General features: G+C 52.3%; 3 protein-coding genes across 18 annotated transcripts in view; 2 read left to right on the forward strand and 1 right to left on the reverse strand.

Annotated features, from left to right (window-relative positions):
• The first annotated feature begins 410 nt into the window (after window positions 1–410).
• ASB18 (ankyrin repeat and SOCS box containing 18) lies at window positions 411–43450 on the forward strand. The gene is made up of 5 exons (XM_060624279.3): window positions 411–754; window positions 4189–4456; window positions 23633–24137; window positions 41160–41273; window positions 41771–43450. Exons 1-5 carry the CDS (start codon window positions 514–516, stop codon window positions 41954–41956), a joined length of 1314 nt encoding a protein of 437 aa, XP_060480262.3. The 5' UTR covers window positions 411–513; the 3' UTR covers window positions 41957–43450.
• A 14903-nt stretch (window positions 43451–58353) lies between these two features.
• GBX2 (gastrulation brain homeobox 2) lies at window positions 58354–62159 on the forward strand. Of its 2 annotated transcripts, none has more exons than XM_060624278.3 (2): window positions 58354–60211; window positions 61202–61417. In XM_060624278.3, exons 1-2 carry the CDS (start codon window positions 59622–59624, stop codon window positions 61308–61310), a joined length of 699 nt encoding a protein of 232 aa, XP_060480261.1. In that variant the 5' UTR covers window positions 58354–59621; the 3' UTR covers window positions 61311–61417. The 2 variants fall into 2 exon arrangements, with proteins under 2 accessions (XP_060480261.1, XP_060480260.1); XM_060624277.3 differs by having other exon boundaries at window positions 59172–60144; window positions 61202–62159.
• A 24571-nt stretch (window positions 62160–86730) lies between these two features.
• AGAP1 (ArfGAP with GTPase domain, ankyrin repeat and PH domain 1) overlaps window positions 86731–141675 on the reverse strand; it is a 550398-nt gene continuing 495453 nt past the window's right edge. For 14 of the 15 annotated variants that reach the window (XM_078450755.2, XM_078450753.2, XM_078450752.2 and 11 more), the window contains 2 exons: window positions 95562–95817; window positions 86731–94128 (listed from right to left, as the gene is read on the reverse strand). In XM_078450755.2, coding sequence (XP_078306881.1) covers window positions 93925–94128; window positions 95562–95817 — 460 coding nt within the window. In that variant the 3' untranslated portion in view covers window positions 86731–93924. The remainder of the gene's footprint in view (window positions 94129–95561; window positions 95818–141675) is intronic. The other variant, XR_013557140.2, reaches the window with a different exon arrangement.

The following is a 141675-nucleotide window of genomic DNA, read 5'->3' on the forward strand; positions in this document are numbered from 1 at the left end:
GAATCTCCGGTGTGCCCTATGAAGCCGCCCACGCAGGGACGCTTGCCTAGAGCCTAGTCATTTGTAGCGTCCAGCTGGGCCTCCTTCAAACGTGCTCAGGGCTGACACAGCCCTCGGGGCACACATCCACCCACCCTTGTTCACCGCAGCAGAGAAAATGCTAGGTCAAAAGGAAGAAGACATCCTATAGAGCAGGAGAGAGAAGCCCCGCCCACTTGAGGGTGTCCGCCCTTGGGTGCAGAGCTGTCTTGGAGATAAATGGATGTGTCGCTCTCCGGGAGTCGAATCTATATAACCACAAGGCGCTGGCTGAGCACACTGGCATCCCGGTGGTCACACGATGCTGATCATATCAAGTAACCGTGATCACAGCGGAGCCCGCAGGAGTTATAAATACACCGCCACCGAGCCCCAACTGGATAACAATTGAGTAATGACAATAGAAATAGCTCACACTCCATAGGACCATCTTTCCCCTTCCTGAAGAACTCTTCTGAAATCAGCAGCCTGGCAATGGAGAGATGGCCAGAGCCGGTTAGGGGAGAGCTTCACATCTTTCAGAAGATGGAGGAAGAGCTTCAAGCTAGAGCCGGGTCCCCAGTGCTCGAGTACCATGCTGCCTTGGTCACGGGAGACCTGAGCCGTCTTGAGCTGCTCATGAACGAGTTCTTCCAGGATGCCAATGTGGTGTTCGAGATCAAGAAGGATGAGATGGAGTGGCAGGTGAAATCCCCAGCCACGTTCGGACTGTCAGGTACCCCTTTTCCTTTAAAGCTCGGCTAGTTGTTTTTCAGGAGCCACTAACACTCCGCTGGACATGTAAGTCCAGGGTGTAGACCGCTCACGGGGCCGCCACATTTCACACACTCGAGCAAAGGATGTTTATAAGTGACATCTGGTTTCTGAGATGCGAGAAATCAAATTAGAAAGGCCAAAAGGATGGTAAGAAGTGCCCATCTGATGCTGGAAGCGTCTCTCTTGTCTTTCAAAGAGGGCATCGGTTTGGGTGCTCGTCTACCAGTGCCTGCACCTGCAATCCGGGGAGGCAGGAGACGGAGAAGGAACGCCTCGCGTCCGAGTGCTCCCGGAGCTGTCCCCTGGCTTGTAGCTCGGCTTGAGGGCCTTCTAGGAACCTGTGAGCACCACAGCTACAGCAGGGTGGCTGGGGCACAGCCAGCATCAGCAGAGGGAGAGCCCTTAGCAGGTGCTCTGCCCGGAACCCAAGGGAGCCGGAGAACGGCGGAGGGAGGGGAAGAAATCAGAGGTCCCTAAGTCGTATGTCTGAGTGCATTCTTGTAGCCTGAACACTGCTATGTGCTGGGCCGGCAAGAGACCCCCCCCCCCAAGGAGAAAGACACCCCTTTACCCCACTCGGGATGATGAGACTTCCTGACCACCAGGCTGTTGCCAGGGCCTTCTCGGCTGGCACTCCGCCTAGGGCACCCTTTTCCCAGGGGGTCCAGATGCAACACATTTACCACGAGGGTTCACGCGTTGGCACAACAGTTCTGCCAGACTAAGAGGATTTGAGACGCTGCGGTCGGTGGGCCAACGGCCAGCGTCCCGTGTCCCATGTGTCTGACCTGTGGGCTCCGGCAGGCAAAGAATGCGGAAGGTCAGTTTCCAAAGAACGGACACGGTCTTGTTTATACCCCACACAGGGAGAGGGAAATAAACCCAAAACACCGCCAAAGGGCTATACTCGTCCTCCTGAGCTAGGAAGTCTACTTACGGGGTCGGGGAGGGCTCGGTGAACTGTTGAATGCTCGATTAATGCTAATTTTTTTAATTACGTACCACCCAGCCCTGGACACACTCAACCACACTCAAACGTTTCAAAGAAGTGTTGATGTTAACCCATGGTCTGAATCCAAAGGCGTCTTCCTTTTTTCTGCCTTAATCTTTCCACCTCTGAGTTCTGCTGGGTTTCTATGGTGTGGCACACCCGCACAACAGAAAGTCAGGGCAGGCTGACGGAGAAGGCGGTGAGCTGTCACCGTGGATGGGGCAGCCCTGAGTGCCAGTGCTGGCCTACGGCCTCCGTGCGGACCGGGAAGAGAGGGTGGGTGGCACTCAGGGCTGCGACTGTCCGTGCTCCCTGGGCTCAGCCACTCGACGCTCCTTGCAGCTGACCACGCGGCAGAGATGACCAAACACGGCTTGCGAACAGCACCCTCTCCCACATGAGAACTTCCTGGTGGCCAATCCCAGCCCCCCCTGAAGGGAGTCATGGGGACGGAAGTACACCAGCAGGTTCACAGGGCCAGCCCCCCAGTACCTCGGTGCACCCAGGATGGAATGCCAGCCGCAGTCCAAGGACAGCGTTGGCATGAGGACCTGACGTTTGGAGGGATGTGCCACGTGGGGAGAAGCCTGTGTCCACGTTCCTCCCGGTGGCAGAACCAGGACCGGGGAGCGGGCGGTATAGGCAGCTGATTCAGGCTCTGTGGTCCACACAGCTGCCTCAGAACTTGGGTTTTCTTGAAGACCTTCAAGAAAGTGGAAGCCTACCACCATCTCCCAGGACCCGGACGGAGGTGCTGGCCTCAAGCTCCGGCTGAGCTCAACGCCCAGCCCAGACTCCTTCCTTCAGTCCTTGGGAAGACTCAGGAATCCAGGGGTGGGTGAAGGGAGCTGCTGGGGTGGGTGGAGTTGGGCTGGGAACTTGGTGTGCCCCAGAGGATGGAGTCTGGGCGCTCCCCCCCTTCCTTGCCCTCCCTGGCCCAGGAAGTAGACTTCCCAGCTCAGGAAAACGAGTCCAGTCAGAACCAGGAGCAGGAATGTAGCCCACCGTTACCATCAGGGACCATATGCATCTATCCCCCTCCGAATCACGCCCGGTCTTCACTGGGAAGGGCAGACCCAACCCGTGCGGGCCCACGTGCCAGGGCCCAGCTGGCCACCGCCATCCACTGCCGGGATGACAGGCACATCCCCACCTAAGTGTGCAACAACCTTCGGGCTGGGCCTCGGGGACACAGGGCAGGCTGGAACACTGCACCACATGCAGGTAGGTAATTATGAGTGGTCTTTCAAAAGCTGCTCAGCATGGGTCCCAGGAAGGAGGTGGCCTGCGAAAAGGGTCTCCTCTGCCGCTCATTACAGCCATGGTATCGATTCTTCCATCATTATCAGAAGGCATTCCTGCCATGTGAAATCCTGTCCCTTGAAGTGTATTCACCAGGGACTGCTTCCCCCATTTCCACAAGCGCTCCTGGCCGCTAACAACCTTCCATGGGCCTTTTGAAAGCCCAAAGTTTTCAGAGAAGTACAATGTGTAGCACCTGCTCCATTCATCCGTCAAGAAAGAGCAACGCTATACACACACGCGCACACGCACACACACAACCCTAAAAGGCGCAAAGAAACAAACCAGAATGGTGCTGAATGTGGACAGCGCATCAAAGGGAGCTTCTGAAACCCAGTGGCTTCCAAGAGGACTAAACTTTCTAAGGCCTTTCCTTGAGCAACCTTGGTGCAGGGGGTCAGTTTGTTTCGCCGACTGTCTTCTCCCGCTAATGATAAAGGGATAAGTTTGGGGTTCAACGAGAGAGAGCTGGATTCCAGAAAAATCCACAGCTCGCTTTCCTCCCTCAGGCTGTCCCTAATTCAGAGCCTGGGAAATGTGAACTCCTGGCTTACGTTCTCCCACCATCCACCTACTTGGCCGGCTCTCCATTCCTCAATTCCTCGCCTCGTCCTCAGTCGCCCCCCTATTTGGCAAGACCCCTCTTGCTTCTCAATACGGTCCACTCCCTCCAGACCCTATTAACCTTCTTTTTATTCCTTTTCTCCCTCCTGGGTCTTCATCTCCCTCTCCTGGGCCTGTGAGACTCTCCTCCCCACTTCCTCCACTTCAGTTTTCCTGGAGATCTCTCTCTGCCCCTCTGCCTTTGTCTTTGCACCTGTCACCCTAGGGTGGGAGATGGCCCTTCTCCTCCTCTCTTCTCTTGTCTTCTCTTCTCTCTCTGTGCGCCTAGCTAGATCTGTGCCTCTAGCTGGAACTCACTGGGGTTCTTGGTCCCAACCGTCTGCGTCTTTACATACCTCTGCACCGTCTATCTTTCTTTATGTACCTACGTGTCCACCCGGTAGCTACTTCTAAGAGATGGTTTCACGTTAGCTGGGCCTTAAGGGACACGGCCCCCCCACCGGTCCCCCACTCACTGTACCTCTCCTCTCCCCCAGGCCTCTGGACCCTGGAGTACAAGCGTGAGCTCACCACGCCTCTGTGCATCGCTGCGGCCCGCGGCCACACGGCCTGCGTGCGCCACCTGCTCAGCCGCGGCGCGGACCCCGACGCCAGCCCCGGTGGCCAAGGAGCCCTGCACGAGGCCTGCCTGGGGGGCCACACGGCCTGCGCCCAGCTGCTGCTGCAGCACGGCGCCGACCCCGACCTGCTCAGCGCCGAGGGCCTGGCGCCCCTGCACCTCTGCCGAACCGCCGCCTCGCTCGGGTAAGGACACGCGGCCCGGGCGGGGGCCACAGACCCTGACCCCATCCGGGGCCAAGGCTCCAGAGGCCGGCCACGCCCTCTGCCCCTGGCCCCGCCTCCAGGCTCCGCCCCAGACCCCGCGGCCTCCGCCCCCTGGTCCCGCCCCCAGATCCCCAAGGCCTGCGCAGATCCTCAGGACCCAACGGTCCCCGGCCGGGTCCCTGGACCCTGGACCCAGCCTCGTCCTGTGTCCCAGAATCCGGGACACACCTCGCGCCCTCACCGCACCCAGACTCGCGCCCCGGCCCCGGCCACCTCCGGGGTCCCCGCGGTCCGTCACGGCCCGCTCCACCTGGTCCCCCGCCCTGACCCCGGACCGCGACGCGCCCTCGGTCCCCACTCCCCACCACCCGCCCCAGACCCCGGCCCCCACCGTCAGCCCCAGACCCTAAGCCTTTGACCCCGGGCCCGGGACCCCGGATCGACCTGAGCGCCTACCCCAGCCCCTGCGTCGCGACTCACACCCGGAGCCCCTAGGACCCCAGACCCAGACCCCACCGCGCCCGGCAGAGTACTGGATCCTTCTTGCGGCCCAGAGCCCCGGCCCCCGGTTCTCACCCCTGGACCCCGGCTCCCCCGGCTCCCCCGGTCCCCAGTTCGCAGCCCTGGACCCCAGACCCCGGCTCCCCGGGCCCCCCGGCCCCCAGTTTGCAGCCCCGGACCCGGGCTCCCCCGGACCCCCGGCCCCCAGTTCGCAGCCCCGGACCCCGGCTCCCCCGGCTCCCCCGGTCCCCAGTTCGCAGCCCCGGACCCCAGACCCCGGCTCCCCGGGCCCCCCGGCCCCCAGTTCGCAGCCCCGGACCCCGACTCCCCCGGACCCCCGACCCCCAGTTCGCAGCCCCGGACCCCGGACCCCGGCTCCCCCGGCCCCCCGGCCCCCAGTTCGCAGCCCCGGACCCCAGACCCCGGCTCCCCCGGCCCCCCGGCCCCCGGGCGGGTGTAATTAGCGCTTGATTGCGAGCGCGAGGCGGGAGGCGCCGCACCGAGGTAATGAGCGGGGTGATCACAGGCCTGCAGACGCCGGCGCTGACGAATGCTAAAAGGCCACTGGCGGCGTTGGAGGCTGAAAAATTAGGGTTTTTAATGATAATTTTATGCAGAATAATTGTCACAGTGTGACATAAATGGTTAGCTCCTCGGGCGGGGCCTCGGAGTCCCACAGGAAGCCGAGCTGTGCCCCGCGTTTTCGGGCGCCCGCCCAGGGCCCGGGGTTCGGGAAGTTCTGCAGCTGCCGGCCGACCCCCGCGGCTCCCCTCGCGGGGTGTCTGTCCCCGCGGGGCCCGCAAAGTCCCGGGAGAGGCAGGCGGCTTGCGTTTGCTCGTCGTGACACTCCGTCAGCCAAAATGGTCTGGTCGCTGCCCTCGGGGTTGCGATTTCTTGGCCTTCTATCACGGTGGTGGGGATTAACCAAAACCGCCGTCTGGAGAGCAGGCGGGGCCACTGGGCTCTCGGTGACCCAGGCGGGGCCGCCAGCGACCAGTGTCACTGGAGATGAGAGCAGGGACTGAGAAAGACGGGAGAACCACCCGAGGGTGCCTGAAGGAAAAAATATGGCAACTATACGTACATGTTCTCTTACGTTTATTTACGTTGAGAGAGCGCGCACCTGCAGAAGCGGGGGAGGGGCCGAGAGAGAGGGAGAGAGAATCCCAAGCTGGTTCAGCACAGTCAGAGGCAGAGCCCTGCCGGGGACTCGATCTCACCAACCGTGAGATGGTGACCTGAGCCCAGATCAAGGGTCCCATGCTTGACCCCCTGAGCCACCCAGGCACCCCCTAAACATATACTTCTTAAAGCAGCTCTCCTCACGTGTCATTGGCATACAGTAAATTGCGCCTGTTTTTTTTTTTAATTTTTTTTTTTAACGTTTATTTATTTTTGAGACAGAGAGAGACAGAGCATGAACGGGGGAGGGGCAGTGAGAGAGGGAGACACAGAACTGGAAGCAGGTTCCAGGCCGTCAGCCCAGAGCCGGACGCGGGGCTCGAACTCACGGACCACGAGATCGTGACCTGAGCTGAAGTCAGGCGCTTAACCGACTGAGCCACCCAGGCACCCCAGATTGCGCCTGTTTTAAGTGCGCAATTTGATAAATCTGGACCTATGCATTCACGACAATATGCATTCACGAGATCATCCCCACAATCAAGGGAGTGAGCACACCCATCACCGGCAGACGTTTCCCTGCCCCACTGTTATCCCCCCTCCCCTCCTCCATTATTATCCCACTAATCTGCTTTTCTAGCCCTGTAATTTAGTCTGAATTTGCCAGTGTTTTACATTTTGTCTGGCTCCTTTCATGCAACGCGATTACTTGGAGATTCAGCATATCGTGCCGTGGATCCATAATTCACTCCTTTCCATTGCTGAGTGGTATTCCCCGGTATGGGACTGCCACAATGTGTTCATCCGCTCTCGTGTTGAAAGACACTTGATTGTTTCCAGTCTGGGGCTATTACAAATAAAGCTGCTATGAACATTTGTGTACTAGCCTCTGTCTGGGTGTCTGCTTCCATTTCTCCTGGACGTGTGCCTAGGGGTGGAATGGCTGGCCTGTATGCGATTGAAAGATAACCTTTTCAGAAACCGCCAAACTGTTTCCAAAGTGGTTGTGCCAAGTTGCACTCCCACCAGCAGGGTACGAATGTTCTCGTTGTTTCACATCCTCGGTAGTGGTTGCTTATGGAAACTCTGTAACTGTAGACCTTCTAATAGGTGTGTAGAAATATCCCGTTGTAGTTTTGAGTTGCAATTCCCTAACGACAAGTGATGTTGAGCATCTTTTCATGTACCTATTTGACATCCATCGGTCTTCTTCAGTGAAGTGCCTGTTCAAATCTTGTGTCCCCCCCTCCCTTTTTTTTTTTTTTACATGGGGCTGTTTTCTTAAAATCTGAGATTCCTTTATATACTCTGAATACAAGCCCCTCATCAGACATATAATTTGAAAATATTATCTCCCAACCTATGGGTTGTATTGTCTTCTCTTAAAAATGCCTTTTAGGAAAATAAATGCCTTTTAGGGGCGACTGGGTGGCTCAGTGGGTTAAGCATCTTCTCAATTTCAGTTCAAGTCATGATCTCACAGTCCTGAAATTAAACCCCCACCTCAGGCTCCACACTGAGCACGGAGCCTGCTTGGGATTCTCTCTCTCTCTCTCTCTCTCTCTCTCTCTCTCTCTCTCTCTCACACACACACACACACACACAATAAATAAACATTTTTTAAATGCCTTTTAAAGAATAGCAATTCTTAATTTTGGTGGAATCAGCTTGTCAATTTTTTTCTTTAGAAATTACCTTGGGTTATAATATCTTTAAATAAAAAAATCTTTGCCTAACCCAGAGTCACAAACATTTCCTCCTAAATTTTCCCCTATAAATTTAATAATTTTACATTTTGCATTTAAGTCTGTGACCCATTTTTTTGTTAATTTCTGCATATGGTGTGAGGTATAGATCGAAGCTTTCTTCTTTGCATGCACATGTCCGAGTGTCCCGGCACCATTTGTCAAAGGGTCTTTCCTTTCTGCCCTGAATTGCCTTTGCACTTTTGTCTAAAATCAGCTGACTACATGTGCATGGGTTTATTTCTGGACTCTCTGAAGTGTACACACAGGACAAAGCCTGACTGATTCAACTGGTAAAGAGCCACTCTTAAGTTCAGACCATTTATCACTTATGTACACCGTGAAAAGAGGACTGGCCAATGGTGCCAATGCCTCGTCCCACACACCAAGAAGGCCAACTCCTGCCAAGACTTAGATCAGCAGGGCTGCAAGACCTTTGCTTGCACAGCCTGTGTGGATACACACAAGGTTACCAGAGCTCCGTGGTAGAGCCATTCCTCTATATTTGTCTTCTATTTTATTGGGCTGTTTGTCAATTTTGACATCAGTACCACATTGTATTGAATACTAGAGCTCTATACGAAACCTCAAAGTCAGGTAGTGTAGGTTCTCGGGTGTCGTCCTTTGTCAAAGATGTTTTGGCTATTCTAGCTCCTTTGCATTTCCATGTAAGTTTGAAACCCATTTTGTCAATTTCTATTTAAAAAAAAAAGCTGCAGGGTTCTGACTGGGGTCAGAATCGACCTTGAATCTCCCCAGTTGACCCATAGGTCAATCTATAGATTTGGGGAGAATGGACATAATAAACACAAGAAAGCTCTCCGTTCCTTTAGGTCTTTAATTTCTCTCTGCCGTGTTTCTTACTTTTCAGTGTACAGGGCTGGCACATATTTGTCAGATTTCTCCCTAAATATTTGTTTTTGGTGCTTGGGAAATGCTATTTTTTATTGTAAATTTTTGATCATGTGTAGCTATTATATAAAATTAATAATTTATTTTTCCATATTGATCTTGTATCTTGCAACCCTGTTAAGCTCAATAATTGTTCTCATAACTCATTGTAAGTTCCGTAAGATTTCTATGCAGGCAGCCGTGTGATCTTTGAATAAACATAGCTTTACTTCTTCAGCTGATGCACTTTATTCTTTATCTTGCCTTATTGCACTGGCTAGTATCTCCAGGGCAATGATGAAGAGAAGTAGTAACAGCAGACAACTTTTCTTATTCCTGATCTTAGAGGAAAGCCTAAGTCTTTCACCATTAAGTAAGAGATTAGACATTGGATTTTTGTAGATGAACTTTTTCAGATTGAGAGAGCTCCCCTCTATTTCTAGCTTGCTGAGAGTTTTTATTATTAATGGATATCGAATTTTCTCAAATACCTTTTCTGCATATTTAGACATGATCATACAGTGTGTTTTCTAGTCTGTTAGTATAATGATTTATATTGATTGTTTTTCAAATGTTAAACCAGCCTCGCCATCTTGAGATAAACTACACCTGATCATGAGTATTATCCATTTTAATAAATTATTGGGTCTGATTAGCTGGAAAAATTTTACTCTGTATCTATGTTCATGAGAGATATTGGTCTGTAATTTTCTTTTCTTGTAATGTCTTTATCTGGTCTTCATATCAGAGTGACACTGGCTTCAAAAATGAGTTGGAAAGTGTCTCTTCCTCAACCATTTTCTTGAAGAGCTGGTATAAAATTGTCATTATTTCTTTCTTAAATGTTTGGTAGTGGGGCACCTGGGTGGTTCAGTCGGTTGAGCATCTGACTCTTGATTTCACCTTGGGTCATGAACCCAAGGTCATGGGATTGAGCCCCATATTGGGCTCCATGCTCAACATGGAGCCTGCTTAGAATTCTCTCTCTCTCTCTCTCTCTCTCTCTCTCTCTCTCTCTCTCTCCCCCCCCCCACCCTACTCACACACTCCCTCTCTAAAAAAAAATTAAAAATATATTTGGTAGCATTCATCAATGAAGCAATCTGGGCCTGGAGTTTTCTTTATGAGAAGGTTTTTAACTATTAATTCAATTTCTTTAATGGCTATTGTACTACTGAAAATATTTCTTCTTGGGTGAGCTTTGATAGCTTGTATCTTTCAAGAAATTTATCTCTTTCAGCTATGTTGTTGAATTTATTGACATAAGTTGTTCTTTATTATCCTTTTAATCTTTTTTTTTAAATTTTTTTTAACATTTATTTATTTTTGAGACAGGGAGAGACAGCATGACAGGGGAGGGTCAGAGAGAGTGGGAGACACAGAATCTGAAACGGGCTCCAGGCTCTGAGCCATTAGCACAGAGCCTGACGCGGGGCTCAAACTCACAGGCCGCAAGATCATGACCTGAGCCGAAGTTGGATGGTTAACCGACTGAGGCACCCAGGTGCCCCTTAATCTTTAAAAGCTATAGTATTATCACCACTCTCATTCATGATATTGGAATTCATTATATTGTTTCTTTTATTTTCTTCCCTGATCAGTCTTGTTTTTGATTTCATTGTTTTGTTTGTTTGTTTGTTTGTTTACTGTTTTCTATTTCACTAACTTCCACTATGGTCTTTATTATATTTCCTTCTTTGATTACCTTGAGTTTCATTTGCTCTTCTTCCAGTTTCTGAAGATAGAAACTAATGTCATTGATTTGATGATTTTTTTTTTTTTTACTTTCTAATATAGGCGTGCTTTTGGTGTTGTACATGTCCCCCTGTGTATTACTTTAGCTAAATCCTGCAATGCTAACGTTATATTTTCATTTTCAATCTATTTTAAATTCTTCCTAATTTGTCTTTGGATTTTTTTCTTTGAACCATAGTTATATAGAAGTGTGTTATTTAGTTTTCAAATACTTGGGTATTTTCCAGATATCTTTCTAGTATTGATTTCTAATTTTATTTCCATGTGGTAGGAGAACTTACTTTGTATCTCTTTACTCCTTTTCAATTTGAGTCTTCTTTTATTATCCAAAATATATTCTGTCTTAGCAAATGTTCCATGCACACTAGACAGGAATTTGTATTCCACAGTTATTGAGAGGGGTGTGAGAGGAGTGTTCTATATATGCCAAATGAGTCAAGATGCCTAGCGCTGTCATTTAAGACTTCTATACCTTTCTGTTTTCTGCCTACTCGTCTTACAAGTTATTGAAAGAGAAGTGTTGAAATCTCTGGCTATAATCATTTTGTCTATTTCTCTCTATAGTTCTATCAGTTCTTGCCTCAACTATTTTGAAGCCTTGTTATTAAGTACACAGATGTTTAGCATTATTATGTAGAACTGACCTCTATCATTATGAAAAGATATCTTTATCTCTGGTTTTATTCTTTGCTCTAAAATCTACTAAGTCCCCTATTAATATATCTAGTTGATGTTAATATAGATTTCTCTTGAATGGTGTTATCATAGTACATATTTTTCCATCTGCATGAGTTATCTATTGCTGCATAAAAAATCACCATAAACTTAGAGACTTAAAACAACACGCATTTATCTCAAAGTTTCTGTGGGTGAAAGTTTGGAAATTGCTTAGCTAGGTTCTCTACTTCAGAGTCACTCACAAGACTGCAATCAAGATGTCAACAAGGGCCAGGGTTTCATATGAAGGATCAACTGGGAAAGAATCTGCTGCCAAACTCATATGATCATCAGCAGAATTCAGCTCCTCAGGGACTGTGGACTGAAGGTTTTCTTGCTGACAAATGATTGAAGGTCAACCTCAGTTTTTGCCTTTATTTTTAAAGTAGATTTCTTGGGGCACCTGGGTGGCTCAGTCGGTTAGGCATCCGACTTCAGCTCAGGTCATGATCTCACGGTCCGTGAGTTCGAGCCCCGTGTCAGGCTCTGTGCTGACAGCTCGGAGCCTGGAGCCTGCTTCAGATTCTGTGTCTCCCTCTCTCTCTGACCCTCCCCTGTTCATGCTCTGTCTCTCTCTGTCTCAAAAATAAATAAACATTAAAAAAATTTTAAATAAATAAATAAATAAAGTAGATTTCTTGTTGGCAGCCTGTAATTGGATCTTTTTTTAAAATCCAATCTGATAGTCTGCCTTTTAATTGGATGTTTACATCATTTACACTTAATGTGATTTTGATATGGCTAGGTTCAAATCAAACATCTTGCTATTTTTTTCAATCCATTCTTTGTCTACTGTATCTTCTTTTTTCTACCTTCTGTATTAATTAAGGAATTTTTATGATTCCATTAGTCTCCTTTTTTGACTTATTCTATAAAAATTTTGTTGTGGTATTTTAGTGGTTGCTTTGGGGTTTATAGTGTATACATCTATATCCGCCTGCTCTCAAGTATTAACTATACTATTTCATGTAGAGTACAACAGCATACTTCCATTTCTCTCCTCCTAGCCTTTGTGTTAATGGTATCACATATTTTACTTACAATTCCTGCAATAAATTTTGTCTTGTTCTAATAGCCCATACTCTTTTAAATATATTGAAATAATAAGAAAAAAGTTTGTATGTTTACCCAGGTAGTTCTTATTTCCAGTTTCCTTTATCTCTTTGTAGAGATCAAAAATTTCACCTAGTATCATTTTCCTTCTGCTTGAAGGACTTTCTTCAACATTTCTTATAGTGATGAATCCTTTCAGTGTCTGTGTGTTTGAAAAAGTCTTTATTTCACCCAAATGTTTGAAAAGTGCTTTTTTAGGTAGAGAATTCTGGGTTGACAGGGTTTTTTTTTTTTTTCTTTCAGTGTTTTAAACACATAGCTCTACTGTCTTTCAACTTAACATTTTTTAGTGAAAAGTCTTCTGTCTTCTTTATTTTTGTTCTTTTGTAATAATGTCCTTTTCCCAGCTTAAAATTTTTCTCCTTATCACTGATTATAAGCAGTTTGGTAATAATGTATTTTGACGTAGTTTGTTCATGTTTCTTATCCTTGAGATTCCTTGAGTTTCTTGGACCTGAGGGCTTATAATTTTCATCATATTTGGAAAAATTTTGGTAGTTATTTCCTCACATTTCTTCTCTATGATCCCCTCCTCTCTTTCAGGGACTCCAATTACATGTATATGACACCATTTTAAGTTGTTCCACAGCTCGCTGGTGCTGTCATTTTTTTTTTCTTCTCCAATTGGTTTATCTTTTGTTCTAAAATACCTGATCTGCCATTATTCCCATCTAATGTATTTTTCATCTCAGACATTATGGTTTTCAACTTTAGAAGTCCAATCTTAGGTCTTTTTCGTATCTTCCACACCTTTACTTAATATATTCAACCTTTTCTCTAGCTTCTCAAACATACGGAAATGGTCTTAATAACGATTTTAAAGTTCCTGTCCACTAATTCTATCATCTGGGTCAGTTTTAGTTGACTGAGTTGTTGTTGTTTTTTCTCTTTATCTTATCAGGTGCTGGATATTTTTCTATACCTATCAATATTTTTGATCTCTACTCTGAAATGTAAAGTTACTTGGAAACACTTTGATCCTCTTGGGTCTTGCTTTTAAGCTTTGTTAGGCAGGATCAGAGCAGTGTTAAGACTAAAGTTAATTTTTTCCCTACTACTGAGACCACAACCTTCTTAGTAATCTAACCATGCCCCATTATATATGCGGTTTTAAACGCTGGTTGTTGAGAACAGACACTATTCCTGAACTTCTACATACCATGGGTATGATTCCCTCTCTTTTGGGGTGCCATTTCTCCAGTCTTGAGCAGTTCCCTCACACACATACAGTAATCAATACTCAACTGAATACGCAAGGGGACACTCCACAAAGTTCTTTCTCTGTGAAGACACCCCCTGCCCAGTACTCTGCCTGGCAAACTCTACCTGCCTTGGCCTCCCCAGGCCCCTATACCTATCTCCTCAACTCTGAGAGTCACTGGGCTCTGCCTGGGACCTCTTCACTGTGTCCCACTCTGGGAGCCCAGAGTCCCTTTGGGAGGTCAAGAAATTCAGTGTTTGCCAATCATGTTGGTAAGTTCAAACCTTGTGATCCATTTCTGTCCTCAGCTGCAGGCATTCTCTACTTTCTAGCTTACCGTTAGTGAAAGCTGGGTGAAAGGCATTTGGAAATTCTCTGTGCTATCTTTGCAACTCTTTCCATAAATTTAAAATAATTTAAAAATAAAAAGAGTTTTAAAAACTAAGTTTGCTTCACACCTTAGGTTCCAGCCTCCCGCTTTACAGTATCAGAAAAATACTGCTTTTTACTAAGAAATGAGAAAGAAACACCTACTCAGAGCACAAAATATTGTGAATTCCATCAATAGCTCTTCTGACAAGCCAACAAGCTCACATCTGGATGTCATAAAGAGCTGAGATATATGCAGACCGTTAGGGCTACAGCTTATCCACTGTGTGATAGAAACTAATTTCCTGGCTTCAGGTGGTTTTTCAGAAATCATAAAGGTCCAGGACATTGTTTAATAAGGACTTTTCAAATGCCTTTGTATTAACATGGAGCTTTTTAAACCTCTTTTCTTTTGTCTTCCTCTTTCTCCTCCTCCTCTTCTTCTTCGCATCCCTCGTCCGCCTCTATGTGTCTCTCCGTATGAATCTTTCTCCCTGGTGATTTAATTTGACAGTCTTGACTTATTTAAATCCTGGTTTTTGGGGGAAAGTTTGAGATAAGTGATGAATATACCAGAAGTTCAGGCAGAACTATGCAACAGCTGACTTAGAATCCCTTCAATATCAATGATTATAATGGAAAATGCTTGCGGATTCCATTGAACACCTCTACAATAACATAGCCAACTACCTTGAAGGATAAAAAGGTAATAGATGTCAGAAAGGGCTTGGGGTTTTGACCACAGCTTTTCAGCTCTAAAGAGTCCCCCTAAAGTTAGACTCCGAGGAGGTCTGGCTTCAGGTAGTATAAACATATTATCACTTTGACAAGAAAGAGCTACCTTCTCCAGAATCTTTTTATACATAGTAGATTTTAGGTCATCCTTAATTTTTTTACCTTACAGTAGAGAGGGGGTCGTTGACCTACATACAGAGCCATTTCATTTTCTTACTCTTGATGACAATGGTCTCCACACCTCGGGACCCACTTCTGCTCCAACCCCTTTTAGTCAGCAATTCACCATGGGTGCAGGACTTTAAAACCTTTGAGCCTCTGAGTTCCTGGGATTAAAAAAGAAAAATTATCTGTGCTTCCTTCCAACCAGCAAGCTTCAGAATTCAGAATTCAACACACAAAAAAGGATATCAGAGCTTTAATCTAGGAGCCTTTTGAAGAGATTTTCCCAAAAAGAAAAGTTCCAGTAAAGTTACTCTCTTCACGTTAGTAGCCTGCTTGTCAGCCTCGCCCTATTTATTATCAGACTCCTCTCCTTGACCCTCTTTTTTAAATCTGAGATAATTAAAATGAGAAAAGGATGAGTAGAAGCCTGATTCTTTTTTTCCCCCCCTGTCTGAAGTTAACTTGCTTTAAACGGAAGTGAGGAAGACTTCCTTCCCTCATGAGCATATCAGTAAAAAGCATGCATGTTTACTTTTTTCGTCCCGGTTGGATTAATTTAACTTGGTAAAAAAAATCATTCAGAATCCAGCGCCAGACCTGTGGAAGCAGCTAATCTCCTTAACAATCACCGAAGAGAACTATTGGACAATGCTTTTCTAGTTCAGACGAGGCAAGCTGAAATCCAGGCAGAGAGAAAGAAAGTATGACTTTTCCCGAGGCAAGAAAGGCACTCTCTGGCCAGGTTCAAGCAGAGATAACTGTTCAAAGTCCCCGCACCAACTCCAAATGTCTCCACGGGAGGTTTACCTACACAAGGTGCCAGGCTCATGGGTGTTGATACATAATCCGGAAAACTGTGTGCTCTTTCCACACCCCAGAGGAGTGGTTGATTTATTGAGGGGAGGACACATGGCCTGATTCAACAGGAGTCTGAGGCATCAGAAGGATATTAAAGAGCAAGATGTCATAGAGGGGCCGCCCCCATCGGGTGATTTGATACTGGTAGAACTTCACGCATTCCTGAACACTTCCAACGGTCTTACTTCCGATGGTCCTCCAGCAGGCCCGCAAGGCATGAGAATCCCCAATCTACAGACCAGGAAACTGAGTCCCATCGAGGGCCCATGTTTTGCAAGTAAGGTGGCACACAGTGGAAATTGCCAAAAGCCAAGTATTGGAAGAGACACCAATGCTGAACGATCACCTCTCCCTTGTTCACCTAAGTTCTTTTCACACACCCTGTACAGTCGGGAAGTCCCTGCACATCTCCAGCCAGCACCTTCCAGACATGTTCTATTACAGGTGTCTATGCCCCTTCCCTGACCCTTGGTGGCCTCTCAGGTAGATTCGTCAGCTTTCGGATCACTTGCCAAGTCCCATTTGAAAACCTACAACCCACTGTCAGGAATTAGAAGAGGCAATGGAAGCCAAGTCAAATGGAAGCCAAGGCAAAAGCCTTGATCAGATGCAAATATGCAAATATGCAAATGGCCAAGATGCAAACAAAAAGGTGTTCAACATCACTAATCATCAAGGAAATGCAAATTAAAACCACCAGGAGGGGCGCCTGGGTGGCTCAGTCGGTTAATCAGTTAAGGGTCCAACTTCAGCTCAGGTCATGATCTCTCGGCTCCTGAGTTCGAGCCCTGCGTCGGGATCTGTGCTGACAGCTCAGAGCCTGGAGCCTGCTTTGGATTCTGTGTCTCCCTCTCTCTGCCCCTCCTGCTCGTGCCCTCTCTCTCTCTCTCCCTCTCAAAAATGAATACACACTGAAAAAAAATTTTTTTTAAACCACGAGGAAAAATTTCCTGCTTCACACCCATCAGAGTGGCTAAAGTCAAAAACACCAACAAATACTGAATCTCACCAAGAGTGTGGATCAGCCAGAACTCTTGTATTTTGCATAATAATACAACCACTTCACTAATATGTTCAGCAATTTCTTTTAAAGTTAAATATACACCTGCCAGCTCTTCCACTTCTACGTATTTACCCAAGAGAAACGAGAACATATGTCCACGAGAAGACTTACACAAAGATGTTCACAGCAGCCTTATCCATAATAGCCAAAAAACAGAGATACCCAAATGTCCATCAATATCAATAGAAGAGGGAATTTGGAAATTGTGGTATATCCAGACAATTAAATATGACTCAGAAATAAAAAAAAAAAAATTAACGAGTTACTCACACACACAACGATATGATGAATGTCATTATGCTGAGCAAAAGAAGCCAGACACCAAAAAGGAGAAAATTCTAGAGAACTAACCCATGAGAGAGATCAGAACAGTGATTGCCTGTGGGTGAAGAGTGGCAGCCAACACAAGGAAACTTCCGGAGACAGCGAAATATTCTACATTTTCATTGGAATGTCATTTACACAGGTGCATTCCTTTGTCGAAATGTATACAACTGTAGTCTTAAGACCTGTGCAATCCATCCTCCATATGCAAAGTTTACCTCACCTTAAAAATTCGTACATACCTGCATACATAAAACTTTTCTCTCATCCAGGTGTTGATGAAGGGATGCTGGTGAAGATTCTAGAAAGTTAGATACTACTTCAGGAGCAAGTGGGGCACACAGTGGAGATGACTTCACAAAGTCTGTTCCTTAAATCATTTCTCAGTTTGCCAAAATGCAGGGTTTCGCTTGCAGTCCGGGGAGAATGTGCCCACAACATCATCACCAGCCACAACCATCCATCACTTCAGAAAAAATTTAAGTGGTGGCCATTGCTCAGAGAGAAACCGTAAGGATTGAAATGGCCGGCTGGTCTCTCTCTCAATCTCCCCCCTACCCTTAAGGATTTGTCCATTCACGTCAGCCCTTTCAACTGTAAACATTTATGCCTGATAGTCTCACAGCTTAGCATCTCGGAAGAAAGGGAAAGAGAAGAAAACACAGAACAGAAAGGGGCAGGTGGCAGGTCCCCAAAGGAGAGCCTCAGCAGAAGGCCAGGGAAATAAAGTGGAACAGCTCCTCCATCAAAGTCTTGGGGCAGTGGCTTCCCCGTCCCTCATTCGGAGCCAGCTGGGGAGTCTATCCACAGGAGGGAAACTTCTTGCAGTGGCTTCATTAGAAAACACGGCTGTATTTTCTTCCCAAGTCTCTCCCCCGCGTCCCCTGCCCCCCACAGGCTGGCACTTGCCCAGCACCCAGACAGTCGCTCCCACCCCCACCCATGGACCCCGCCCTGGGGCTCCAATCACCCTGCCCCCGGGGAAGTGTCTCCAGCCCATCAGCCCGCATGGCAACCCTGAGGAGGAAATGGAGCAGCAACGATGATCCAACAAGACTGCTTCATAACACTCCCTGCGTATGTCATCTCGCATGAAACCCCTTCTGCCTGTCAGAGGGACTGGCCGGCAATCACGTAAGGAGAAGGGCGAAGGCAGCCGGGACTGTCCAAGGACCTCAGCGACCCCCGGCGATAGGAAACACGGTTCCATGTTTTGGTGGTTGCCGGATCATGAAGCTGTCCAGTGATAGCTGGGGTTCCCATCCCAAGCGGGGTGTGCTGGCTGTGGGGTCACCATCATCTCCCACGTCCCTAACCTTGAGATCATTGCCCAGACCTCAAAAACTGAATCCAGCTGGGGAAAATGGGAGCTTGCGTGCAGAGCTGCTGGCGTGGCCGGGTGAGAAGGAGGCTGCTGGTACCTGCCCCACGGACCAAGTCCACGAGGCTGGTGACCTCCCCTGCCTTGTCCTGCCTTCTGGGTCCTGCAGCAAGTTTATCCAGAAATTCTTGTGAAGCGCTCAGAGAAGACACACTTCTCCCCGCCCTGAGGGGCTGCTTGGAAGATGTTCTCCACTTCCTGAACGAGTGGATCCATGGCTGAATGAAAAGTTCAGAAGTAACTTCTGGAAAATGCCTAGCACGGTGCCTGGCTCAGAGAGAGAGTTTAACAAATGATACGGCAGGCGGGTGGCCTGACGGACAGCTCTGAAGCCAGAGTAGTTGAGATCTCAGCCTTGCCGCTTCCTGCCCGGATGGCCCTCATGCAAGTCACTGGTCTTTTAAGCCTCAAGTTTCCCACCTGCAAATTCCACCTACCATGCAGATTTGTCGCAAAAACTACAGATAACCTTTTTAAAAAATAACTTCAAAGATCAAGTACTAGAGACCTCTCAGCTCAGATCCAGAGGCTGTGAAATACCTCCTTTGAAAGCTTTGTATAGACCAAGTAATGTGGGGGGTGGTGGGGGAGACGCCTGGGTGGCTCGGTCGGCTAAGCGTCCGACTCTTGATTTCGACTCAGGTCATGATCTCATGGTTCGTGAGTTCGAGCCCCAAGTTGGGATCCGCACTGACAGTGTGGAGCCTGCTTGGGATGCTCTCTCCTCTCCTTCTCTCTCTGACCCTCCCCTGCTTACTCATGCGCACACTCGCTTTCTCAAGAATAAATAAAATAAATAAATAAATAAATAAATAAATAAATAAATAAAAAGACGAGTAATGGGGAGGAGGGGGGCAGATGACGGCCAGCGTTGAGCAGGCCCGGCCTCACAAAATGCAGCGAGGCTTGGCGGGTCGTGTCAACGGGGAAGAGAGCAAGTAAACAGCAGAAAAGCATTCTTGTGGACTTCTGCACCTGGGAGATTGCCAGGCGCTGCCTCAGGAAGATGCTGGAAGGTAGATGGGAGCCGTGTGTCGGACGTGGGCTCAGAGTCCTACTTCCCCACTTAGAAATAAGTTAAAATGACATTAATTCAACAGCCCTCGATGGGCTCGTCTTTATTAACTCCTGCCTTGTGGCTCGAGCTCCTTTTTCTGTGTCCTGCCAACCTCAGGCCGCTGTAACAGCCTGTCACCACAATCATCATCAAAGACGGCGATGAGGGATGGGGGGGTGTTAGTGTTTGCCCAAGCTGCTTTGTATCAGAGGCTGTTCAGACAATACAGTGTCTCCTTAATCCCCGTAAGACAGAGACAAGTCGTTCTGGCAGGCCGAGATGAGAATGTACCCTTGGTTCCTGACAGGGGCCGTCTACACCGGCCCCAGGCCTTCGTGAGTCGCCTGTCAGGACAGCAAGAATCTGCCCTCAGAGGAGAGGACTCAGCCGAAGCTGGGCTGCCCACACAGTCGAACCAAAGCTTAGGTGCTGCTGTCCTCGCTGGGCCATTTCTTCTCCACTAGAGACACTGACACGTACAAGGTCAGGTCCGGGAGGCCCCCGAGACTGTTCTCACTTTATCACCACCCCTGCCCTGTCCTTCAGACTCACCCTCTCGGAGGTACTCGGTACATACTTCCTGAGATCGCTGCTTATACCCGGACAGGGCAATGGAAAATCTGAGCACGTTCTGGGACCCTGGAATGCTAGCCATTTCTGAGACTCCGTGAACTGTTGCTGTGGCTGGTGGGGGATGGGTTTGTTATCATCAACCTCCGTTGTTCCTGTTTCGAGCCATAACTCTGATCCATTATGGAAATTTCGAAGATACGGGCAGGCAAAAAGGAAAGAAAAGCGTCCCTCGCCCCATCATCCACAGGTAAACACACACCGGCCTATACAGTTCTAGGTTTGTTTCTCTCTGTGCCTGTATGTATCTGGTTTTTAAAAAAAAACAAGACTGTTCAGTGCTGTTTTGTAACCTAATCTTTTCCCATAACCACTGCAAATAGCTTTCCGTGTCATTAAACAGGCTCCCACACCTTCATTTTCGATGACTGCCCAGTGAGCGCCAGCAGAGATGTGTGCCTCAGTCAATTGTTTGTGTTGTTTTCTCTCGTGCGTGTGGTCTGCAACTTACCCCACTACCTGCTCGAAGGAAGTGCCCAGATTTAGCCAATTAGAGCTCTTCGTTAAAAATGAAAAGGGCACCCGCAGCCCTCCGGAGGATGGGCTGGTTGCCCTCGTTCTTCTGAAAGGTATCTTCGTTGCAAATAGCAACTTGGACATCAGCCAGTTAGGCTCTGGACGTGGAAGAGAGGCCGGGTTGTATTTCCCGGTGGACTTCTTTGGAGAGGCTGGGCGGCTTTAAAAAAAAAAAAATAGTAGAAGGAAATGTTTTTGCCATTGTTTGTGAGTGCACACAGGCTCAGCGGCAAAATGAGACGGAACCCTTGATTTCTAACCTCCTGCTGCAGTGTTCAAAATGCCTCCCAGAGAGGCAAAGAGGAAGCTGATCTGAAGCACTCTGATTGTGAAATTTGCATCCTCTCTTAGCTGGTTATTGTCCCCAAGGACATTTCACATCAAATTGTACTTGTTTGTAAAGATTTTTCACCCAAGACAGGCCACCTCTCAAGATAACTGCTGATACGGAGGCTAGAGAAATAGAAGGAATTAGAAAGGCCGAGGGTCCCGGGGTAGAAATATACACGGATTTAAGGGCAGCCACTTCCAGCCTGGAAACCCTCGACGGATGATCTCGGTTCAGCCCCCCAGCTAAGTACGTAACAGGAAAAAAGAGCAGCGACATGAAGGAACGTAAAAGACATTCATTAACGAGATGCACTAGTCCAACGCGCTTTCAGGGAATACCAATCGTGGGCTAGCCCTGCGACGGGCACCAAAGAGCAGAGACAAATAAAACCCCCATCTCTACACTCAAGGAGCCGGCGGCCTCAAGAGAGGAGCCAAACGTGCTGATGAACACTGGAAACGTGGTGTGATAAATGCTCTGCCCCGAGGTAAATGACAACACAGAGGTATGAGCCTCTGCTGGTAGCACCGGGAAGGCGTCGGAGAGGAAGAGGAGGGGAAGAGAGGAGTGCGTGCGCCATCCGGTGAGGCACAGCCTCCCAGGAAGGAGGGGCCTGTGCAAAAGGCATGAGGGTCCTGTCACAGCAGATGTGTCCTAAGAACCACACCTGGCCGGCACAGGATGGAGCACCAGGGACTAAAGCTGGTGAGGTCCACGGGAGCTGGGTCAGGCCACTGGCTCGCACCTGAAAGGCTCTTTCTGGGTAGAACGGAGCAGGGGGCAAATTTAGAGTCTGTGGCAAAGGCCTAGGCGAGAAATGATATGGTCCTCAACAAAGGGCAGTGAGATGGGGAATGGAGGGAGGAAGCAGTTCAGGGGAAGATAAAGAGGTGGAGTCCACAGGGCTGAGCGACCGGTGGAAGTGTGGGACAGCTGGGTGACAAGGAAAAAGCAAAGAACACATCACTTACAGAGCGAGACCCCCACGGAGGCAGAAGAGGACCACACCTGGGGGCAGACGGTCGAGAGGGACTCCCTTCGCCAGACACACGGAGGAAGGACAGAAAGATCGTTGCAGAAACGGGTTCTGGCAAATGTGTGTCACTCACGGGCAGAAGGTAGGACGGGTGGCCGCTCCTGAGAGAGCCCGAGCTCTGAGTGAAGCAGGACTGGATGGCTGACGGGGAGGAGAGGAGAAACAGCGCCTCCAACACTGAATTGTTGGTGAACACAAACTCCCTGAGGACCAGGGGGCCTGGGGGCCTGTATCTGAGAACCGGGTCTCCTCCAGTGGCACCCAGCAGCCACATGGGGGACAGCAGGTGGATGACCGTGGGGCTCAACGTGGAAGACACGGCCCCTTGGGTCCCCTCGGTTCCAGGGAGCCAGGATGCCAAGGGAGTGGCCACAGCCCCACCCAGGAAGGAAAGAAGCCAGGCAGGGCTGAGAGATGAGGGGCCTAGGACTCAAGTCTCGGCAGACCAGGGATGAGAAGGGGACCCACGGGCCTGGACCAGCCAGCAGGAGCGGAGGCTTGGCCTGAGGCCGGCATGCTGGAGTGTTTGACTCCAAAGGTGAGGCAAACACATTAACGGCCAGGTCGGGGAGCTGACCTGGGAGCAGGTGTCTGAGGTGGGGCTGGTGTTTTGGCAGTGTCCACGAGGGACAAAGGTCAGCACAATGCAGGACTGGCCTCCTGCTTTCGGGGAGAGCTTCCCACTAGCGTCCGAGGCCCAAGGTCCAGCATGAGCCTTGCCTGGTCATCAGCCTGCCGTCCCCGCTTAGGTAGGAGTCTGGGGTTCTCTCTCCTGGGAGAGGCACTGATGCCTGGGTAACAGGACACTCTGGGAATCCAGTCGGTGAACGTGGAGGCAGCCCAAGACACCCACCTCTGGGGGGGACCGCAGTGTCCTGTGGGCGTCTCGAGTCCCCAGGAGACCACTGGGGTCTGCACTCACATGGGTGCAGCCAAGATCCACAGTCTCCAAGGGCAAGTCTGATTGAAGCAAAGGTAGCCCCACAATTAGGCATGTGCCACCTACGCTTGCAGCCCTGTAGGAGGACCCCCCAGTGCCAGTCCGTGTCAGTGCCTTGAGGGACGGATGGATTCCCTCTGCGGGAGCGCGGCGAGCCTTGCCTCGCACGGTCACCAAAGCTGCGTAGCTTACAGGGTTACCTGCCGGCTGCTGCGGAAGAGCCCCCCGGTCTAGGGGACCCTCCTTAGCACCGGGCCTCCCAAGCCCTCTGTGACCGCCAGCCATGACAAAGAGCCCAGGTAGTTAGTGCTTCGGGCACTGTCGTTTGAACCACATTACCCTCCAAAGTAGCACGTGGATCCTGAGGAAACGTTGCTAGCTATTTCCACCATTTGCAACGGGTAGGCCCCACCCCCACCCCGGTCTGCCAAAATCTCATTTTTTCTCCCCAGCTCAGTCTCGACTCCCATAGCCTGGGCACCGGACGGCCGAACTCGGGTCCTTTCTCTCAGGGCCGCCCCCCGCCCCTCGCTTCCCACGAAGTCAACTGGCGCTGGGTGGCTGCGGCAGCCAGGGTGCGGTGGGGCGGGGCGGGGTGGGGAGGGTGGGGACAGGGCGTAAGGGCGTGGCAGGGGGCGGGGCGGGGCCTTCGGGGGTCGCGCCCCCGCCCCGCCCCGCGCTGACCGGGCCTTGGCCTCCCCGCAGGTGCGCGCAAGCGCTGCTGGAGCACGGCGCCTCGGTGCAGCGCGCGGGCGGCGCGGGCCGGGACACGCCGCTGCACGTGGCGGCCCAGCGCGGCCTGGACGAGCACGCGCGCCTCTACCTGGGCCGCGGCGCGCCGATGGACGCGAGGAACGGCCGCGGCGAGACGGCCCTGAGCGCGGCGTGCGGCGCGGCGCGGCGGCCCGACGAGCACGCGCGCCGCCTGCGTCTGTGCGCGCTGCTGCTGCGGCGGGGGGCGGCGGCGGACGCGCGCGACGAGGACGAGCGCAGCCCGCTGCACAAGGCCTGCGGCCACGCGCTCCCGGGCCTGGCGCGCCTCCTGCTGCGGCACGGCGCCGACGCGGGCGCGCTCGACTACGGCGGGGCCTCGCCGCTGGCCCGCGCGCTGCAGACCGCAGCCTTCGCCGCGGAGGCCGCGTCGCAGCGCACGGTGCAGGCGCTGCTCAACCACGGCTCCCCCAGCGTGTGGCCCGACGCCTTCCCCAAGGTAAGGGGGCCCCCCCGGGGACGGGCCTGCGGCGGGGCTCGCGCCGCTTCTCAGATTCAAGGGCCCAGCAGCCCTACCCGCGCCCCCCCCCCACCCGTCCATATGCAACTTCTGATGGGGGGGGGGGGGTGTGCATGTCTGACAAACTCCCGGGTGAGGCCGAGGGTGCTCGTCTTGGGACCACACTTAGAAGAGCAGGACCCAGAAGCCTCCTGGCCGGAGTCACTAGAAAATTAAGTTGCTTGGGGTGCCTGGCTGGCTCAGTCTGTAGCGCATGGGATTCAGTCCCAGGGTCGCGAGTTCAAGCCCCACCCTGGGGGAGCCTACATTAAAAAAGAAAAAAGGAAAATTAAGTTGCCAACCTGACTGTATCCGTCCATAGTAGTTACCTGGCGATGCCAGGCACTAAGTTCCACAACGTCATCATGGCCCAAAATATTTTGGCAGGTTACCTCTTGGTGTAATTGGTAAACAGTAGGTATGGGTCTCCTGTGGGATCTGAAACGAAATACCCACTCTGACCACCTACCTTACCGATGAGATTAAGGAAAGCACTTCACACTGTTTGCAGATCTCTGCCATATCGTCCACACCACACTCCTGGGAAATACGCCAGGCTCATGACGGTCTCCTACCTGGGTTTCAACCAGGTGAAATGCCCCTCGCTGGGTCAGGGCTCTGTTGGGACCTCAACCCCGCTTTGCAGACTTCACTCTGAGCAGCTTGTCACTTTTCCCACGTGTCAGATCTACCCCGAAATGATAAAAATGACGACGAAAGATGTCCCATCAGAGAAAATACTTAGAAGGTGGAAAATGTTTCCAAAAGTTCCCCAAATATTGGTTGGAATAAGAAGATATTGTCCTCCCCATAAAAGACTTCACTGAAGGGAAGTCGTGCCATTAGATGTCAAATCGAGCATGCTTGATTTAAAAATTATCCCCAGGCTCGCCAGTCATAAGCAAGAGACATACTTTGGCCTGTTAAGTTTTGAACGAATAGCTGAAAAGCTACTACTTTTAAAGGACAGTACTCGGGGTGCCTGGGTGGCTCAGGTGGCTAGGCGACAGACTTCGGCTCAGGTCATGATCTCACAGTTTGTGAGTTCGAGCCCCGCGTCGGGCTCTGTGCTGACAGCTCAGATCCTGGAGCCTGCTTGGGATTCTGTGTCTCCCCTCTCTCTACCCCTCCCTTGCTCATGCTCTGTGTCTCTCTGTCTCTCAATAATAAATAAACGTTAAAAAAAATTTTTTTAATCAATAAAGGACAGTACTCCAGGTGGGCTGAAATAGTAAAATTCACACATTTCTCTCAAAGGCTAACTTTGCCAAGTGTGTCTATCAAAACGTAGGTGAAACATGTAAAACCCACCCACTGGACTCCCTGAGTGTTTCATTACCTCACCATCACGGTGACAAGTAATTCTCTCGTGGCACTCCACTGTGGCAGGATCCCAGTATGGCAGGCTCTTGACAGGGAAGGAATACCCACACTTTTATATTCTATAACGCGTACATTTCTGAGTCATCATTTACATTGTAATGGGTCCCAACCTTTATTGGTCTTAGTTCATGGACCAATAAAATGGGATCAAGACCCACCTGCTGTCCCTCCCGTTCACACTGCATTTGCATTAAAGCAAGATACTTCAGCCCTCGGGGGCGTGAAACTGCATAAAGAAGGAAAAAGAAACAAGCAAGACAAAAGAAGTGACTTTACGTGATGGGCCAAAAGTGAAAAATATTTGCGGCAAATTCTTTAAAAGAAAAAAAAAAAGGTCCACTTGTTTCAGTAGTGACCAGTAATAAATATTCCTTTGTTGGTCTTAGAATCACGCAATCTTTGTGGGTGTCCAAGTCCCAGGCACGACCTCACTGGGCATCATCCTTGGGGGCAGGGCGTCTAGCGCCTGAACTCTGTCTTCAGAGCTGTAAGTACCCTGCCTCGACCTTGAGATGCAGGACAAGGCACAGGGCGCCCCCTCTGGGCCCCCTCTGGGCCCTCTCCTGGGATCCGCCCCCCACTCCACCAGCCCCACAGGAATGTAGCATGGTCAGCGGGCTGCAAGCCGCAGGTAGGTTTGAATGTGGAGGCTGTTTGTTATAGCAGGGACCAAGAGGCCCTGGGAAGTGCTTGGCTCCCAGAAGTGACGATCTGTCTGCAATTTCACGCCATCTCTGAGGAATCTTAATACTCGGAGGCATTCACAAAACAGCCGCACTGCCGCACTGCCGTTGCCTCCCCTGCACGGAGCACCACGCCCGAACCCGCACATCTTCAGTCCCTGTTTGCTGAATGAGTGCAGGGATGCTGGCGACTCCGGGCCACAGCGGCCTGTGGGTTAAACCTTTGGACACGGGGCTCTGACTTCTTTGCGCTGTTCCCCACACCTCGAGGGGACGCCCCCGGAAGGAGCGCTGGTGGGGTCTGCAGCCCCCGGCCCCCGGCACTGTGGTCAGGAGCAGGTTTCAAAGGGGAACGCGTTTACCACCCCACTGAGAATGTTCTAAGCAAAGACACAAGCGCCTGTGTTGTTGTGGCCCTGCCCCGGGACAGCGGGGCAAAGCACGGAAGCAGCGTGCTCCTGCAGCCAGGCCCCTGCAAGCGGTCGGTCCGCCGGGGAAGGGGTCTGATCGCCACGCAGGACATCAAAGGGACAGACCCGACTCCGCTCAGCAGACTCGTGGAGCGCGCAGCAAAACACTGAAACGACTCTGCAGGCAAGACTCAGCACCATGGCGGGGCGTATACAGAGGCACCAGGGAATGTCACAGAGCACGCGGTCCGTGGGCAGCAGCCGTGCTTTAAATAGATGTAAAGAGACACCCACGGAGCTCAGAATTACTGAGGCAAAGGTTTCACAGCGAGCTTATGACATAAATCACAGCTCCCCCAGGCCCAGACAAAGGCACCGTCGCCGCGGCAGGCGGACTCGAAGCATCCATCGGAGCCGTGTGCAGTGCTCTGCCCCGAAAATCAAAGTGGTGTCACAGCTTAGGAAGCAAGCATGTTGACAGGAAGCCAGGACTTTCCGCCCGGCTGCCCGCTAGTTAACAGCAGAGTCAGACGGCGGGACTCCAGGGCAGGTGCAGACGCGGCGGCCGGCCGCAGCCAGGTTTGAATTCGGGAAGGCGTCGGGACAGGTGGGGCCCGGCCCGCAGGAGAGTAGGCAGGAGTGTTTCTCTAAACACACACATGTGGACCCGACTTGTTCTGCAGCCGTCACCAGTGGACCGCGGGTTGGAGGAGGCCTGGTCTGCAGTGAAGGGCTTTGCTCACGTCTCTCTCTCCTTGTGCCCCTGAGCCGGGCGGCCTAAATCATTCAGACTCAGCCCAGGAGCGCGGGAAGCACAGGGACAGCACCAGCAATGAGCCATCTGACCGCAGACGTAGGCTGTGCTTCCCACAGGCAGCCCTTGAGCACTTACTTACTCATTCGACAGACATTTCAGGGAACTACCGTGCTCTGTGTTGGAGTCAGTGTTGAACTGTGGCGTGTGCATTTCCTGCCCTCACAGAGCTGCCTTAAGAGAGTGGAGGACAGTCTTGACTCAGACAACGACACACTCAAGGTGAAGTCGCCACGGCCAGAAAGCTGCTAAACCGAGGCCCACCGTACCTTGAAAGTGCCAAACGGGGGGCCTGACGTGGCTGGAGGGGGGGGGGGGGCGGTAAGAGGCTCCCCGGGCAGGTGCGGAATGAGCCTGGACCTGAAGGCCGAAGACGCCGCCATGTAAACGATAAAAGAAGGACCATTCCTGGCAGAAGGAACAGCACGGGCAAGTGTCCTGGGGCAGACAGAGCACTGGGATGTATGCAGTTGAAAGGTGACCCGGTAGCTGGCAGCTAGGAGGAAACCGGCCAGAGGGAGCAAGAGGCAGGGGCCTTAAGGGTTACGGGCTTTCGCCTTTGTCTTGAGAACAATGGGAACGTGTTGCATCATGTTAAGCAGCAGAGGTGACACGATCAAATGAGTCTTTGGGATGATATTTCAGCTCGAGTGTGGAGAACATGCCAGAGTAGGGGACTGGTGGAAAATCCAGGCGAGGCATGCGGGTAGCGTGAACGAGGGGAGAGAAGAAGGTTGGTGGCGAGAATGGCAGATTCTAGAAACATCTGCAGATCTCTGGCCTTGCCTCACCTTCTGGGCCCCGACCACGCTGAAAGCGCGGACCCAGAGTTTTGGTGCCTTCTTTTTGCCTGATGACAGAAGGCGGCAAAGCGACCTCACAGGACCGCCAGCTGCACCAGAGGTTTAGTGGGAGAATCCCAGGGTAGCAGCAGCCACAAACCAGACTCCCGTTTCCTGTCTTCACGGAGCCGTGTGTGCGTGTGCGAGCGTCCCCGGTGGGAGGAGGGAGGTGAGCTGTCTCCAGGAGCGCACCTCTGTTTTCCTTGTTCTTGGTTTATTTCTCCCATCTACATACAGAGCAATGTGCCTGTGTGATTTTCCCCCTTAATTTTCTTTCTGCCGCCTCATTAGCTGAGGAGAGTGTGCGTGGGCCCTAATGACACCGGGATGTCAGAGCAGTGTGGCAGCCGCATCTCCGCAGACAGCGAGGAGGCAGTGGAGATTTTTTAAACTGTGTTGGCGTAAAAATAATGAAGGCAGCCAGCTGCCTGGCAGACGTGAGGGGGCACGGGGCTGGGGGACTGGGGAGGGCCGGGGAGCCCCAGAGAGGTGGAACAGAGAGACAGGAAATGAATTCCCAGAGACAGGCAATAAGACTTGATCACAGTCTGTGACCCAGGAAGGAGGGGCCCGGAGGAGGGGGCGCTTCTGCTGAGGGAGGGCAGCTCGTCCTGGGCGGGGGGACGGTGCGGGGAGGCCTCCCTGGCGCCTGCAGTCGCTGGGAGCCATTTAACGTTTTGCAGAGAGTAAGTTTGAGGGCCAATCGCAGGGTCACCGGAGGGATAGGGTTAGCCTGGGGAGGGTCTGAAGAAGCAGGCATTGCATAGGACACCATATACGTGTCACCAGACTAGATCCGGAGGGGTCCGGTGTGAACCGCTCAGCTTGATGGTGCGGTTTTCTCCCAGCGCAAAAGGGGGGCAGTCGAAATCGGAGACCACCGTGCTCCAGGAAACGGCATGTTAGTGGTGGCTTCTGGAAGCCAGAAATACCCTCACGCCAGGGGCACGCTGTGTGCTGGTGAAGGGATAAAGTCGGGCTCCGGGGCTCGGGTGGGAAGACGTCTGCCTGCCCGGCTCTCCCTCTACCTCTCCGTCTCCGGCATTCACCGTCTCTCTCCTTCTCTAACGCCCGCTTCTGACTTCGTAAGAGTAATGGATTGGGACAAAACCCAAATTTGGGGTAGGACGGGGCCCAGAGATGATCATTCTTACAGTAGCACTGCGATGACCAGCTTTTAAAGTGCAACTGCTCCTGTCCCCGTACTAGAAGAGCCGCCAAGACAAGAGGAGGGAAGGGAGACGGGAAAGGGAGCCGGGAGAGAAAGCAAATCCTCAGCACTGCCCTAAGTTTTCAGGCAGTCAGGCGCACATTACAAAACTGTTTTTAAAGTCGACCAGGCAGTAGGGGATGCCTTTGGAGATACAGTGCATTCTCGGAGATGGGGCAAAGTGCAAAGGTGGAAACCTAGGAAGCTGGGTTGCATAGCAACCTGCGAGCTGTGCTGGGAATAGGGTACGAGAAGAGGGCTCCCGGGGGGTGCAGTCACCAGGTGAACGTGCAGGCGGAACAGGGCTGGGCATGGTCCTCGCCAGCCTTCCTCTACACGGCCCCTCCGGTCTCCCGCCGGGAAATACAGCATCACGGACCTCGCCCGCATTTTGACACACCTCCTGTCTGGCTCTTGCCTTAATCAATGACAAATAGGCAGACATATAAATAGACTCATGAGGGGGGGAAAGGGGGCAGAAAAACAACAACAACAACAAAATGCGGGGACGGCATCCAGGGAGTAGAAAGGAAATCCGTACCTCTCATGAAAAGATCCAGAAGAAAATCTGAGAAACTGTGTGCCGTCATCTACAGAGCGCAAGAGGTGCCTAAAGCAGAGCCGGTTAAGGGGACAAGGCAGTAGCATGATGTGACAAGGGGGATGGGGGGTGGGGTGGGGACAAGGTTATACAGCGGCGGCTTGGACAGCGCCTGAAGGGAAGCAAAAAGCAGAATTGATTCATAAAAGGAACCACGTCAGTGACATAAGTGACGGAGCTGTGCTGTTGGCACGTGTGACCTCAGATCCACTCCCTGGCGTCCCTGCCTTCTGCTCTGCATGTTGAGGGCTGGGGATGGTGCGGCTAGACCCCTCGAACTAAGAGTCCCATACCAGCCGGCTGCTGGCTGGCTTCGGCGAAAGGAGACCCCATGAAAGGGAGGGAAGAAGCCTGCATTTCCAAGGCTCCAGTACCCTCGACGGCTCCTCCCCATACTCCCAGCCCCCACCAGGCAGACTTGGTTCCAGCCTCTGTCGTATCTCATATAACAAGAAATGGAGAAGTAAGGGCAGGCTTCGGGATGGATTGTTTCTGTGTCCCCAGGAGGTCCCCAAGGAACCAGATGTTTTCCAACCTTCGTGACTTGGCTTCGTCCTCAGGATGGCTCATCTCTTGGTCGGAAAATGGCTTCCAGCAACAACTGGGCCAGCCAGCTTCCTCATTTCATATCCACTTGCTTTTCTCTAGAAGCCCCGAGGAGGCTCCCCTGTGTTTCACTGGCCCCAGTTGACTTAAACCTGCACTTCCCCAAACCAGTCATGACAAGGGGAATGGAGTTATAGCGATTGAATTAAACTAATCCTTTGGAGTGTTGGAAAGTAAACCACAGTGTGTTAGCTACAAAGGAAAATTAACATTAAAAGCTGTTCCTGGGGCACCTGGGAGGCTCAGTTGGTTAAGCGTCCGACTTCAGCTCAGGTCGTGATCTTGTGGTTCGTGAGTTTGAGCCCCGCGTCGGGCTCTGTGCTGACAGCTCAGAGCCTGGAACCTGCTTTGGCTTCTGTGTCTTCCTCTTTCTCTGCCCCTCCCCTACTCACTCTCTCTCTCTCTCAAAAATAAATAAACATAAAACAATTTTAAAAAGCTCTTCCTAAGTGCAAAAGAAAAAAACAAAACCAAGAAACTAGAAAAGAAAGTGGTGTTTATGAAGGACAGAGGGTAGAAAGCCAACCCACAGATAAGTGATGTTGCTGAAGAAGAGCCTAGAACAAATGGATCACAAATAGTAATCAGGGGCACCTGGGTGGCTCAGTCGGTGAAGCATCCAACTCTTGATTTCAGTGCAGGTCATGGTCTCAAGGTTGCAAGATCGAGCCCTGAGTCAGGTGTGGAGCCTGCTTAAGATTCTCTTTCTCTCCCTCCACCATTCACACATACACACACACACACACACACACACTGTTTCTCTCTAAGAAAGAAACAAGAAATAGTAATCAAAGACAGAATAGAAGAAAACTTAGCTGCACTAGAAATCTTAACTCATAGAAGTCGAATGGATATTCTCTGCAAATCAGTGATGGGAGTCACACTTCTATATACATTCCAGCACAAGTGTTCTAAAAAAGCATGGAAAGGGGCACCTGGGTGGTTCAGTCGGTTGAGCGTCCGACTTCTGCTCAGGTCATGATCTCACAGTTTGGGAGTTCGAGCCCCACGTCAGGCTCTGTGCTGACAGCTCAGAGCCTAGAGCCTGCTTCGGATTCTGTGTCTCCCTCTCTGTCTGCCACCCCCACCCCCGCTCACGCTTTGTCTCTCTCTCTCTCTGTCAAAAATAAATAAATGTTAAAAAAATTTTTAATTTTGAAAAGCATGGGAAAATCTTGCAAAGTATCTGAGTAGAAAATATTCATAAAGGAATAAAAATCAGTCTAGGCTCCAATTTCTCTGCTGCAATATTATCAGAAGACAATTAAATATCATCCTCAGATTCTTTAATCTATACACCCAAGGTGGGGCTCAAACTCACAACCCTGAGACCAAGAGTCACATGCCCCACTGACTGAGCCGGCCAGACACCTCTCATCTTCAGATTTTTAAAGGAAAAGTTTGGTTGCTAGAATTTTAGACTCAGCCAAGATGCTTTTCATTTGGGTGGTAAAAGTAAGACACTTGTGTCTTATCAACCTTGCCTTCCTAATGCATTTAACATATATATACTTGGGATTCCTGGCTGGCTCATTCTCATTAGAGAATGCTGTTGATCTCAGGGTTGTGAGTTTGAGCTCCACTTTGGGTATAGAGATTACTTAAAATCATTTGAAAGAAGAAAGAAGGAAGGAAGGAAGGAAGCTAGAAAAGGAAGTTAGGAAACAAGGAAGGAAAGGAGAGAGATGAAAAGAAAAGACACAGTTCTACATATTTATTTATCCAACAAATATTTACTGAGCACCAGCCATGCGTCAGCAACATATTAAGTGCTTTGGGTGTAGTTCAGAAAAAAAAAAACAAAAAAGTAGTCTTGCCTTCATAGAGCTTACATTCGAACAGGAAGACAAGCTTTAAACAATGAGCATCATCAATGGGCCAATAAAATGATAAAAACTATAGTGGGGGGGGGGCAGTTGCAGTTTTAAGCGCAGTATCCAGGGTGGGTGGCTTTGAGCCAAGACTTGAGAGGTGAGTGCATCAGCTGTGCAGGTGTGCAGGTGTCTGGGGGGAAGGGGCCAGCTGACCAGCAGCCAGCCTGTGGCCTGAGGCAGGAGTAAACCTGACCTGTGTGTGGAACAAGGGGACCAGTGTGGCTGACGGTAGAGAGAGCTGGTGACAGCAGGAGATGGGACCAGGGGTAGGGGAGGGGCGTGGATGGTGTGGGGTCTTGCGGGACACTGTCATGACTTTGGCCATCAGAGGGGTTTGAGCAGAGTGGCAGGACCCGACTAACATTTGGTGGGGACCCTTCTGGCCTCCGTGCTGAGAACATACATCAGGGGAGGGGGTGCAGAAGTGGGGGGACGACTTAGGAGGCTGCTGCCAGGATCTTCTCTGATTCTGAACATATTTTGAAGATGGAGCCCCCAGGATTTCTTGACAGATTGGATGAGCGATGTGAGAGAGAGAGAGGAGTCAAAGCCAACTCCAAGGCATTCAGCCTGAGACGCTGAAAAGATGGGTTTGCCATCAGCTGAAATGGAAGGTTGTGGGTAGAGTAAGAGAACTGGGGGCTTGTTTTCGATACCAAGTAAGCAGTAGGCTGTCCAAGCCCAGAGTTTGAGAGGGCTATAGTTGAGACTCCGGGTTTTTGTTTGTTTGTCTCTGTTCTTCTTTCTTCATTTGTTTTGTGTCTTCCAATTCTACACATGAGTGAAATCATACGGTATCTGTCTTTCTCGGACTGACTTATTTTGCTCAGGGAGACTCTCTGGCTCCATCCATGTTGTTGCAAATGGCAACAGTCCAGTCTTGTTTATGGCTGAGTAATATTCCACTGCATATATGGACCGCATCTTATTTACATATGGATGGTACTGAAAGCCAGGAGACCAGATGGGATCACCAGGAAGTGAGAATACATTTAAAAAAAAAAAGAAGAAGAAGAGGAAGGACCTATGAATGCAGGGGTGTTCTCACATCAAGAAGAGGGAGAGAGGAGAAGGCAGCTGGGGAGAAGCAGCCGGTGAGGGAGGTGGGAGAGTGTGGCTTCCTGGGAGCCAAGTGAAGAATGTCACAGAGGAGGACCTGACTAACCGCATCAGATGTGGCCCACACAGCACAGGGAGAGGGGAGCACTGCGCAACTGGGTGTGGCAGCCCGCTGGTGCTCATAGCAAGGGCAGGGTGTCTGCGGTATCTGGGGCTGAAGACCAATGGGATGGGAGTACTCCAGCGGACGAACGGATAAGACCGAAAAGCATCTCGGGGTTGGGAAACTCAAGTCTGCAGATTCCCTCCCTCTGCCTCCTCCCTGTGTCTCGGCATCTTCCTCCTCTTTCCATCCTGACGGCCACCAGCTGAGTTTCAGCCGCCACCATCTCTCCCGTGGCCCTTGGACACGTCCCCTGAACTGGGCCCCCTGCCTCCAATATGGCCCCCGGAAACTGTTCACAACGTTGTAGCCATGGTGCTATTTCTGAAATGAAAATCTGATCCTGTCACTCCCCCAGGGCTCCCCCGTGCCCTCCAGGTCGCCCAGCTTCATCCTGGAGGTCGGCATTCGGCCCGACGGCGCCCTGCCTCCCTCCCCAGTCTCTGGCTCACATGCCCCACGTCACGCTCTGCGCCCCGGCCAACATTTTCAGCATCTCCTCACCTCCCAGGTTTGGCCACTGTTTTCTCCACCCGGCACACGCTTACTCTCTGAACCCGCCCTACCTTCTGTAACTCCTACTCCTTAACTAGGTCTTAACTCCAGTGTCACCTACTCCACAGAGCTGGTCTTCCCCTGACCAACTCAGCCCCCATTGCGAATCCAAGTCTGACTTAGGTCCCACTTCTAGCACCTCGTGATCCCCCCACCACAGTTGCTATGGCACCTGTTGTCTATTATTGATTTTACTTTTATTTGGGACCATCTAGTTGGGGGCTGTAAAATTCTGGGAAGGCAGAGTTTGCCATTGTAGCATGCAGGCATAACACGGTCCCTAGCTTCTCGGAGGAGCTCGGTAAATATCTGGGGTGAAAGGCTTAATGGACAGGTGGTGGGCATACAACTCAGGGAAAATAGAGACAACTCAAGTAATTGTAAGGCAGGTTGTAAAACTAAACGCTAATACCAAAAGTTATCTCTGAAGGAAGTACGCAACATAAAATATGACCTTGTAATAATCATGATCTGGAACCAAAACTCCAGATGTTATTAAGGAAGGAGAAGAATTGGTTAGGAGAAGACAGTGGCACATCTAGAGATGTGCCAGGGATAATGGCACATCTAGAACGCAAAAAATGCCATTCTAATGTTTAGAAAATATGGGCCATTATTTTTTATCTTGAAGGTAACCACTAGGAGAATTTTAAATAGGATACGTACTTCCAAAATATAAGAATAAACACAAGGAAAACACAAACTTGTATAACAGAAATCAGACAACAAAGGAACGGGCATAAAAAATCATAAAAGAATAGGGGTACCTGGCTGTCTCCATCAAAGAAGCGGGAGACTCTCGATCTCAGGGTCATTAGTTTAGAGCTCCATATTGGGTGTAGAAATTACTAAATACATAAATAAATAATAATAATATATAAATAAACCTTTGAAAAATCATAAAGAATAAAATAAGACAGAGTAAGCCCAAATAGATTATTGATAACAATAAATGTACATTTCTTAAACTGCCCTGTTACCAACACAGAGACTCAAAACACGTTAAAACTGGAACGAGAGGGTTAACAGAAACAAAAACAATTGTTTTGCTAATTCTAGCAAAAACAAACGAAAAATAAAACGATGCATTGATACTAACACGCAACATAGAAGAATTCCCACCAACTGAAGGGACGAGATGCCCTGACGGTGAGATAAAGAATACGGTCCACACCATCAGAAGCCTATGTGCCAAAGAAAGGTGATGTTACAGTGGAGAAACTAACTGAAAAATAGTAATTCTAGGTGATTTTAAGTTCACATCTCAGTCTCTCATAGATCAAGTGGCGGGAGGGGGGAGTAGAAGCTTCCAATCATACATGTGACAAGTGCATGTTGAACTTTGCACCCTGCCAACAGAATACAACTTCTGGTACTCCAAGCCAGATATCATTTAAAGCTGTAATAGAGGGGCGCCTGGGGGGCTCAGGCGGCTAACTGTCCAACTCCGGCTGAGGTCAGGATCTCACGGTTCGTGAATCTGAGCCCCACCTCCCCCTCTGTGCTGACAGTGCAGAGTCTGCTTGGGATTCCCTCCCTCTCTCTCTCTGCCCCTCTTCCAGTTGCATTTTCTCTCTCTTTGTCTCTTTCAAAATAATAAATAAGTAAACTTTTAAAAAAGGCTGTAATACAATACATCAGAAATCAACAGCAAACAGCTAATTTTCAAAAATAACCTTTTGAAGATTGCATAGCACACTCTCAAAAAACTATTGCATCAATACTTACAGAATTGCAGAATATTTAAGAGAGAGAGTTAGAACCCTGTGCCTCAAAACTTAGGGCTGTGACCGTACCCACACCACTTTAAAAGTTGCTTTTATTATGACTCAAGTGGAAAAAAATGTTACTAAATTAACTGAGCAGTCAATCCAAGGGGTCAGAAAGAGGAACAAAGGCATTAATAACAATAAGTGCAAAATTTAATGGATTCGAATATTTGAAAAGAACTGGTCAATAAAATCCAATAGGTGATTCCTTGAAAAAACAAATTAGTGAAATTCCAGTAAGACTAAACAAGGAAAAACATTGGAAATACAACTACAGAATTTCTTTTTTTTTTTTTTTAATGTTTAATTTTGAGAGACAGAGAGAGTCAGAGTGTGAGCAGGGGAGGGGCAGAGAGAGAGGGAGACACAGAATCCGAAGCAGGCTCCGGGCTCCGAGCTGTCGGCACAGAGCCCGACGTGGGGCTTGAATCCACGAACCGCGAGATCATGACCTGAGCTAAAGTCGGACGCTCAACCAACTGAGCCACCCAGGTGCCCCCAATTACAGAATTTCAAATGAAAAGGGGTGCTTGTTCCTAGAGAGAGTGGGGATATCTCCCATCCAGAATTTCTCTCCACCTGCGTAGATACATCAAGAAGGCCCTTGGGCCCTCTGCCTTCCTGGGCTTCACCAGTGCAGTCTCCCAGCAGACAGTGGGAGAAGGAGGGCAAGGTCAGAGGAGGTCTCTGCTTGGCCCCCTCTGTGCCTCAGGCTGGTGCATGTCCCCAACCCAAGATCACTACTCCTGATAGCCCACGTGAGTCTCCACCCTTCAGTCCCAGAGGCAGAAGTGGCCCTGCTCCCAGCTCCACATTAGTGCTTTGACTTCCCCTGTACTCACACCAGGCTTAATAGTTCCTGTATTGGTAAACCCTCCCGGGACGATCCTACGTCAGTGTGCTGTTTCTGTCCCATTGGAACTCTGACAGATACACCTGCAAAGCTCAGTTTCTTTACAATGAAGATTGTTGCCATTTGCAACAACATGGATGGATCTAGAGGGCACAATGCTAAGTGAAATGACTCAGAGAAAGACAGATACCATCTGATCTCACTCATACATGGGATTTAAGAAGTAAAACAAACAGGACAAAAAGAGACAAACAGAAAAACAGACTCTTAACTATAAAGAACAAACTGGTGGCACGTCTGGGTGGCTCAGTCAGGTAAGCGTCCGACTTCGGCTCAGGTCATGATGTCACGGTCCGTGAGTTCGAGCCCCGCGTCAGGCTCTGTGCTGACAGCTCGGAGCCTGGAGCCTCCTTCGGATTCTGTGTCTCCCTCTCTCTCTGCCCCTCCCCTGCTCATGCTCTATCTTTCTCTCTCTCTCTCAAAAATAAACATTAAAAAGAAGAAGAAGAAGAACAAACTGATGGTTACCAGAGCGGGGTGGGGAATGGGTGAAGTAACTGAAGGGAATTAAGAGTACGCTTACCATGATGAGCACTGAGTCATGTTTAGAATTGTTAAATCACTATACTGTGCAGCTGCAACTAATATAACACTGTATGTTAACCATACTGGAATTAAAAAAAAATTTTTAATAAATAAAATAAGATGAGATTGTTTTCCAGGAAAATATAGATTAATAAAATGGATTCAAGAAGAAATCAAGGGCCGCCTGGCTGGCCCAGGCAGTAGAGCGTGCAACTCTTGACCTTGGGGTTGTGAGTCTGAGCCCCATGTTGGGCGTGGAGTTTACTTAAAAATAAAATCTGGGGCGCCTAGGTGGCTCAGTCAGTTGAGCGTCTGACTTTGGCTCAGGTCATGATCTAGCATTTTGTGAGTTGGAGCCCCGCGTCGGGCTCTGTGCTTGACAGCTCAGAGCCTGGAGCCTGCTTCAGATTCTGTGTCTCCCTCTGTCTCTGCCCCACCCCACGCACACTCTGTCTATCTCTCAAAATAATAAATAAACATTAAAAATTTTTTAATAAAAAATAAATAAAATCTTTAAAAAAAAAGAAGAAATCAAAATATACCAATAACCGAGGAAGAAAGTGAAAATATAAAAAAATACCAATAACCGAGGAAGAAAGTGAAAAATATTACCTGCAGCATAAGACCAGGCATAGACAATGTTAAATGCAAGATCCGTGCCTTCTCGCTTCCAGGAAGTTTGCACTTTTAAAATCTTGGAATGTGCTAACAGGAGATTTTCTAAGCTAAGTCGACATAAAATGATATCAAAACCTGACACAAATAGCTTACAAAACTGAAACAACAAACCACATTTAGTTCTTAGAAGAGATATAGAAATCTTAGCAAATTGAATCTGGCATTTTCTTCAGATTAGTCAAATAGAGTCTGTTCTGTGAAGACAAAAATGGGTCGGTATTGAAAAATCTTGTATCAACTTGCTTAGAAAAAGGCAAAAAATAAAATGAAATCCTAAAATTTACAGTAACTTAGGAACAGAAAGACACTTCCTGAATTTAGAACAGAGAGTCTATCTGAAACTAATATCCAAGGTTATATGGTTTAGTGAAACATTACAGATAATCCTATTAAAATCAGGAATAAGATAATGATGCCTGCTATCAATATTGTTATTTAACATTGAACTTTAAAGCTCTCACCAATGTAATAAGACAAGAAAAGTAAATGTGAGATATTTATATTGAGAGGAGAAAATACCATTATTTGCAAATATAAAGATATATTTGCAAAAATGTAAAATATATTTACAAATCAATGAAAAAAATAAACATACTATAGAAAATTGAGCAAAAAACATAATTTAGCAATTCACAAAAGAACACAAATGGTCCACCAAAACAGAAGTAAATATTCCATATTGTACCTATCAAATTTAAATAACTAATGAGATAATTTGGGTAGGGAGAAAGAGATACTCTCATACCCTATTCTTCAAAAAGTGTGCCAATTTGCACACTCACAATTTGACAGCGTGTTTTAAAACCTTTAAAATGTACAGACTCCTTGACCCTACGTTTCTGCTTCCAGGAATTCAATGTCAGAAGAGGGCAGAATTATCTTAGCTACATAAAGGGGCGCCTGGAGGGCTCAGTCAGTTGGGCGTCCGACTCTTTATTTCAGTTCAAGTAATGATGCCAGGGTCATGGGATCAAGACCTGTGTGGAGCCTGCTTAAGATTCTCTCTCTCTCCCTCTGCCCCTCTCCCCCCCTTGTACTCTCTCTCTCTCTCTCTCTCTCTCAAAAAAGAAAAAAATAAAAATAATTTAAATAAGAATGGTTAGGGGCAGAAAGAGAATCGCATTCAAGAGTGTTCGTTGTTTGTAACATCAGTTTACAGTAGTCGTTTCATTGAATACATTATAATATGCTCATATATTCATCAAATAAAATATGGTCACTGAAGTAATGTTGAAGTGCTCATTTATGATTTCTGAATTGTGCACAACTGTTTTGAGTGGACAAAAATCAAGTTTCAAAATAATATGCAAAGTATTAGCCCACTCTTATTGTATATATTAATTTTTTGTCCAAATGCATTAAACATTAGTATACTTAAAATGTTAATAGTGCTTATCTCTGAACAAAGATACACTAATTTCTTGTTTTGTCTTAACATTTTAAAAAGGGTTCATATCTGAGCCAAGCTCAGTAAGTTGTGAATGGAGCAACCATACTGGGGGATTTAAGTACTTTCTTCTATTTGACTCAGTTCAGAGAGCCCCAGGGAGCTCAGCCTTTGGCCCTGTTTGTTAATTGCCTGCTGTAGATATTTGGTGCCTGATCTTAAGAAAATTGCTTAACCTCAGTTTTCTCAATGAAGAAATACTAAGAATAGTTTTACAACCCTTGGTAAATCTTAAGCCTCAAAAACAGAAAGCTGTAATGTTGCCCTGCCCTTCCCCAAAATCAAATCTGAATTTGATGAATTTTCCAAACCCAACCATTAATTTACAAAAAGCAGAGGAGGAACATCGTGTCCCCAAACCCTACAGGAATACTGTGAGCAAAATCCCAACACTGAGAGACTCTGCTGGACAAAGAACCCGGTTTCTTCAATAATCTATAACATGATACACAAATAAGAGATCTGATAATACATCATATCAACCAATCTCAACCCTGTTGGCCTTATTTCAGTTCTTATTCAGACAAACAATTTTTTTTTTTTACTATATAATGGCATTGAAGAGAATTGAAGAGAAATTTGTGAATTTAAACACTGGCCATATATTAGATGATGCTAAGAAACGTGTTAATTTCTCAGGTCGTGTAATGATGTGGTTTCTTCTAAAGCATCCTGTAAGAGTCACACTGAAACATTTACAGATGAAATGATAGGATACATTGCATTTGCTTTAAAATAATCGGAGGTAATGTGGGTGTGGATGGGGCAGGGTTGGCCATGTGTTGATGGGGGGGGTGCATAGGGACTATCATTTTTGTGTTCATTCACATGTCACGATCGCAAGAAAAAGCTGATTTTTAAAAAGCAAATAGTGTTCTCATTTCAATCGTAAAATTTGCAAATAAGAAAACAGGACTCCTTTGCCAGCAGAGACTGGAAATAAAATGGAAAGGCCAAGTCGGGAGGAAATTCAACGGCAAAGCGATCCTTCTCCCTCAGTGTCCTGACACATTAGAAAATTGAGATAAGAATTTGTAAACACCATCCTTGGACCAGACTGCCAACCAACAGAACCTCCTTCCTCTTCTCTGAGTAGCAATCCGGAGGCCAGGAGAGCCCACTGAGCCATCGGCACCCTGTTCCTGGGAAAGTGAATGCGTAAGCACTTGACCCAGACTCGGGGATGTGCTGCCATCACGGGGCTAAGATGGGCCACTTGCCTTGCGCTTGTCTGGGAACTAACTTCCGTGGCCCTGCTGTCCTGATCCCTCCAGGGCTGTTATCCCCGGTATGGCTGAGGTAGAGTGGGGTCACACAGCCAGGGAGTGGCCGAAGTGGGACCCAGACACCCCCCCACATCTGCTGGCCCTTTCCCCACTTGGACCCAGAGCCCAGTCGACGTAAGTTCTGTCCCCCCCACTTCCGACCAGGTGCTGAAGACCTGCGCGCCAGCCCCCACGGTGATCGAGACGCTTTTCAACTCCTACCCTCAGCTCCGCGTGTCTGAGTCCTGGCGGGAGGTGATTCCGGAGGAAGTATTTCAGGTAAGGGAGCGCCCTTCCTTCCCCCTCAGCACAGCATCGCTGGGTTTCTGCTCACCCGCGCGTGCGTGTGTGTGTGTGTGTGTGTGTGTGTGTGTGTGTGTGTGTTTCCTCACACTATACCCAGGGAAGCGCAAAGCATCAAAAAAGGACAGAGAAGGCAAAGTGGAGGTGTATCTAGGTACCCAACAAAGTCCACGGTCACTGTCGATTAAGAAACTGTGAGGACGTTCCCCCCCCCCAGCCCCCAGAAGCCTCCAGAAGCTCTCCCCTCACGTCTCATTGACTTGAGTTCTGTGCACATCGCCCAACAGCGAGTGCACCGTGCAGTGGGGGGAGCAGAGCAGGATTTGAGGAGAATACCTGTGTTACCTGGGGTGTCACCCAAAACGGACTTCCTTCAGACCCCCTAGAACGGCACCTCGGGAAAATCCCCGCGCCCCCTTGGTGGAGGGCGCTGCCGCCTGTCAGGGTTGATCTCCCGCCTGCCTTCTTTCCAGATGCACCAGGCCTTCTACCGGTCTTTGTTTGCTTTGGCCCACGCCCCCCGCTGTCTGCAGCACCTGAGCCGTTGCGCCATTCGGAAGTTACTTGGCAAGAAGTGTTTCCACCTCGCGCCCCTGCTGCCCCTCCCAAAGTCCCTGCAAAATTACCTCCTTTTGGAGCCGGAAGGTGTTTTGTACTGAAAACCAGAGCGCTGGGACTGAGGCTCTGATTCTCACTGCTGCCTTCCGTAGAGGCGGTGCGCTGAGGGGGGAGGAGGGGCAGACCCGGACGGCACCTGCCACGTCCCCTGGCGGACGCCCGGACCTCACAGATTCCCGGTCACTTTGGAACAGAACTGGCAATAAAAGGCCTTTCTGCCTCTCAGGGTTGCTCGTGAGGGTCAAGGTGGTGAGTGCCACAGTACTGGCATCAGAGAGGACTTTTCAATAGAAGTTGAACGAAAAGATACACTTGTTTTCCCAAGGCTTGTGTCCTGCCTGCGGTGGGTCAACAGCCTCCATGCTGCCCCCTCAGCCATCAGACCATCCGCCTCACAGGCACTGTCCTGCCCCTCCTGGAGCCTGGCCGCCTGGAAAGGCTCTGTGCCCAACACGTGAGAGGGGTACGTACTGAGAGAGAACACCTGTTTCCGTAACAAGAGCGCCTTTCTGGAGCCCCCTGGTGCTTCCCAGCACATCACAGTCCCGAAGTCCCTAAGGGACATTGGAGGGGCGGCGAGCCCAGCGTTCTGGTCCCATGTGAGTCTTCTGACACTCTCACCAAACCCCAAATGATTCAGCTGTGGCAACCTGCAGGAAGCCGGATGCCAGGAATAGACACGGGTTGGTAGGGGTCGCCATCAACCCAGCCTGGGCATCACATACACAGAGAGCTGCTCAAGGTGTCAGGACTGCATAGGCCATACCTTATTTTCTGTATTCTGGTGCTTTTGGTATCTGGGACCTGGCTGACCCTGGAGGGACTGCCCCTTCCAGGGCTGGTCGATTCCTGAGGACAGCAAACCGTTCACCCCCAAGCACGCTTTTCACATGCAACCCCACCAATCCAGAGCTCTCACCCCCACCCTCCTCCTTTACTGGGCTGTCACACTCTGGGCTACGGTCCACCTGTCCTAACAGTCCCAGGGCCAGGTGCCAGACAGGTAGGGACAGCCCTTATACCCCAGAGCCTGCTGAAATGATTCCCACTAGCCGATCCTAAGCCCGTCTGTCCCGCCTGGCCCTGTTCCTTCCATGGAAACCACAAGAGAGGCTTTTGTCCACATCCCTTCCCCCAACCTCCTGACCAACCCTGGTGCTTCCCCACGTGCCCGCCCCATGGCATGCCGTGTCCCTTCTCTTGGGAATGGTGAGTAATAAACGATCTTTTCGATGGTAGTTGTCCTCTAATCTGTTTGCCTTAACAAGCCCTCAAAGTTTTTGTCGATACACCAGATTGTGAAACAAGAACTCTTCGCCACCATCCTCTGGGGATAAGCAGTGGCTCCATCTTTTCCAGTTTGAGCCAGCGCACGGGTGTGCTGAGACGGGCCTGGGGGGCGGGGCATGGCTCCCACGGCTGCCGATCTGGAAGGGAGCGCACGGCCTAGGCAGCACCTGCAGCATAGATGGGCCGCTGTGTGCGCCATGATGAGGCCTACTGTGGGAGCTGCGAAGGGCACCAGCCGGGCCCCCCCCACCGTGAGGGCAGACATCCTGAAGCAGGTAGCCGGGCTGAGCCTCGATTTCAACACAGTGGGCCAAGGGGGTGATAGGACGGCGTCCCCCAGCACCTTCAGCTGACCCACCCTCACACCCCCACCCCAAGAGGACGGCCGTCCCCAAGCCCCTCCTCTGTAAACATTCGGCGGTCACCACTGTTTCGAAGGCAGGGTGCAGGAATGTGCAGGGTGTGGTGGAGGAACAGAGACCCGGCCTCCTGGAGGGGAGGGTCCTTGTGCTTTGGCAGCTGGACGAAGGAAGGAGTGGACGGCATGGGGGCACATTGGGAGGGTCTTGGCTTCCAGACCAGGGCTTCTGAATTTCCCTGGAGAAGCCGTGAGGCTCCACGGAGCAGGTGCGCAGATGTGGTCACCACGGGACTCTCGGGAGACCGCTTTGTCCTGGAAAGGCAGACAGCACGCTGCGGGACAGGCAGGAGCCCACAGTGACACCCCAGGGAAAGGGTTGCGCCCCCAAGCAAGAATAGCTACTTAACCGAAGTCAAATGTGATTGTCTCAACTGGACAGTGAAAGTGTCCACGCACCTCCTGTCGGGTCAGGATTTGGCCAGAGAACTATCACAAGGTAGGTTTCTCCAACTGGAAAAGGATCTTGTTGAATTGCAGATTCTGACTCTGGAGGTCTGGGCTACGGCCTGGATCGTGTACGTCTGTGAACGTGAGGGTTCCTCAAGAGCGTGGATAACAGCCCTGCTCCCGGGGGCGGGGGCGGCCCCACTGAGTGCAGAGACCACAAAACCCCAGGTCCAGAGCCCGCCCAGGGAAGGAGCTCAGTAAATGGTCCCTTCTGTTACTATGACTGCATCATTATTATATGAAAACAGCCTGATCGAGGGATAAGAAGTGGAAAAGCCAAGCCATTTATAAGAATAAGAAGGGCAAGAATACAGGGTAAGAAGTGCAGCCACTGAGGAGCCCTGTCCTCACTGGATTTTGCAAATGACAATCTGAGCAAACATACTGTCCTTATAGGATGTAATCCTGAGCCCCCCCCCCTCCATCCCGGCCACCTGAGAAAACAGTTCGGCCGTATTTCTGAAATGCATTACAATTTAAATGTTTTAGAGTCCTGGAACAAAGTAGAACTCCCTTAAAACATACTGGCTTTGTACTTCCAAAACTGATAGAGGATGATCAACTGATAGGTTGCCGGGGCACCGGCGGGGGGGGGGGGGGGGGGGGGGCTCAGTCGGTTGAGGGTCTGACTCTTGATTTCAGCTCATGTCATAATCTCATGAACTGTGAGATCGAGCCCTACATCGGGCTCTGCGCTGACAGTTTGGAGCCTGCTTGCGATTCTCCCTCCCTCTCTCTCTCACCCTCCCCCGCACACGCTGTCTTTCTCTCTCTCAAAAATAAATAAGCTTGTTAAAAAATACATAAACAAAATAAAACTTAGGCGTGCCCAAGAATAGCTAATCCCTAAAGTTCCTCGGGTTTAGTCATTCACGTGTCCATTTAGCCGTTTGCTCTTTGCTTCAACCAACTCTGACCGAGCCTGCTGGCCACCGAGCCCAGCGCTTGGGGTTGAGGGCCCGTCACCAACCAGACAGGCTCACGGGCTCCCCCTCCTTGGGCAGCTCACAGCCAAGCAAAGAAGGCCCATTTGTCAGCAAGGCTCCTGGAGAGACCTGAGCACATGGCGGGGTGGGTTGCGGAGAGGAAGCGCTTTCGATCTGGCTTCGGCGCCGCATCGAACGGGGGACGCCTGTTTATTCCCGGGGGCAGGTGGAAGTTCAGGCACCTCTCCATCCATCACCGTCCTCACTGTGTCCCGTGCACAGTCGTGAGGCTTCCGGGACAAGCTCCCGCAGCCCACTGCACCAGCCAGTACCACCTGCACGTCCCGTTGTTTTGACGACTGTGTCCAGCCATGTTCTACGCTACATGTATTCAGAAGTTCTCAAATCAAGGAGACTTGCATAATTCCACATAGGTAAGAAAGAGAGAGGGGGAGGGGGAGCTAGGTGAAATAAATATCAAAAAAAGACATTTCCCTTCCTTTTTTTAAAGTTTTTATTTTTAAGTAATCTCTACATCCAACGTGGGGCTCGAACTCACAACCGTGAGATCAAGAAAAGTCACAGGTTCCACCGACTGAGCCAGCCCGGCACCCCGAGACATTCTACTTCAAAGCGAGAATTATCCTGGCTGACTTCCCTTCCAGTGAACAAAATGTACCCTGGCATTTTTTTATTAAAGGATCTAAAAATGTTTTCCATTCTTAGGCGGTTCATATCGGACATCATTACTTTTCTCTGAGTATATTACATAAACTCGATTCCCTAAGACCTAAATTGTTTTTTTTTAACTTCGTATTTCATTTTTAATGACAGATTCACATGGTTCCAGAAGCCGAAGGTAACAAAGGAGTAAATGCCGCTTCCACTAAAAAAAGATAACAAGAATCGTTTCCTTCCGCTTTCACGGAGTATCTCTGACGATACTACTTTGCCATCTGACCACTGAGGATTTAAATGCAGAAGTGAGTGGTCCTGAGGAGGTCCGCCTCCCTGCGTCCTGGCTGTGCCCTGCACAGGGCAAAACGCCCCCGGCACAGCGGGATGGCCAGACGCAATCCCCAGGGCACAGGCAGGCAGTCCCCGGACGTGGCAGCCTGTGCCTGTTAGGTTTAAAATTCTGAACACGGCGTTGGGCCTCTCTGTAGTGTATTTGCGTCTTTTTAATTTTAAAAAGATACATGATAATCATCAATTCAGCGGGTTTTGAAGAAAATCAAAACCACTGACTCTTTAGGAAGCGTTTGCTAATCCCAGGAACTATATATATAATTGTCACATTTCCAATCTCTGAAATAACCCTTTAGACACACGCTGATGGGGCAGGCTGTTGAACTTTTGCAAAGAACACTTAACCCTCTACAAAAACGGTATAAAATACAGGCTTGGAGAATGAGCTGGTCTGCTCCAGTGACCGGTCCTGATGCGGGGCAACTGAGAGGAAGCTTAATCACTACAATTGCAGATATTACTAGCTTGCCAAGTGCTTTTCATCTCTTAAGGGCTGCCCAAGGACCAAGTGATAAAGCAGGAATATCGCAACCTTTAATTCCATTATTTCAAGAATAAATTATTCCTTCCTCAAAATTGCCGTGCGCACTTGGGATATTCAGAAACCCCCAAAGTTTCACCTGTGATCAATACTGCGTCTTGTTTGTGGACTCAGGTATACTCTTCAAACCCCAAGACTTTGTCTCCAAACGTCAACATCGTCCTATCTGAAGACAAGAATTACTTTCATGAAAGTGCCAAAATAAGCCTGAGGTTAAATTTCTGGAGCCCAGCAGAGGATTGCGGCATTGAAACTCATTTTCATAGAGTCCTGCAGGTGGCGCCATAAGCAAACGGTGTTACCCTCATCCACCGACCTGTTCTCCCCAGAACTAGAAGAAAACAAGGTTTTAGCTCTCACGATAAAGGGGAGGAGAATATAGGAAACCTATGGGATTGTGACATATCATATAGGATTGTGCCGCTATAGTAAAAAATTCAGTAATTAAAATATTGATTATGGAATGGCCTACTCCCGTTTGTATTAAATATGCACGTTTTATAGGCAATGTGTTTATAAATAAATATAATTTTAAGATGACTCTTTTATGATGCCATAATGACAGCCCGATCCTCATTTGTGTGTTAAACGTGTTCTTTAACAAAATTGTACATTCACCGAGGCAATGTAACTAGCCCAGTTCCCAGCCTCCATCTAATCTAACAGAATGGTATTTCTGCCGTCCTAACACTCTGCTTAATCACGCCAATAAAAAGAGTAGATTTCTCTGTAATGCAATTTGTAAGCAATAAACATGATTGAGAATGCGGTATTTGCTGTCGACTATGTTTAATGCAGGGTTTTAATTTGGTGTGTAATTATTCATTTAGCGGGTACTTTTTCCATTCACATTTCTCTGTCCTGCGCTAAAGAAAGTTGGTAAGTTTGCAGAACGTTGGGCAGACAGGGTCTCCCTGTACTGTGTGCAAACCAGAGTTCGATGCAGATGTTATGGAAAAGGAATATTTTTTTTAATCTGCTAAAGACAGGAGGTCACATTAACTCGTAATACAGACACATAAAAATGTGATTATGGGTTCTAAACAGAACGCAGTAGGCTCCTAGTTAACACAATGAGATTTCTAGGAAGTGATGTGTAAATTCTTCAAAAATGACACATTTCTCACGTTTCATTCCAATTAAATTACTGAGGCAGCTAACAGCGATGAGCACAAAGTACGGGGGTAAAATGAGGGTTTCTTCTGGTAACTGTGTCACTGTGAGAGTATATTTTTATGAGAAGCAGTTAATATTAAGCTATTATTTTTCAACTGTCCTGGAAGGGATGTGTGGAGCCTTTGTCGTAAGGAGAGCTGTCCCCAGAAGAGTCCCGCTCTTTTGTTTCTTGAGTTTGCTGATAGGAAGCGAGAATGGCTGGGTACCGCCCCCGCCCTCGTCCCTAGAGGGGTCCTGGGTGTCAGTCCCCAGGGTCGGGCCCAACCGCTCCCCAGAGGCCTGCAGCCTCAAGAGCCAACGATGCCCTGCGCTGCACTCTCTCCCCTCGGCTGGTGCCCACCCGCGACCCCCTAGCGCTTGGGGCCCGTCCCCCACCCCGACCCCTGGGGCGCCCCGCTCCTGCCCTCGATCCCGAGCGCCCCGCGGGCCGCGCTGGGGGTCGCCGCCCAGCCTTGGGGGCTCTCGAGGGCGGGGCGGGGGTGGGGGTGGGGGCGCGGGGGTCCAGCCACCCTCCCCCAGCCCCGTTCTGGGGCAGTGGAGTTCGGGACTGCTCCCCCGCGAGGGAGGACAGAGGGGGCGCGGGGCCGCCCCGGGGGGAGGGGGGGCGGGAGGGGCCGTCGGAAGACAAAAGGGATGTGCAGCTTTAAATTCAAAAAGATGTTTTTGAAAGCCTCGTCCTGGGGTTTGAAAGGCGCACCGAGGACAGCGGCGGAGCGATCCCAATCAGAAATGCGATTTGAAGTCCTAATGAACTTGATTGCGTGAACATTTATAATCCCCCATGGCCCTAAATGAAATCAGATATAATCAGGAGATACAGGGAAGGGAGTGTTTACAGCCGGCGCCGGGCGGCTGCGGGACGGGGAGATGACGGCCCCGGTATTGATGTCGAAAATGATGGATAACGCGGGAACGGCAAATATACTATTTGTCTAATGGCTCGGCAATTAAATTCCCCTGTAAATGACCCATGCCTCATTTCATCCTAATCTATGGAATTTTGATTGAATTCGTCAGCTCTAATTGAAAAATACTGCACTTTAATGTCTGCATTGCAGTTTCAGGACGAGAGTGGTTTTAATGAGACGGTGCCCCCCTGACCCGGGAATATTTGAGACTTTTATTCGGAATTTAAAGCCAGAAGATTGCTCAACTGAGCGCTGCCGTTTCCTCTCCTGGACCCACGTCCATCCATCTCCAGGCGCGATTGAATAAACGCACTTGGGGAGAGACGCGCCCCCGACCCTCGCGCCCGCGTGGCGTCCCGGGGGGCGGCCCCTCCCTCGGATGAGAGCGGGCGGGGTCCGGGGCTCAGGGGACGGTCCGCCCCCTCCCCGGGGCGGGGGTTGGGGGGGGGGGGTGTGTGTGCCGGGGGGCTCCGTCCCCGCTGCTGCTCTGGTCCTCGGGCCCAATCGCGGGGCCGCCTTCCCGGGCCAAACCCAGGCGTCCCCCCCGGAGGAGGAGGCCCAGCTGCCTGCGACCTGGGCACCCCAAGAGGGGGCCGGCCCCCGACGCGCTTTATATGCAAATGGTGAGGCGAAGCCATCCCTGAGAAATTAGCTACTTGCTGAAGCATATTTACTAGATTGAAATGAGTTAAAGAGAAACATTTTAAGTCGTTTAAGCGAGATAATTGGGCCACATTAAAACTGGAGATGTTTGCTCCTTTCCAAAAAAAAAAAAAAAAAAGCTGGGGGGGGCGGTAAAAGCGCCCCTCACACACACACACACACACACACCCGAAACCAAAACGCGAGGCCCCTGCTCTTCAGAGACCGGAAGTGAGGGAGTGCTGGGGATCGGCGGCTGCGGGGACCTTGGTGGGGCGCCCCCTGGGGCGGGAGTCCCCGCAGCCCCGCTCCCCGGCTCGCAAGGACCGATCCCGGCCGCGGCCCGCAGGGGGCGCCCTCGAGCCAGGGTCCCGCCGCCACCGCCGAGCCCAGGAGACGAAAGGGGCGGCCAGCCCTCGGTCCTGGCCGCGCCCCCGCGTCCGGCGCCCCAGCTTCGTCCGTCCCGGTGCCCCCAGCCGCGTTCAAACCTCCGACGGCGGGATCGCGACGGGAGCCCTGGGGACAGGGCGTCTGGGGGAAAACTGGAGGCCAAAGTGCACGGGCTGCCCGTCCCCTCCCCCAGAGAGTTCGGTTAGCACGTTGACAGAGTCTACCGAGCTTTCATGGAAAATAAAATAATCTGAAATGACTCAGAAGTCGTTTCCCTGGGAAGACAGTGCTTTGCGCCCTTCCCCTGCGCAGCCTGGCGAGGAGAGCCCACTGCAGAGGTGGCTCCCAGGGCCAGGGACCGCCCCGAGCCTCGGTCTCCAGTCGTGCCGCGGGCGCGAGGGTGAGCCGACCCTGGGGCGGCGCTTTGGGAAGCCACCCCACCCCCACCCCCAGGCGTCGCGTGCGTTACACACTACAGTGCATCCAGTTCCACTCGTGGCCTGCGGTTTGTTTTTAAATGCTCAAGAGTCTTGTGATCTGAGGCCGCCCGCAAATTGGTCTTCTCCCTCCGAGCGCACAGGCTTGCGTCCCAGGCTGCCCCGGTATCCATCCGGCACTCTGCAACGCCCAGGGCTGGCGGTCGGCGCTGAATCAGTTACCCTACCGAGCAACCGCTCTGGGCCAGGCCCCCTGCCAGGGAGTGCTACGTGAGCTGAAGCGGTTCCTGCGACCACCCGTGACTTAAGCGCTGTATTAATTACCCCCATTTTAGAAACGCAATCAGGAGGCTGGTGGAAGAGATCCCGGAGTTCCCGCCCATTACGCAGATGGAACAGGAGAGGCCGGCGCCCACGATGGTCAAACCCAGATGTCAGAGGGTTTCTTATCCATCCACTTCCAGGATGGGGCTGCTCGGGATGAGTCAGAGTCAGGAAAACACGGGATTTAAAGAGAGCCGAGGTGGGGTTTCTATTACCACATCCAAAATCGGATCGTATTTCACTTTGTGCAATCATGGAGGTCTGGTTCCCCCCACCCTCGTTTATGACAACGGCTTCTCTTGTGTCCTAGACGTTTATAATGAAAAGAAATTGGGAATCTGTTTCTTATGCAATTGTAGGCATGAAAAAAATAGACGTCTTATCCCGGAGAAGGGGAGCTGGGATCTGCTGAGTCTGCTCCCCAGGAACCTCGCAGCCCAAACAGGCTCTAAAGCAGATGCCGTTACTTCCGTGGCCTATAGGGGGCGGTGCGGGTCCCTGAGCGCTCTGCATACCGGCGTCACTTTTCAGGCTGTTAATCCTTTTGAAATTGTGAAGCCTTAAATAAAAATGTTTCCTGTCATTCCCTCATTAATTTATTAAAATATATAATTCATATTTGAGTTCTGTTTACAGATAGGAAATAACTTGGTTACATTATAAATTTAAAACATGCAATGTAAAATTTGTGTTGCAAAATACAATAAACTATTCAGTTTATTACATTTTAAAGTATAAATTTCCAAATAACATTCAACAGTACTGAATGAACTGAATTTGAATGCTTTTGGGGTTAGAATGAGGTTGAATGTTTAAGTCTCTCTCTCTCTTTTTTTTTTTTTTTGATGTTTATTTTCTTTTTGAGAGAGACAGAGCATGAGTGGGGGAGGGGCAGAGAGGAATTTTTTTAAGTCTCTCATTTCTTAAGTTTCTTGGGGTTTTCTTGGGTGTCTGGTGTTGCTGTTATGTGTTTGTTGCAATTTAAGCGGGTCTGAGAGAAACTTAACAAGGGGAAATGATAATAACCAAAAGATTAGCTAGGTCTATCAGCACGATAACGACCAGATTCTAAAATACTCCTCTTCTCAAAGAAATAAATGAATAAAAGGAGGGGACATGATGCCCAAGGACGGGAGGGGAAAGTGCCTGAACTCAGTGAATGTATCAAATTGGTCACATGATGTCAATCACCCTCATTCTCTGAGCCATCATGATCAATTTCTGCTCCTTCTGAAGCTTCTCGTTGGTTATTGTCCCAGAGTTCAGAGAACAGAAGGTTTGTCCGGGTGGAGACGAGCAGGATTGCTTCTGGCTTTGGCTCATTTCCCAGCTGAGCCTAGTTTCCCCGCACATGCCCTGGAGAAGGAGAGCTGGAGGCAGAGGCCTGGTTTGAACAGGCAACCGACACCCACGGGGGGTGGGGGGAGCAGAAGCAGCCCCCAAGCGGCTCTCCTGGTGTCCATGGCAATGTCCCTGCAGGCAGCAGTCACCTCAGTGCAGTCACCCACATGAGTAACTTCCCCTCGAAGGGTGTTTCAAAGTCACCGTGCAGAATAAACACTAGATAGTAAGGTATGAACAACACCCTTTCTTTAACCTGTTCGTCAGAAAGAAGGGAGGAAAGAGGGGAAAAGGGAGGGAATGAAGGAAGAAGGGAAGGGAGGGAGGGAGGGAGGGAGGAAGGAAGGAGGGGAGGGAGAGAAGGGAGGGACTGTCAACACACACACACACACACACACACACACACACACACGGTGCACATGCCCCACTAGAGAGAGAGAGAGAGAGAGAGAGAGAGAGAGAGAGCTCCTCTCTCCTCATTCCCTTTTTCTTCTGTGTGACCTACGGGCTGGACCCTAGAAGAAAATACTCCGGGATGTCACAGCTTGCTCTCTACCCTTGCTCTGGGCTCCTTCTCTCCCTTAAGTTTGGGGACTTCAGGCTACACCCACAAGGGAGACCACTGTTGGCAATATCAGGCAAATTCAGTTCCCTGTATTTTTTCAGACGACAGGTGCAGGAAATTCCAGGATTCTTCCGTTTCAAAGGCCTGGCAGGTCAGCATTTCCCACGAGAGGCTGTATACTTAGGGCAGCAGGGGCAATAAAGAGACCTAAAAGCAAGGATGCACTCCTTCCGGTACCCCTGCAAGCCTTTTCTCGGGCAGTAGCAGGGAATGATAACAGTGAGGGTGTATGATTTGACTGGGGAATGGCTTTGGATTGTCCCAGCCCAGCAAACACGGGGGCCTGCTTTCGCGTCACTTCTCAGGCCTCACTTGAAGGCACTTGGCTCACTCCCTTGTGGCCCATGGCCTACACCTGACCTCAGGTCGCTGAGCAAAGGGGTTAGGTGAAGGGTTCAAGGAGAGCGGGAAGGGGAGTTGAGTCCCGTGGCCGGCCTCTGCTGACTGCGGTGCTCAGTGTCTTTTCAGCCTCTCAAACAAGAGTCAAGAGTCAGAGATCTACACTGAGATCTTTCCCCAGCGCGGGGTGCGCCCATCCCAGTGCCTTTGGAGCACGCAATTTCTTTTCCCTGCCTCTGAAAGTTGGGCGCTCTGTAGTAAGCAGTGTCCCTGTCTGCCTTTCTAGAAGGGACTGGCATCGATTGTTATCTTCCCTGAATTGTGGGCTACTGGAAGGGCTCTCCCCCGCCGGCATCAGCACACAGCCCTTCTGCCCTCTCTTTGGGAAAGCCTGACATTTAACGTGGCCCTCCATGAGCTGCTGTCCCTACCGGTCGACACCCGTCCTTTGGGGACGGCTCAAGGGAGCCAGTTTGGTCAGTTACACACATACCTACCTGGAGTTTCTCTTAGCTTATGGCTAAGTGAAATTTTACAATGGCCTTTTCCGGGAAATCACAGGAGTGAGGGAGGCCACCCTAAGGCTCCCTCCCCAGCTAGCCAACCCCTCTTCCCCCAGCGTTTCCTCCCAATGCCTGTCCCCTGCCCTGTGACATCCTCTGCAGGCGATGTTTTCTCATGGAAGGAGCAGTGACCAAAGCAAGTGGGGGCTCTGCTTTACAAGTCTTTCTGGAAGGAGGAGAAACGGAGTTCTGCCTAAAAGCGACGGCTGCTTTCCACCCGGACCCGCAGAAGTTCAAGCTGGAGCGGCGCCCCCGATGTGGGTAGCTGTCGCTCCAAACGCTCTCCGGCTCCCTCCGGTGTGGTTTCCAAAGGGTTAAATGGATGAAGTCGAGGTGAACCGCTTCTTTTTTAAAAGACGACTCGCCTGCTGGGGTCTGGGCTGTCGAGGGGTGGCGGCAGGGGCCGTGGTTTGCGAGGACCCCGGGGGTCTCGAGACCCCCAGCCACCCGGGGAGACGCGCCCGGACACCGGGTCTCCTCTCGAGCGGTGGAAGCGCGTAGGGCGCACGGCTGAGCCCGGGCCACGGTCGCTAGCCCGACGCTTCCCGCTTCAGCATCCATTAGACGCCGGCTGTGGCCAGCGGGCAGGACGAGACCCGCGGACGGTAGCGGATCCCCGCGTCCCAGGAGGCCTGCTCCTCAGGCGGTCCCCGAGGCCCCAGTGCTGGCTGCGCCCCTCCTCACCCCTCCGTGCCCTCTGCCCGCCTCCCAGGCCGCCGTTTTCGCGGCCCCGGGATTAGCATATCTGTGAAGTCCCGCAAACAATGCCCGCTGTGCGGGAAGATGAAAGTCGGGCGCAGGGTGGCGGGGGCGCCGTTTGAAGTCCCCGAAAGGTGGGGCCGCGGGAATCCGAGGGCGCAGATGGGAGGAGACAGAGCCAGGTGAGAAACGCCACGCGGCCTGCGCCTCCCTCCCCAGCGCCCCGGGGCCGGGGGTTCGCGGACCGCACGGCCTCCCAGGCCCTGCCCGGCCCGGGCCCTCGCTGCCCCTCGCCGCCCGCGCCCCAGCCTCCGTCTCCCAAATGCAGTCCTCCGGCCCGGCTCGCGCCCTCTTCCCAGCCTGGGAAACCGGGGCTGACCGGCTCAGTCCCCGCAGAGGATCCCCCTGCCACCGCTCCCCGCCACCACCCCCCCGCCCCCCGCCCGGGCTGGGTGCTGCCTGGGCGATTAGCGTTGAGCGCGGGCGCAGGGCTTCTCGGTCCATCCAGTACCCCCAGTGGGTCACGCACTCGCCGCTCCAACCTGTAGGGCTTTTCGGAAAAGGAAGTAGGACCCCTGCCTGCGCCCTCGGACGCCTAGGCCCAGGCTCTGCAGCCCGAGCCCGAGGTGGGGTGACGGGTCAGCGCGGCCACGCCCGCAGTCCCCAGCCTCCCGGGTGGTGCAAGAACGCCTCATCCCGGCCCCCAGATCGCACGAGGGCACGGGTCGCGGGCCACCAGGCCGTGGTCCCGCCGGTTCCTCCGCACTGGGGTGGGGAGGGCGGCGCAGGTGTTAGGGGTCACGTTTCCCGCCCTTCAGGCCTGAGGGGAACATTTTCCAACCTCCTCCCCCCACCCCAGGAAAATGCAAAACAAAACAAAACAAAACAAAACAAAAGTCTCCTCCCCTTCACGTTTCTGGTGTTTGCGGTTTTGTTGCTGCTACTTTGAGGGTGGGGGACAAAAAGCGAAACTTTCTACATAAGAATGTCGCGGCACACAGCCCCGAAAAGTGTTTCTTCTTCAGGGCGCTTTAGAAAAACCCCCTGTCCTGCTTTCTGCATGGTCAAGGAGCAGAATAATGAAACCAAAGACTTTCATTTTATAAACCACTTGATCTTTGCTTGGGAAACTCTATTAATTGAATGGGTTTGCCTTTTTTGCCAGGTCCCCTTTATCATTATTTATGGGCTTTAAATTGTTTAAAGTTCCCTTGACGTTCAATTTACAAGTTTGGGGACTTTTTTTGTTCTGCCTTTTGTCCTGGAGAAAGACATCGTGTTGGAAGTGCTTTGAAAAGCCAAACAGGAGAGGTTGGCAATGAAAGGGAAGCGGGCGAGATCCCTTTTAATTCCGTCCTCTTAGTGAATGGCTCTTTTACATAATTGCAGGAGCTATTTCAAAGCCAGCCAAGGGCTGACTTCACTTAGAACCACATGGAGTCTATTTTGGGCTTTCAGATTAAAAAAAAAAAAAAAAAAAAAAAAAGCTGAATAAAATAGTTAAAAAAGATGAGACTTCAATGCTTTCTGCTACTTGCAAATTGGTGTGTCTGATGGGGAATTTTTTACACAAGCACCCCTTTGTAAGTGCGTCTTGGGCTTGGGAGGGACTGTTGTGAGTTTGCTGGGTGTGAATCTCAATTGCTCTTCCGCAAATAAAAGCCATCCCAAGCTATTTCCCAACTATTGCCAGGAGCGAGAGCTAGTGCAATGACCGAATGATCAGGCCACTCAAAGTCTCTATAAATAAAAACAACACGGTTGCCAGAGAAACCAGCCGGCCTCCTGGGACTGGGTGGCGGGCGGGCGCGCCGGGCCCGGCTAGGTCTGCGGGTTTCTCCGCACCCACGAAGAACCTGGGGCGCCCACGCTGCCCCCTCTCCTGCACCGCCCGCGACCTCGACCCTGGCGGCTGCCTGGAAACACGCCGTTCGCCGCGCCGCCTCCTCCGGGCTGGACTCGCCAGGCCGACGCAAGTTTGCCGCGTGAATATTCATCTACTTGTACACTTAGCACCTTGTCCTCAGCCGTCATACACCTGCGTGCAAGCGTTGCCTGGGACAGCCCCGAAGCGCGGAGACAACTTAATTACCACCGCTTTTACTGACGTCTGGGGTTTTAAGTGGCTTAATACGAGCTTGGCACTGGCAGAGGAAAGTGCCCGAGGGGTGGGCCAACTTCTTTGCCGGAGCTTTCCTGGGGGCGGGGGGCGGGGGGGGGGGAGTTCGCTGAAGTTAACTAGAGTTGGAGGACCCAGGTGTCCCTTCGGTGGCGTCCCTCCTTCTTCCTAATCCCAGGGAGTTGTTGGTGGAGGACCTCTCAAGGCAAAGTTGCAAAGGTCTGTGCCGGCCGGTTTTCGTGCGCAGCCTGGGCCGAGCTGGGTCACCCCAAGGGCTGTGCGGTGTGAGGCAGTTCCGAGGTAAGCAGGTAGGAATCCGAAGGATGGGCAAACCGCGTACCTGTCGCTCGCTACCCATAAATCTCGCCGAGGCGACGGGGGGAAACTCTAAAGGCTTTTATTAGTCGCAGTCTCCCACGCTCCGCACGCTTTGCAGGTAGCTGAGGTGCCCCGAATGAATCTTGTTAACCACGGCGAAACACGAGGATCCTTTTATGACGCGAACAGTCGTTTTCTAAGTAGTTAAGCATTAGATGAGAAAATATTACTGCGCTGCATTCGAGAAAAAGCACACTAGTAAATAAAATTCATATTGATGAGAATTCTCTGAACTCACTAATAAAAGAAGATTAGTATTATAACCCCCGCAGTCAATACTTTCCAGAGCAATTTATGGATGCAAATAATATGCCATCAAATTATTTCAAGTGTAGCTATAATTCAACGGACCTAAATCTTCTTGCTGAACTTTAAATGTAGAATTATCACCGAAATAATCAAAGGAATCCCGGTTTCTCGGAGGGTAATCAGGCGGCGGAAGTCCCTAGAACAGTATTTTTTCGGCGAAATAGCAAAGTGGATGGCAAATCGGCCTAGGTGAGATGAGTAGGTTACACTCGCGCGCCGCTGTCAAGCGGCGAAGAGACCCGACTGCAGCGACGTAAATCAAGCAAGGGAGTCGAACATTTTTTCTTAGTATTCAAACAACACGGTAATCATACCAGAGACTGTGTGCCTGCAACTATCTCATAATGAGAGGGAGTATTTATTATGCTCGTAAAGAAATCAGCCTTTTGCCCTGGGCTTCGATTTGGTGTTTTTTGTTTTTTGGTTTTTTCCTTTTCTTCTCTTTCTTCTTTTGTAGGAGTGGAGAAAGAGGGATAGAGCTCAGAGACCCCACAGACACTTCCTTCCCCGTGGATTCCAACGATCCCCCTGCACACCGCCTAAGCCACCTCGGGGTCTGGGCGTGAAGCGAGTGGAGGCAGAACAGCCAGCAGCGTCCTAATGAATTCCTTTCAAACCGCCTGCCGCCGGAGCCATCTATTACAGCGGCCTGGAGTGGGGAAACGCGCTCGCGCTCGAGACGTCTTTGTCCGGGTGGCGGTGGGGCGGGGGGTGGGGGGGTGGGGAGGGGATGGGGAGGAGGCGAGCAGGGGGAGGGCGGCTGGCGGCGGGGCCGGCGAGTTTTCCCAGCACTCAGGGGCGCCGGGATGCACCCTCCTCTCTTTCTTTCCCCCAGGGCCCTTTGGGTGGGCAGTGGGTTTCTGGCGGAAGAGGTGGTCTGGAATTAAGACGTCCCCCTGGGGGCCCTGGGGTTACAGCGGGGGAAAGAGGAGCTTCAAAGAATAGGGTCGATAAATTCATAAAGATCGATTTATCTTTATCTCCCAATTAAATGTGCTTGTAAGTGATACATAACACACGTCCAACACGGGCCAACTCCCCAACCACTAGCTCCTCGGCGTGAGCGGATTTTTAATGACTGATATAACAATGCCCTTCTGGGCTCTCCTCGCAAGCCAGGTGCTTGTCGGCTGTTCCCGGCGAACGTCTAGACCCAGGAAGTTGGAGCCGAGGCCCTGGAGGCGCGTGGAAGCCCCGCGCGCGCTGGCGCGCTTTGCACCGTCTGCCCCGGCCACGAATAGATTCCCCTTTTAAAGAGAACGCAAGAATTGGAAGTTGGTCTTTTTGTCACAGATTAGGGGATGAGAACATCCCTAGCTCCCACTCCCTCCCCGCCAGTTAGTCCCCTCGCTCCCAAATTCTGGGGTGTTACCATCGTCGAGACAGGGGAAACATCTTGAGGGAATCGGCTCCGTCCGGCAGTAGGCGGAGGGGACCCGCGCGCCCTCGAGTCCTCGCGCAGGAAACCGGGTGGCGGCGCCGGGGTGAGCGCTCCCTCCGTTCTCAACGTGCTTAATTAGCGCCTATTTACAAAACGCAGCTTTTATTTGAGCAAACATCATAAAGCTTTCATCAGGATCATCTCACGTTATACAATCTGGAGGCACAGCAACTCCCCCTTCCTCCCCGAGGATGGGGCAGATAAAGCACTCGCTTTATTATCATAATTATCGTGGCTGTTATTTTGGTGCGCGCAGGCAAAGTGTGTAAATAGGTGCGATGATTAAGAACGTCATGAAAAATGAGAAGGGATCGCTCGCAGGAGGGCCCAGCTCGGGATGGGGGCACCAGCAGCCTCCTCGCCCCGCCCGGGAGCGCGGGGGGGCGCGCGCTCAGAGACGCGGCCGGCTCCCGCCGGTGGCTAGGGCCTTCCGGCTCCCGACCAGCGCCCTGGGGGCGGATGTGGAGGGGCAGGACCTTGCTCCCAACTCCGGGAACCTCTTCTGGACCACGGGCGCAGCAGCAGCACCCAACGCTAGGGTGAGCCGCGGGCAGGTTTGTTCCAACGCTAGGAGGAAGAAATAAAACGCCCTCGGCTGAGCCGCGGTAGGTCCTAGCCCCGGAAGCTGCCCTTGGACGCGGCCTCGACGAGGCTGCCGGGCCACGGGGCTCGAGCCTTGGAGCTTTGGAGGCAACAGCCCCTTTCAAGTTTGCGCGGCGCGGGCCCGGCGCGCAGGCTCCGGCTCTCGGGCCCGCGCGCTCCGCCGGCGGCGCCCGCAGCCCGCTCCCGGCCGGCCCGGGTGGAAGGGGCGGAGCCCCGTTTTCGCTCCGCCTCCTCCCGGCGCAGCCAATAGGCGGTGGCGCCCGGCCCCACGTGACGTAAGCCCGGCCGGGCAGCAGGCAAAATGTGAATGAGAAAGAGGAGCGCGATTTAAAGGTGCTGGCGGCGCCCGCCGAAGACAAGTGCGCCAGCTTCGCGCGCTCCCCAGCGGCCCGCGGGAGGCGACGGACTGCGGATCGGACAGACGGACGCACTGACGGCTGCGAGCCGGGGCCGAGGGGGGCAGACGACACGCGCGCGGGCTCCGACGGGCAAGAGGCGGGCAGCGGCTCCAGCGAGCCCGCGGGGCCCGGGTGCCCTCTCCACTCCGGAGCTCACGACCTCACCCCGCGCGCTGCCCGCACCCGCTCCCGCCGGGCATGCAACCCGCTCAGGGCTGAGGGTCGGCGGCGCCTGCTTTCAGGGTCCGGCTCGGCCCCTGCGCGGCGCACCCGGCTGTGCTCCCGGCGCCCGGCGGGCTTCCTGGCGGCGGCGCGGCGCGGGGACTTTTCGCCTCTCGCTGGCCTCTTCCGAGCGCGTCTATGAGCGCAGCGTTCCCGCCGTCGCTGATGATGATGCAGCGCCCGCTGGGGAGTAGTACCGCCTTCAGCATAGACTCGCTGATCGGCAGCCCGCCGCAGCCCAGCCCCGGCCATTTCGTCTACACCGGCTACCCCATGTTTATGCCCTACCGGCCGGTGGTGCTGCCGCCGCCGCCGCCGCCGCCGCCCGCGCTGCCCCAGGCCGCGCTGCAGCCCGCGCTGCCGCCCGCGCACCCTCACCACCAGATCCCCAGCCTGCCCACCGGCTTCTGCTCCAGCTTGGCGCAGGGCATGGCGCTCACCTCCACGCTCATGGCTACGCTGCCCGGAGGCTTCTCCGCGTCTCCCCAGCACCAGGAGGCGGCGGCCGCCCGCAAGTTCGCGCCGCAGCCGCTGCCGGGTGGTGGCAACTTCGACAAGGCTGAGGCGCTGCAAGCCGACACCGAGGACGGCAAAGCCTTCCTGGCCAAGGAGGGCTCGTTGCTCGCCTTCTCCGCGGCCGAGGCGGTGCAGGCGTCGCTCGGTGAGTCGGCGGCGCGCGCGGCCGGGGCGCGGGGGCGGGAGGGGGGGCGGGGGCGAGCCCGCTCCGGGTTCCCGCGGGCGCAGAGGGGGCGAGGCCAAGCCCCCCACACGACCCCCCGCCCCGGCCCCCCTCTCCGGAGCAGCGGGAGGACGCGGCCGAGCGGTGCCGCGAGGCCTCCGGGGGGCATTTAGAGCCGAGCAACAAGCTAGGGCTTAGGGGTAGTAGCATTTAGCCCTCGGGGCCAGCTGCTGTGCCGGGCGGCTGTTCGTCTGTCCGGCGGCGAGTTTGGAGGAGTCTGTCCCCCCTCCCGCGCGCCGTGACCTGGGGTCCTGGATGAGTTTCAGCCTTTAGGGCTGGCGGGTTGGGCTGCGCGTCTCAACCGTGCGTGTGCTCAGGGGCGCCCAGACCTATTAACCCGCTTCACTGGGCTTGGTGCTTGCCCGGGAGAACCCGATTCCCGGGAGGCTGTGCGTCTGCGTGTGTGTTGGGGTGTCTTGTGGGAACTTCTCCTAAGGCTACAAAACTTCCCTTTCGCCAACATCATCTGCCTCAAAAAAAAAAAAAAAAAAAAAAAAAAAAAAAAAGACCCGGTCTGGGATCTCCACCTCCCTGTGGCCCCACTTTGGCTGCGATGAAATCGAGGTTCACTGAATCTTCACTGGGGGGTGGGGGGAGGCAAGATGGATCGTGAATTTCCCCCTTCAGTCCTCACCCAGCCCCCACCCCAGGGACAAAGAGGATGCTGCTCTCTTGGGCCTCACGCCTCCTGTTACTTCTGCCTTAAGCTGCCGGAGGCTGGGAGGGTGCAGACGCGGCCTGGCGGCCCCTTGAGTGATGGTTCTGGGCAAAGGGCCGTCGCCTGTCCTGTCTCCTCTCCTCCTTTGAGCTTTCTCACGCCCCCCCCCCCTTCTTTACCCCTCAAAGGCCAGGAAATCACAATGTGTTAATGTCATAGAAAGACAATCCGCTAAGGGCGGGGGAGGCCCGAGTGGCGGTGGGAAGGGGAAGAAGGCCAGTGTGCGAAATGTAATAAAACGCCGTTTGGTTTTTCTTTCAGTCGGGGCTGTCAGAGGGCAAGGGAAAGACGAGTCAAAGGTGGAAGACGACCCGAAGGGCAAGGAGGAGAGTTTCTCGCTGGAGAGCGATCTGGACTACAGCTCGGATGACAATCTGACCGGCCAGGCGGCTCACAAGGAGGAAGACCCCGGCCACGGGCTGGAGGAGGCCCCGCCGAGCGGCGGCGCCGCGGGCAGCACCACGTCCACGGGCAAGAACCGGCGGCGGCGGACTGCCTTCACCAGTGAGCAGCTGCTGGAGTTGGAGAAGGAGTTCCACTGCAAAAAGTACCTGTCGCTGACCGAGCGCTCGCAGATCGCCCACGCCCTCAAACTCAGCGAGGTGCAAGTGAAAATCTGGTTCCAGAACCGCCGGGCCAAGTGGAAACGGGTGAAGGCTGGCAACGCCAATTCCAAGACAGGGGAGCCCTCCAGGAACCCCAAGATCGTCGTCCCCATCCCCGTCCACGTCAGCAGGTTCGCGATCAGAAGTCAGCATCAGCAGCTGGAGCAGGCCCGACCCTGAGGGCCCAGGGAGAGCCAGGGCCTGGACCGCCGTTGGAGAAGCTACAGCTCTGGAAGGAAACCACGGTGGCCTCTGCCATGTTTGAAGCAAAACTCAAAGTCACCCCCCCTACACACACACACACCCAACTTTGGACATCCCAAGCACACTGAGAGTATATTCATTCAGAAGGCTGAAGACTGCTTTGAAGGGGCTACAGCTCTACCTGATGCCTGATGACACAGTAAATATTTATTATACTATCCTACTTTGTACATAGATATCTATATAAACTGGATCTCAGCTGCAGTATTTTGAAAGTTAGAGGACCAAACTGCCCTGTAATGTTCTCCACTCACATTCCAGAAGAAAACAGAACCTCTGCTGTAATCCTCCACGGATAGCAGCCACCTTTCCATACTTTTCCAAAGGTAAACATAACACTGAAGAACAAACCCTCGTTTTTGTTTCTCTTTTGGTTTTTTGTTTTGTTTTGTTTTTTGTTTGTTTTTGTTTTTTTTTTTAAGTTGACCGAAAAGCAGACGTTTTGGGGGCAGCCTGGAAATTTGCTTTGCTTTGGTTTTGCCTGGCGTTCTTTCCTGGGGTTGCACATCCTATCTGAGCCATGTTTGGAAGCACGTCTCTGTTGTGTTTAATTTATTTCAATGTAGCTTATTTTCTTATAAGTTATGACATTTAAACAATCGCAGTCTTGTGAATAATAAAAAGGAGAGAGAGAGAGAAGGAAAAAAAAAAAAAAAAGACCAATCTCTGGGTCTCGTGAGTGTGTCCAGATTTGAGTGTTTACAGGGCACCACCGGAGAATGGCCAGGCAGCCGGTCTGGGACCAGCACTGGATAAAAGTCCCCCGTCCGGGTCTCCGCAGGCTGACGGGACACAACACACCCCGCGCCTTCCCAGGTTTCTAATTGGCGAGCAAGAGCTCTAGCTGGGTTATAAATTTCAGGGAGCCTCACTTTCACCTGAGAAAGCTGACATCTCCCCCTTTTGCATGGTCTAACCACTACCTAGGAGGCTGGCAAACTTGGGCCAGAGGAAGAGGCGGGCGCCCGGAGGAGGGAAAGCGAGTGCGGGTACTGGTGGCTTTCCACTAACTCCCGATGCTCTAAATCGACCACAGCCAGGGAGGAGACGCGTTCCCCCCACACACATCCCCGATCCGAAAAGAAGCGGTGCTCGCTCCCCAGGCTGGGCCGAGGGCCCATAAATCAGGCTCCGGGCGTTATCTTCCGACAGGGGCAGAAACCCACCAAACCGAGCAGGGCTTCCGGGCAGCGCTCCGCGCGGAGGCGGAGGCGGGCCGTGAGCGCCAGCGGGCCGGGCACCTCCCTCGGCGGGCGGGGTCGGAGGGGCGGGACCCGACCACCGCCCCACCCCAAGGGCGCCGGGGCGGTCGGCTGCACAAAGCGGGGGAAGGGAAGAGGAAGGCCGGCGGGTGGGCGGCGGGCCCCCGGGGGTGCCTGAGAGCCGGGCGGCTCCCAGCCTCGGCCCGGAGGCCCACGGGGCGCGGGCGGGGCGTGCCCCGACCCCCTGGCCCGCTCCCCCCCACTCCCCCCACCGCCGGAGCCCAGCCCGGGACGCCCGCTCCTTTCCCGACCCCGAAGCGCCGGGCCAGGCCCCCTGGAGATAGTCGTGGGCAGGCCCGGGGTGCTCGGGGGGCGTGGAGCGGGCGAGCGAGAGTGAGCGATCGCGGCTCCAGAGCCCTGGCCGCGGCCAGCAAACCTGCAGCCCGAAGGGCGAAGAGAAGCCAGAGGCTTCCCCGGCCTCGGCCTTGCCGGTGGGGAGCGGGGCCGAAGCCGCCGCGCGCGGTACCCACCGCGGCTCTCTCAGCCCAAGAAGGGGGGACTCGTCGCCCTAGGTCAATACTCGTATTGGCTTAATTTACGCGGGGACCGAGGCCTCCACCGGCACTCCGGGCACAAGGTGAGGGACGGACGCGACCAAGTCACCGTTTCCCGCCGCTGTTCCCAAGACTTCCAGCGGCGGAAGATGGCCCAGACTTGGGTTTTGAGCACAATAAAACGGAGTGGCCGGTCCTCCGAAGGCCTCGGCCGGCTCTGCGGGGCGCGGAGAGCTTGGGGGCTCCTTCCTGTCCCCCACCTAGAGCCCTGGGGCCTTTCTCTGCCCTGGCGCCTGGTCGGCGAGGCCCGGCCGCTCCCCCTGATCCCGCCAGTGGCCCGCCGGTGAGCGCGCCCTGATCGCCCGTGAGCGTCATCTGCTTGGGGCTGGTTTCCCCTGGCCACACGCCGCTACCGTGCATTTGAGGCCAGCGGAGACGCCGCCCCCACCACATCCCGTTCCCCCGCCCCCACCCCGCACACCTGAGCCAGCCGGTCCCTGGGCGGGATGGATCTGCGCCCCGGCGGAACAGCGGCTGGTGGTGCAGGGTCCCAGCCGCAGAACCGGGGAGCGGCGGCCTCCCCGGCGGGGGCGCCCCCACTCGGCACTCTTGGCCTGGGGGAAGATCGCTGGATCTCGAGAGCGGGGTACCCCCCCCCCGGCAGATTCTGGAGGGCCCCCACCTCCCATATACCTTTTCAGGGTAACAGGTGTAACTCCTACCCATCTTCTCCAAAAGCCCGTGGTACGGATGGAGGGCACAGAGGGACTCAGAGCCTTGGCCACACAAACCCTGCGGGGAAGTGAAGTTCCCTAGAAACTGGGGGCCACCTTCAGGAATCCTCACCCCCCCGGGGGTGGGGGTGCGGGGGGACCACGCTCCCCCACCCTCCCTAGCTGCACTTTGGGAGGAGGAGGAGAGGGCCTGGGGCTCCCCCAGCCTTGCAGAGGTGGCACCACCACCAGCCCCTCTGCCCTCTGGGGAAGCTGCCCCTCCTCCTCCCCAACCCCTGAATGCCGGGGCGCCCCCGAGAGCCCGGTGCGGAGGCCGAGGCCCGGGAGACAGGCCGAGGGGAGGAAGATAAACAAGCGGGAGCTTGATGGCCGCTGTCATCATGGCCGTCATCATGGCTTTCATTTGGCTGCCTAATGAGTCACATCACAGGCAGAGAGAAAAATTGTCAATCGCCCGGGCCCTAATGAATTTTTTTGCAAATTGTAATCAAGCCAGGCCGTCTCAGCTGGCTGATTAATGAGACCCACGAGGCTCGGCCAGCACCTCAGCTTTTTATTCCATCCCGTCCTCCCTGCACTAAATTAACAGCAACTTGTCTGAGCTTCAAATTAACTCCCAATGATTAATTCTGATGGGGGGGCCTGAAGAATAGCTTGTTCTAATAGGCTCTGGCCTGAGATGCTGTTGGAAATTAATACACTTCCCCTTTGGCTGCCGGCTTTAATCCAAGGTTGGGTTTTGACATCACTATATTTGTTGTTACAATAAATTCCACTTACATCTGCAGATCAAATAATTACGCTTGGGAGTGCCACGGCCCTGCGCCCTCAACCATCCGCTAGAGCCCCCCCCCCCAGGCTGTCCACACCCCGGTCCACCAACCTGAGCAGGGTTATGTAGTGGAGGGGGGCAAAGGAACAGCCACCCCACCCTCTGCCCTAGCTCTCCTGCGAGCTGGGAGACCCCCATCCTTTGGAGAACCAAGGGTACTTTGAAAACTCAAAGCCAGATCCGTATGGTCCTTGAGCAGAGCCCTCTTGAGATTGGTCTTGGGCCCCAAGCAACCTCCTCCTCCCCTCCCTGCAGGGGCTGGGGATATCCTTGGAGCAGCCTGGACCTGGACCAGCCCTTGAATCTTCCCCAACCCCAGCCCACGAGGGAATTTTTGAGATGTGGCACCTGCTTCTACACCCAGCTTTCTCCTCCCAGTCTTCAGCCCCCAGGATGGTTCTGTGCAGGACATTTTCAACTAGATAGCATGCGGTGGGGTGGAGTGGGGGCCCTCCAGGCCTGGTGTGCCTCCCGAGATCATCCTGAGTCTACGGCTGTCTGAGCACAGTTCGCACTGGGCCTGCTGCTGGCCCGAGCACCTGCATTCCAAGACGCTGGTTCTCTTGGGGTCAAAGCTCGCTTAGCCTTGCGCCTGTTTGTTTGAGCTTAATTGGCTTAATCACTTCGGCTGTGTCTGGCTAGCACCGGGCCTCCGATGCTGCTCCCTCTGCCCCCGGCCTGTCCCAAGCGGAGTCGCTCGCCCACCCCCTTGGCAGGGGGGTGCTGGATGCTCTGGAAGCCCGTCGGGCGGGGGGTGGGGTGGGGTGGGACGACACTCTGATGGGCCTCAGGATCTGGTCACCAGCTTCCTAGATCCTGGGCCTTCCTGGACCCCAGTGGCCATCCCCAAAAGGCTGGAGCCCAGCTTCCGAAGGCCCTGCAGTAGAGTCATCCTCCGTTCGCTCTCCTCTCACCTCTGGGGAACTCGCGTGACAACGCAGCTGAGTGGCCTGCCCGCGCCCAGCCACGGCCTCCCTGGGAAGGAGGCTCCCTTACACCGGCTTCTGTTTCTGTCCCCGGAGACCCCAGGCCTCTGCTCAAGCGCAGGCAGTCTGAGCAGGCGGCCTGCTTGGACCCTCTGGAGTCCCAGGGTTTCCTGGAAGGCCCCGGCAGTCAGGGCCTCTTTCCCCCTAAGCTCGGCCGCGCGCCGGGGCCCTCGGGTAGCCGGGCTCCGGGGGTCTAGGGGGGAGCTGCGGTCTGGGGTGTACCGGGAGCGGCCCCGGGGAGAAGGGAGGAGGCATCCATCTTCATTTTGGGCCCTTATGGTGCAAACAGGAGAAATATGATCTTAGTAACCAAACATGAATGCAAATCACACCGTCAGAGTAATAAAGCACCTAAACCCCGACACACAAAAGCAACACCATATGTATGAAGACAGCCTGCATAAATTATAAATTACATCATAAAAATTGATTGCCTATTTGAATAGTTCAGAAGTGAGAGACCTAAGCTGACTTCCGCCCTCCGTGGCTTTGGGGGAAAGGTCAGGGAGCGCGTGCTCCCGACTGGCCCGAGGACTGGGGTGACTGGGCCTAGAGTGTCCTGCCGGCGCTGCGGCCCAGCCTGGTGGCACGGGGGGGGAGGGGGGAGAGCGGGGTGGGCGGCGCACTGGACGCGGGGCGCGCCCCGTCAGCTCCGCGCCCGGAGGAGGGGACAGGCCCGCAGCCGTGGATGCCCGGCGAGGCCTGCGCCGGTGGGGCGAGAGCGCCACGGTCAACGCCCGAGTTGGGTCTCAGGAACCCCTGCCCCCAGACCGAGCGAGGCTGCCCCTCAATCGCAGCCCCTCCGGCCGGCGAGTGGTACTGCCCCGAGGGCGCTCAGCCTTCTAGCTCGGACCCCAAGGTCCCTGAGAGCGCCTCCCCCTCCCCACGCAGTGGGCTCTACGGCGAGCACGGGTGTGATGTGTGCGCACGGGTGGGTGTGGGCGTGCAGTGGTAGCGTCTTTGCAGCTGTGCGCTTAACCGGCTCCGTCTAGCCCGGCCCCGCCGAGTTTCTCGGTTTTCCCGGATCCCGGGCTCAGGGGTTCCAGAGTCCCACCCCACTGGAGCAACCCAAGACGCCGTTCCGGGTGCCATTCGAAGTCGAGCGCCCACTGCGCACTCGGGTCTGCGCCTCGGGGCTCCCCGACTCGTGGACCGCCGGACGCCCCTTCGAGGGGCCCGCGCCTCTGTGCCCCACCCTGTTTCCTCTCCACTGCGTGGAGGCCCAGAGTCTGATCTCCGGCCCCCACCCCCCACCCCGTGGTCCGTGTCCACTCGCCCCGTTTGGCCTCTGAGATCTCCCCACACACCCCCGACCTCCATCGTGCGGGCGCACCCCCCACGCCCACTCTGGTCTCTGGGATGACCCCCTCCGCAGCTCACCACGAACACCCCCACCTCCCCCGCGGGAAGCCGCGGCACCAGTGTTCGGGCCCTGGCCTACCCTCTCCCACCGCCGCGCGCAGGCCCACCCTCTGCGCTCTGCCTGCAACAGGCCCCGAGGACTCCGCGTGTCAGCCCCGGAGCTGGCGACGCGCTAGGCTAGGGAGGGGAAAGCTGAGGCCCGGGCAGCTCAGGGAGAGGCCGTCCGGGCGCGAGGAGGGTCTGCCCTGCCCGAACCAACGTGCGCCCCTGGGGCCTCAAGGGACAGAGGAGCAGGTGGGGTCGAACCCGCACCCCCCCCCCCCCGGCCCCGCAGCTCAGAGCCCGAAGGGGGCAGGGAGGCCGTCGGTGGGCGCGGCCGCCCGTCCCGCGTGCGATTCACGAGCCCGCGCGGCCTGGCTGGGGTAACGACCCCGGGTCCTGCGCCCGCAGTCGGGGGCCCTGCCCAAAGGCGCGCCCAAGGCCGGAGAGAGCGGCCTGGGGTCCAGGCTAATGCCTGAGGCAGGGCCCAGCGTTGGAGGCGACGTCACGCTGGGCGCCCACCCTCCCTCCTCCACCCGCCTTCATCTCCTGGTTTCCCGCCACTGGATCCCTCGGGGCCTTTGTCGTGCTGGTCTGTCTCTGGTGTGGCCGCGCGTCTTCTTAAAGGGCCCGCCCCCCAGCTCGGTCTCCGCGGCCGTCAGAAGGACAAAGGCTGAAATGGGATTACACCAACCTGATCCCATTAAGCCGCCCTCCCCCACCCTCGCCCCCCCCCACCCCCACCCCCGGCCGGGGCTCTGGTCACTCAGATGCCCCGCGCGTTCCCTCTGTCCCCGCCCCCAGCCCGACTGCGGCCTGAGCACCTGGTGTGGCGACCCTGCAGCGAGCAGAGCGCTTTGGGGGTTTGGAAGTGGCCGCCTGACCCCGGGGTAGGAGCGCGGCCCTGGCTCTGAATGACAAAAGCCGAGCCCGGCCACACCATGGAAGGAGACAAGGGGTTTGGGAGCGCGCGGGGTGGGGGTGGGAGGAGGGGAGGTGACCCCACCAGGCCTTGGACTCGCCTCCCTGCGGGCAGGGGTCGGTGTAGCCCGGATTGTCTGAAACCGAGCTGGTGGCTCTGTGTCGAAGCTTCCAGAACACCTCGTTGGCCGCGCCAGCCAGGTAGCTAGCTGGGGCCTAGAAGCAACGGCGGGACTCTATACTCAGCGCTTTCCCTGCGGGGTCTCAGTTCGCAGCCGCTGGGGAGGCAGGGGTGGGGCCCCCTGTCTGCAGAGGTAGCAGCTACACCCCGCGAGAAAGGGGCCTCAAGCAAGGTGGAGCTGGCAGCGGGTTCTGTCCCGGATCACTCCAAACCCGGATCTCTCTCTCCACAAGCCTTGGGTGCTGAGGACACCACCACCGGCCCCCTTGTCAGGGGCGGAGCCACCGGTCTGCTGGGGAGAGGGCGGGAGGTGGAGGCCAGGGGAGGGAAGGGAAAGCGTTTGGGTGGTGTGGTGGGGGCTGGGGGTGCTCGGTCCTGTTTCAAGTTTCCCTTTTTCTTAACAGAAGCCAGCATGTCTCTTTGAACTTGGCACAGGAAGGGCGGTCAGATCTTGGTAGAGACTCCCGTGAGCTAAACTGGACCAAACCAGTCCACCCATCTGAACCTTTGTTTCCTCACCCGATGACCCACTCAGGGTGCAGCCTTCAAGATGTCTTCTGGGGAGGTTAATGACGTAACACAGGTGAGGTGCATGGTGACGTCAGGGCCATGGGAGAGCCCACTCCTGGCCGGGTGCACGGCTTTGGACTCAGACCGCCTGGGACTCAGACCTCAGTAAGGCGACTCCTCCTTAGCCCTCGAAGACCACCTCAACACGTCTGGTGCTACCTTGGGCCCAGAGTTGGCAGCCCGCGGGGCTGACGGTGGCTCGACGCGGGAGTCCTGCTCTGTCTTAGTTCTCAGCGAGACGCCAGCAGGCAAGGGCTCCATGGATGCGTAAATCATGACAAATGACATGAAGTCGCATTTCAGAAAGGCCTTCATCATTCCTAATATGTGCAGTGACTCCTTTGCACAGACACCATCTCCCTCCAGAGGTGTCTGGTGGGATTATTTGGAAAGCCGGTAGGAACATTGCAAAACTGAGAAAAGGACTGTAAACGTGGTGGTGCCACTGTCCTTGGCCAAAGGAGCTCCGAGTGGTGTAAAACCTGGCTACGCGAATCCCTGGGTTTTCCAGTCACGTGGGGGCTCTGTGCCGTCCAGACTGTTGACCCCCGTGGGGTCGTTTGGAACTTACCGAGACAGCCGTGCCACGTACAGGTACGTGATTATTGCTCTTAGACTTCAGAGTATTGATCCTGTTTTCAATGTTTATCAATAGTTTTGAAGCGGATCCCCGTTTTCCATGACCATGGCTGGAGTTTTCTCCCCAATAATTTCCATATTTCGGCATTTTGAAAGCTATAAATTGCCAGAAAAGAATGATAATCGCCCATCTTTAAATGAGAAATTGTTAATTTGGGATTTATAAAGGACTTTCCTTAATGAATAATAGTGAAGACAGATCTGTCTTCCTGCCTCATTTTGCAAAGTCACATTTGTAAAGTCGGGAGATTTCCATTCTTCCCCCTAATTATTCTCTCCCTCCAGAAGGCAGTTGTGCAGTGGAGTGGAGGCCTCCCCCGGGGACAAGAGGAGAGACTGTAGCAACGCCCTGGGCTCCTAAGAGCACCTCTGCAGCCTGCCCTCTGCGGACCCCAGCACCACCTGTTTGCAGAGCGCCTCCACCCAGACTGGCCTTGGTGGGACCACGGTCCTTGTGGTACGGGACTGTCCCACGAATGCCAGAGGTACACGCGACAGAAGAGCCCTCGAGGAGATGGGAACAGCCGCCGGTTGAGAATGGGTCTGTTGGCACTGCGCTGGGCATGGGGCACCCAACAGGCCCCTGGGGGCCATACACACCCTCGGGCACTCAGAGTGCAGGCAAGACGGCCACTTCCGGCATGGGGAGCCCAGGGCGCCCCGAGGCTCACGGCAAGGCCCTCTTCCCCTCCAGCACGGGCAAGAAAGGTACGCAGGGTAAGGGCGCCTGGGCGGAGGCCACGGATGGGTGGACGTTCACGAACACCTCTCCCAGCTCCGCAGGGGTCTGTGGAGGAGTGACTGGGCCCCCAGGGCCTACTATGTCACCCACTTGAGCTGAGCCGCTGGGGTGGCTACTGTGGAATCGCAGCTGGCAGGGCACCCACGCTTAGAGCTGGCAAGGAGCCCCCTTCGTGGGTGGTCTCTGTCTCTCTCTCTTCAGAGACACCTCCCTCTCTGCAAAGGTTGGGACGGCACTTGCTTGGTTCAGCATCCCTCTGCCTTGCGTTGAGGACCGCCACGCCCTCAGTGGGTCTCGGGGACACGAGGGCCTCCGTGGTGGTCTGCCTGGGAAGCCCTGAGCTCTGGGGGCTGTGCTGGCCCTGCTCTCCCCCGAGCCACTTGGGCCTTTGGGGAGCTTTCTCAAAATGAGTGAATACTAACAATACTAATAACTACTACTAAAGATAATGGTCCTTCCACCCACATTACTCTGCTCCAGCCGCCTGACAGCCAAGTAAATGGAGGGGTTTTCAACCTAATTTGGAGACATTTAGCCAAGTCCTTGGTGACGTCAGAGCCCTCGTTTTCCAAGCAATTCAGCACATTAAGCCTGCAGCCGGCCAACACCCCTGTTCTGCCACTGTTTCGGCTGGGGGAATTTGATGATGCTTTCAGGAAATTTTCTCATTGGCGTGATTTCTTTCTGGCAGGGGTGCCTTGGTCTTGGAATGATGATTGAGTAAGATGACCCCCTCTGCGCCCGCCCCCCCAGCCCTGAGGTCAGAACCCCCCCCCCTCCCTCCCCCGGGCTCTCCCTCCAGGCAGGAGAGTTCCCAGATGCTTCACCCTGCTCCCCCTCAACTCTGTGCAGAAACATCAGAAGGGACTGGAGTCAGCTGGAGACCAGCCCATGGCTGGAGAGAACAGGAGTCTTAAAGCCGCCAGGGCTCCCCAAATGAACTGATCCCCTCAATGCACTGCCACCCCGGGTTCCAGAAGACTGATCTGAAACTGAGCACGTGATTTCAACGTACATCTGGAAGAATAAAAATATGAATGTGGCTGGGGGATTTTTAGAGGGAACCCTAACGAGGAGGGGCACTTGCTCTAATATGAGCCAACAACTAATGTCCGTGGCGATGGGCCCTCTTCTGAGCACTTGACCTTCATCAATTAATTGAATCCCCGCGACACGCCTGTGAGGTAGGTATTGTGTTTAACCGTATGAAATGGCTGGTGTTTGCTAGCCTTTGGGACCTACAAAGTGGCCACTTTGGATTACTGTCACCCACATTTTGCAGATGACAAAAGCCATGCCACAGAGCAGTTAAGTAGGGTTCCAAGTTCACACAGCTGGCAGTTGGTAGGTTCAGAATCTACATCCACATAGGCTGGCTGCAGGGTTCGTGCTCATAAGATTACATGATATAATCGGGCCGCCTGGGTGGCACCGTGCGGTAAGCAGCCAATCTTGATCTCGGCTCAGGTCATGATGACCTGAGTCATCTGAGCAGTTTGGGAGTTTGAGCCCCGCATCGGGCTCTGCGTAAATGGCATGGAGCCTCCTTGGGATTCTGTCTCCCCTTCTCTCTGCCCCTCGCCCGCTTCTGCTCTCTCTCTCTCCAAATAAATACATAAACTTAACAAAAACCATTCCATTATATAATTGACAGACTACATACTCAGCAATAGACTGTAGAATATATGAAGATTTAACCTATGGTAAAGGAAGGCCTGTGAGTTTGTGGAAAATGAAGAATTATTGCATGTCGGGGATTTGCTAAAACCGGCTAATTGGGGAAAAAGAAGGGATCTTTACCTCCCATGTTAACCAGGTATCAATTACACATGGATTACAGAATTCGGTGTATGAGAGGAAACCTTCGAAACCTAGGAAAGAGGATTAGCTAAATAATTACCTGCTGAGGGGCAGGACGCAAGGAAAGGATTGCAAAGCTGTCTACATAGAAAACGGAAGCTCCTGTTCATTAAAAAGATCATAAAACAATTAAAATATCAGGAACGACCGGGAAAAATACTTGTCAGAAACAGGAAAAGGTGGATTAATCTGTTTCCACACCAATGGCTAGAATGAAAGGGGAAGGGGCATGAATGGGCATTTCATGGAAGGTGAAAACCAAACTCATTGATCGCACAAGTATGTACGGGGATACGTTATGTCAGACACTGTTCTGGTCTTGGGATGTAGCTGGCATTCTAGGGGGTGTGACATTACAAAGAACAGTAAGTGAATGCAATATAATATCAGGTGTTATTCAGACAACTAAGTGATTGGAAGGAAAACAAGGCTGGGTAGACTGGCAGGTGCTATTTTAGATAAGGAGGCTCAGGGTCAACCTTGCTGATAAGGTGAAAGTGGGTAGCTCCCTGAAAGAAGTAGGAAGCAAGAGATGCACAGATGTGGGGGAAGAACATTCCAGGCAGAGGGACCAGAAATAAGACGACTGTGCCCGGAGCAAACTGGCAAGGAGGAGAGTGGTGGGTGAGACAATGGGTCGTAGAGGTAGTAGCCAGGCCCTTGATCATGGAAGGCTTTGGAGGCTTTGGGAAGAACTTTGGATTTTATTTCAAGGGATACAAGAAGCCATTGGAGGGGATAGAGCAGAAGAATGCATACTTTTTCCTTTAATTGCTAATAAACACACAAAATTGGTCAAACTCAAAGAGAAGTAAATTAAAACCAAAATGAAGCAATACTGTAATCCTTTAGCGAAGTTTATAATATAAAAATATTATAAGAATTGGTAATATAAAACGTTTGCAAGACCAGACACTGACACAACACAGTGAGGGGACACTCGTTCATGGCTGGAGGAAAAGCATCCGTTCAATAAATAATGACTGGGCAGCCACCGCGAGCCAGACAGACTTCAAGGAGCCAGAGAAGTGACTGTGAACAAGAGAAACAAGGCATCCAGGCTCAGGACGTGGAGCACATTTTTTCTCTCAGTTTGTTTGTTTGTTTATTTATTTATTTGAATGTTTATTTTTGAGAGAGAGAGAGAGAGACAGAGTGTGAACAGGGGAGGAGCAGAGAGAGAGGGAGACACAGAATCAGAAACAGGCTCCAGGCTCCGAGCTGTCAGCACAGAGCCCGACGCGGGGCTCGAACTCACAGACTGCGAGATCATGACCTGAGCCGAAGTCGGACGCTTAACCGACTGAGCCACCCAGGCGCCCTTCTCTCAGTGTATTTTAAATGTCTTAAGCTTTACTATCAAAAAACAAATAAGAAGACTATTGTTACTACTTTTAGTCAGCATTGTAACTAGAGGTCAAAACCAAAGCAGTAAGATAAGAAAAATTAAAAGGCATAAGGATGAAGAGGGAGGGAAATGAAAGCGTACATTTAACAACAATAAAAATATAAGATACTTGGGGAAAATTGCAACAATTTCTTGACAGACATTGAAGCATATAAAAATACATGGAGAGAGACACAATGATTGTGGATGGAAAGATGCAGTGTCATAAATGTGTCAATTATTCTCAAACTGGTTTATAAGATTCAAGGTCATTCCTATCAAAACTCTAGGAGGAAGTTTGAAGAACTTGGGTTAAGAAAAACCATGACATGCCTGAAGATGAAAATAGGTGGTGGTGGGGGGTAACCTATAAGATATAAAGTCTTATAAAGTTCAGTAATTAAGGAAATGTAGTATTGTCATGGGAACAGACACATTGAACAGTGAAAGGGAATTGAAAGCCTGGTGCATACACCCCATGTATATACAGAAACCTGATTTATCAGAAAATTCTAAATAAATAGTGCTGAAGCAATTGATGATCTCCCTAGAAAAAATGAAACTGATGCTTCCCTCACATACCACACACACAAATTACAAATAGATTAAAGATATTGGTGTAAAAGACAAAATTAAAAAAAAAAACTAGAAACATTTATGGAATAATATTGTTTCTTTTTTTAAAGAATGATGTTGTTAAATGTTTATTTATGTATTTACTTTTGAGAGAGAGAGAGAGAGAGAGAGAGGAAGGGCCAGAGAGAGAGGGAGACACAGAATCCAAAGCAGGCTCCAGGCTCCGAGCTGTCAGCACAGAGCCCAATGCAGGGCTTGAACCCATGAACCGTGAGATCATGACCTGAGCCAAAGTCAGACGCTTAACCGACTGAGCCACCCAGGCGCCCCAAATGTTTTTTTTTAAGAGAGAGAGAGCACAAGTCGGGGAGGGACAGAGAGAGGAAGACAGAGGATCCAAAGTGGGCTCTGTGCTGACAGCAGCGGGCCTGAGGTGGGGCTCGAACTCATCAACTGTGAGACCATGACCTGAGCTGAAGTTGGATACTCAACCTACTGAGCCACCCAACCACCCTGAAGAATATTTTTTCTAAAAGATTTCTTCAATAGGTTGCAAAACACACTGCTCATCAAATGAGAGCATTAAAAAATTTTTTTTAATGTTTATTTTTGAGACAGAGAGAGACAGAGCTTGAATGGGGGGAGGGTCAGAGAGAGAGAGAGGGAGACACAGAATCGGAAGCAGGCTCCAGGCTCCGAGCTGTCAGTACAGAGCCCGATGTGGGGCTCGAACTCGTGGACCACGAGATCATGACCTGAGCCGAAGTTGGACACTTAACCGACTGAGCCACCCAGGCGCCCCAGATTGGCAAGTAAATTTATAAGTACATGCTCAATCTCCGTTGTAACCAGAGAAATTTACTTAAGGCCACTATGAAATATCATTTTCGTCTATCAGATTGGCCAACATTTAAGAGCCTGATAATACCAAGTGGGAGCAAAGGTATGGAGACCTGGAACCCTCTCATACGAACGTAAATTCACACAACCACGTTGGAAAACAATTTGTCTGTTATATTGTGAAGTCAAACATGTACAGAGCCAACGTGGCAATTTTACTTTTCGGTATTTATTCTAGAACAGTGGTGCAAAGACTGTCCAAGGAGGAACGAGAAACTGATGGTTTTAAGGAAACCTGAGTCAAACTTCCTAATGTCCTCCTTTCTCTCTCTTCTCCTTTCACCGAGACCCCCTCGTCCACTCTCCGGCCACCACGCCCAGTCTTCCCTTTGGTGCATCACCCCAGGTTGTAAGAAAATACTCTGGGCTGTCAGGCAAAGGGGCAATGAGAGATTCTGGCGTCAAGGCTGTAAAAAGAGAATGACTAGTGATTGTCGAATAAAAACTTCTGCAAGTCAAGTCGTTTCTAATTCGTCGTTTTCTTTCTTTCCTTCCCTTCCCTTTCCCTTCCTCCCCTCCCCTCCCTTCCCTTTCCGCCTTTTCTTTCTTTCTTTCTCTCTCTCTTTCTTTCTTCTTTTCTTCTTCCATTCTTCTTTCCTTCCTTTCTTCCTTTCTTCCTTTCTTTCTTCTTTCCTTTCTTCCTTTCTTCTTTCTTTTTTTCTTTCTTTCTTCTTTCCTTCCTTTCTTCTTCTTTTCTTCTTTCTTTCTTCTTTTCTTTCTTTCTTTCTTCTTTCCTTTCTTCCTTTCTTCTTTCTTCTCTATTTCTTCTTTCCTTCCTTTCTTCTTCTTTCTTTCTTTCTTTCTTTCTTTCTTTCCTTCTCTTCTTTCTTTCTTCTTTCTTTCTTTCTCTCTCTCTCGAGAAAGAGAGAGCATGAGGAGGGGAGGGGCAGAGAGAGAATCTCAAACAGGCTCCATGCTCATTGTGGCTCAGTCTCACAACCCTGAGCTCATGCCCTGAGCTGAAATCAAGAGTCAGATGCTGGGTGCTTGGCGGGGTGGGGGGGGGGGGGGCGGCTCAGTCAGTTGGGCGTCCAACTTCGGCTCAGGTCATGATCTCACAGTTTGTGGGTTCGAGCCCTGCGTTGGGCTCCGTACTGACGGCTTGGAGCCTGGAGCCTGCTTTGGATTCTGTGTCTCCCTCTCTCTCTGCCCCATCCCCACTCACGCTCTGTCTCTCTCGGTCCTAAAAATAAATAAAACATTAAAAAAAATGTTTAACAATTAGAGAAATAAGGTCACAGGAAGTTAAAATAAACATTTGTGTTATATACATATCTGCATGGCAGAGACGTGTAATAGCATGACCAAGAAATGACCGTTCAGGATACAAGCAGTAGGATCACATTTTGTGGGGAGAATGAATGGAAGTACAACTTCAAGAAAAAAGAGGGGGTAATAGAAAATTTCTGAGCTTCGAGGACCTCAGTCATGTAATTTTAAAGGGGGTGATGACCGACAGGAAATTGTCATGGTGTTTGCATTCCAGTGGGCGCATTTTTATTTTTACTTATTTTTTATTGAAGAGTGATTAGCATACAATGTTATGTTAGTTTCAGGTGTTCAACACAGCGAGTTGACGATCCCATCCCTTCCTCAGAACTCACCACCATAAGCAGGGTCACCATCTACATCGGACACGTTTTTTAAAATGGGGTAGCTTGAGGAACTACAAGAGCTGGCTGTAAAATGAGACAAAAACAATGTATTTATTAGCCATTAACCATCACATTAGATGTAGTCATCCTTCTTCGTATCTTTGACAAAATTCCTTATTTTTTCTCTTTTCCTTATAAAATAGGAATGATGTGAAGGATAGTACACTTGGAATACAATGAAATAAAACTACTTTATTTACAAAACTACTGCCATTATTTTAATTTAATTTTATTTATTTTTTAATTTTTTTTAACGTTTATTTTTGAGAGACAGAGACAGAGCAGGAGTGGGGAAGGAGCACCGAGAGAGGGAGCCACAGAATCCGAAGCAGGATCCAGGCTCCGAGCTGTCGGCACAGAGCCCGACGCGGGGCTTGAACTCACGAACCGCGAGATCATGACCTGAGCCGAAGTCGGTGCTTAACTGACTGAGCCATCCAGGCGCCCCTGTCATTATTTTAAAACGTTAATATTTACAATGTCCAAAATTATGTCCTTTTCAACTCTTCTTTCTTTTTGACGTTTATTTATTTTGTGAGAGCGAGAGAGGGAGAGAGAGAGAGAGAGAGAGAGAGACTGGGCACATGCACGTGCACAAATGGGGGAGGGGCAGAGAGACAGAGAGACAGAATCTGAAGCAGGCTCAGCACAGAGCCTGATGTGGGACTCAGACTCATGAACTGAACCGTGGGATCATGACCTGAGCCAAAATCAAGAGTCAGATACTTAACCAACGGAGCCACCCAGGCGCCCCTCTTTTTTCAACCCTTAAGCTCATGATAAAAGTTGAGATTTCAACTCTAAAGGATGGGAAAGGGTACGTAATTTTTCAAATTTATTTAATTTTAGAGAGTACAAAAGGGGAAACTCGGAGACCACAGACCTGCAGGAACTCATGAACACCTGCTCGGGAAAAGCGTGTGAGGATATTCTTGGCAGCCTGGTTGGTGATGGCAAAAACTGGAGAAATAATGAAAATCAGGAGAATAAATAAATTGTGGTCCATTCACATTCTGGAACAGTGCAAATGGATGAACTTCAGTGACACACGGCATAGAGAAATCTTGGAAAAATCTGTTGGGGGGGAAAATATAGGACTCCAGATTTATAGAACTCAGAAGCAAATAAAGCCAATATGGTAGCAGACTAAATTTTTATTAATTATTATTTTTATTATTATTTTATTTATTATTATTTTTAAGGGTTTTTTTTTGAGAGAGAGAGAGCACAGGAGTGGGGCAGAGAGAGGGGGAGAGAGAGAATCCCAAGCTGACAGCGCAGAGCCCAACGTGGGGCTCAATCCCATGAACTGTGAGATCATTACCTGAGCCGAAACCAAGTGTTGGATGCTTAACCAAATAAGTCACCCAAGTGCCCCTAAACTTTCTTTTTTTAAAGCAAGAAAACAATTAGCATAAATTCAAGACAGTGGTTACCTTCAGCAGAGGCACCGGGATGGTGGGTTATTTAATTTTTCACTTTCATGGCTTATAATAGCTACTCCATTCTATTATCACATTTTATCTAATTATAAATATTCCCCAATTTTAATTTTGAAAGTCTTCGAACATATACAGAAAAATTAAAAGGACATCAAGTGAACACCTGTACAGCCTTTGCCCCTCCATTGTCCACTGGTTAATATTTTATTTTTATTATTATTTGTTGTTGAATTACTCGAAACCTTTGTGCATTTTCTGAGAATAAAGACATTGGCCCATGTTACTCTGAAACGATCACCTGCCTAAGACCATTAACAAAAATTCTTCCCATTTATTAAATGGTTCATATTTTCTACTGATATGAATTGCTACTTTTGTCATATTCTAAGTTCCCATCTTTTTTTTTTTTTTTTGGTTCATTTTCTAGAACCTAGATATAACTCTGATCTATTTGTTATAGGACAAGGAACAGAACGGGAGAGGGAACAGCCTGTGCAAAGATGGGTAGGCAACCAAACGGCACATTCAAGAAAGAGCAAGGCCAGGGGTCCTCCGGAGGTCAGAGGAGAGTTGGGCAAGATCGCGTGGGACTTTAGCGAGACAAGGTGACCAGCCGGACTTTATTCCGGGGATGCTAGAAGCCATCAGCGTTGAGAGCACTTTTTCAGGTGCTGACTTACATTTTTAAGAGCGTTATTCTGGCTTCCAGACGGAGCTTCGACAAAGGGTCCGGCAGAGGAAGCGGGAAGGGCATCTTGGGGCCACGGGAGGCACCGGGTGCTTGGGTATGGGTGCCGACCCAGCGGGGGTGAGACGTGGTCAGCGCTAGGATGTATCTCTGGAGATGGCAGGACAGGCTGGTAAGGAGAGAGAAGTCCCGGTGGCTCCCGTGCATGTGGGTGGGTTGTGTGGGGACAGAATTGCGGATTCTTGTTTTGAAAAAGTGCGCTTGAGGTGACCGTTAGATGTCAGAGGCCAATTATGGTTGGCTGACACCTATTCCCAGCCTTTATTTTCACTTTCCCACCCACCGGACAGAGGCTGGAAAGGACAAGGTACTCGACTTGCTTTTGCGGCCCGTCTGAGGATGGCCATGTGACCAAGTCCTGGCCAATGAGACAGTCATGAAGGGAAAATTTGCTGGAGAGTGGTGGGAAATCTGGGGATGTCATTGTTTTCCTGATAAAAAGGATAGATGTGGTCTTGCCATCCTTTTATCCCAGGGATGTGAATGCAATGTCTGGAGCTGTGGCAGCCATCTTGCTAACAATTGTAGCATGAAGGAACCTGATTTTTTTTTCTTCTTTTTTTAATAACACTGCTGAGCCACAGCACCGGCCCCGGGCTGTCTGCCTCAAAATATTTTCTGTGATACAATTACACCTCTCTCCTCTCTCCTAGTATTTGATTATTTGTAGCCAAAATCATCCCAAGCTCTACAGCATCCAAATATCTACTTAGCAGTGGAAAGAAGAGTCTAGAAATCAGGAGAGAGGGAAGGCTAGAGAAAACTTGGGAAGTCAGGGGCAAATATTGAAAACCTCGGGCCTAGATCATTTAGGGAGGTCCTGGAGGTACAGGATAGGTCAAGGACTGAGTCCTGGGATTTCCAATATTTGGAAGTCAAACTAGAAGGAGCAGCAGCCAGCTAAGGAGACCGAGAGGGAGAAGAGATCATTGTACTTGTGTGTGTATGTTCACACAAATACACCTTTGTTTTGGGGGTCACATGCTACATGTCTGTGCACTGCTTTGCAACTTGAATGTTTTATTAACAGTGTATCTTGGAGACCTTCCCCTGTCAGAACCTATAGGTCTACCTTATTCTTTTTTTAAATTTTTATGTTTATTTTTGAGAGAGAGAGAGAGCGAGCAGAGGAGGGGCAAAGAGAGAGAGAGAGGGGAGACACAGAATCTCAAGCAGGCTCCAGGCTCGGAGCCATCAGCACAGAGCCCAGTGCAGGGCTCGAACTCACAAACCACGAGATTGTGACCTGAGCCAAAGTCGGACACTTAACCGAGTCACCCAGGCGCCCCCCTACCTTATTCTTTTTAATGGCCAATTACCATTCTATCACATGGAAATTCCACAATTTATGTGTCATTCATTAAAAAAGGACTTTCATCCTGTTGTTTAATACATGGACTTGGTAAAAAAAAAAAAAAAAAAAAAAAAAAAATTATGGAACCGGTCTGATTAGCTAACCATTTGGAGAAAATTAAATCTTCACAAATGGAAGAGGGATGAAAAGTTTAACTGTAACAAAGTAGCAGAAAACAAGGGGAGTGTGGTGGAAGAGAAATGGAGGTTTATACAATTGTGGACTTTCTAAGTGTAGCACAAGGCCAAGACTCATAAAAGTAAACACTGATTTGAGGTCACAAGTGTCAAAATTCTGCACATTAGAAAATCGCCGAGTTTAAAAAGAAAATGAAACAATGAGAAACACTTTGTAGCATGTAACATGCAAAGGCGAGTGCCCTCCAAGTTCACACATCATTAAGAAAAAGATAAATCCCCCAAAAGAAAAGCCAGCAAAGAATACACCAGGGGAGCAACAGGAAAATACAAAGTGTCATTAAACATAAAATATTGCCACCCAGCCGTGTTGAAATGCAGAAAAGCCAAGAGATCCTAATTTTTGCCTTTAAAATTGGGGGAAAAAAACTTCAATAAAATGTTAGTCCCATATTAGTGCAGTGCTGGGAACAAGGCAGCTTCATTCCCTGGCTGGTGAGTGTTTAAATCATATTAGCTATTTTTTTTTCTGACATGAAAAGTTGTTCATATGCTCATTTAAGTTTAAAGAAGTAGGTTATCGTGACAATTAAGGGCTCTGTGTGATTATTGATTGGATCTTGGATGAGAGGAAAATCAGCTATAAAAGACATTATTGGGACAATTGAGGAGATTTGAATATGGACGGCATATTATATCATATCAATGGTAACTGCCTGGGGAGGGATAATGGTCTTGTAGTTACGACAGAACGTCCTTGTGCCTATTTATTTAAGGGTGAAAAATCATGATGTTGGTAATTTACTTTCAAATGGTTCACCCTAGTGTGTGTGTGCACACTGTCATCGATCTATCGTCTATGTGTCCTCTCCGTATCATCTGTCTGTAGATCGCCAAGATGGGAAATGTTAGTAACTGGTGAATGCATATGGGGCTTCTCCGGGCGTTTGCTGAAGTCTCCCATTCTTCAGCTTGTCTGTCGGCTTGTGAAACTTCGAGACGAATATATGGAGGGACGAGTAGGTTATCACATAGTTGGAAGGATGTTATTTTATGTTTTTAGTGAAAGCACACGTAAGTGTGTATTTAGAAGGCTGCGGGGCTCACGTTCAAGTGCCAGTGGGCGGGGCGGGGTTGGTAATTGTTTCATTTTCTTTAAAAAATTTTTTGGCGGGGCGCCTGGGTGGCTCGGTCGGTTAACCATCCAACTTCGGCTCAGGTCATGATCTCGCGGCCCGTGAGTTGAGCCCCGCGTCGGGCTCTGGGCTGACACCTCAGAGCCTGGAGCCTGCTTTCGATTCTGTGTCTCCCTCTCTCTCTGGCCCTCCCCTGTTCATGCTCTGTCTCTCTCTGTCTCAAAAATAAATAAACGTTAAAAAAAAAAAATTAAAAAAAATTTTTTTTTTTTGCCTTGTTTTTGAGAGAGAGAGAGTGACAGAGCGGGGGAAGGGAAGAGAGAGAGGAGACACAGAAGGCGAAGCAGGTGCCAGGCTCCCAGCCGTCAGCACAGAACCCGGTGCGGAACTGGAACCCATGAACTAGGAGGTCATGACCTGAGCCTAAGTCAGACACTTAATGACTGAGCCCCCCAGGCGCCCCCATAATGAGTCTTAATACCTCCTGTGGGCTCTTTAAGGACCCAGCGCACTTCTAAGTCCTCCCTATTATGCACTTACATGGAAGACGACACCCATGTCACCAACGTGCGCTCAGAGGGCCTCGGAGCCCAGGCTGTCTGGGTGCTCGGCCCGCCTTCACCAGCCCAGTCCGTGGCTTTGGCAATGACCGTGGCTCTCTGTCGTTTGAAGGCAATGCTCCGGGTTCCACGACAAAGGGCGCGCGGCCCCGGGGCTCCGGGGGGCGCCGCCTCTGGGCAGCAGCTTGTTTTCTGGAAGCCGCTTTGCTGGGTGAGGTTTGGCGATGCCCAGATGAACTCCACGGAACGAAGGGACCAAATCTCTGTGCATTTTGAAAGTCCGCGCCAGCGGGGCACAGGCCCTGGGCCTCGACCGTCCTGGCGTCCCCCGGCCTGCGCGGTGCACAGTCACCCGCACGGGCCGCACAGCAGCGGGCTGCGCGCAGGTGCCTCCGCTGCAGAGCGTGGGCGGGATTGGGCCCCGCACGCACGGAGGTCCTCGGCCAGGGCAGGGCCAGCTTCCCATCACCCCTGCTGGTGTGTGCGCGGGGGCGGGGCGCGTGTGCGGTACAGGCACGTGTGGGGTGTGTCCCCGGGAGTCAGTGGTGTGTGCGTGACGTGTGCGGCCTGTGTGATGTGTGTGTGTGTGAGCCTGTATGCGCGCGGTGCACGTGTGTGTTGCCAGTGAACCCGTCCCGTGCCGTAAACGAGACCCCCTCTCCCTGCGGCCCAGGGAAAGGCGGGTGTGGAAAGCCAGCGAAGCCGGAGATGGGTCAATACCATATGCAAATAAATAAGTGCTAATTGCTTGCAGTGTCTTTGGGTGTCAGGTGCGGTTATTGGACCACATTTATGGGCCAATTAGGCGCCTTACCGGACTCAAGTGGTGATGGATTGTGGCTCGGCGGCTTCTGGAACGTGCAGGAGACGAGGGGCCACCGGAACTCCGTGCTCACTGCTGGCACGCGCCGAGAGGCTTTTGTCCCCGCGCAACTGCGCCGTAACCATGCCCGAGCCCTGTGGCCCACGGCAGGGGGCAGCCCAGGGCCCAAGAGGGCACCTCCGGGGGGGGGGGGGCAGGCCAGGGGACGCGCCTGAGGGAGGCCCGAGAGACACATGGACCACTGGACCAGGGCCCCGGCACCCACCACCACTGAGGTTCTGCCGGGGCACCTTGGGGTGGCTGTGGGGACGTGACCGTCCCGAGTGTTGACCCGGGGCACGCCTCAGACCTGTCACAGTTACACGGAGGCTTGGTGTCCTGAAAGTCAGAATGTTGGTACAGGTGGGCCCTCAGTGCCCCCGTGCCCCAGGCGGGGCAGCCACTGGCGGTCAGAGTTTGTTCCTTTTCTCACGCACTTGGGCAGGTTCCGGGGGCCTGGGGGGAGACCAGACACACCCAGCCATGGATCCAAGTGAGGCTCAGGAGGGGAAGAGTTGTCCCTCAGAGAAGCGCACAGGGAAGGGCAAGGAGGGCGCCCGTGCACGTGCAGGGAGGCTTGACTGAGCTGGGCTGGGGGTGGGGGGGATTCCCTCAGAGGGAGGGACATTTCACCTGAGACCCCAAAGTTTAGAAGGAGCTAGCCACAAAGAGTGGGGACCTCCCAGGGGAAGGGAAAGGTGGACCTAAGAGGGGGATGCTGGGACTGGGCTGGAGCCAACAGTGAGGGGCAGAGCTTGCTGTCAGAACAGTGGGGAGTGGTGAGGGGTCTTGGCACCGAGGGGCAAGATCAGATTCCCAGAAGGGTTGTTTGGGGGGGAGGGAGAGCGGAGGAGGGGAGCTGCTGTGGTCCCCTGGGGGCGGGGCTGGGAGGGTGGAGAGCACCTGGTGGGGGGGAGGAGGCTTGGGGACCTGGGGCAGCCTGGCCTTCTGGAAGGTTCTGTGTGCTGGGACCGCTGTGATCGGTCTCTTTGAACCTTGTTCCTCCGGAGTCTGTGAATTATGGTGTGCTCCTAGCCCGAATGCTTCCTAATTTTTAATCAATTTGTTTCAGCCTTTTATGAATCAGTTAACCATTTCTCCGATTTTAGTATAAGCAAAAATTATATTCATAAAAAACCCAACCACTGTCTTCAAAGTCAGTGGCAAACCATGGGTTTTTAAAATGTACCTCGAAATAACTTTTTAAAAATACTTTCTTATGGAGAAAAGGTGGACAGTATAAGGAAGAAAATAGACACAACCCGGAACTCCCTGTAGAGAGACAGTGCTGCCTACATTTTGGGCTTTTTTTCCCCCTCAATACGAAATAAGCATATAAAAATACCTTTGAGAGACCTTACATTCTTTACTAGCGGAGTCCATTATATATTCCGTATCCTAATTTTTAAGTTACGTGGTGTCATTACTCCATGTGATAAACACATTTGGAATGACTGATGTTCCCATACGGTACTTTATATAACTATCCCCCTCCTGTTAGACTTTGGGCTCGTTCCCTGTATTTTGTTATATAAATACCACAGCCACAAACATCTTTTTTTTTTTTTAATTTAATTTTATTTGAGAGAGAAAGAGAATGAGTGGGAGAGGAGCAGAGGGAGAGACAGAATCTCAGGCAGGCCCCATGCTCAGCATGGACCCCGACGTCGGGCTCGATCCCACGACCCTAGGATCATGACCTGAGCTGAAATCGAGAGTTGGACACTCAACTCACTGAGCCACCCGGGCGCCCCACGAACATCTTTTATGCAAATGGGGAAGTAGCCACATTCTCCTCAGCCAGATTCCTAGGCATCAAATTCATTCATGTAATCAACACAAATTTACGGGATGGCTTGTTGTCTAGGCCCTGAGCTCCTGGGCCAGAGGGAAGGTCTTCGGAACCTTTGTACACAACTCCGTATTGCTTTGCAAAAAAAGCTATTTCACTCCGTCTCCACCAGCCATCCCTTTGCAGCTGGGTACCACGACTCTCACAATCTTGGCTACTAAATGCAGACATTCAGTCTTGCTTTTGCTACCTTGCCGGTCTGACCGAGCTTTTCAGGGAGGGCATTTGGCTCAAGTGCCTTGGCTTGCAAAGGTTGAGTGGGCTGGAGAAGCCGTCACCTGCTGGGACTGGATGGACACTCTGAGACTGACTCCGGAGCACTGGATGGAAGGTGGGGACAGAGTCCTGGGAAGCCTGCCCACGGGCATCTCTCTGGGGGAGCCACCGTTCTGGGTATTGACAGAGGGTATTTTGGGGAGCCAAAGGGTGAATGGGCAGGGACCGCTCGCCCCCCTCTTCCTTACAGCCAGACCCTGCCCCACTGAGCCACCACGTTTCCTTCCCAGTCTCCTTTGCAGCCCTGACTGACCTCGGCCCCGTGTGGCTGATGTGATGGGGCGTCAATAGAGTCCTAAGTGGGGCTTCGGGGAACACTGAATAGGAGAGGCCTGTTCAGATGCCTCTCTCCTTGTCCTTTCTCTCCTCCACGTGTGGAATGCAGAGGCCAGCGGTGGAGGGGCCCTCATGTGGGTGCCGGGAGGTAACGCCCACCCACGAACGACGGTTGACCAGATGGCCAGAAGGAGGCTGGGCCCGGATATCCTTCCGGATTGGTTCAAGCCGGCCCTGGCTTGCTCTCTTTGGGTATCTTCTCTGACGAGGAAACACAGCCCCTCCGTCCACTTAAGCCCTACGTTACCAGATACAAGAGGACCAACACGCGTGCAAGTGGAACTGATTTCTCCTAAAACTTTCCTTCGTCCTCCTTCTTTTATTTCCTAGAAGACAAATAAGTCCCGTAACACTGTGCATGTGGTCTGCTGGGGTGTTGTGACCCTGTTGCCGAGGGGGCCGCGTGACCTTGGGGCTGGGTGGGACGCTCCCCCCGGGGGGGCATGCTGTTGGCTCCCTCTGCGGTGGGAAAATCTCTGCAGGAAATGTAACGGGCTCATGTGTCTGCATATTTATGATCTGCAAGAGTGGGTGAGGGGAGGCCATCTGCAGAAAGAAGTGCCTGGAAGGTGTTTGCCAAATTGCTGCCAGTGGGGATGTCTGGGTGGCGGCATTTGGGTGTTTTAACTTTCTGATTTTGGCGCTGGGGGGGGGTGGTAAAGATAACATGTATTTTGTATGAGAAGAACGTCACACTATTCATAACAACACTATTCATAACAGCGTCCTGGAATGGTTTTACTCCCTAGCCACCTGCTGAGCCCTCCTCACACGTCTGGGGCGGTGTGGCCCAGCCAGTCTCGGGCTGGGGAAACCACGCACGGGCCCTTAGAGTGGCTCGTAGACGAACAAGTTGGAAGAGACGCTCCTTAACGTCCCCTCGCGCCACGACCACAGCACCTGCGTGCCGACTTCCTCATGCGAGAGGCCGCCTGGGCCTTGCACACTCCCTTCTGTAATCACCTCTTCTCTCGGATTTACCTCGCCTGAGCGCCGAAATCCAATTAGTCGTGACAAATGACCAACACGTCCCCCCGCTCCCCCCCAAAGCCCAACAAAACCTCCACGGAAAGCAGTGTAGACATATTTTCATTTCTTTATTAGAAAGAGGCCTCTACACTATAGCCACCTCTCTCCATTACTTTACACATTTTTCTCTTTCTTTTTTTTCCCCCTTAGAATACTGTACAGCCGACACAAAAAAATCCCAATGCAGGAAAATACAAACTGGCATATTTAATCAAAACAAAATCATAAGAAATAACAAGCAAAGTGAAATGTCTGTCAATGGTTTTAATTACAGTACAAACAATATAAATAAAGCGTCATTGAGTCCTCGTGAAACAAACTTGCTGAATGAGGTAATATAAAAACAACCAAAAAAAGGAAAAAAAACCCCAAAGAAACCAAAGCCGTCTCTGGATAAACCCTGGGCCGCTCTTCCGTCTTCTGTACATTGCTATTTACAGAAGCAAGACGTGGTGGGAGGTGGGCAGGGACCCGGCCTTCCCTGTTCCCTCCTAGAAATGCCTCTTGGCTGCCACCGTTGACCCGCCCAGGCTCCCGTTCAGAAACACACCCGTGGCCACACGAGAACCCCATTCGAGGTCATGGGCAGGAGAGGAGGGGGCCGTCTGGGGCAGGACGCTCTCCTGGAACCCACGTGGCCGTGCCCGTGGCTGGCGTGGCCCACCCTTCCAGCCCTTCCCGGGGCAGCCGGCCCAGGCCTCCCAAGGCTTTGCAGAGCACCCTTGGTCAAGGGCACGCAGCATCCTCCCCAGCACGCGGGTGCTCAGACCGGGGCAGGGGTGCCACCTCAAGAATTCGACAGATTTTAGACAAAAGCACAGCTGCAGGAGGGGAACCGCGATCTTTTCAAGGGTTGGAGAAGACGGGATTTCTAACCTCGAGATGTGCGAACGGCCGCAAAGCAGTTTCTAAGCATATCTGCTGCCCATGAGCCGTGTGACAGCCCAGTCCTCTCTCAGATCTGCCTGGGCGCCCGGGGGTGGGGCTGGAAGGCGTGATGTGTTCCTGAGAGCGGTCAGTGAGCTAACTCCCGGCTCTGGCCCATGCACCCTTGGTCCCCACTGTCCCCTGACCCTCCAAGGGCCCGGGCAGGATGCACATGTCCCCCAGGCCACTCAGCGGCATGTCAGGTGCAGAGCAGGGTGCAGGGGACATCGGCTGGGCTGCCCACTCAGGCTTTCAACATCCAGGTGCTAGGCCAGAGCTGGAAAGCCCCAGGATGTCCTTCATCAAGCCCGGACACTGGCCATCTGACACGAGGAATCCCTAACTGTGTGGGCTTCTGGGGTCGGGCCCCATCTTCTTCACATGAGTTTGGGCCAGCTCAGATATTAGCTTCCCAGGCCAGTGTTGACACCATCTGGGGAGGTACGGGGAGGTCAGGGCAGACTCTGATTTAGGGGCAAGCTCTCCCAACACCGGGCCATTCCATTTGGAAGACTCCCCAAAGCTCTCACATCTGTGTGGTTCCTTTCTTTTACCCGCATCTCAAAACAGAAGACAGGATATCCCTGCCGCCAGGGAATATTCTAGAGGGGACCTAACTCGACTTTGACAGGCGAGTCTCTAGCATACAGCTCCAACGTGACCCTCGGAGGACCTTCTCTACAGAAGCCACACACACCAGGCCAAAATAAAACACAAGCCCTGAGCTGACCTCTCGCACACTGACCAAGGTGGCTTGCCCTGCACGTACCCCGGGCACCGCAGGCCCTTTGGACGGGAAGGTCTCGGAGAAGGGCATTTTTACCAACCGGGTGCAAGCCCCAGAACCAAATGCCGTCACATGAGAACAAAACGAGGGCCTCATTAGTGAAACGCGGTGAGAGCAGTTTTCAAATCTGTGGTCCTGACTCATTGCTTTGGGACGGTGCTTCCTACACTGGTGAAACCAAACTCCTTCTAGAACTTGGGCGTTTTGAAGATCACAGACTAAAAAACAGACTCTCTGGTTTTGCAGAATCCCGTGCTGATGGCTGATGAGTTCATCCTCTAATTGCCTGCCACTCTGGCCCAAACCGAAAAACCGGAACTGGAAAGAAGTGTCAATGTTTGTTTAAAAAGCAGCAGACATCCAAAATTAAACAGGAAGTCTGTTAATATTGTTTAAAAAAAAATCTATGTAAGGACAGCCCTTCTCCTCCAAGGGTGTTTTTGAAATATGAATTCTAAGCTGTTACCTGTCCTTTCTTCCTCACGAAGGGAGAGCTGAGGGGTCAGTGGGGGCGTGCTGACCCTGAGTGGCACTGTTTCTCTCTCCTCGCGAGGGGCCTGGCCATTCTGGGTTCCAGAGACAACTTCCCGGCAACGATGGAAATAAAAGTCTGTTTCCATCTAACCCGCCCCCCACCTTCTCTCCTCTGCGTAACTGGAGTTGGATATTTTGAATATTCAATTCAATCTTGAATATTCTGACTGAAAGGCAACCTGATTTCGATGCCTGAACGATGACAGAGCCATCAGGGTGTAGGGCACGGAGCGGGCGGGGGCCCACACCGAGGGCTCACTGACCACAGGGCTTCCAGAAGAAAGCCACTTGGGAATTCAAACAGGAAACGTGTCGATAATGGCCCGAAGTGAAAAATCCAAGTCTGGATGCCAAAGGCCCTTATTTAGCTTTTTGGTGAAGGATGGGGGTGAGAATCACTTGAAGACAGGACGTCACAAGGTGTGAAACCCCCATTTGAGGAGGCCAGTGAGAAATAAATTATATTTCCCGGGAAAGAAAGATGTGATTCTTCAGCACATTTCTATTCGAATTCCTTCCTGACTGCTTTTCAATTTGTTTGCTTGAAGGACATAAATACAATCCAGGGGAGTTCTAGAAAGTCAGGCCGACCTTGTGGGGCGCGTGAGGGATGGAAATAGCGCAGAGGGGGGAGGGGGGAAGGGCCCATCGAGGGGTAATGGATTTGCTTTCCAATTATCTTTGCCTTTTGAGAAGTTTTTGAGGCCTGACCATACTTACTCTTAGAGGCTCTATATTGTTGCAAGGCTTCTGAACCTCCCTAGGCGGGAATGTGGACTTCTTCTTATTTCCGGAACATTCTAAATGCGAGGAGGAAGGGTGGGCACAGCTGGAGCCGTGGTGACCCAGGTCATCCTCGAGCACAGCTCGGGCTGGGGGCCGGGTAGGACCCAGTGGCCACCCTTGACGGGGAAGATGTGTTCCCCAAGTGCAGGGACTAGACAAGCCGAGCCTGATGCCAGCCCTGAAAGGGACGGCCGCTCCAGCGAGGCCCCTCCTCTGACACTGCTCCCAGCACACAGGGGTGGGGAAGGGCACTGACTGGCCCTGCAGAGGGGAGGCCCAGAGGCTCAGACGGGAAGCGGGGGCTGTCACCGACTCCCTAGGGCCCTGGCTGGGGGACGCACCGCCAGCCTGGGGGCAGCTCTCCAGGCCTGGGTTCTGGCTTTCTGCTCTCGGCATTTCTGTTCTAAATGAACAATCCCATTTCCTGAGCATCCAGCCTCTGGCTGGGTGTCTGGCTGGCTTTTATCACATTGGTTGGCAACCGACTGGTCGTCAGATCCCGCAAGGCCACCCCGGTTTCACAGATGAGGAAAAAGATCCCCAAAGCTGGGGGCCTCTGCCCAAGGCCACACAGGAGGGACAGGAGAGCCAGGGCTGTCTTTCTCACTGGACCACGCTCTCCCCTATAAGTTAGTGGCCGCTGCTTTGAGGATGTAGAGAATGACCCTGAATGCGTGCAGGTGTTACAAAACTGCAAAGAATGGTCGCTAGGCCCGACGGCAGAGGCTGGGTCCAAGGCGACCCCATCAGGCTAGACAAAGCTTCAGAAGGCAGTGGTGCTGGAAGGGCCGCTGCCCGGGCTCACGGGCAGAGAATGGGCTCCTTTCAGGATCCTGGTCAAGAGTAAGCCAACGAGAGCACCCGACCGCCGCGTGATCAGCGAGCACCCCCTGCCTCCCGGGATAATTACGTGCGGTGTGCGTTCACTGGGAGACCCACAACTGCACCTGCTCATGGGGCCACAGACTCGGGAATCTGTCACCCGCTCACCCTGGAGCCGCTCCTCTCCTAGGATGACAGGAGACGGGCGGGGGCCGGGGCCCCATGACTGGGGCTCTGGGCTTGGCGAGCCACCTTTCCGCCCAGTACCGGAGATCTGCTCTCACGGGGTCAGAATCAAGGCTCCTTTCTCTGCAGGGTTTCTGGGGCACAGAAGGAATCCAGCCAGATCGTGAAGCTACCCTAACCCGTGACCGTGTGTGTGTGTCTTCCCCAGCACGTGGTTTCTTGGTAAGGGAAGTTTTACTTCTGAACAGAAGAGGCTGGACTATGCATTGGTGTTCTCATGGTCACTTCGCAGAACTTCCACGAGAACCAACGAACACAACTCGACCCCCTTCCCAAATTGGTTATTTCTAACACTAGCCCTGGGTTTTGGCTTCCTGGCCTTGGCGTTAAGTAAGGCTCTAAGATGGGAATGGCAGCATTGTTGGCGAAGAAAGCCCTTCTGGTCTGACACTGAAACATAAACAGATTAGCCATCAGTCGCTTTATTTTAGAGGAAAACCCTCGAAAACCACCATTGCCTTTCCTCTGTTGCCAAAACTCGGGCTCAGGAAAGCAGGCCGCCTCCCGAAGCATGGCTAAAAATAGCAGAAGAAGGGTCAGGTTTTCTGAGGAGGAATCAATGAAGTCCCCGTGCCGGAGAGAGGGAAGGGGTGGGGTGGGAGGGTGGGGGGAAAACCGGTCTAGCATTCAGGTCGTGAAAGGCTAAGTGAAAAAAGGAGTCGTTTGGGAAAATATTATATTATAAACACATATAATAATATGTACACACTCATATACATCTCAAAGAGAAGCCTTACAAGGAATTCTGTTTCTTTTCAAAACGAGGCTTCGCTATATGATAGGGCGTTCCTATAGTGGGAATTAACTACAATGAAATAATTTAAGAATTTCATTTCTACTATATCTGCGTTCACTACGTGAAGTCTATGCTAAAGGCTGTGAGGAGGAGAACGTGTCCAGGTGGAATAGAACAGTAATGAGTTCTTCAAAAATAGGCAGTGACATTTTTTCCCTCCATTCACATTTAAAATAACTGCACAGTGATGAAACACAGAATTAAAAACCAGGGGGAGGATCAGGGACCTGTGGTCAGGGCTCTCAGCCTTCTGAACCTTCCATTCCCGGAGCCCGCTGGGCTCCACGCAGAGGAAGCAAGGTTGCAAATGTCCATGAAACACTGACCCACATATAAATTCTGTGTAAAGCTTTATTTTTTCCCCACCTACTTGAATTGTGTTTTTTTTTTTTTTTAAAGTGAAAGAAGAGGGACAACTCTTACAAAATAGAAGGTTTCATATATGAGAGCAGGGGACTTCCCCGGGGAGGGGGGGGAGGGGGGCACTGGCCTGGCGTGGCCTTGGTTTCTGTGCTACAGCAGCCCAGAGGCGCCTTCCCATTGGACGACCCTCTCCTCCCACATACTGCTAAAGCGCTCCAGGCAAAGCCGCCCCTTTCCTTTTTAACCCAGGGTGTCACAACCTGGCCACGTTGAAGGTGGCTAACGTCTGAGAGCAGCCCCGATGGCACACAGTGACGGCAGACCAGGGGACGTGCTGATAACCCCAACGGAGGGCCTGGCCGCCAAGTTAAGCCTTAGCGATTCTCGCCGGCCGGCAGGTGCCGCAGAGCCGTGGGCGGCCGGTCGTGACCTGCCCGTGCAGAGCACGTGGGTCTGGGATTCGCACAGTCGCCCCCTGCTTTGCCACGGCCCCTCCTCTGGGTCGGCAGAAGTGCCATCAGATCGAAATGATGAGAAATCACATGCCGCCTTCCTCTTCTCTAAAATGCTTCAGTGTCTGGGTTTTTTTTTTTTCCCCCCTTTCTCGATTTTAATAAGCAAATTGTACTACCATCTTCCGATGTGTTCCTTTTTCAAAGCTGTCTATCACATTAATGGAAGTGTTTGCTGCTGGGAGTGTTTTCCATGTACAATGATCTGTAACCCTCTCATCTCAACTAGTTGCACATTATTAGTTCACATCTAGTTCAGTTTATAAATTAACAGAGGTGACATTTGTCTGTACAAAAATCAATGCATATTTATGAACTCCTTTTATTCAAATAGATTTTCACAATCTTATCTAAAGACATAACACAGAAGCCTGGGTGACACTCCGGCGTGGCCCAGGAGTGACTGAGGACCCAAGACCTCCACCTTGGCAAAAGGAAGTAAAATACCTCTGCCGTTTGGGGCAAAAAAAAAAAAAAAAAAAAAAATAGCCTTTTATGCCTTCGGTTACTTTACTGCATGTATTCGAAGTGTTATTATTAGCTTGGATCCGTGATTTCCTTTTGAATTTCCGAGTTACCCTTATTTATTTTTTCCATTTTGTTTTTGCACCAAGGAGAGCGACGGCAGTCAAATAATACTCAGCAACTGATTTCCTCTCTTTGGACTGAAAAATTAAACAGATACTAAATTATGACAGTGAATTTAGAAAGAAGGGCTCCAAGGGCTCGAAAGAACATGTCTGAGATGATATGATGCTTCTAAGAAGTATTACAATCACATCGTGGCAAGCATCGGAGCGTGCTGTGTAACTACCTCCTCGGCTAATATGCTTTTTTCTCGGTGATGACTAATCATGTTCTATTAAACAGCGGTAATGCTGGAAGAACTCTACTATACAAGTGTAATGAAGCCAGTATTCTCCCCGGACAGATTAGCTACAACTGATTTGACACATACCATCATAGGGGCTTCAAACCTGACAAACTCTGCCTGCTTCTGATTTATGCCGTCAAGCTCCTCGGAGAAGAGATGAAATCCGAGTGGTTCCGTTTGGTAGAGGTGAAATGTACTGATGTGCTTAACTGCCAGTTAAGGAGAGTTACCCTTCTCCTTGCTCCTCGCCTCCCCTCCCCCTCTCGTCCCCGTCCCTTGTGCCGTGCTCTGTGTCCACAGGCCGCCGGGCCGGGGGACCTCGCGGTGTGCTATCAAGAAACCAAGGCCCCCCCCCCCCGCCCCGGGCAGCCCCTGCTCGTCGCGGTGGGGGGGGGGGGGAGTTCAGGGGGGAAAAGGAGTCGGTCCTGCAGCCTCGCGGCCTCCGCTGCGCCCCCGCGAGGACGGTCAGGCTTTTGTGATTGCGCGCGGGGTGAGGGCGGGTGGGCGGCTGACCGCCAGGAGGAGTGGGGACGCGACGGGACTCACGTGTCGTGACCTCGGGGCGAGGGCGCGAGGCTGCGGGGGCCCGGCGGCCCTCAGATGATGGTGGGCACCCGCCCGCTGCTGTTGTTGCGATTATTGTTCTTCCTGGACAGGTTGGGGGTGGCCATGAGCACGAAGCGCTCGTCCGGACAGCCGTACTGCAGCAGGACGTCGACGCACTCCTGGCTAGACGCCTGCCGGGCGTAGGCCAGCGCCGTGTTCCCGTGGGCGTCGCGGGCCATGACGTCCACCCCGTACTGCGGAGGCAACGGAGAGGGCCGTTAGGGTCGCGGGGGGGGCCGTTAGGGTCGCGGGGGGGGGCCGTTAGGGTCGCGGGGGGGGCCGTTAGGGTCGCGGGGGGGGCCGTTAGGGTCGCGGGGGTGGGGCGGTGTGCCGCCGGAGGAGGGGACCAGGCGCCTTTCTCCAAGCCGTGTGGCAGCTCGTGCGGGGGGGGGGGGGGGGGGGGGGGACGGACCACCCCGGGAAGGGCCACAGATGAGGTGGCTAGGGACGCGGATGGCCAGAGGCCACAGCCGGCCCCACGGCGCGTCCTTTGAAAGAAACCATGTGCTTTTGACTCCCAGAAGGCCCTCCTTTCTGCAGGAGACCGAGGGTAATCCTGGCTTTGTTAGTTCAATTCTGCCTTTCCAATCGTAAAAACAAAAAATAAGCACTTCTTGATCTCGGAGGTGATTCTCTTTCATTGGGGAAAATCTGTATGTAAAACACAAGGGTGCAGAGAAGTCCTCTGTTACCCCTATCCAGGTCCTACTGTGGGTAAGCACCGCCATCCGCCCCCGCCGGGGACCTCTCGGCAGGCTGCCTTCTGTCGCCCTTCGGTGGGGACGCGCGGTGGCTGAGCCCCAGAGGTGTGCGGGCCATGCCACCGCGGGTGTGGGCTGCTCAGGTGCCCGCGGCTCTACACACTGTCCCCCTCTTGTCGCCATTCAGGCTTCATGACGAATGCGTCCGTAGAAATCTAAGAATAATTCTTCCTAGGGGCGCCCGGGTGTGCCAGTCGGTTAGAGCGTCTGACTTCGTGTCAGGTCACGATCTCATGGTCCATGAGTTCGAGCCCCGCATGGGGCTCTGTGCTGACAGCTCAGAGCCTGGAGCCCGCTTCGGATTCTGTGTCTCCCTCTCTCTCTGCCCCTCCCCTACTTGAGTTCTCTCTCTCAAACAAACAAACAAACAAACAAACAACAGAATAATTTTCCCTAGTGGAAGTTAACCAGAACAGTCCAGAAGAAGCCCTTTGATAAAGTCCTACCATCAAACTCTGGGTCCAGTATTTCTGGGTTTGGTAAAGGGAAAACCATATAAACTAGCTGTATCCTCCCCCTCCACCCCCCTCCCAAACACAGAGGACAGCAGTTGGTTGTAAAAGGAACAGGACAGACACTCCACCCGCACCTGACCCAGAGGGGTCATGAGACAGATGAGCTCTGCAGACACCCAGCGAGGGAGGGCTGGGCAAAGCAAGCCCCGCGGACCCCCTCCCTCCCTCTGATCAGTCCTCAAGCGGTGTCCTCACACAGGGGAGCCCGGCAGCCAGGGGCCTCCGCGCCTCAATTCCAAATTCCCTACTCGTATGCTTCCCATCTTCAGACCCGCCGCCTCCCACCGGAGAGGTGCCCGCAGAGCAGAGCGAGGCGCCCGCGGCTATGCTGTCCTGTGCGCGGTGACCTACCCAGATCAGGAGCTGCGCCAGGACCACGTTCCCCTTCCGGCATGCCAGGTGCAGCGCGGTGCGGCCGTCCCCCTCTCCACACGTCTCGTTCACCTCGTCCCGGGAGCCGTGCGCCAGCAGCAGGATGACGGCCCGCAGGTCCTCGTCGGCGGTGGCCCGCAGCAGGTGCTGGCCCAGGGACAGCTCCGTGCAGGGCAGCGGGGCCAGGAAGAGCTTCTGTTCGTACTTGGCCCGGATCCACCGCTCCTTCTCTTCCCTGCAAGAGTCCCCACACAGGTGCAGTCGCAATCAGGAAGGGTGGCCGAGGCCGAAACCCCTCTGGCTCCAGAACCCACGTGGTCCGGGGGCATCGGGGAGGAAGCGAGATAGCAGGAGACGAGTTATCTTCGCAAGGAAGCCCCCTGAGGGACGGGCTTATTTTTTTTACAAAGTGGGGTCCCTGACCAGCAGCAGCTGGGAACTTGTTAGAAATGCAGAATCTCAGGCTCCGCCCCGGACCTCCGGAGTCAGAACCTCTTGGGGGGTGGTTGCAGAGCCTGCAGGCGGGGGTTCTGGTGCCGCGGAGGCTGCGGCCAGGGGGAACCACCCCCCTGCCCAGGGTCTGGCACGATGCAGGGTGGATGCCACAGGCCGGATAAGCAATGACAGCGTTTAGTCGGGATCAGAGGACATTGCGGAGCACAGCGGACAGGATGGCCAGTGGGCTCCCCGCACCTGGGTGTGACCTTGAACGCTTAGCTCTTAATTCCTCCCCACAGAAGGGAGTATGTGATCCCCCTGGGATCTCCACATCCTTCGGTTGAGGAAAATCTTACTACAGGCCTATGGATGAAACCGCAGAGACCCCCATGTGGAGGTCTAGAAAAGACAAGCAAACTAAGTTCCTACGTGATTCTGTAATCTCTCTGGATACGTGGGGAACACCAAGATGTTCTAGGGCCCAGCCCAGGAGACAAGGCAGGCGGCCCGAGGCCAGAGATGAGCTAGGGGTGCAGGAGGGGAGGACACTGGGGAAGGGCGGGGAAGGGCCTCGGGATGCAGACAGCAGCCCCAGGCGTCCCTCCCCCAGCAGCACTGGGCCTGCTGAGAATGTGCTTCCTGAACTTTGGGGGAAGGCGGGGTTCAGGGTCCAAGCGGCACAGGATGCTGCCTGTGACATCTGGAAGGAGGGCTGGGGAGGAAGAGGAGAGGGCAGAATGGGAAGAGAATGGGCAAAAGGAGACAGAAAGGAAGAGACCCACAGCAAAGTGTGTTCACACCGTCCCGAAGCAAAGGTCTGTGGCTGCTTAATGAAAGAAGAAAAGAAAAGCCCTACAGAGAAGAGGGACTCTAATGCCCCAGAGACTTAAATGAGACACTGGTTCACAACTAACCCCTCCTAAAACCCAGCGTTTTCTCCAAGAGAATAATCAGGGTGCATAGCTACAAACTACACAGAGAATCACTTAGGGCTTCCGTGACACTCTAGAAAGAAAACTCATTAACCATGACATTTCTTCTTCCGAAGGACAGAAAAGACGCTTGTTTACACCTTTTACTCGTGTTTACACTGCTCCCAGTGATCTAGTGTCAGGTTAGCCCTAATCTGTTTTTAAATACTTAGGCAAACAGATTCTTCCAGGAGCAAATCTGGATTAGTTTTGCTTCATTTCCTGGTCCATGCGAGTGACCCCAGGGTGACCCCTGACCCTTTTCATTCGGAGATTTCCAGGACAAACACTTGGCTACAGCTGAGAACCCACCCCCGCAGCCCGGACGAGGCTGAAGCTGGACGCGGCCCGCACCCTGTCCCCGCCTGGGCCAAAATACAAACGCGAGGGTGCTGGGCAGGCGAGAGACAACACACTCCCAACAAAATCGTGTTTCTCGTGCTATGAAAAAACCACATTTAACATGTATTTAACATACGTTGGTGCATTTCATAAACCGCCAAACAGCAAGAACAAAACGGGAATGAAATGAAAAGGGACGAGGGTGAAGGGTGCATCCAGATTTTCAAGTCCTCACTTGCTAGCTCTCGTTTTTTGGTGGGCATTAAAGTCAGAGCTGTTTTATTCTGCTCTGCTTGGTTTTAATTCGCATTGCCAAATCACCCAGGGATAAAACAGGGAACTGAACACTGGAACTATCGTCCTAGCTGTAGTTATCCAATTCTCTAATATTCGGACATCCCAGCCCAAGAATGAAGAAGGCCCCCAGCTTCTGAGTCCTCTCCTGCGGTGTGCTCTCCTGGGGAAGTGGGGTGGCAGGGGGGGAGGGGGGTTTCTGTCCTGGGATCTGGTCACCCCACAAACAAGCTCGCCTGAATTCACTGAAATTGAAGTCGACGTGTGTCTGAATGATTGTGTTTAAACCGCTTCTTGCTTTTATTTAAAAAAATTTTTTTCTTTAATGTTTACTTCTGAGAGAGAGACAGAGCAGGAGCAGGGGAGGGGCAGAGAGAGAGGGAGACACGGAATCCGAAACAGGCTCCAGGCTCCGAGCTGTCAGCACAGAGCCCGACATGGGGCTCGAACTCACGGACCGTGAGATCATGACCTGAGCTGAAGTCGGACGCTTAACCCACTGAGCCACCCAGGCACCCTCCCCTACCCCGCCCCATTCCTCGCTTTTAAAAGTCAGTGCTGTTTATAATTACGGAACAAAGGTGGGTCCAGATTTCATGGGGCTGAATACCAGTTTGGGAGCTTCTTTCGAAGGAAGACTCGACTGTTATGTCTATAAAATTAGGAACAGGGTCTTGGAGAGGGTTCCCGCAAGGGAAGGCCAGCGGTTGGCAGCCTTTACGGCTGATCCACCTGTGGCCCTGCAGAAGCCAGAGCAAGGGGAGTATTACCAATAGGGCTGCACGGCCTCCACCGACTCAAATACAGAAAACAGGCTTGATACTGGGGGCTGTCCCTGAGGAATACTGCAAGGAGACAGAACGAAGCCTCCACGTGGCCTTCTTGGTGGGGACTGCCTCTTCCAGCCCATGTCCACCAGGCCCCCAGAGCTGTTTAACATATGGCCTTCATCACGTGACGGAAACACGGCTCTTCACCAAAACTTCTTTGCCGTTTAAAAGCAGAAGCTTTCCACGCCGGCTTCTGGGCCCTACAGGACTTCGGCCCCTCGCTGTTTTTCCGGATACCGGGAGGGGCCGGAGCGCTAAGCGAGGCCACTTCATGTCTGAATCAGGAATGCTTCTGTTTCGCGGCTGAAATCCAGCGAGTAGGAACGGAGAACTCAGACAAGAGCGTGTGAGGGTTTTGTGAATTCAGGAACCCCTACTTCTGCTCAAGCACTTGCTGTTGTTTAGAACCCATGTCCTGTGGTCACCGTGCACCCCGATACACCGGGCGGGGGTGGGTAAGCTTTACCCCGTGTGCTTTCCGCGGTGGCCGAGGGCGGGAGAAGAGAATCGCCCCAAGGCCGGTGGGGCCACAGGCCTTGGTTTTGGCAACGGAGAGACGGGATCTATGTGCCTGCTTCCACGGTGTAGACTTCCACGCCTTCAGTGACTTCTCGGGCCGTCCCTCCCTTGCCCATAAAGCGGGTCTACAGAAGGCAGGGTGGTTTCGGGGCTGAGGCCGCATGTCTGGAGGATGTGCTGGCCCAGCCGTCGCTCTGCAAGTGGCAGCTGTTGGTGCTGCAACGATGGAGTCAGACAGCAGCTCTAATGACGCACAGTTGCCATCGAGCACCTGAGAACGCACCTGCGGGGGTGGTGTGCGTGACAAAGGTGGCCGTGGTGGCCAAACGCCAGCTGGACGCTCAGGGTTCTAAGTCCGGGCCGTCAACGTGCTCGGCGGGGTGAGGTGGGGACTCTTGGCCAGGGGCCCCGACAACTCTACCAGCATCCCTGGTGTGTGTGACCCCCCCACACCCTACCACGGGCAGCAGAGGGGCTTGGGATGCTGGGAGAGGGGTGCCCAGCCGGCGTAAAGGACCCTATGGCTGTCAGCGGGTCTGGGGCCAAGTGCGGTTAGCCCCTGTCCACAGCCTTGAGATATCCCAAGTCTTCTTGGACTGAATTGTGTCCCCTCCCCGCCGCCCCCCAATCCATATGCTGACAGCCCTAATCCCAGTGTGTCTGTATTTGGAGGCCAGGCCTCTAGGGAGGTAACTGAGGTTAAATGAGGTCATAAAAAGTGGCCTTATAAGACGAGGAAGAGACACAGGGATCTCTCTCCGAGGGAGGGCACAGCAAAAAGGCACGGTCTGCAAGCCAGGAAGAGCTCTCACCAGAAACCAGCCCTGGCACCCTGACCTTGAACTTGCTGCCTCCGGAGCCAAGAGAAAACACAGTTATGTATTGGAGACACCCAATCTGCGGTATTTCGTTAGGGTAGCCCAGTCTGACCCGTAACATTCTGGACACCCACGGCCTCCACCATTGTCCTCCGGCTTCCGTGCCGACACGTAACACGCGAAAAACGGACACTCCGCTAGTGTTTCCTTTTCTACGAGAATATTCTAAGACCGTTTGCCCTACGAAGCCAGGATGCCAACACACAAATACTCTAATTGTTACTCTGATGTCCCAATCTTCCTTCTGGGATCCCCAGCTTGTCTTGGCCGAGCCTTTCATTTTCCCCAAGGAAGGCCAGTTCAAGAGCAGCGTAGCTGGCAACAGATCACTTCACCTCGTTCCAATCCCCTGGAGGCCCGCTGCTCACAGCCTCCGTTAGCTAATGAGCTAAAAAATGACTTATTGGCACGGCCGGCCGTCAGCAGAAAGAAGGCGGCCCAGCTCCTCATTTGAGCCCCGTGCTGACACACCTTTAAATAAATCAACCGCACGGGAGTGAGAGAAAATGAGAGAACAGACGACTAATCAGAAGAAAGACACTGACCCAGTCCCCCCAAAATAAAAAGGAAAGACACAATCGAAGGTGCAGTAGTAAATATTTTCTTCCCTTCCGGCCTGAAATGAAGCCCCTTTATTAGGTGGCCCTCCACCCCCCACTGGCCCCTGAGCCAGGAAACCGCCTGGTGGGTGCGCTGTGGGCCGGTCAGGTACCCAGCACAGGATTTGGGGGTCAGGGAGCAGGTGGGGCCCCGGCTGTCCCCAGCACCGTGTGTGCAGAGTCTTGAAGGGTCTGCAGGGCTGGGATGCATGCTGGTCCTGCAGCCCGACAGACAGGCCCTGCCGCACTTGACCTTGATGTGGCCAAGGCTCCGCGTGGCCCCCGAAGATGAGTCTGGGACACATCCCAGCTGCCACCTGCACATTCAGTGCTTGCCAGACGGAAATGACATCATTCCCAGGCGCCAGTAAATACCGCCCGCAGGTCCCAGGAGCACCTGCTGTGGCGATCCTGAGGGTGATGACGACGAGGAGGAGGGAAACCACCTTTCCTGGGAACTCCCAGTGACGCTGGGCTCATCAAGGGCCCCCGAGCATGGTCCCCGTTCCTACAAAGGAGCTACATGTCAAACACCGAGCAAAATGCACATGTGATCGCAGAGTCATGGCCATATTTTGAGAGAAATTATGACATTTTTAAAAGGAAAGGCCTTTTGGGGTGCTTGGGTGCCTCAGTCGGTTGAGCGTCCGACTTTGGCTCAGGTCACAATCTCACGGCTGGTGAGTTCGAGCCCCACATCGAGCTCTCTGCTGTCAGTGCAGAGCCCGCCTCGGATTCTCTGCCCCCCTCTGTCTGGCCCTGCTCGTTCTCACTCTCAAAAAAAGGACAGGTCTTTTCCTGAAAAGCTTCAAAAGAAAAAGAGACGGGTCATCTGCGTTCCAAGCTTCAGAGAAGGCGCAAGTGTGGGTGGTGTGCAACGGACAGCTTTCCCGAGTTTGAAATAGGGCGGCTGGACCGTGAACACACAGGGGGGTCCGGGGTCGTGTAGGCAGGTTGCAATGTGGGAGGAAGAAGCTGCCGGCAGGCAGGGCAGAGCCAGGCTCCCAGACCAGCCCTGGCCTTCGAGATGGGCTTTGGGGACCAGCTGCAGCCGGGAGCTCGGTAGGGTTGGGCCACAGTCCCGCTCCCCTCGGCCGACCCGGGGACCGGACGGAGAGGGCGGAAGGGTGTGGACGCTGGTACCACCCTGCCGGTGTGGCACCAATAACGCTCAGGGTCTATTAAAATGAGCCAGATGATGCACACCCGGCAAGGACAGCTAACTCAGCGGATGGCAAGATCAAGGTGAGAGTCAGGAAAAGACGATGAAGAGGAGGTGGGGGAGGGGCAGAAAGGAGCATTTACATTCGCAGAGAAAACGAGCTGGGTCGGGGTGGTGGGAAGCAGAGCTTTACCCCTGTGTCTGAGGCGAGGACCCGGGGATGGGGCGGCTCGAGGTGTGTGGGCTGCCCCGGGCTCTGTCTTGGGTCACGGGAACGGTCGTGGGGTGAGGACCACTGTGCCCGGTCCTGGCAGTCCACTGCAGTGCCCAGCTCCAGGGGAGACATGAGGGTCTCCGACCGGCCAGCCAGAGGTGTCTGGAAGCCGAGAATGCCACCAGGGCGAGACCAGCCACACCTGATGCTGACGATCACGATGATAAAGGCCCCGAGTGTGAGGGTCATCTGTCCCCAGTAACTGAAGGGGTGTCCCGGGAAGGGCTGGGCGTCCGTGGCACCTCGAGCCGCCCAGCACTGGGCTGGCGCCTTCCTATCCCTGCGAGCAGAGGCCTCCCACGTGAAGTCCCTAGGATGCCGCCCTCCACGCGTGCTGCTTTTCACCCGGCCTTGACCCCGCACCCTGTTTCCACCGCTGTTTACTACTCTGCCCGAGCCACGTGTGGGCTTGCGGTGATCCGCCTGCGGGCACGCACTTCTGTCTTGACTCTGTCACCCAGACGAGGAAGGTGACCGCCGATGTCACAGCTACAGTTTAAGGACTTCTGATGCGCCGGCCATCGGGCTGAGCCTTTCGTCAATTATGTGGTTTCACTCTGACGACGCCCGGTGAGGTAGGTCCTGCCCCGTTTTAGAAGGGGGGAAGGGGAGCCAGAGAGAGGTGGGTCCCCCGCCTGTGACGGCCAAGCGGCTGACCCCGGTGGTCACTGTCTCAGCTCCTCCTCCGGGCTCTGCTGCCTTCCCAAGAAGGGGAAGCCCCGATCCCAGGCCACCGCCCCGGCAGGGTGTCGCGGTCGGGCCTGCGGTCACAGCCCCTCTCTGACGATCTCAACACCGGATCCTCCCTGTGGGGAACGGTTCAATGTGACTCGTGTCAGAGAATCGAGAGCTGAGCCCCGCCCCGCCCCCCCAAGGGGCAGCATGAGCCACGTGCTGGTGTCTGAGTTTAATCCGAGTAAAACAAGATTGCTCTGTTGCTCTAGACAGGCCTCACACACCCCAGGCGCACCGGCAGCTGCCATCTCGGACGGTGCACGTGATCTGGAACGTTCCCCCTGCTGCTTGCAGATAGGGCCCATGGAGACGATTGGTCATTTCTTCCCTCCCAGTTTTTCCTTACCAAAATGCTCTGGCATTAAAAACAAATACGGAATGAAGAGAAACGAAACCACAGATGTTCGAGGATAGCGAGTGCGAAGGAAACGACACAGACACCAGGACTCGCGACAGAAGTGCTGTGAGGGGAGGTGCCCGGGCAGCTGGGTCCCAGAGAGGACCCGGGTCACCGTCAGTGTCAACGACCCCGGCACTCAGTGAGGAGCAAAGGGCAGGGCAAGTCTCACGGGCCCGCGGGGAGACCCGGAGAGCGAAGGAAGAGCACGCTAGGCACAGGCCACGGTCCTCAGAGAATCGTCTGGACGGGGCGCCCCTTTCTCCGCTCCCCGCGCATCCGAAGGCGAGCTGCGAGGATGCCGTCACACGGAAACGCCACCGGCCGCGTTGCAAGTCTGGCAGGGAGGGCTCAGCAGGCTGCCAAGGGGTAACGAGGTTAATGGGTTGGATTCCCAGAAAAGAACGTTTTCGGCGAATAACCACAAAGCTTTGGGTTGGCTTTCGGCACTGTTCTGTGGCACCACAGGACACGAGTCGTGGGGGGAGGCAGACCCTGGACGGTGACCGGACGCCCCACTGGGTCCTCGAGGGTGTCGTGAGCAGTGGTCCCCGGTGGTTTTGGCCGCAGCCCTCCACTCCCCACAAACGAGGCTTTCACCGGATGCCTGTGTAAGGCACTGGCCAACAACGGCCTTTCCCGAAAGCCCTGTGTCATAATGTGTTCATTTTTCTGGGAACCCCTCCCCCAAACATTAAAAGGCCAAGAACTTTTTTTGGTGCCTGTCACTTGTCACAATGTTCCTCTCGGGAACATCTTTCTTCCCACTCGACGGGCTGGGAGAGGATTTGTCAACGCTGATTAAAAAAAAAAAATTTTTTTAATGTTTATTTATTTTTGAGAGAGAGAGAGAGAGAGAGACAGAGTGTGAGCCGGGAGGGGGAGAGAGAGACAGGAAGACACAGAATCCGAAGCAGGCTCCAGGCTCCGAGCTGTCTGCACAGAGCCCGACGCGGGGTTCAAACTCACAAACTGTGAGACGGTGACCTGAGCTGAAGTTGGACGCTTAACTGACTGAGCCACCAGGCGCCCTCGTCAATGCTGATTTTAAAGGAGATTCTGTAGCAAAGTATATCGGAGGAAAGGAATATCCTCAGCAGTGATAGGAGGCCTGTGTGGCTTACATGGTGACTGGGACAGCGACAGGAGAGGAAAGAAAGAGCCAGCTAGCAGCAAGGAATTTCCAAAGTGTCTTTCTGCCTCGAGCAAAGCAGGAACTGGGAGGGAGGCACGGAAGGGGGGCCGGAACAATATGTTAGGAAAACAGGGGGCTTCCTCTCTCTGCAGGAGAAGACCCCGGCCCGCGGCAGGCCGCCCCTGGCACGCATGCCTTCTCCCCTGGCCGCGTTGCTAAGGAAGGACGGCCAACAAAGACCGATGGATATTTATTCCTTAATTACCGAAAGCTTTTAAGAAACTGGCCACTGTAAATCCCGCATGCAGAGAGCAGGAGGCAACGGACAAGGATTTATGCTCACGGGGCAAAGACAAAATAAATATCCCGCCTGACTTCTGATCAATATTATGAGTGTTTTTGCCAACCTGCAGGGTGTTTTATGAGTTCCGAGGAACGGAACAGAATCATTATTAATTAAATAAAGCCAACTATATTAGGCTTATTACTTCTGTGAGTCATAGTTAGCGGTGCCCAGCTGTAGGTGTTGGGGGCGGGTGGCTCAGTGCGCAGGTGCGGCCTGGGGCAGCCCGGGAGGCGGGATCACGTGCTCAGGGGCACGGCACGGCCAGCGCCCCCTCGGGTCCCCTTCCACCTAGACGGCAGCGGATGAGAGCACTAGCCATAAGCAGAGCTGGCTCTCCCCGCCACACCTCAGTCCGGGGTTCAGGCTGAGTCCTGGGGCTCCTGGGGCTCTGCTGTCATTAGCGCTGGGCACCTCCCAACACCTGTCTGTTTGGAACCTGGCCAGGCCGAGCAGAAATACGCACCAGGCTACAAGCAACAGGGCAGATACAACATCACCCCTCTGAAGTTCTGCGGCAACCTGTAGGAATTTTACCTGGAAACCTCAAAGCAGGCACAAGCGCGAGCTGGCCTGGGAAGGAGGAAACATTCGGCTAATCGTGGACAAGACCCAGCTCAAGCCTCACACCCTTTGGTCGTCTACCAAGCACCAGGTACTCACAGAGAACAGACCCTGGGCCTCGATTTCCCCTCTGGGTGATTTAAAGGCCTACTGAGGTCCCACAGGAACATCCGCTTGAGAGGTAGCGGTCCAGGATGGAACGAAGGCAGGGGCTGAGTCACGGGGCTGGGAGAGCCCAGCCCGCCCAGGCCTTCCTCCTCTCGCCGGGTCCACTCAACGGGAGGCCTCAGCCTGGCTTCCCGTGTGGACAAACGCTGCCTCTAGAACACGTGGCAACCGTCCGCTGGGGACCCGGCACGCGCCCATTGCCATAGGCAGAGGCAGCCGGGGGGCCTCTCCTGTCCGTTCCTGTCCGACCTGTGGATGCCGTGCTGCCACCAGCACCGTGGCCGAGGAAGGCGCAACCCCCGCCCCGGCTTGCGGCCCTCCACGAGGGACTCCCGCCTGTCTGCTGAGAGTGACCCACGTGCTTTCTCAGGCTCCCTGCACAGGAAACGAGTCCCAGGACGAGAGAATCTGTTCACGCTTACTTTCTGGTCCCTGGAACCACAGCACGGACCCCAGAGCCCAATCCTCTCCAAACCTCTCACTGCCCACTTGGGAGGCGGCCAGTTCGAAAGGGTGGGTGTGGGTGGAAGGGGACGCAGGGCCTGGGGGGCTGTCTGCCTGGACCCCTGGACAGAGCTGGGGCGGGGGGGGGGCCAGGTAGTAGGGGCAGAGAGTGGGGGCACTGAGGGCAACTCAGAGCAAGTCTGTCGTTCAAGGAAATCCTTTTGGAACCTCGTTATGCTATCAGAGAAGGGCGGGACACCCAGACTGTTCCAGAAGCAGCCGTAATATTTTTATTTTCAGTATTTCCCGCCCCCTGGCCCTCATTTTCTGACCTATTGTCCAACAACACAGCGAAATGCGGGACGTGAAAGGAAAAACCACCGGAGGTACAGACACCTCAACTGGCAAACTTCTCACCGTCTCTGTGCTCCAGGGTCACGTTTCGCTCCCAGGCATATTATCTTGTTGGAACTTTAGCAGACACCTTTATTAGTCTCTGCAAAGCTAGTCTGACAAATTAAGTTTGTGAATTAATTTGCAAACTGAGTGAGTGTTTTCACATTGGAATCGCGGCTAAGCTACAGCAGCCACACGCACGTCGCCGTCTCCGGGCTTCAACGTTAAGAGAAAATGTGAGCAACCGTTCTAGAGCATAAATGCCGATAAATCTGTGCCAAGTCGGAGGGGGCCTGAGCCAGTCAGGTGAGGCGGTCCTAGATCCCGCGTAATGTGTCATGAAACGGGACGCGCCTGGGCAGCCCTCGCGTCAGCCCCGGTGGTAGGACCCCCATCACAGCGAATTAAGTTCGCCATAACAGTGGCTGATGGGATCCGCTTTGGAACATATCGCATCATAAACAGATAAGGGAAGAGAAATGGCCCTTTTCCTCCGCTCGGAATACTGTAAAATGGATATAAGCCTCTGCTGTACGTGCACCAGTGCCCTTTAAACACCAGGGAGCGGACACTCCATGGCTCTTCTTAAACGAGAAACCAAGGGGGCAAGACGCAGTAATTGCAGAGGGCCAAGCATGACCTGGTGGCTTCTCGGAGACCTGTCCGCTACGTGGTTGTTCAATAAGGAGAGAGAGGAGGCTGCAGGTTACGGATTGGCGACAGCTGCAGAGCGATACGAGCTCTGAGCAGGGGCTGACAAGCGGCTTTGGGGACCACAGACTTCAGCAATACAGCACCTTGGGCCTAAAAACATTTTTTTTCAATGCTTATTTACTTTTGAGAGAGTGCGTGAGCGGGGGAGGGGCAGAGACAGAGGGAGACACAGAATCCAAAGGAGGCTCCAGGCTCCGAGCTGTCAGCACAGAGCCCGACGCGGGGCTCGAACTCACAAATTGTGAGATCGTGGTCTGAGCTAAAGTCGGATGCTCAACCGACTGAGCCCCTGTGTTTCTTTCTTGTTTTTTTTAATGTTTATTTATTTTGAGAGAGAGAGAGAGAGAGAAAGAGTGCACGCATGTATGCAAGCAGAGCAGGGACAGAGAGAGAGAGAGAGAGAGAGAGAGAGAGAGAGAGAATCCCAGACTCCAGGCTGCCAGCACAGAGCCTGATGCAGGGCTCAATCCCACATATCCTGAGATCATGAGCTGAGCCAGCATTAAGAGTTGGCCGCTCAACCGACTGAGCTACCTGGGTGCCCCAGTAATATTATGTTTTTAAAGACTAATGATTTTGAACACTAAAGAATCTTTTTTTTTTTTTTAAATTTTTAACATTTATCCATTTTTGAGAGATAGAGACAGAGTGCAAGTGGGGGAGGGGCAGAGAGAGAGGGAGACAGAATCCGAAGCAGGCTCCAGGCTCTGAGCTGTCAGCACAGGGCCCGACGCGGGGCTCGAACTCACGAACTGTGAGATCATGACCCGAGCCAAAGTCAGACGCTCAGCTGACTGAGCCACCCAGGCGCCCCTAAAGAATCTTCTTCATGTAGTTTTCCTTTTAATTTCGGGGGGGGGGGGGAAGGTGGGGATTGGTTTCTCACGTGGTTTCTCAACGGCCAAACCAAAACAGCAATAAGAAAAACAAAACAGATTTTAAGAGAGGAAACACGTTCCAGACGGTATGTGAATGGAAAAGGCATTTAAAATGAATGTGCACGTTAGTTTTCTTGAAAACATAAGCCGATGCGCAGCCAGCTGGACTGACACGTTGGCTACAGAGGGGGCGGTCTTCATCCACACCAGTCAACGTGGACTCCTCCCAGCGTAACGACAACTGAGAATGTACGAAAGGCTGGGCGTCCCTCTTAGAGAAGACCCAACAGATGAATAATGGCTGTTTCTTCTTTCTTAACCCGTCTCAAATGGTGACAGGATCAGAGCCGATCGACACCCCCACCAAGTACTATTTTCCCTAAGTTTGGTCCCACAGTGAGTGGATCATCTTGGGAATGACTCTCCACAGCGTATACGTGAATTCTGTAGAGAAGGGACAGGATGATTCTTTAACAAGCTAAAGTTAATTCTTTCATGAAAATCACCTAACATCTATCTAACTAATTGGGATCAGGAGGCAGAAACCGGTCAGATGTTTTATGCTCCACAACCGACACTGCGTTTAACTTGCCCAACGTCATGGTCTTTGATAACGCCACGTTAAAATTCTGCCCGGCTTTTTCCTGGAGAGGGAATCCCGAAACAGTGGCACTAGGGGGGACTAGACACTGGGTTCACTGGCCCAGGCCAGCCTCATGGGGGTGCAGACGCACAGGGCCCCTGACCCAGAAGGAGCCCACGCTTGGGTTAATGTTCCGCTGTTCTGAAATTCCTGATGGTTACCGAACAGAAAACCACACATTGATTCTTCACTGGGCCCCACAAATTCTCTGGTTGGTCCTGGACAGTCCAGTTGCTTTAAAGTATCAGTTGGTGGCAAAGCCACCTCCAGTCCACCGAGAAATGGCAGAACACAAACCGTGCAGTGGGGATCTCGCAAAGCTAAATTTGTAAGTTTACAGGGCACTGCCGCTTCTGAGGGTAGGTCCTTCCTATCGTCTGGATGCGAAACGCCCTTTTGTGAAATGACGGTGACAGCAGACGATTCATCATGTGTCCTCTGCATGACAAAGGTAGCAACCAGCTACCTTCCATGTTACCTGGGAAGCCCTGTCCACCCACCCGGCCCCTCTCCGCAGAGGGCCTCGCCCAAAGAGGCCTTGCTCGCTGCAGCCCTGTGGTCCTGAGAGCTTGTCCCTCCCCTTTGTCCTCCTGCACGAGGGTGTCTGAGGCCCTCTAGAACAGGCTCCTTAGAAAAAAGGAGTTCTTTGAGACAGTCAGCACTGTTTAAATGTGTCAACCATCCAGAAACTGGGACAACAGTATGGCAGGCCCTCACAAGATGAAACGCAGTGCTACTGTGAGACCCCGCAAAGCCACTTCTGGGGTGTACAGGCAGAGCAACTGAAAGCTGGACACTGACGAGATTTTTGGATGTCGGGGTTCACAGCAGCATTATTCACAAGGGTCGAAACGCGGAAGCAACCTAAGCACCCGTCAGCAGATGAATGGGGAAACGCACCGTGGTACATCCAAGGAATGACATACTGTCCCGCCTTAAGAAGGAACGGAATCCTGCCACGTGCTGCCACGCCGGTCAACACTGAGGACGTTATGCTGAGTGAAATAAGCCAGTCACCGAAAGACAACTATCGTGTGGCTCTTCTTCTAGTCGAAGCCATAGCGACGGAAGGTAGGCTGGTGGGCGCCAGGGGCTGGGGGAGGGGGACGTGAGTCAGCGTACCGAGCTTCCGTTTGGTACGATGAGAAAGTTCTGGAGATGGATGGTGGTGACGGCCGTGCAACCACCGGGAGCATATTTAATGCCACCGAACTGTGCACTTAGTAAATTAAAATGCTAAATTTTATGTGTATTTCCTCACAGTGAGAAAATACTCCAGGGTCTAAGTGCCATCGTGTCCTGCACAAGACGCTGCTGTGTGACCCTCAGTTTGCGTGCCCGTATCCCAATGGCCCTTATCGTCAGAGCCAAGCAACTTAACGTTAGTAGAGTGTTACTGTTGACAACACGTGGTCCATACTCCGTTTTCCCCACGTGATCCCAGACACCCTCCAGAGCCGATTTCTTCCAACCAGGAGTCAATCGGTGGGGCCATGTCTATCACGTCTGGTCACTGGGCACGTTCATCTCCATTAATCTGACAGACCTCCCAAGCCCCTCCCCTCTTCTGGGTCTTCCATTATATGGATATTTTTGAGGCATCCAAGTATGGCACAATGTCCCCCAATCTCGTTTTGCCTGATCCAACTTGGGTCACTTATTATCGGCGAGGACACCACACACGTGTCACCGCTCCCCCCCCCCCCCCATGTCACATCATCACATCGGGAGGTAGACTGGGGGGTGGTCCCACTACCAAGTCGAGGCACAGGTAAAGCAGTGGCCTCTAGGCCGGTCCTCTGTCCAGAACCTCCTCCCCTGTGTAACTAACAAGTGACCGGGGATTGATTCCTCTGGACGCCAGACCTCCTATTCCTCAAGACCTTTCCCCAAAGCGCCACAGCATGGGCTGATGATGCCTGTGGGGTCAGCTGCTGTGTCCTCGGGGACAAGGCAGAGATTAAAAAAAAAAATTTTTTTTAATGTTTATTTCTGAGAGCAAGAGAGCACCAGAGGGGGTGGGGCAGAGAGAGAGGGAGACACAGAATCTGAAGCAGGCTCCAGGCTCTGAGCTGTCGGCACAGAGCCCGACGCGGGGCTCGAACTCACGGACCGCGAGATCCCGACCTGAGCCAAAGTCAGACACTTAACTGACTGAGATACCCAGATGCCCAAGACAGAGATTTTCCAGTTCTGATCACTCGTTGGCATTTTCTGTCCAGGAGAGCCCCCACCCCCCACCCCCGCCACCACCTTGTGCTTCCTTTTGGGACTATCACCATAGACCCACAGGCTTTAAAAAATTTAACATGTCCTAGAACCTACTACCACCATTATTCTTTCTGACGTTTATGTTATTCCAGGGTTGGCCAACGGGAGCCTCCTGGAGCTGCCCCTGTTGTATGTGACATGTCACCCCTAGTCCCTGCCCGGTGCTGGGCTTTCACCAACAGCAACATGCTCCAGGCTGACCTTATCCTTTCCCAGATCTGGGAAGAGCCCTTTCCCTCAGGAGTCCTGATCTTTCTGCCAAAGCCACCCTTTATTTTGCTTTATTTAACTTTTTACTTAACATCCGAGATTCACCTGTAGTTTGAACACCTAACGTGGGGAGACAGCTTTGCTGGTTTCCCCCAATGGTGACATCTTGAGAAACCACAGTGCAATGAAACGGTAGGGTACTTTGACAATGACACATTCCACCTGCTTGTTCAGATCTCCCCAGTGTTACTTGGGAGTCATTTGTACCTGTGTGTGTATCTGCTTAGTTCTACGCAACCGTACCACACTCCCGTGTCACGTTCCTATATCCGCCGTCACGGCCAAGGTCGGGGACATTTCCAGAACCAGGGTTCCTCTCATTCACCCTTCTATAACCGCAGCCACCTGCCCAATCCCTCCATCCCTAACCTCCTGTTACCACTAATCTGTTCTCTATCTCTGTAATCCTGTCGCTTCAAGAATGCTCCATAAATGGAATCATACGGCATGTAGTCTTCGGGGATGTGCTTTTTTCACTCAACGGGACTCCGCAGATCCCTCCAGGCTCAGCTTGTGTTCGTCAGCAGTCCACACCTTTTCGTTGCTGAGCGGTGTTCCGTGGACTATAGCCTGTCTCACGATCCCACCGAGGGACCTCTGGGTTGTTTCCCGTTTTGGGCTATTAGAAATAAAGCCGCTATTAGCATTAGTCACAAGGTTTTTGTGTGAACGGAAGTCTTTATTTCTCTGGGATACACGCCCAAGAGTGCAGTCGCTGGGCTGCATGGCAGCCGCATGTTCCGTCGAATGAGAAACTGCCAAAGCGTTTTCCAGAGTGGGAGCGACGGGTTTTTAACAGCGCTATTCCAAAAAACTAAATTCCGTTGTGAAACGTGAAAGGTGGGGAGCCCTACGATTTGGAAGAACGTGACATCGCCTGCATCTAAACCAGAGCAGGGTGGGCTGGGTGACCGGGGGCCACCGCAACCCCCACCCCTCACTCCTCCCAGAGTCCCGGACGCAGAGGCACAGGCGACTCCGAATTTCTACAAGCCGGCGGCACCTAAAAACGAGCGCAGGGATGCGAGTGCGCGCGTGTGCGCGGAAGACGAGACGTGCAGCGGTCGAAAGCGTGTTCGTAACATACGTACACGTGACCGTGACGTTTCCAAGGCGGGTCGGTACAAACACGTGAAGCCAGGTTTCGACAGGGCCAAAAACGCGATGAGACCGAAAACCTGGACAATTGAAAACACGTTGCAGGAGAAGGGCCTCCCACACCTCGCCGTCCTGAGGTCTCGGCTGAAACGGCGGCCTCTCGCTGGCCTGGGAAAGCTGTGTTTGTTTTTCCACACCTTTCTTTCCGCTCCTTCCCACTCTCTTTGGGGCACATTTGGAAATTATTGAAAAAGATAAAATGCCTCTAATCTGTTACCAATTAGAAGACACATGTGAATATTATTTTCTAATTTGTGACTCTTGAGTGTGTGTCTCAAACACCAGAGAGAAGTAATTGAAATAATTACGGCTGCTCCTGAATATTTCTATTATGTTCCTGAAATTAAAAAAAAATCCTCTTTGCATGATGCGCCCGAGGGTTGAATGTATCCACGAGAACATCAAAGCCTTGGATGCGAGCGACCCCCGAACTGCGATTCCACGAACTGCAATTTCCAGCCAGCCCGTCGGTGGCCTGACCAGCTGGAGCCCGGGGGGCTGGCAAGCAGGTCGGCAAGACGGTGCCAACCGGGGTCTCGGCGGAGAGCTCTGTGGAGCACGGGTGCGGAGAAGCGGTGGGTTTCCCTGCAACTCCCCTCGTCCCAAACTTCCCTGTCCGGGGGATAATTTGCAGCTGGAGGGCCATGCCGTACGAGGCATCAGCCTGATTTATAACATGAGCAGCGTGCACTTTTTTTTTTTTTTTGAAACCCAGTTATAGTGCGACTTGAGTGACTAACTCCTGAAAATTGGTAATTTCTTGGTGGTTAACAGTAGCAGGTCCACCAATGACAGGCGAGACGTGCTAATAAATTTATAGGGCGTTATATGCCAATTAGACCTCGTCAGCCATTCAAAAGGCAGGGATACCAATCAGGCCGTCATTCCACAAATGCACTCTTTATTGCTGACATTCTTGCAATTCAATCCCCCATTTATATGTTTGAAAAGCAGCATATTAATGCTGACTGTACAGGAATCTGTAATTTTCAGAGCCCTTCCGGTTAAACAACCTCCCTCTTCTATGCAAACTTCTCTTTGTTCTCGAGGGGTAAACAGGGACCCGAGATGAGCACGAAATCGACGCGGAACAAGAGTCACTTCCACCTTGCGGGTTTCCTTCTGTTGGGGGCCAGCCATCAGGGAACCTTCTGGTCTGGTGGCATCACTACCTTCAGTCAGGCATCACATAGCCTTCCGCCAGGATCTGAGGTCTGGTAGGTGCTCACCTCTGCCACAGAGTTGCTGGAAAGCACCTCTGTCTGGACAGAGCCAGCGTCCTGGCAATCGGAAGACCCACAGGCACAGAGGTAATATTGCCCTTTCTGGAAAGGCGAGGAAACATTCAGATCTGCCCAAGGAAAAAGCGTGGAAATTCTCTCTTCGCATTAAAGCAATGGACTAAACTGATTTTAATTTTGTATGTTTTCTTTGAAAAAAAAAATCAGAAAAGAAGTGCGTGATCTTTAAGACAAAGTCAAGCGAAGTGTACCTGGGGGGCTCAGTCGGTTAAGCAGGCGCTTGACCTAACCACGGCTCAGGTCATGATCTCGTGGCTAGTGAGTTCGAGCCCCGCATTGGGTTCTGTGCTGACAGCTCAGAGCCTGAAGCCTGCTTCGGGTTCTGTGTCTGCCTTTCTTTCTCCCCTTCCCCTGCTTGTGCGCTCTCTCTCTCTCAAAAATAAGCGTTAAAAAATATATTAAAAAGAAGAGAAAAAAGTCAAGTGCATAGAAGCGTACAACATGGGGTTGGACGCGGCCGCCCACGTGAGTGGTCTGGCTCGCACCCTATCCTCGTGGGCATTTTCAGCTCTGTACAGCACCCCAAATCTGGTCCCCCCGTCTTCTCATCCCACTTCTCCAAGTGATGGATGCCGACATCCCTTCTACCTCTGTACTTTGAAACATATAATTCTTTTTTTCTCTTAGCTGAAGTGAGTTCTTGGAATTTGATTTGATTACCGCCATCATCCGATGCCCTATTAAGCATTCATTCTTTCAAGAAATATCAATTGAGCACTCACTAGGAGTTAGGCACCGCACTGTGTTAGGTTCTGGGCTACAGGGTGAATAGAGGCAGATGGATAAACACGAGGGGAAAAGAGCCGCATTTGCGGTATAAGCTGCTGTAATTTCACAGGAACAAAACATGCTGAACAAAAGACAGAATCCTTGTCCTCTTGGTTTTTACTACGTGGACAGCCCTGGATTTCGGGTACAAAATTTAAAGTGCAGCTAACCCAGAGGAGAAAAGATCACTATTTCCTGCAGGCTGAGAACACAGAATGGGGGCGCCTGGCTGGTTCAGTCGGTAGAGCGTGTGGCTCTTGATCTCGGGGTTCTGAGTTCGAGCCCCACATTGGGTGTCGAGATTACTCCAAAATAAAATGTTCGTGTCAGCGGATCTATAATTTGCAGACAGCCTGTGAATCATTAAGACCAATATTTAAGTTCACAGAGGCCATCAACCTCAAGATAGACCTATCATCCACTCACTCAACAGTAAGTGCAGCCTTTTTGGAAATGCCGGCCAACTCACAGGTGTACTAGAGCGTCTGGTGTTTCAAGATGGCGGCACAGAGAGGTGGCACCAGACCCACACCCCACAGGCGCGTGCTGCGTAGTGGTCCCCTCCATCTTCCAGCGGAGCTGGAGCCACGTAGCGTCTTCTTCAGTGTGCACAGAAACTCCTTCAAAGCACGACACGAGAAAACTCCTCCTTTGCTAATTTCAAAGGCAAAGTGCTTATGGACTCTCGGTACGGTTAACAAAGGACACCACTGTCCAAGGACACCTAATGCCCTGTGTAGGACTCAAAATGGTCAACGCATGCCCGAGAACATTCCGAGAATCAACGAATGTAGGAAAAGGACTTCTCTGAATGACTCTTACCTGCCTACAAATAGGTCTTGCATTGAAAAGAACTCAACTGTGGTCAATCTCTGCCCCGAGAGGTCCATCAACCAGGGAAGGTGGACTCTCACCACCGGAGAGAAATGGGCTCCACACCCAAACCCTGTCACAGGCTATTAGGTCTCCCATCTATTTTCCTACGGGCCCATTTATCCTTTCTACACATCAGCTGCTCTCCTGGAGTGGCCTTTCTCCCCTCCCTTTCCCCTGTGAAGAGAGAGTTGGGTGGCACTCTCTGAGACCCGGCAAGGCTGGGACAGGGACCCAGGCAGGGAATGTAGCTGGAGGTCCTGCGGTGCCCAGCGTGGGTGAGGTTCAAAACGAAAGAGCAGTAGCTACACTACTTCTGGGAAGGACTGTCACCGAGTCTCTCCTGCCCCAGAGGGGAGTCTTGTCAGACCAGCACATCGACGAACTGGACAACCAAGCCTTTGTGACCCGTCCCTCGGGCCAAGGGACACCGAGCATGTGTCTCACTTGCCTTCCCTACCCTGGCCTGTGCCTGGTGACGTTTAACCCGACGTGCCGCGTCTGGTCACCTCTGTGGGAGGCTGACCAGCCCTCGAGGTCTCTCCACACCTCCGAGCAGGTAGAGGGTGTGAGGCACCAGACAGTGGAAACGCCCCTCCCCGCAGAGGTGGCCGGACCCTCACCTCCCAGAGCCCGTTCTAGAGTCCTGGATACCGATCACATCCCATTCAACTGAGGTCAACTTTCCCTTAGCTTGGTCCTACGTGGACAAAGAAAACAATGGCCGGTCTCTGGTTGTCTAACAGATATGGCCCTGTAACTGGCCTCAACAAACTCGCCACGGCACCACATGTACATTAAAATTAAAAACAAAAGCTTTTAAAAATGTCCATGATCGTGTTATCAACCTACGGGAAGATCTTTGTCCAGAACCTCAAATTGGTCCAGGTGGGTCCAAGCCATGAGGTGGCCGTCCCTGCAGGAGCATGCTCTGGGGTTTGGATCCCGCAACCTGCCGCTTCAGCAGGGTCTCTGGGAAGAGGGTGCAGAAGATTCCGGTAGAGGGGTGACAAGTGGCAAACAGGATGTGTTGTGACAGAATAGGTAAAACAAACAAAAAAAACCCGCTCCTGCGAGATGAGGTTCTCTATTCTTGTGGTCTTTTCTTGGGTGGGGGGGTGGTGGGGGTGCACGACTCTTTCAGTGAGCACAGGACGACCCCCCACCTGGGGCTCTGGCCCCCTCACTCCCGCCCCAGCCCCCGAACGGCCCTGAATGCCCCGCCCCCTGATGGGCTCCATAATGAGAAGCACGCTGTCAATCTCGGTTCCATTAGCCTGGACAGACTTTCACTTCCTGAAACAATTTATTGGATCCCCAGAAGCAAACGGGCCTTCTTCCTTTTCAGCTCTGCTTTTAGGGAGCTATTCAGACGGGAGTGTGTGTCCCTTCTGTTCCTGCTGAGCGGCCTTTGTTTTCCTTCATTTACTCATGAAAACAGTTTCCTGACTTTACCCTGCCTCCTCTGTCCCGGGTTTCCCGAGTGTTTGCCAAAACTTTGTCCCCCCCACTGGCTCAGTTACCGCACAAAACCCGCCAGCTGTTTCCAGCTACTGAACCAGGGAGGGAGCTGAGGATTTTATTTGCAGATGTTTGGAGGGAGGCTGGGCAGGGGGGTGGAGGAGGGGAGGGGAGAGGCACATACTTGAAGAAATTAAATTCAGGTGAAGAAATACAGAAAACGAGGCAGAAGAATGGAGGGCAGCGATGCCCTCCTCGGAGGTAAGTCCGGGGTTCTGGCCTCTCTCCTGTTGTCTCGTTTCCGCAGAGTTAAAGAGGCCCCAGCTGAAATGTATCTCCGGGATATCTAAAATGTTTTTGCACTGTCTTCACACTTCTAGGGTCTATGTAACGAGCTGACGATTTTAGTTCTACTGTGATAACGTTTCCAACTACTTAAAAAAAAAAAACACAACACCAAACCCATGCAACTTGTAAGAAAAGGGCCGGCCACCACGCTTAAAAGGTCCGTAATGTCTCTTAGTCTCCGAAAAGAAAAAGATGATCGAAAATTATATAAAATAATATCTCTCCTCTCCAGCTCTTCTTCAAGAATAACACACATTGTGCAACTGCGCTGGGGCAGTAAGGTAATACCTTTTAAGCATAAATCAGTTTAACTCTTAACCTGGGAAAACAGAAGAAGGCAGAGTTCCACCTCGCCCTTCTGAGAATTTCACGTCAATAGTAAATTGGGGGGCACGTCAGGGCCTCTGAGATCCGAGCAGGGTAAAATTATGCAGCCACGTAAGAAATAATATCTATTAGGCTAATTTAATCACCGAATACTTTACAGATGAATTAGAATTTAGAATCCAATTATTTCCAACATTCAGACTGTCAGAGCCTGTTTCCAAGCAGGAGGGAAAAAAGGGGGAAGACTGGGGCGGGTTTTAAAGACGCGGTGAATGGAATGGACCCTCTCCTGCTCTAAGGCTGCAATAAAAGCAGAGAAATGACAACAGTGATCAGGGTTTTTGCCATCACCCCACCCCGTCGGGCCCAATGAACCCAAGACCAGGACACGGGGTTTGTTATCTCTGACGGACAGCCATTGTCCCCGCCGGGAGCCCTCCTCGAGGGTGGCAAGCCTTTACAAAGGAAGGCGGCTGGGCCACATCCTGGGGTGGCCCGTGGAGCAGGGCAGCTCCCCAGGCCTGGAAAACCACAGGGTGCCCGCGGGGGCCACCGCAGGGGCCTGGTCATGCCCCGGGCCTGCCCATCCCTCTTCAGCAGGCCTCCCCTCGGCTCCCTCTAGGGTAGCATTTCTTTTTTTTTTTTGACAGTGAAGGCCGCCAGGGGCTGGTGCAGAGAGAAGAGAGAAGGAAGCAGTGAAAGGAAGCCTCTGGGCCTCTGGGATATACACTGGCTGGCTCCCCCACACGGGAGGGGGTCTGTTGTTCCATGTGTGGGGAAACTGAGGCCCGGGCTGTGAGGTTAGCATTATAGACACTGCAGCAAGAACAAAAGTAGCCATGTACAGTGTTTCTCTGCCAAACAGATCCCAGTACCAGTTGGGGGGTGAGGGGGTGGAGGGGAGGTCGGATAGGAATAGAGCACTTTGGGATTTACATCTGTGCTCCAAAAGGAAGAGTCAGGTGTCTCTGCCTGCCCTCCACTCGTATAGGCCGGTTCAGGCAGCAACAGAAATGGGTGAGCATCTTACAGCGGATCCTCGCGTTATCACTAGGGAGACGGGATTGGTTTCAGGATTTTCAAATCTTTAAACCCAAAGAGAGGTTTCTCTGGAAGAGAATGACTAAAAAACGTTTTTTTTTTTTTTTTTTTTTTTTTTTTTTGAGACCAGAAGTCTGCAGAAGACCTTTGCATTATGGTTGTTTTGCAATTCTCCAGAATCTCCCATGCTCCCAACAGCAGACTGCGAATGTCAGGGAGAAACTGCCACTTGCAACCACATTCCAGAACCATCTTCACGGCGCAAGACGAATGCATGTGCTGTGCATTTAAATTTTAACGTGCCAGCGGGTCCCACGGCTGGCCCCAGCCGTCAAGACTGAATACACTTGTTTAAGGGCCGTGCAGACCCCGCCTCCCCAGGAAGGCACAACTCACACCAGCCCCCCGCTCAAGCCCAGACCCTGTTGGGGCCTCCCAGCCCCTGTTCCCTGGTGGGAGGGAAATGCGGTGTTTACAGGCCACGGGGGTTTTATGATGGGGGTGCTTCCTGTCCGGCTGAACACACAGGTCCAACCCTACGGACGGTGTGAGTTCTCCCCGTTTTCTTCCACCTGCACAGAATGCGTCCTGATTATCCTTTTAATTACCGAGCTGGACCGCCCCGCTCCCTCTCGAGTCGAACCTTTGTGTGTGTTTGAGTGTGTGTGTGCGTGTGTGCGCGCACGCTCACATTTATCTCTTTGATTCATTTAATTGAGGGCAGGGCGCTGGATGGGATCTCAGAAGAGGCATTCCTTGTTCTAGGATGATTTATTACAGCTCTTGAAAACACCTGTTCATCAATTTATCCTTTTGTACAAAACTCAGACCTCCTAACCAGTCCTTAAAAAAAAAAAAAATCTTCCTATGTAATATATTTAGGGAAAAAAAACCCCTCACTTAATTGTAACACAAACAAACTCTAAGAATAACCGTAAGAAAGCCTCCCGTATCTGGGCGATTATTTCTCTGTGCATGTACGCACACACACAGACAATTGTGTGGGATTCTAGGAACGGTTTCTCAGTAATAATGAGTGTTCTCTATGTGAGAATGGGAAGCAGGAACCTGCCTGAAAATGAACCGGCTCTTCAACGCACCGCGATGGGAGAATCCCTTGAATCTAACCGAGGCGTCAATTTCAATGGGTACAGACCAGAAAAGTCGCCACCTTATGATATAAGCAAAATAGCGCTTTAATCTTTCCTCCAGGGAAAAAAGTCAGCCTCCAAAGCCACGGTATCGATGTAACGAACCCTCGGAGGCAAAGCGACACTTCTGTGTGACAAGGACAGCAGCAGTACAGGCAGTGCCCTAGACTGACTGAAAAACCCAAGACCAGGGCCAACCATCGATCGCCACTCGCTCCCCAGCTCACGGGCCAGGCGAAAGGGAAGGTGAGGCCTTCCTTCTTCCGCTCAGCTTGACGCGTCACCACTGCGGGCACGCTCTTCGCCCCGACGGGTCCTTAAGGGGTTTGTCTACCTTTCTGGAGGGGACGGAGCAGTCTGCTTTCCCACCCCTAATCCTGCCTGGGTGCTTAGGAAGGGCTCTCCCTCCCGGAGAGATCACATGGGCAGCAGCCTGGAAGGGGGACCTGGTCGGTGAGCCACAGCCACATGCCTAATTAATGGCCCTGCTGGTCACAGCTGGAAGAGCTGAGCTGGGGGTGATTAATTAAATTAGCTGGCAGAGGAAATTACAGTGGAAAAGCCAAAGTTTGATTGCTCCATAATTAACCGCAGTGCAAATAATATCTGCATCTATAACTTCCAGCGATGAGATCAGAAGCCAATTGAATTTGGCACTGATTGAAGCTGTAAATATCCTGTGGTGAAAAATGATAGGTTTGTTCTAGAGGGAAAACTTACAGAAATGGACATCTAGCAAATGTGATCAGGGGAAAAGGGCACCAGGGGAAACTGCAGGAAGGAAGCCTTACCTTTCAAGCTGCCTTTTTCCAACATTACAACAGCCCCCTTTTTTCATATTTCTTTCGGATTAGTGATGAGGCCTGCTACCCTACACACCTTGTCTCTAAATTTCAGATGTGACTTCCCATGCATGGAACCTGGGTTAGGGTTCCATTTCCCTTCCTTGTTCCAGGGATTAAAACTCAATTCTAAAATAATTTCACAGGCTGATACAGGGGGGTGACTTTCATGTCCCCGGAAGAGGAATATTCTATTTAGACCATCAAATGCGAGAGCTATTGCTGCTTTTCTGGATAATGACATTTTTTCCCTCTTTGTAACAATCTCATGTTCAAAATACGGTTTCATTAGCAATAGGATTCTACTTGGGGGGAAAAAAAAAGTGTTTCATACAGATAATTGCCCAGCAAAACCCTGCAGAACTTTAGGTAGATGGAAACATTACATTTTCTACCAACCACATATTTTCAAGGAGGTTATTTCAAGGCAGAAGTCACTGATCTCTGCTAAAGAAGCATCGACTCATACCTTGGTGGCTTCTGACCAAGAGGTGTGGCATCTGCCTGGCAGTTGGTCAACATTGTAGCCTACTCTTTTTGAGAGAGAGAGAGGGGGACTGGGGGAGGGGTGGGGGCATGGAGAGAGGGAGAGAGACAAAGAGAGAAAAAGAGAGAGAGAGAGAGAGAGAGAGAGAGAAAGAGAGAGAGAGAGAGAAAGAGAGAGAGAGAGAGAGAGAATCCTAAACAGGCTGCACGCTCAGCATGGAGCCCCACGCAAGGCTCGATCCCACAACCCTAGGATCATGACCTGAGCTGAAATCAAGAGTCGGATGCCCAACCGACTGAGCCACCCAGGCGCCCTGCCTGCCCCTGACATACAAGAGCTCTCAGTTCAACGGAGAGAACAGAAAAGGTGACAACATTTTCAACGTGGTAGAGTTCAGAGATCCATCCCTGGGCCGTTCTCATTGGAGCTTTACGACCATCTGGTGGGTTGGGGAGGGCGAGTGATGTTGGGCTCCTTTCGTATTTTGCTTTTGTGAAGAAAGTTAAGGCTCTGGGTGGTCCACAGTATGGCAGAGGCTGACCCAGCCCGTCCTGCCCGATGCCCTCCTTCGAGCCTGGGGCGCTCCTTGTCCTGACTCTCGGTGACCTTCCTTACAACAGATGGCTGGCTCTGCACCCCAGACTGAGCTACGCCTACAGACAGCACGTCGGGGTGGAGAGAAACACGCAGACGGGGCCGAGCGCGTGCTGGGGGCGTGACGGTGGGGGCCGCGGCATCTAGAGACAACACGAGGATGCGGCGGACACACAAAATGTCCCTAGAGAGGGCCACGTCCTGATTCCCGGGAACCCACTGCCCCACCGGGCGAGATCACCGGGAGGCGGGAGGAACCGAGTCAGAGAAGAGGTGACGACAGAACCAGAGGACCGGGGCTGCGGGGCCACGAGGCAGGGCGAGGGGGCGGCCTCCGCGAGCAAACGCACGCAAGGGACGCGGCCGTGTGGACCCGTTTTGGACTCCCGGCTTCCCGAACCGCAAGACAACACAACTGTTGTGTTACGGCACTGAAGTCGTGGCCATTTGTCACAGCAGCGGTGGGAATCCAGCACCCACATCCCCGGGGGGAAAGGCGTGGGCGAAACACGCAGACAACACAGCTTGGCTTGGAGCTCAACGAGGCACTTGACGTTGGGCAGCAGGAGGCCTCGCGGCCACGTGCTCCCATGAAGCCCTCTGCCTCCGGCCCAGGGATTCCACAGGCCCCCCAGCCCTATCGGGCCGCAAGCCGCCCTCATCTCTTCGGGGCTTCCCCTCCTGCCCGAGTAAGGAAGGTTCTGGACGCTCACACGTTCTAGACCGGAGACACGATGGAAGAGACCCTCTGACCCCGTCTGCCTGTCTCTTGTCGGGAAACGGGTCTTCAGAGGTCGCTCCCACGTTCTCTCGTCTTCCCAGCAGAGACTCCCCTGCCCTTGTTTGCTGATTATCCTTCTATCGGGAATGTCTGCACAGGCTCCCTGCACCGGAGCGTCTCCATCGGAACGGAGGCAAAGGTGCTTCCTGTCCACCATTACACACGTGGGTTCCCTGAGCTCAGGGCGGTCCACTGCGTGCCCGGGTGGCACGGGCCCCGTTCTATCCTCCCACAGGGACTGGGCAGGGAGGGCTGGGACACCCACACAGCTGCTCTGGCTGATAAGCTTTTCTTTGTCTCAGACCCAGGAGTTGGATGTGTTTGACTGGCTCCATGGAAAGTCAGGAACCGTCTCAGACCCACCATGCACGCTCCCTCTCTCTCTCTCTCTCTCTCTCTCCCTGCTATAACCTGCCCGGGATGCACGTACGCGTGTTCTGCTGGGCCCCTCTTTCATGCCTCTGCACCAGCAGGTCCCTCTGGCTGGACCAGCCTCTCCCAGTCCCACCAACTTCCTGCCTCCTGTGCCCTCTCTCCTCGGTGAAGCCCCCCTGGACTTCTCCGTTCCCCTCTGCCCTGCTTCACTGTTTCCCCGGGTCACATCATCAGACAACTTTCAGCGTGTCTGTGAGACCCTGGGGGGCAGGCGTGGTGTGCCTCGGCAGCACGGATCAGGCCTCATGAGGACAGGACTGGAACCTCACTGCTCGAGCCCGCGGGTCGCCATCTGTCGCCAGACCTCCCGCTGGAATGAAGAGCTGAGCTGGGGGTGAGGAAGGAAAGGCGGGGGGTGTGGTCACTTGTTTGAACACAAGGGATGCGGGGTGGCCCGGGTGCAGAGGAGGACAGAATCCGGGCAACAGCAGGAGATAGGCTCAAGTGCAGGGCTCTACGGCGAGAAGGGGGCTGGACGGCAGACCGCGTCCGGTCCACAAAAGCACTAAGTCACAGGAGCCAGAAATGTACGAAGCCTGTCTGGTATCAGGCGATGCCATTAAGTTGTTCAAGGTGTCATCTCGTGGTCACACACATCCGGGGAGATTATCCTTTAAGAGGCGGAAGGGCCCAATAAAACGCACGTCCTCCCCAAGGACGGACAGCTTGTGGCTCTGCTGGGGTGGAATTCTCTGGGCAGCTGGAGCCATGGCAGGTCTAATGGTCAATTTCATGTGTCAAGGTGTCCAGGCCATGGCGCCCGGTGATTGAATGAAACACCTGCCTACGTGTCGCTGTGAACGGTTAACAACGTTAAGTAAAGGAGATCACCCTCGACAACGTGGGTGGGCCCCAGCCAAGCCGCCGAAGGCCTCAGGAGCAAACACCTGAGGTTTCCTGAAGAAGGAATTCTGCTTCAAGCCTGTCGTGTTAACTTCTGCCCGAGTTTCCAGCCCGCTGGCCTGCCCTGCAGCTCAGCCAGCTCTTGTAATCGTGTGAGCCAATCCCTTAAAATAAATCTCGCTCTCTGCGTGAGCACGCACGCACACGTGCTGTTCGTTCCGCGTCTCTGGAGAACCCTGACGACGGAGGAGGTGAGCGAGCAGACGTGGTCAAAGCAGTGCCGTGGGACCATGAGCCTGGAGGTGCTACGCGGACCAGCTTCACGGGGTGAGGGCACGCGGGTAAGGAGGGATGCGTGGGGCGGGGCACCACCACCTTCCTGGAGAGCGATTCAGTGCCACTGTGACGTTCCCCAACAAGTCCACAACTCTTGAGGTAGCTGGGCTCCTTTTAGGAAGCCACCCAGAGGAAAGGATCAGCCGTAAGCCCCTGAGACGCACACACAGCGTGTGCCCCCCCCCCCCACCCCCGCATACTCCAGTTGCCCCATTACAAGGATTCCCAGTGTCCACAGCTGAATGGCTAAGGACTGGCTCAGCCATCAGATGGATTACCGTGACGCCGTTAAATAGTGCTTTCAAAGAGATACGTGACGTGGAAGGAGGTACGTGACATGATGCTAGGCTGAAAAGGGCTTTAAAGTGGTTTTTAAAGGATTCTTTCCAGAAAAACGTACACACGAAGGGTATACGTCACACGTGAACCTTGACTGGGGATGGAATCACAGAGGTGTGGATGTGGCTGTCTGCATTTTCAGCTCTCCACAGAATACCGTCACTTCCGAAAACGCGGCCCTTGGTCATTAGTAGGTTATCTCTTCAGGAAGTGTTCTGTTGTCCAGGCAGTCTGGGGGTTTGGCTGGGATGTTACAGCCCAGAGCCTCCGCCCTTTACTGGTTTGGGAAGCTGTAGGCATCGTAAAGAAGCTGCTCGAATGTCGTTTACTTCAGTTGTCAAACACAACTCTTTTTCCAGAAACATCTATCATCGTTTGCTGGAATTAAAATTCACAGGAGTGTATTTTGGAAATCAGAGGGCTTTGATACGGCATCCTGGTTCTTTGCTGAGAAGGTTGGGCCGATTTATGGACCGTGTTGGAAGCATTCAGGAAATAGGTGTTTTCAAGACTTAAAAAAAGAAAACCCACAAAAAAACCCCCACATAATGATATTCTCATGATTGTGAAAAGAATCTTATTTCCACTTTCTAGACCTTTCTGTGAAATGTATACGAGGACGGGTCTAGGTGAAGAGCAGAGGCCCGCCCCCCCCCCCGCCCCTCAGTGTCCTGAGGCCCGTGTGTGCACGTAAGACGCCTTGACTCCACCTGCCCCACGGCCACGGCTGTGCCCTTCCCACTGAGGCTCCCCTGGGAGGCTTTCCTTCCCCAAATACACTTCAGATTCTGAACCACCTACCCTGACACGAGCTTTCAAACCTAGAGTCAGCGGTGGTGTCTTCCTGACGCACAGGACATTTGCACGGCTGCTCTTGGTGGTGGAGGCCCCTCCGGGAGCGGCCAGAGAGGGAGGCACGTTTGCGAGGTTGGGGAGAGTGTGCTGTGGGGAGTTCCCAGCGGGGTCCCGCGGAGGGACAGCAGGCCATTTCCAGCACTGAAGAAAGAGGCCCCCAGCAGCTTCCATGTTTACACGAGAGGCTTTGAAAACCAAGGAAAAGAGATCCTTCCTTCCTCTTATCACAGGCTGGGATGTGGGTCACTATTACGACTGCAGCAGGGGACCCTTTTGTGGCTTTGCCCTCATTGATGCTGCCTCTTTGTCTTGGGTTTTCTTAATAAACCAAGAGCCCCCGGGGTGGGGGAGGGCAGTGCTAAGGCTTTTTTTTCTCCCCCAACAGCTTTATTGAGGTGTAGTTTACAAACCATAAAATTCACCTGTGTTCAGGATACGATTCAACGATTTTTAGTAAACCTAGAGAGCTGGGCGACGATCACTGCTTTAGAACATCTCAGTTGCCCCCAAAAGATGCCCCGGGTCTGCCTGCAGTCCGCCCCACTCGTCTGCTTCCTGTGTCTGCATGTTCACCTCTTCCGGACATCTCACGGAAACGGACATGCTGTGTAGGTCTTCTCCGTCTGGCTCCTTTCACAGGGGACTCGAGTCTTGACGTGCGTGGCAGAGACGACAGGCGAAGAAAAACAGGAACTGCCAACAAAAAAACCCACCTGAGAGAAGGGGTTGCACCAAAGTCATGTTTCGGCCGCCGTTCAAGTCGTTTGGTTTATGCTTCGCAAATTTTCTACACGTGTATTTTGGCTTCGTGTGGCTCGGAAATATCTACTGCATGTAGGCATTAGGTTTTGTGCCGACTATCGCTTAGTAAGAGCAAACGGACCTTTCTGGTATTTAAAATGAACCTGAAGTCGCCGAGTTCCGACTTCCGAAAGGCAGGAGCAGCCTGTGCCGTGTCACGTAGAAACTGATCGGGGACGTTCCAGACTGCACCTCAGTGTCTTTGCGCGCTAACCCCATGAAGAAGCTGTCCCCTTCGGAAGAGAGTGTTAGGGGCTTCCCACGGAGCCACGGAACAGTCTCTCCCTCCCGGTGTCTTGTTCTACGCTCACACCAAAGAAACGTCGAAGCCTTCTGTCGCGGATTACGGCTGGGGAGGGAGAGGAGAGAGGTCCGCAGACTCTTCAAGCTGGAAGGGGGCTCCCTGGTGATCTTCCGCTCACCGCCTCCCTTTTCAGAGTGACCCGAAGTTAACTGACCTGCGGCCCAAACGGGCCAAGAACCTGCAGATTCTCACCGGAAGTCTGGGGTTTCCACTTCCTCCAGACGCTCCCTCTCAGTCTGCTGCTACGGAAGGACTAGTTTGGGCGGACTTCTTATCAAGGACGTCAGGGCAAACTTCTAATGAAAACCGTCACTGGATCTTTAATGGGAAGGAGGGTCTATTCTAAAGGACCGTCTGGAAGTCCAAAATCATGGGCTATCTCTTCCCAGGGAGGTCTGTAACCTTCTCCACAATCTCCCTCTGGCTTCTCTGGGCACAGCCGTGAGTTCCTTCGGGAAGCTGGTGGCTCTGACTTTTCCCGGAAACGATTCAGCAGATACATACCACACCCGGCCAATAGTGGAGCCAGGTCTGTGTTTGGGGAAGGGGCCGGGGAATGAAGGTGGTGGTCGTCAGGGGCAGATAGACTGAGGGAGGAGGCTCTGCTGGCCCAGGAGAGCCGTGGCCACGTAGGACTTCGAGTGCGGGCAGGTGGCCTATAAGGCCTCGAGATCGCCGGTGGTGTTGATATACATATATACAACTTATGGACCCACATATTACGAAAGGGGTTTTACACGCTTCTAGAGCTATGAACAGCCCTATGAAGCAGACGTTCTTCTCTCCAGGGTACAGACAAGGACACCAAGGTCTGGAGAGGCCAACGGACTTGCCCAGAGCCACGCATCTAGTGAGCGAGGGAGCCAGCACTCAGAAGCAGGCAGTCTGCAGAAGCAGAATTCTTGGTAGGCTTGCACTGCACTGCTCCAACCAATTTATCAAGGGACAGCAGTTAAAGCTGCTCGGAAATCCGAAAGGCTACGTAGCTCACATTGTATGTCTGGAGAGTGTTGGCGGAGACAGCGGTGATGATGCATGAGAAATCTGAGGGCAAAATGGAAGGCTGTTCTCTCGGAGAGAAGAAACCAGTTTCTGAGCACTGGAAAACCACAGGTTATGTTTTGTTTTGTTTTGTTTTGTTTTCCTCTTGTGGGTATGTATTTAGTTTGCTCCTAGAGATGGCCAGGGATGCCCACTGGAAAGAGAATCACCGAGGCCATGAAAACCAGCATTGATGGCCAGTTCTCAGTTCTCGCTCGGCAAAGGTGGAAAATTCCAGAATCCGGCTTGGCTTTCAAAGTTGAGGTCTCCGACTTGGCGTCCCCGACACCCAGAGCCGCAACACCCACCCTGCGCTGCCTGCGGAGGCGGCCGGGGGCTCGGAGGAGGCCCAGGAGGGCGGGACAGCGGAGAAGTTCCACCGCGATGTCAGATGCCAGGAAACACCCCTCCCCCCGCCCCCTGCCAGGTTTTCTTTTTAATTCTGTTACTAAAACTCTCACCTTTAATCGATCTCTTCCGGACTCCTTCACCCACATGGTCTCACTAAGCCGTTAGCAGTCAGGTAGCTGTGGATGATGTGGTACTTCCTGCTTCACCCCCAGTGGCTCGGCTGACAAGCTCCCCGGCCCGTAGCAGAGCCTCGCCGCGTTCGCTGAGCTGGTGTCCCCAGCGCAAACAGGACACACGCCAGGGTTTCGATAACACGGCTCCAGTGCGGGTCTGGAGGCGCTGGGTGTATATACCCACGCGGTCAGGCCCCGACATCCCGGCCGTCTCCTCGGCTGGACCGGCAGACCCCCACCCTGGGCAGCCTCAGCCTGTCCTTGTGCAGGGCGGACGCCCCCTGCAGAGGCCAGGGTGGGAGGTGAGCAGCCGGAAGCCACTTGGACGCACATCTGGGCTCTGACTCGGGCACGACTGTGCCAGAGGGTTCGCAGGTCCCTCCTGCTGTCGCAAACCGAACCCCACGGGATGCTTCAGAAATCCCGCGTGTTGACCTTGAGTGGCGCTCTGACCTTCCGCACAGACTCCGCGGGGATAAGGCCACGGACGCCAAGCCGTTAAGCAGTGCTGCCTTCAGAGCCCGGCGGCTCGGCTGTTCCCGCCTGGCCCTGTCTCTGCACTGGCGATGCCCGGTGCTCTGTGAACGGTTACTGTTTGCCGGGGAAACGTGATTTTTTTCTGGCCTCACTGAAAACTTCAGAACCTGCTGCCTTTTATTTTTCTCCCCGCTGAAAATGTGTGGCATATTTTTTTTTTTTCCTGATCTAACTGACGGCTTTATCGAGATGTAATTCACATACCAGGGGATTCACTCATTTAAAGCGTACAATTCAATGGGTTTTTACATTGTCACGGCTGTGCAACCAGCACCACAATCAAGTTTAGGGCACGTTCGTCCGCCTCCCCCCCACCCCCCGCCCCTGTCCTGTCCAGAGGGATCCTGTTCCCAGTACGGGTCACTGCCCACCTCCCCCCTGCCTCCCCCTGCCCCAGCCCCTGGTAACCACCAGTCTATTGTCTGTCTCTGTGCAGCAGCCTATCCTGGGCGTTGCACGCGAACAGAATCATACAATATGGGGTCTTTGTGACCGGCCTCTCACTTAGCATGGTGTTTTCGAGGTCATTCATGTTGGAGCATGAATTGGTACATCACCCTCTATATGGCTGAGAAACAGTCCATTGTGCAGGCAGACCACACTTTGTTCTTCGGCCGATGGACATGTGGTTTGTCTCCACTTTTTGACCACACGCAGGACGCTGCCGTGAACGCTGGTGAACAAGTTGGCATGTGGATGTGTGTTTTCATTCCTCTCGTGTATAGACAGAGCATGAGTGGGGGAAGGGCAGAGGAGAGAGGGAGACACAGAATCGGAAGCAGGCTCCAGGCTCTGAGCTGTCAGCACAGAGCCCGATGTGGGGCTCGAGCTCATGAGCCGCGAGATCATGACCTGAGCCGAAGTCAGATGCATGACCGACTGAGCCACCCAGGTGCCCCTAGTGGCATCATTTTTAAAGTCTTCAAAATGCTTTACTCATACATGCATTTTATGTTACATAAATAGATATCTTATTTGTATACTAAAATAAATGATAACTTATTTAATCACCTTTTTTGGAATCCTGCTTTATTTAAAATTTTTAACTTTGGGGGTTACCTGGGTGGCTCAGTAAGTTAAACATTTGACTCTTGATTTCGGCTCAGGTCATGATCTCACAGTCGGGGAGACTGAGCCTTGCGAAGGGCTCTGTGCTGACAGCACAAACCTGCTTGAGATTCTCTCTCTCTTTCTCTCTCTCTGCCCCTCCCTTGCTTGTGCTCTCTCTCAAAATAAATAAACTTAAGAAAAAATTGAACTTTGGAACAACAATGCCATGAATATCTTTGCAATGAACTCCTTCCTCACTGCCTCTTTGTTTCGAATGAGTGTGAGAAATACTGGTAGTTCAAAAAGTATGTCATGTGTTTTTTTAAAATTCTTTAATGTTTATTTATTTTAGAGAGAGAGAGAACATGCAAATGTGTGGGGGGGGGGGGGCAGAGAGAGGGAGACAGAATCTGAAGCAGGTTCCAGGCTCTGAGCTGTCAGCACAGAGCCCGATGTGGGGCCTGAACTCACGAACTGTGAAATCATAACCTGAGCCAAAGTTGGACACTCGACCGACTGAGCCACCCAGGTGCCCCACAAAGTATGTCATTTTGAAGGCTGTTTATACATATTGCCAAGTTCCTTCCAGGAAGATTTTGCCAGTTTTCACTCTTGCCGGTGGCGAAGGGGGGAACATGGGTACATGTCTATGAAACCCTGGCTAACACTAAGCATTATTATTTAAAAAAATGCAACTATCTTCTTTACCCGTAAGTTGTTACCCATTGATGTGAAAGCTAATTACGTGATTTCAGTAAGAGCCACTCCATTTCACAGGAACACAGACAACACGCCCTTCCCTTCGCTGGACCAGCCAGCGTTTAAGACCGACGGCTGACGCCGAAAGACCGGTGGCCGTGATCCGGAACATCTGCATCCCAAGTGGCCACTGCTCCTTGGCTTCTGTGACCACATGGGAAAATCACTCGTGATTCCTGAGTCCCACCTCATAGGTTCAGAACATGCAGGCTGCAAAGGATGAGAAGGATGTCTAAGAGACAAGGCTGCCTCCCCAGAACCGGAGAAGAAACGTCACTTTATTCTCTTCTTCAGATACGTGCCACTTGGAGTCTTAGACACAGAACTCGGCACAGAGTAACATGGATGATTTTACATTATGTCATAAGAAAGTCATTGGACTGTCTTTTCAGACATATTCTTGTCTGTCCCAAAGGGGTTGGCGCAGTACTGGGTGTTACGGGAGATACTGACGAAGCGTGCTGATCACTTGACTCAGCACACTGTAGCAAATACACTGTGTGCACAACTGTAATTTTCAAATGAGCTTGTTGAACTAGACCCCGAAGTATCTGAACTCTTAGTATTTTTCCCCGTTTCTAACAAAAGCTAATAGATGACATTTGTCTACAATTTTGACCTGTATTTAGAAGATTAGGTATTCAGCCCTGTATTTCTCGCTTACTTCTCAAAACCATCCTATGGGGCAGCTATTATAATTATTGCTACTTGCAGATAGGGCAACTGAGGGACAGAAGAGGTCCGACAGCCCAGGATACGTGACAAGTCAGTATAAACTAAGGGCTGACCCTTGGTCAGGTGAACCTGAGTCTGAACTTGGGCTTCAGCTTCTGAAGCAGATCCACAAGGAACGCATCCGACATACACTAAGCTCTTAGATCTTGGCGATTAAACATTTACAAAATGGGAAAAACCATGCTTGATGAGCAACTATATTCCAGATATTCTTTTGAAAGAATAAAGCATACAAAAAAAAAAAAACAAAAAAAAAAACAAACCACCACTGATAGAGCCCTAATACTTTTCAGTGTAGTTTTTGAGGGATAAAAGTCAGTCACAAAAAAAGTACATGCCATATAATACCATTTACAGAAGTCTCTAGAACAGGCAAAAACTATTCTGTCCTGATAGAGATCAAGTCCATGACTGCTTCTTAACAGAGAGATTAGCTGGAAGGATTATGACAGTGAACGTCCTGGGGTATGAATCACACAGGTGTATGTAGTGGTCAACAATGACAGGACTGCATGTATGTTCATCAGGGCTATTGGCCTGTAGTCCTCTTGTTCTGTGCTGTCTTTATCTGGTTTTGGTATCAGAGTGATACTGACCTCAGAATGAATTTGAAAGTTTTCCTTCTTCTATTTTTTGGAATCGTTTGAGAAGAATAGGTATTAACTCTTCTTTTAATGTTTGGTAGAATTTCCCTGGGAAGCCATCTGGTCTTGGACTTTTGTTTGTTGGGAGTTTTTTGATTATGGATTCAATCCCCTTGCTGGTTCTAATTTTCTATTTCTTCCTGCTTCAGATTTGGTGGGTTATATGTTTCTAGGTATTTATCGATTTCTCCCAGGTTGTCCAATTTGTTGTAACAAAGTAGGTTTAGAGGGAACATATCTCAACATAGTAAAGATCATACATGGAAAACTCACAGCAAACATCCTACTGAATGGTGAAAAACTGAGAGCTTTTCCCCTAAGATCGGGCATGAGACAAAAACGTCCACTCTCACAGTTTTATTCGACATAGTATCGGAAGCCCTAGCCACAGCAATCAGACAAGAAAAAGATATAAAAGGTGTCCAAATTGGTAAGGAAGAAGTAAAACTGTCACTGTTTGCAGATGACATGATACTGTATATAGAAAATCCTAAAGAGTCCACCAAAAAACTACTAAAAATGATAAACAAATTCAGTAAAGTCACAGGATACAAAATCAATGTGCAGAAATCTGTTGCATTTCTATACGCTAATAATGAAGCAGCAGAAAGAGAATTAAGAAAAGCAATTGACAAATATATCAAAAATAAGATGTGTAGGAATAAATCTAACCAAAGAGGTGAAAGACCTATACTCTGGAAACTATTAAACGCCGGTGAAAGAAATCGAAGATGACACACACAAAAAGGAAGACATTCTACGCTCATGGGTTGGAAGAACAAATATTGTTAAAATGTTTCGACTCCCCATAGCAATCTCCACATTTAATGCAACCTCCATCAAAATACCACTAGCATGTTTCACAGAACTGGAAGAAATCATCCTAAAATTGATACAGAGCCACAAAAGATCCCGAATAGTCAAGGCAATCTTTTTTTTTTTTTTTTTTTTTTTTTGGTTTTTAAGTAAATGCTTATTTATTAATTTTGAGAGAGAGGGAGAGAGTGTGCATGTGTGTGCATGAGAGTGGAGGCAGGGCAGAGAGGGAGAGAGAATCCCAAGCGGGCTCCCTGCGGTCAGCACAGAGCCCGACGTGGGGGGCTCCATCTCATGAACCGTCAGATCATGACCTGAGCCGAAATCGAGTCAGATGCTCAACCGACTGAGCCGCCCAGGCGCCCCCAAAGCCATCTTGAAAAAGAAACGCAGAACTGGAGGCATCATCATTCCCGACTTTAAGCTATATTTATTACACAGCTGTAATCATTCAGACAGTATGGTACTGGCACAAAAATAGACACATAGATCAATCGAATGGAGTAGAAAACCCAGAAATAAACTCACAGTTACATGGTCAACTATCTTCAACAAAGCAGAAAATTATATTCGAAGGAAAAAAGACATTCTCTTTAACAAATGGTGCTGGGTAAGTTGCGGCATGCAAAAGAGAGAAATTGGACCACTTTCTTATACCGAGCACAAAAATAAATTCAAAATGGATGAAAGACCTAAATGTGAGGCCTGAAGTCATGAAAATCCTAGAAGACAGCACAGGCAGAAATGTCTCTGACGCTGGCGGTGGTAACATTTTTCTACATATGTCTCCCCGAGGCAAAAGAAATAAGAACAAAGATCCAGCACTGGGACCACACCAAAATAAAAAGCTTTTGCACAGCAGAGGAAATAATCAACAAAACTAATAAAAAGCAACCTACTGAATGGGAGAAGATATTTGCCAATGACTTATCCAATTAAAGGGTTAGTATCCAAAATATAAAGAACTTGCACAACACAATGCATTTGCCAATGACTTAACCAATTAAAGGGTTAGTATCCAAAATATATAAAGAACTCGCAACACAACACACACACACACAAACCCAAATAAGAACGGACACTTCTCCAAAGAAGACGTCCAGATGGCCAACAGACTCATGAAAAGATGCTCAGCATCACTCATCACCAGGGAAATGCCAATCAGAACCACAAAGAGATATCACGGCACACCTGTCAGAATGGCTGGAATCAGAAACACAAGAAACAGCAGGTGTTGGTGAGGATGTGGAGAAAAGACTCATGTACTGTTGGTGGGAATGCAAACTGGTGCAGCCACCGTGGAAAACAGTATGGAGGGTCCTCCAACGGTTAACATTAGAATTGCTCTATGGTCCAGTAATGGCACTACTGGGTCATTTGTTGCAAAAATACGAAAACGCTAAATCAAAGGGATACACGCACTGCTATGTTTACTGCAGCATTATCTACAATAGTCAAATTATGGAAGCAGCCCGAGTGACCATCCATAGATGGATAAAAAGGATGTGGTATCACACACACACACACACACACACACACACATGCACCCACACGATGGAATACTGTTTAGTTATAAGAAAGAATGAAATCTTGCCATTTGCAACAACATGGATGGAACTGGAAAGTATAATGCTAAGAGAAAGAAGTCAGTTAGGGAAAGACAAGTATCACATGATTTCACTCATGTGTGGAATTAAAGAAACAAATGAGCAAAGGCAAAAAAAAAAAAAAAAAAAAAAAAGTGAGAGACAAACCGAAAAACAGACTCTTTAACTCTAGAGACCTGCTGGTTACCAGAGGGGAGATGGGTTGGGGGATGGGAGAAATAGTTGACGGGTATTAAAGAGTGCACCTGTCATGATGAGCACCAGGCGATGTATGGAAGTGTTGAATCACCGTATTGTACACCTGAAGCTAATATTACACTGTATGTTAACTATACTAGAATTAAAATCTTAAAAAAAATTTTTTTTTTTTACATTTATTTATTTTTGAGAGACAGAGACAGAGCACAAGTGAGAGGGAGGCAGAGAGAGAGGGAGACACAGAATCGGAAGCTCCAGGCTCCGAGCTGTCAGCACAGAGGCTGACGCGGGGCTCGAACCCACGAACCGTGAGATCATGACCTGAGCCGAAGCCGGACCCTTAACCGGACCCTTAAACGGCTGGACCTGATCACACACTCAAGATGTGTGCCACGCACTGTGTGCAAAGTTTTACATCAAAATAAAAATTTTTTTTAAGTAGGCGCTGCACCCAACGTGGGGTTGTACTCACGACCCTGAGATCAAGAGTCACATGCTCTACTGACTGAGCCAGCCAGGCACCCCTCGAAATAAGTCTTTAAAAAATGACCCCTCCCCTGCCTCACTAAATAATCCAATGATTCCAAGAGTTCATGATTCAACTCAACAACCTGAAAAGGATGGCTTTTGGGGGAGTCTCTGGTTTATATTTGGATTTTTAGAGTAAGGCGTTCATATTTCTGACTTTTGCACACGCGTGCGTCAGCCTGCGCGTCAAAGCTTCGTGCGCTCTGTCTCAGCAAATGGATTTGCAAAGTGGGTGCCCTCCCCTGAGCTTGGGAGGGCGGCCATGTGATTGAAACGGAGAAGGCAGAGAGGATCCCTCTTTCCCCAGGGGAGAAATGCAGGGAAGTAATGGCCCGAATGTGACCCTCAGACCTCAGGACCTTCCTCAGAGTGCGGATTTTCAGGACACACAGCCAAGCTTTGGAGCACATCCCACTGAGGTGACGAGCAGTGACACGGATGTTGCTGGCTGCACGCCACCCACATGACGGCCACTGCACAGACTCCCAGGGGGAGAGACACCGGGGGGCTGGGGGCAGGGGGAGCCACAGTGACCTGAAAGTTCATGTTCAACAGCAAAGGGAGTATCGCAGCTGATGAGGAGTATTTCGGCATTGGAAGGCCATGCTAACACCACTTCTAGAACACGGGCCCTGGGTTTTCACAGATCAGGTGGCCCAGCTGGTTATGACAGGGCTCTCAAAGTCAACACAAAGCAGTCGTGGACGATCCCACCTTTTACTTACTTATTTAACAAATTTTTGTAATGTTTGAGAGAGAGAGAGAGAGAGAGCGAGCGAGCAGGGTGGGGAGGAACAGAGAGACAGGGAGACACAGAAGCTCTGAGCTGTCAGCACAGAGCCGACGCGGGGCTCGAACCCATGCACCGTGAGATCACGACCTGAGCCGAAGTCAGATGCTTAACTGAGTCACCCAGGTGCCTCAGAGATCCCCCCCTCTGCCCCTTTTAAAAGGATTACTTAGGTGAGCCCTTCCGGCCACGATTGGACCCACTCCCCCGCGCCGGGAAACAGGGCTTCCCTGTAAATAACGGGCGTTAAAAGCGTTGTTCCTTTTCTTCCGTCCATAAGCACCCAACTGCCCACGGGCCGGCCAAACACCATCCCCGTCCCTGAGAGGCCGACGGGGCGTTAGCGACGTGTCAGCAAAGGCTTCCGGGCTGAGAGCAGAACATTTAGGGTAGCGTTCTTTGATGGCTGCTTCACAGCCAGATGAAAACCGGCCACGAGGGGAGAGCATTTCAGAAGCGAAGCTCAGCCAGTGGATCGCGGAGTAACAAGCCCGCGCCACAACAGGGTGGCCGACGCTCCTAACTCAAAGCCCACGCAGGTGCCCCCTGCGCTTGAATAAGTTCTTCCGCCACACCTGGCTCGGCCATCGCCAAACCACACGTGCAACGCATCAGGGGCAGAGCCTTTTCGACACCGCGGAAGCCAGGGGTTCTTTGGGGAGCCTGCGATCAGCTTGGAACGTCTGTGCCTGTCTCACCTGAACGTGAGCCACCTCGAGGGGACGAGCCCTCTCACTGTCGGTCTGCAGGCATCACTCGTCTCGAGAAGGTGCCACCGAGGCAAGGCAGCCCGCTGCTGGGCTTGTCTTCCGGTCTCCGCCGGCTCCGGGGCCCGCGGGTCAGGCCGGGGCATCTGACGCTCTCCCCGGCCACCCTGAGGGACGCACGGGGGTCGGCACTCGGCTGGCGTCATCTGAGGCCCTCCCTGCGGGGACCCGCTCTGGGGTTTAGGTGAGGGGAACTGTCGGAAGGGGCCTTGGGGACTTTAGGAACAGGGGCAGTTCGCGCTTACAGAGGAGGGCAGGCCCAGGGCTCAGGTCTCAGGCTCAGGGCTCAGGGACGACACCCACACGGGCTGCCCTGGGTGGAGGGCACCCACACGGGTGCCCTGGGGAGAACACGGGAGGAGCGGCCCGGGAGCCCCGGCCAGTGGTCAGCACGCAGGGCTCTGCAGCGGCCCAGCTCACCTTTCCGGGGGCCTTGGCAGCTGGCCAGCTGCCCCCCTGGAGAACTCAAGGGAGGAAGGGGGGGTTAATCAAGACTCTGCATGTCTTCGCAAATATGGTTCGTCTGGCAACATGGCTGCACTCCAGGGGGCTTGGAAAGGAGGGCCGGAAGGGACTGTGGAGCAAAGCCTGGTCTTCCCTTTGCCTGGAACGACCCTCTTCCACCTGCAGCTGTAGCACCTCCCCTTGGAGCGTGGCCCATGACCTGGGGGTGGCCTGCCCCCTCCTGGCCCCGTTCGGCCACCCCTCGGACATGCTCTCTGCCCATCTCGGAGCTGTAGGTCCGCCGGGAGGGGCCGGTGCTCTTATCCACTTGAGGCCGTCAAAATGCCCAGTGTCTTGGGTGACCCAGCCCAAGGGATGGTCAGGTGGCCTAGACCTACCCCCAGGGGAAGAGCTGGAGGCCACTTACACCCTTCCACCAACCAAGCCAGAGGCTAGAGGCCGCAGCAAGGCGGCCAGAGAGGGCGGGCTGGAGGGACAGTCGAAGGTGCCTGGTCTGGCCCTCATCCTGCCCGGGTCCCTCTCCTGCTGAGCCCAGTGCTGGTCCTGCTTCCGCTCATGCGCCCTGCACAGGAGCCCGTCAAGGGTGGGCAGCCTCGAGTCCACAGAAACTTGTAAGGCAGTGACTGTCCCAGGCTCTGAGGGCTGGTCCTCAGAAACACAAGCTTCTTCCCAGAAAGCCTTCCACGGTGCCGGGACAGGGAACCCGGCCTGCCTCTGTTCTGTCCTCAGGGCGTGGTGGCCTTGGTGGTACAGGCATTGGGGCTGGGTAACTCTGTGGTGGGGCCCCTCGTACATGTCGTAGGATGTTCAGAAGCCCCGTTCCCCCCCCCCCCCCCCCGCCGGCCACTGCTCCAGTGTGACAACGTCTCCAGACAGTGCCAAATGTCCCCCACCTCGGCCTGTCCCCCGTTGAGAACCACTGGTCTATTTCCACAGGTCATCTGACCAACATCCCATGTCACCACCGGAGACGAGTCAGAACCTCTGTGTCCCTTCCACACGGAGCTTCCCGACCCAGGAGGCGGGCGCTCTGGTTCCCAGCTTACAGACGACAAGACTGAGTGTGAGTCTGGTCTGTGAACCTGCCAGCACAGGGAAGCTCGAGACCCAGAACCCAGCTTCGGCCTCTTCCAGAGCCGCTTACTGTTTCTGTCCCCTCCCCTCCCGAGCTGCCATTTACAGCGTCTACGACAGACCGAGGAGAAAAGCCATTATGCTCGTTATCTTGGTTGTATCTTTATCGCCTTCCAGAAGCTTCTCCCGGCATCACGCAACGTCTCCCGGCCTTTCCTCGACTCCATCAGCCCCGCAGGAGGCTTTCTTCCCACGAGGACCTGCTGTCAGAAGAGCCATCCTTGCCCGGGGTTCTGAGCAAAATCAGTATTTGCGATAACTTCACAAAACGTTCCTCTTTTCTGCTCTTTCCTCATACAAAGCGCTCAGAGGACCCGTGCCCCCTTCCCCAAAGCGGACGTGGGCATCCAGGCAAACTCTGCACAGCACACCTGTGGTTCCTCACCGCGAGGAAGGGAGGTGTGACCCACAGGCATCTGGGGAAGTAAGAACACGCCGCACGACACGCTGACTTCTGAGACGAACCACTCGTGTCTGGTTTTGCTAAGCCTGAAAGATGAAATAAACATTTCAGATGATGTGTTTTTGGCCACCCGTTGTCTGTGGTGCTCAGACGCATTATGGTCTCCAAGTATGGGAAAGAAGATGGTGTGCCAGGGGGCAGGGGTGGGCGTGGGAAGCAGTGAGCCCTTTGCCCCAAGCCGCCCGTTTTGGAGGGGGCGGGATGCAGGGACTCAGGCACGGACACACCGCCTGCCTCGCTGACGTCCTGAGTCCCGTGGACGCGGACGGCCGGCACACCGTGTCTCACTGCCGTCCAGCGTCACACGCGGTCACCTTTCAGTCGCCAGCCCGAAAGCCCAGCAGCAAAGCACTGAGGCTCAGAGCGTGGGCTGTGGGTTCCTGGACACAGACTCCTGCCGTGCGGCCTGTGTGTTCTCAGCTGTAACAGAGGGACAACAACGAGACCTAAGTAGCAGGACCGCGTAAAGTGCTACCTACAGAGGCCACATGTCATGGCCACAGGGAGAACCAGGTGCCGGCTGCCAGGAGTGCTGCCTAGGACAGCGAGCGAGGGGCCAGCCTCTCCTGCCCCAGGAGCCACCGGAAGTGAGAAGGCTGTGGATGGCCGGGCGCACCTGGCCTTTGTGGCATCGATGGGTCTCGTTGTTCCCGGTGGTTGTAGGTAGTATATGAACACCAGCCTTCCTACCTACTTAGGTCAGAGCTCCAGGTGACCCCAGGCCATTCGGACCTGTTCAGTTTATTTCTGACCTCGATGCCTTCGGTGTGCTGAACTTGAGAGGTGAGATGCCAGAGGCCACGGTCTGTGTGTGGGGGAGGGGATGAAGCCCACCCTGGAAGTAACCTTGCTTTGGGCCACAGGATCTTTCCCGGGGAAGACTCTTGTAAGCCCAATGATCGCGTAAGAAGCAGTGGCCTTTATATATGACCGCACATTCACGGTCATCACCAAACATGTGAGCCCGGCTGGGTGGCATTTTATTTCATTATTTATTTTTAGTAGCTTCACGACCAGCTCCGAGCCCGGCACAGGGCTCGAACTCATGGTTCTGAGATCAAGACCGGAGCTGAGATCAAGAGCTACCCTGGATGCTTCACCGGCTGAGCTGCCCAGGTGCCCCTGACTGGGCATTTTGAATCTTCTTTCCTTCACAGAACATCCCGGCCCTTCGACTCCTGCACGTTTCTCCTCACTGCTCCTTAGCACTTGGTGCCTTGCCATCTTGAAAACGGTCTCCTCAGCGTCACCATGATTCCATTTCAGGCCCTCACCACCACCTTCCTGCTCGCAGAGATACGGACCCCCTTGGCATTTACTCCATCTGGACAGGGTGCTCGGCTCTGTTATAAGCGGGTCCAGGAAGGGGCGTCCTCACTCCCTATGGGAGGAGCCGTCGCCTCCGGGACAGGTGGCGAAATCATCCTCCGATGCCAGCTCCCTACATGGCATTGCCACGGGCTTTTGTCGCACTCTGGAAAACAGGGTCGATCCCGGAGTGGGGAGGGGGGATTCAAAAAAAACCCCTCAAGATGAAATGTGGTCGTCAAAAAACAAAACTGTCGTAGACAGGACTGCGGCGAGGGCACGAGAACTTTTAAATCACAAGTAATTTTTTCTTGAACTGTAAGGCCACCTGTGACAGAGAATGACATAACATCCCACCTCTTTTCCCGGGGCAAAGTCTGCTTGTTATTACAAATTTCAGCAACTGTACATTGATCTGTATTTGTGCTGTGGTTGGTCAGCATGCTCGCTGGTCTCATGTTACTCTAGCTGCATGGGGTCCGCCGTTCCCACGAGATTAGAGCCCCCTTGATGGAATCTGGATTCCATTTTTACCGCCTATTGTCCCAGAAACACTGCTTCATACACAAGTCTTAGGATGCTCTATGCCTTACACCTCCCTGAACTGTCTTCTGAGCTTTTAAATGAGTCTGCATTCTACACAACTGTACGTAGCTGGGGCACACGACTCTGCCATGTCTCCTTCTCCAAGAACGGACATTCACTCTATTGTGCGTGTGGAATCTTCCATTGGACGATACTCCCTGGGGCTTTTTGGTGGCCACTTCCTTTTTACTGTTCACCTACTATGGCTTCTCTGGAACTTTATGGAGTATCATCACACGATTACACTCATTTCACTTAATGCATTTAGAAAGGTGCAGTTTGGCCTTCTAGAACGAAAACGTGTTCGTCTCTGTCAGTTCATCCACTGCCCCCACGGAGGAGAAATCTCCGGGGAAGGGTGCTGGCTTCCTGGAGCCCGCTGTTGGAGGGCTTGGAAAGAACCCCAAAGGTCTGCAGGGGAGGGCTGCTTCAGTTCCTTCTGAGCAGCGCGGATTTACTTTGCGGCTGGCTCTTCCTCATTCTCCTCAGCACAGGGGCTACAGTCACTGTGGGTAAAGCAATTCCTCCTGTTTGGACTTTAGCATCCCAGCCCCCCAGCCTTATACCCTGCCCCATGGTCAATTCCAAATGTTTCCTGGCCTGAAAACCACTGGAGCAGTGGGAAGGCATGGCCTGAGGCTGTGGTCGGCTGTTGACAGCATTCCACGCTCAGAAGCCATGCGGTAGACTTCTCTTACAGGGCCTCCAGATGTCAAGTCCGTGAGCTAGTCCTGCTCCAAGGCTGGATCAGATTACAGATGAGTCATTTTGCACACATGGCGGGGGGGGGGGGGGAATCCTCTTTTCTGATTTTAATTTTTTTAATGTTTATTTTTGAGAGAGAGAGAGAGAGAGTGTGAGCAGGGGAGGGTAAGACAGAGAGAGAGAGAGACACAGAATCTGAAGCAGGCTCCAGGCTCTGAGCTGTCAGCACAGAGCCCGACGCGGGGCTCGAACCCACAAACCGTGAGATCGTGACCTGAGCTGAAGGCAGACGTTTAACCTACTGAGCCACCCAGGTGCCCCAGTTTTTTCCTCTTCTCTGATTTTAAGCAGATATCTTCCAGTTTCATTGAGATCGTGAGGACCCATGTGAAAACATACAGGGCAGCACTTGGAGGTCCTTGAGGAGAAAGTCACGGGTAAGTTACCATGATTATGTATTTGTTCTCCATGGTCATTTGTATCAGATCATCAGCATTAGGGATGCTTTTTATAGGAGCGAGTCCCTAAGACGGAGTGATGTGTACTTCAGACAACATTCGTCTTCTGGACCCCCAGGTTGGTGAAATTTAGTATCGGTTACAAATGACAATTTCATTATTTGAAGATTTAATGGTGTTGCCACTGCCGTTCCCACTCTCTGGGACCACAAGCAGTTTCTCGGGAGAAATCAGGACTCTGTTCTGCTGCTTTTGGAGGGTGTGGCCCCCGGAGCCCAGAGATCCTGCTCCAAAGCCACGACAGGACAGGCCTGGCTGGGCCCCGTCCCTGGCTTAACCACCACCTGGTCAGCTTTACCTTTACTGGCACGAAATCGATCCGTCGGGATCTCGTGACTGAAGTTACCTTGTTTGCTCTGCTAGTCCATTAATGGCCTCGGCCATTGTCCTACAGCCCAAGGAAGAAAACTAGTCAGCACTGTGTATGCCTGCCTGTCCCAGCACCCACATTCAGCTTGGGTATGAATGCATATGGCGGGACCCTCCTGGGTCCTTTTGGTCTGACTCCACCTCGCAGGAAGGGTCCTGCCACCAGCGGGACCTGGGCCAGATTCCGGCTCCTGCACTCAGGCCAGCTCCTCGTCTATCATGACGGAGAATGATGTCGGT

The sequence above is a fragment of the Panthera onca genome, chromosome C1, assembly GCF_046562875.1.
Source record: "Panthera onca isolate mPanOnc1 chromosome C1, mPanOnc1 haplotype 2, whole genome shotgun sequence".
NCBI lineage: Eukaryota > Metazoa > Chordata > Mammalia > Carnivora > Felidae > Panthera > Panthera onca.

Excerpts from the sequence above, each read along its gene's own strand:
- ASB18 (XM_060624279.3), top strand. The coding sequence starts at position 514 with ATGGAGAGATGGCCAGAGCCGGTTAGGGGAGAGCTTCACATCTTTCAG. Across the intron at positions 755-4,188 it reads AGCCACGTTCGGACTGTCAG|GCCTCTGGACCCTGGAGTAC; the intron begins GTACCCCTTTTC and ends CCTCTCCCCCAG. Across the intron at positions 4,457-23,632 it reads CGAACCGCCGCCTCGCTCGG|GTGCGCGCAAGCGCTGCTGG; the intron begins GTAAGGACACGC and ends GCCTCCCCGCAG.
- GBX2 (XM_060624277.3), top strand. The coding sequence starts at position 59,622 with ATGAGCGCAGCGTTCCCGCCGTCGCTGATGATGATGCAGCGCCCGCTG. Across the intron at positions 60,145-61,201 it reads GGCGGTGCAGGCGTCGCTCG|TCGGGGCTGTCAGAGGGCAA; the intron begins GTGAGTCGGCGG and ends TTTTTCTTTCAG.